The sequence below is a fragment of the Thamnophis sirtalis genome, unplaced genomic scaffold, assembly GCF_051295495.1.
Source record: "Thamnophis sirtalis isolate CommonGarterSnake01/CBP01778 unplaced genomic scaffold, rThaSir2_p1.2 scaffold_2, whole genome shotgun sequence".
Lineage (NCBI taxonomy): Eukaryota > Metazoa > Chordata > Lepidosauria > Squamata > Natricidae > Thamnophis > Thamnophis sirtalis.
Window position 1 is genome coordinate 122720226 of NW_028261382.1, and position 144179 is coordinate 122864404.

Sequence of the window (144179 nt, forward strand, 5' to 3'; positions counted from 1 at the left end):
CAAAAAGAGCCCACCGCAAAAATAGCGGCAGGCCAGCAATGCGATCACCCCCTCCCGCCTGTTCCTTCGCGTGCAAAAAAATACCGCCCACCCCCACCCCAATGGTAAAGGCAGCCCGCCTGGTTCCCTTCACCGACATCCCTTTAGCGAGGGGTGGCAGGTGGGGGGGGGAGAAGCAAGGCGTGCCTCTTACCTTTCCAGGTCCGTTGCGTTCCTCGCCCTTTTGTCCAGTGAACCCCCTTGTAAAAAAAACCTCATGAGTTCAACTCGTGAGGTTTTCTTTTACAAGGGGCCTCACTGGATGAAAGGGCGAGGAACGCAATGGACCTGGAAAGGTAAGAGGCACGCCTTGCGGCCCAACACCGCCCACCTCACCCCAATGGTAAAGTCATGGTTCCCTTCCCCGCCGTCCCTTTAGTGAGGGGTGGCAGGTGGTGGTGGGGAAGTGGACCTGGAAAGGTAAGAGGCGCACCTCGCTTCTCCCCCCCACCTGCCATCCCTCGCTAAAGGGACGGCGGGGAAGGGAACCAGGCAGGCTGCCTTTACCATTGGGGTGAGGTGGGCAATGTTGGGCCGCGAGGCGCACCTCTTACCTTTCCAGGTTCGTCGCGTTCCTCGCCATTGTGTCCAGGGAAGCCTCCGGTAAAAAAATCCCTTCTCACGACTTCAAGAAGTTTGATTGAACTCGCGAGAAGGGTTTTTTTTAACCAGCGGCTTCCCTCAACACAATGGTGAGGAACGCAACGGACCTGGAAAGGTAAAAGGCGTGCCTAGCTTCTCACCTGCCCCAGAAAATAATAAGCCCTCCCCCTATAATAAGCCCAAGGCCATATTTCATGGGGCAAAAGAAAATAAGACCCTGTCTTATTTTTGGGGAAACACGGTATCTGTCTGTCTACCAATCATCTGAATCCTAATCTAATCTAATCTAATTATCTATCTGAATCCATCCACCCACCCATCCATCCAACCAACACATACACACATATATTCACATATATTGTGATTAGGATAAACCTATTGAATAGGGTTGCAGACTTGGCCTAGGTAAATCAAGTCCACCTAAAGACTAAAACCACCATTATTGGAATTGGCAATAAGAACAGAATCTTTCAAGTCTGATTATTCCAAACTGGTAGGGAGACATGGCAGTCCTCATCCACGTTTTGGCAACTTGACATTGGAATATTTATTGACTGACCAAAAGATGGCAGCAGAGACACAGTTTGAATTACTGTGTGCACTTTGCCCAAGATCCAAGTTAACAATTGCAGTTTGCATTTTTAAAAATGGAGGAAACTGCCATGTTTATTCTCACAGGTTTAGTTGCCACTTGAAAATCTAATTTATTCGTGTTTCTGCTACCTCTTCTATTTAACCTTTTCTTTATTTGGACCTTGAATAAAAATCATTCTATTCTTTAAAATCCTTTCTGCCCCCCCTTTTTTGTTTTAATTAATATATTGTCTGATGAAAATTCCAATGACTTGGAAAGTGTGCCCCAGGTTTTTTGCCTGTTTGGCTGATCCTTTATATAGAACTACAATACTTTTTAAGATATATATTTATAACTGTAGTTTGAGTATTTTTAAGTTAGTTTCGAGGATCACTTTGAGCTTCCTGTCAGAAATACAGAGCTGGGATATCAACTAAAATGAGGATGCCACCTTAAAGGCCTTTTATAGTGTAGGAAGTTATCACCCAGCCCTCTCCCAGAAAAATGAAATATCCTAGGAAATATTGAAAAGGCAGAATATTATATTTCCCTGGATGTGAAAAAGAAGAAACATGTTTTATAAAGAGAAAATAACGTCCTGTAGCTTCCTGCCTCCACCTCCTTTGTCAATGGGACATTAAGAAGGCCAAGCTAGTCCCTTTGCATAATAAAGAGTTCTCCCCTTCAGCTTCAGGGGCATGGGATTAAGGCATGATAATATTGGCACTTTACCCAACTCACCACATGGCATCCGAGAATTCAACCAAACCTGGATTCAAAACGCAGCCTAGAGAGTTGCCTCTGTATGGCCCTATGGGAGTCTGACAACCAATCAGAATACAAGCTCAAGATCAAAGGCCAGAGAGGGCATAAAACCAGGGACTCAGCATCTCAGGCCTCCCTTCTCTTCTTCTCCACCAACATTGAAGCATGTGATCACCTTTTCTGTTCAGGACTCAAGCCATGTGGTCCTGTCCAACAATAAACCATCTTTCCAAGCAGCCTCCATGTCTCCAGTGTCTTTTTCCCCACTTAGAGCCAAACCCAGAAGGGCATTTCTTCCAACAATAGTACAAGTTTTTTCGGTTGGATGAACTGCCTTTCTTTTTAGAAAGGAATTATTACTCAGCCTTTCTTGCTGATAAGGGCTGCTTCTGTTCCAATGTTAGTTGGGCCTGTGGGTTTTTTTTATAGCTTTACCAGAGTTCAGAGCTAACTAGGGTACTATGTCAATTCTAGGAGCACTAGTACAGCAGCACAATTCATAAGCACCAATCTGGACCTGTATAGTTGCTTGAGGATTGTCAGGGGTGTTGTGTTGCATTGTATTGTACTATATGTATTTTATTATAGATATAACTAGGGGAGCTATTATAAAGTAACTAATTTAACTGAAGGAATGCTACAGAGTTATGAACTACATTTTTTAAAAATTACATAATGGCTGAAGGAATCCCTGAATTTTAGGATGATTTGACAACATATGAAGAACCAGGTTGGGAACAACCTTTAATCCAGGAACTTCCTGGATTAAATCTATGTGGTCATTAAGAGTCAAAACCAATTTGATGGTGTATAGTCAATCAATTTTAACATATGAAAAGGAAATGAATTGCTGCTTAAGAGAAGCACTGATGGCTCATTTAAAAGCTGCTCCACAGGAAGAAAACATTCTTATAGAAGCAGACAAGATTTCAGGTAAATTGATCCTCTCAGCACATCTGGCAATAGATCTCATTCTATTCAATTATGGAATTTCTAAACCGGAAAGATGAAGTATGTAATATCATTAATCCATTTGTGATACAAAGTAATTACTGCTTCAGAGATGTTCTTCCAAATTAATCACCAAATCCTGTTTGCCAAATATAAACCAAGGAGCCTGTATTTGGTATTATTTTCAACAGAAAAATAAATAGGCTATTTTAAATTTTCAAATACGTTTTTGCAAACTTAAGGCTCCTTCTCATGATCTAACCACAGCATAAAACATACAACATGTTGTTAAAAATTGTATCCTCATCACATAGCCTTCATCTCATCTCCAGCCTGCTACAGAGGCAGCTTTAATTCAACATTACTGCTTTCTATTTAAAGTTAGTATTTCATCTCTTCTCCTGATACAATTCTTGCAGAATGGATTAAGTTGCCAAAAAAGCCACAGAGGACATCCTTTAATTCCTGGCGGTTTTCCGCTGCTATTCTGCTTTGGCAGAAAAGTCAGCTTTCCCCCCCCCCCCCAAAATGGATCTCCCTCCACCCCCAGCATTTCAATGTATTCAAATTCCATAGGTGATCTAATTGTTTTCCACATCTCCAATTGTATAGATTTGATCCATGGGATTGGGAAACTCCCCTCTGCCTGAGCAGCTGAAATGGTAGCTGCCAGGGCTAGGCAAGGTAGCAGGAGACAGTGGCAAGCCTCTTTAACTGCAAGGTTTCCAATCTCATGGATCAGCTTTGTACAATTAGATTTAGCAGCTGAAGAGGCTGCACCCCTCCCACTTCTCTCACCTCATCCAACCCTGGTGAGCGAGACTTAGGCTGTGAAGGTTGCAAAAGAACTGGGAGCAGGATTTTTAATTCAAATTCACCCTCAATAGTAGTAAAACCACATCACAACTCCCCAGAATAACAACTGAGGTAGCATATCGCTGAAACAGATCCCATTTTACCAATATGGCCTCCCAGCACTTGCCATTTTTATTCATCCTAATTAACATGCATGCAGCGTAATTACCGTAATCTAATGCACTAGTGCATTAATATTTAAGTGATTTTCTTCAGCAAAATACATTTCGCTGCAAATGAACTCAATAAACCTCTTATCAGAATTCTGTCCATCACATTCAAAAACAAAAATAATCACATTTAACCCCCTCCCCCCAATCATTTCAGTCTAGGCCTCTAATCAGATAGAAATTAGTAGCACAGCTATTAATACTTGGGAGGACGGGACTTGCTGTTCGACTTATCCACATAGCACCAGTATGAAGAAAAACAACTCAGCAGCAATTTGTTTTTATTTTTATCCAGCCTTTATTTTTTTTAATAAATAAGGCAGCAAGTAATACTCACTCCTCCTATTTTCCCCACAATAGCAACAACCCTGAGAGATGGGTTGGGCTGAAAAAGGGATTGCCTAAAATCACCCCGCTGGGCTTCAATATCTACGGGGAGCCCTGGAAGTCTCCGGATCTGGATGCTACCCAATCCTCAAATGCACCTCAACGTCCAGAGACAAAGCAACTAACTAAGCGAAGCCCTTTTTCAAGTTTCCTGCACGCAGCCACCAAGTGCAGTCTTCTCCCTATCCCCACCCTCTCCGTCCCATCATGGAACTGCCCAAATAGGCCCTTCCTCTGGATTTCACACAACAGAAGAACAGACACTATCGCCTCGGCGCCAACATAGCAAAAGGAAGCTAACCGCCTCTCCTTCCCCACACGCGGACTCCGAGGAATCAAAGCTCCGCCCATCGCGGGAGGCCGCGCGTACCCGCCCCTCCAACGCCTCCCTCTCTGGAAAGAAAGCAGCTCTGGTCCTTCCTCCCCTTAAAACGCTCGCGTCTGACGTAAGCACGCCGATCGCAGTCCCACCAGCCAATCGCCGCTGACTTTACAAGGATCCTGCCGGTTCGCCAGTTAGTGAGGGCTTTCTATTGGCTGTTGCTCAGGTGACGTTCCACCTTCCGCTCTGTTCCCGGCGCAGCGGAGGGAGGGAGGGAGGGAAGCGAGGGGCAGCTTGGAAGTTAAGATGGCGGCTCGTGTGAGAGTGGGGTGCTGACCGAACCCTTCCCTGCCGTTCCTGCGCCCCGCGTTGCCCGGTTTTTCTCCCTCCCCTCGCGCGGAGCGAAGGCTCCCGAGTGTGACCGCGAACACCCTGAAGGAGACGCCAAGTTCCCCCTCGCCCGTCCTTCCTCCCGCCCCCCCTCCGTTTCCTCCTTGTGCGCCTGGCCCCTGCCTGCCTCCCTCCAGGGAGGGGGAGCAAAACATGACATCGATCCACTTCGTGGTGCACCCGCTGCCGGGCACCGAGGACCAGCTCAATGACAGGTGAGGCGGGAGGGGAGCCCGGTCAGTGCCCCCCGGGGGAGGAGGAGGAGGGAGGAGCCCCCCGTGCGTGAGGGGAGGAGCCCCGGTAATGTGGGTAGCGAGCGCTCTGGACGGTGAAACGCCCGGAGGGGGCTTCGGAGCGGAAGCCCTTCTCCCCGCGGACGCGGATTTTAAACCCGGTCTCGTTTCCTCTCGCCCTCCGGGAGCGTTGAAAGCGAAGGCCGCGTGGATGTAGCTCTCCGAGCCACCCTTTCAGGGCGCATCTTCAGCTTATTTTACGGCGGATGCTGAGCGAAAAGTTGCAGTGCCTGGGCTTGCTTATTTGGGGATGAATTCAGCACGTCCAGCCGGTTGTAGTTGGGATCCAGCAGGAAAACGGGTCGACTAGTTTTGGTTTTGAGGGGATCTGGAAAAGATGGGCTGGGACAGGGTCCTTCCAGATCCTCTCGCCATTGCTAAATAGGGGGCAGAGGGGGGTGGAGTCCGGGGCTCGGGCAATTTCATATTTTGTATAGTTGTGATTGTGATTTACCCTCCTGTTGCCTTGGATGACATGAAAATATGCATTTGCAGTGTGATCCCATCGAGCTTTAGGATCATAATGGATCTTGCGCCGTTGCAGATAGGATCAAAAAATCTGTAGCTTCAGGATTTTCCTGACCACCTTTTAGAATGTTCTGGGATGCTTTTTTGTCTTTTGGGTTTAATTTTTACTTTTCCATCTTGCATCTTGCAATGGGTTTATATTTTGTATCATAATTTATTGTTAAGCTCTCTAGCCTTTTTTTGTACTGGATGTAATTCAAGTCCATGTTGATAATCATGCAATACATTTCTATGCCACTGATTTAGGATAGTATACAAAAGGATACCTGCTATGAGTAACCTGAGATTATTTCAGAATGAATTTGCCTCCCACTCCCAAATGACTGAAACAAAATGAAAATTCCGAATGCTGAAGGACAAGCATATATCAGTGTGGGAATTGCATCGCATCCAAATCACAGTATGACTGACCATAAACCAGAAAGGGGATCTATAGTTTAAAATGTCTTGGTTGGGTGTGGTTTTTTTTTTGAATGACCTACTGACACATTTTGTACTGCAGTGCCATTTACTGAGAAAAAGGATGATGCTTCAGGGATTGGCTACAGCTTCAATATTACTTTGAGCTGGCATATTGTTTCTAACAGACTTACGGAGTAGTGGAGATAAGAATTTGATAGTGTGAGAGACCTTTATGAAGCTACTTGATTCTAAAACTCTTCATACCCCATTGGGTTCTGTGATAATTTCTTCATAGTTTTTTTTACTGCCTTTCTAGTGTTCATTGTTCATTGTGTTTTCTAAGAGGCTTTTTAATAAAGTACAGAAGTTAAATATAAAGGATTTTTCTTCCGTGTATTATATTTTTATTATACATTATATTATTATGTATTATTATACAGTACATACATTATGTATTATTATACATACATATTATACATATATATATATACATACCCATATATATTTTGTAGCATACCTGTATTACACCATCTAGTAGTGACAGTGAGGTAGAGAGAACCCATTCAAATGCTAATATTTTAGACATAGTCATTATTTTTCTCTTTTCATTTTTCTTTCTACATCTACAAATCATTTATTTCTTAAGCAGATAGTCTTCACTTTAAAACCACGGCAGTTTTTATGTATTGTCACTGGGTAAATAACTTACCTGTAATTTACATTGGTATAACTACCTAAATTGTATAAATGTAAATAATATGGAGTAAAAGCCACTTGTTATTATTGTAATGTAAAATATTCTGGGTTTTTTTCAGAGATAATTGATAATGACATACAGTAGATGTAGTAAAATACATTGTCATGATGTCATAAGAAATGACAAGTGATACAACACTTTATGGGTGGAGAGTATGGATTGCTTTGCAGCAACATCCTTGAGTTTTCTCTAATTTTTAATTCTGTCCATACTCTTAATAACTATTGGTACTGCCTTAGTTTGATGATACATGGAGCCCCAAATTAGTGGACTGCATTTCATTCTAAAGTCTCGTGAAGTTGATCTGGGTGATTTAGTTTATAGATCAGAGAATCATGTGAACCGGATAAATTATAGACGCTATAATATGTGAACCTGAAAAGTTTTGTGCTTAGCTTGCTCACAATATTTCATTGATATTTAAACAATGGATTAAATCCAAATTAATTGAATTTAATTTCCACTGAAATTGGTGGAAATAGAAGTCATATTTAGTGTTACATTTAGTGTTGATGAAAACTAATCTTGATGTGTTGCTTGTACAAAATTTGAAATATATAAATGTGAATGCCATGTTAGACTTTGTTTTAAAGATACAACATATTAAATGAAAAAAACCCCACTGCCAGGGGTTTTAAGAAGAACAGGGATTATAGGATCATAAAATGTTTTTTTTAAAGCATATACATTTTATGAAAAATGTATATTCTGAACATTAAAATGCATGTAACAATCAAAAACCCTACCTATATGGGAACAGGTTATCTGCAGGACTGCTGCTCCCTAACCCTTCCTCCCTAGGGTCTCTACTTGTCCCACCAAAGCAGATAGGGTAGGAAGGTTCCAGGTGTCTTACCTTAAAGACTATCACCTTAGGGATCCTCAGAAGTGTGACTTTTCCATTGCAGCCTCTGTGGAATACCCTTCCCAAGGACCCCTACTCTTTTAACCTTTTGGAGACCATTCAAGATTTGAATCATCTCCCAGGCACAGGGATTGGGTGAGATCTGAGCAGGATGAGAAAATGATAGGTTGCATCTGTGGAATGTGGTTTGCAGCACCAGCTTTTTTTTTGTTTTCGTTTTCTGTGTGTGTGTGTATGTATGTATGTATGTATGTATGTATGTATGTATGTATGTATGTATGTATGTATCTAAGCTCTCCAGTATTTAGTTTCAAGATATGCAGCTATAGAAATATTTAAAATAAATAAAATAAATGATGTAGTCCCCATTGAATATTTATGTTACTGTTTGTAGTCTCTGCAGGATTGCTGCGGTAATACTCTTGAAATATATGGAGAATATATTGTTATGTCTTTTCCTCTCTCTTCAAAAAATATATATGGTTCAAATTTAAATATAATTACCCCATTTGCCTTTACCTCAAGAAATTATGGATTCATTATATAGACCTATCTCACTTTTAATAATAGTCATCTAACAAAAATTATAACTTTGAAATTATCCAGTTTGACTGGTATGGCTCAATTTATTACATCAGAATTTCCATTGTTTTTAAAATGCAATAAAAGTGCTGAAGATATAATGAAAATCTTTTGTATAAATTTTCTTCTGTGTCTCTACTCTAGCTGATATTCATGCTTTTTAAGCAGTGTATGGATATGGCTTGAGAGAGTGCATTTGACTTGGCATAATGAGTAGATAAGTAAATGAGAATCACATTGACTTGGAAAATGTCTGCTCTTGTTTGCTATATGATTAATCTTCAAACTTCATGTAGTTATCTTCCAAACATTTATATTTTGCCAATATTTTTATTTCATTGTGACATCCAAAACTAAAAAAAACACACCACCACATGTGGCTGAGTTAACACATAATGCTAAGTGATGATGTGGTTGGTTTATTTTACAACTTAGTGTGTTGTGTGACCCTGGTCAGCATATTAAAATAGGTCTTTATTATTTATACTGTATTGTTTTCAAGGCTTTTAGATATGAATATGATCCATTAATTTTCAGTGGCCTCATAGTAATTAAAATGTACATTTTCTTTTCTCCAAGTCAAGAATCAGAAAACCAGGATTTATTGCTGCTCTCTGTATTTTACAGACATCATTCTGAAATCCAATTCTCTATTTGGTAATAAACACTGTACTTATTATTCTTTTGATGTATTTTGTAAAACCATGGACTATTTCGGAAATGCAGTGCAAAAATAATCTTTGAATTCCCACAAATGTGTGGGGTAGTTGGGAATTTCCCCCATAGATTAAGTGTTATGAATATATCTTCTGAATGGGAAGGAAACTAGAGCAAAACATTTAATGTAGCATGACAAATTGTAAACTTGTAGATAAGATATTTTGATTGAAGCTGCATAAAATAAAATAATTAGCTTTTATAAGGAGTTTATTATGCATTATTTCTTGAAAATAGTGAATTCCTTAAAAATATTATGATGCAAGAAATCTTCTACTTGTCTTCTTAGGCCCTTAGGGGTGACTGATACAAGTAAATGAAATTGTAATATTTTCCCCTAAATTATACTAATCCTATGATAACGGAAAGCAGGGTTTTTGCACTTTCCAGACCGGAAGCCACAGCATGGATAACAATTGGTGCAGGTTATGAGGGACATAATTGCTTACATTGCCCTAAAAGTTTCTCTAAATAAAACCATAATTCCCATTAAAGTAAAGTAAAATGTAGCTGTTAAAGACAAGGATTAAAAAAAGATGTAACTCAAATCTGGCTTAGTGGTAAAACTGCTCAAAAACGAAGAGCAAAAGTGGGTAATTAAAGGGTGTAAGAATAAAACTGGTTCTTGCACACTGCTGAAAATAACCAGACAAAAACCAAGTGGACTTTCTTAAAGGTGTTTCCAATTGGAACTACCATAGAGCAGTCTGTCCCTCAATGGGTAACTTGCTAAACTTTGGAACAGGTATTTGGAATTGCTCAAGTTATCAGGTTATTCATCAGCACGGCCTCAATTCTTCTGGACATATTTATTAACCTAGCTTTCATACAATAGGTTTCTAGAAACTAGGCAAATTCTAAATCAGTTTTGAAACTCACTACTGGTTCTCTTCTCTTCCCCAACCCCCAATCCTGTTAAGTAGTTGTGGGGAGGATATTAGAATATTAAAAATAGGAGACTGTTTTGGTAATGGTGTTTCTGATGTCAGAGTGTACTTGGAAGTGAATAATAAAAAGAGCATTTCTTTTTAAATCTTCAATATAGCAATAGACAGCAAACTTTCTGTTTCATCAGTCACATTCTTTTGAGTTGGTTAAAAAAATGTCAAGGAATTAAAATATCTTAAAATAGGCATTTTCAAAAGTTATATCCTTTTATGTTATAAGTCTGAGTGGTTAACTAATACCAGAGGCACTTAACGGAAATCCTGAAATATTTTATATATATAAAGCAGAGCCCTCATATATTAATAACTACTGTTCTTTAAGAATCTTTGCTAAGTTCTTCTAATTTGGTTAGAAAAATTGCATTTTTCAGGTGGTTATGTTAAATGCTTCTCTGTTTCTTATTACGGTACTTGCTCTTGGCCACTTTGATTCTAAAATTAATAAGCCCGTAAGGCTAAAATTTGAGCAGTTAATACTCAATTGTCCTGTCAATTATTTTCAAGCAACAAATATTGATTTGGGCTACTATGTTAGATTTTCTCATTAGTAAAAACCAAATAGATTTGATCCAGTCTACTGCAGCTCAGTGGCTCTTATTTTCCTGTTTTCTAACATTTTCATTTATGATACTATACCAGGATATTATGAGGTATTCAGAAATGTTTGTATTTATTTTATATTCTCATTTAGCTTATCATTGGCTGAATCAGAAAATGTAAGTTGGAAGTTGCATGCCTTGACTGAGTAGCTTTGACAGTGACCTGGCAGAAATTCAAGAGAATCTCAGAAATCTTGGTTAAATTTGGCATTAATGGTTCTTTCATAATAGTATCGCTAAATTGTGTGATATGACAGTCCAGGGAAAGCCTAAATGTGGTCTTCATTATATTAATGCTTGTATGTTTATTTATTAGATATTTGAACTGCTGCAAGATAAAAACATCCCAAACGCAACATTATAAAGTAAAAGAGTGAAATCATAAAACCTTATTAATTTAATTTAAAATGGTACTCTAATTCCTTTTTTATTAAATAATTCTTCAGAAGAACTCTACTTTAACCAGCTTCTGGAAGGTCCTCAAGATTGTGGCAATACATATGTTCTCTGGAGGACTGTTCCATAAAAGCCCCCTTCCCCCTATGTTTTGTAGATGGCTATAAGTGTCAACAGTTTTCCCCATGTAGTTCATTGGTTAATTCTGTTTGCCAAGTCATATAAGGCTTTATAGTTTAAAGCCAGCACTTAAAATTGCAGTAAGAGAGAGAGGGGAAGGAGCGAGGGAGTGTCATGTTTACGTAGGTTATATTGGAGATGGTGACCTTTTGAGAGCTGTATGCAATGAAATTTCATTTTAATGTATGCTGATTAGTGTACAATTGTGTACACATTTAAAGTGACAATAAAGTTATTCTAAGTTGTGCCTAAAAACATGTTGCCTTATTCAAGGGGCTGTATGAGTCTGGATGGGAAGAACAAATTGAAACTAGTAGGGATGAATTACTGTTAGTCTTGGGACTTCCAGACCTGAGGCTCTTTTTGAGTAGGGTAGCATTTTCCCAGATGGGATCCACCACACCCTGGGTTCCTGCTCAAAGAGGAGGTATCAACATTGGCTAGGGGAGCCGTTGTGCATATCCATCTTGTGTGCCAATTGCACCCATTCTTAGATCAGGAACTCTTATGTTTTCAACTTACGACCAGTCACTTAACAGCCATTCAAAGTTATGATGGTTTCAGAAAGGGTAGTTTATGCTCATGAAGCACTTCCAGCTATCATAAAATGTCAACCCCCCCCCCTGTCACATGACTTGCATTTTGGGTATATTTGACAGCTGGCTTGTATTTATGATCAGTTGCAGCATCCTACGGTAACAGGACTTTTTGTGACTTTGTGACAGCAAAAAACAATGTTTTGGGACAACGGATTCACTTAGCAACTGCCATAAAAACAGTTGAAAAATCAGGTCTGGTCACTTGGCCTTCTTGACTTATGACCACACGAAATTTCAGATCCAAATTGTGGTTCTGAGTTGAGGACTATCTACTGATTTTTTTTTGTCCTCCATCTGAATTATTGCAGTGCAGTCTATGGCTGTCCTTGAAGCTACAGCTGATCCACAATTTCAGTACTTACTGGTATGCCTTGATAGGTCTTAATATCTCTATTTTGCAAGATACAGTGTTTCTTGGACTTCTGGGTGCAATTCAAAATGCTGGTTGTCATAGACCAGTGCCAAGTTATTTTCAGGATAATCTGTCTCCAGTTATTTCTGCCTGTCTTATGAGATTTGACAGGGTGGGTAGTCTATGTATCCCTTATATTAAATAACACTATCTGATGAAGCCCAGGAAGCTTTCTGGGTTTCATCAGATATCTCTGTCACTACATCTACTCTATGCATTAGGACTAGAGATGACATAGCAGTGTTCCAGTATCTAAGGGACTGCTACAAAAAAGAGGGGGTGGGGTAGCCTATTATCCAAAGCACCTGAAGGCAGAACAAAAAAGCAATAGATGGAAACTAATCAAGGAGCAATCCAGCCTAGAAATAAAGAGAAATTTCCTGATGGTGAGAACAATTAATCAGTAGAACGGCTTGCATTCAGAAGTAGTGGATGGTCCATAATTGGAGGTTTTTAAGAAGAGATTGGACAACCACTGAAATGTAACAGGGTCACCTGTTTGAGCTAGGGTTTGGATTACAAGACCTCCAAGGTCCTGTCTGTTATTCTCTTACTCTGTACCAGGCCGCAGCCCATTTAGAAGTGGGTCTCAGAAGTGGTGGGCGAGTGTATGAGAAGCTGCATTTGTGAAAGCGGTGCATGCACAAGCAAAACCATTCCCTTCCCCCCCTTGCTGTCTCCGTTGGTCCGCTGAACTGGAAAGGTTGGGGAACACTGTTCCCCAACTGATGGAAGAGCATCTCTTCTGAGATTCAGATTACAGGAACATTGCTAGTCTTTTGTAAGGTGCTAAGACTTAGTTCAATGGGACGTGAGATGCTTGTCGACCAGAAAGGTTGGCAGTTCAGCGGTTCGAATCCCTAGCACCGCATAACGAAGTGAGCTCTCGTTACTTGTCCCAGCTTCTGCCAACCTAGCACTTCGAAAGCATGTAAAAATGAAAGTAGGAAAATAGGAACCATCTTTGGTGGGAAGGTAACAGCATTCTGTGTGCCTTCGGCATCTAGTCATGCCAGCCACATGACCATGGAGACGTCTTCGGACAACGCTGGCTCTTCGGCTTTGAGACAGAGATGAGCACCGCCCCCCTAGATCTGGAAATGAGTAGCATGTATGTGGAAGGGGAACTTTTACCTTTAAGACTTAGTTCTTCCCCTGGCCATTGCACTAGGATGCTGGGTAAGGCATCCAAGCATGATATATGTTGCTTTAATTGTTTTTGATTATTTATGATTGTTTGACATTCATTGTTAGTTCTACAGAGTCACAGGGCAAGTAACAGTCATATAAGTAGCATAAATAGTAAATAACTCCACTATAAATGTAGTTAAATTCCAATATCTTGTAACTTTATTTTTTTCCTCCGTTGAAATTGATTAGATTGATTCAGAGGTCATAAAAATGTGTAAGCTTTTAAGAACTCAAATGTTCTTTATTCAAGTCAGATGATATAAAAGTAAATAAAAAGGGAGATGGGGAGAAAATGGTTTGTGTTGCAAATTCTACATAGTAAACCTTAGGATAGAAAGTTAGTGAAAACAAAAAATAACTTAGATCTGTGGTTTTTTAAAAAAAAGGCTTTTTGGAAGGAAGAGATAAACTGGAATTGAAAATATCAAATCCAGTTCCTTAGAGAAGACACAGGCGCTTTATTAGATGGAAAACAGAAATCCTCAGCTAGCATGCATAGTACTAAATTTTCTCATCCTAAGGGAGTCCCCTTTGATAGCACCTCTGCTGCTTCGGGGTAGCAGATCTTGTAGCCTGGGGAGCAGGATGTTGACATCTTTGGGCAGTGATGTTCAACAACCTGGTCCTGCAGAGACAGCTAGAAGCTGATCTTAGCTTTAGCAGCCTCTCTCACAGTGGGTGCTTCAATAGAAAATTCTCACAAAATGTATTTATTTAATTCTGAGTACATTTGCTCTAACATTCGTATTTTTAATTTCGATTCTTTACTCCATTTTCTTTTAAAAACTATGGATGTTTATATAGGCAGCTCTCAGTTTATGACATCAATCACAGGTCTGCGACTAAAAAGCTGTTTGATTATTTTCATCTAATTTCCATGTATTTTGGTGTGCTGAAAGCAAATAAAATATTGAAAAACTCCTGGACGTCATGATTTGCCACAACATGCAAAATTGTCTTCAAATTCATCATTTTTTTTAAAAAAATGGTATTTTTTTATATTATGGGTTTTTAACCAAATTTAAAGTCCAAATTACTATTAATTAATTCACATAAGTGCATTTAAGATATAAAATGCCAAAAAAACCTTAAAGAGTTTGTCCGAGTTATGTAAAAAAAAAAGTATAGCACTGCAAATCTGATGGTCAGCAATATATACATAAGCTAAGCAAGTTTTAAGTCTGTGCTTCTAATGGTAGAAGGGGTTAATCTTCCCTGAAGAATCCAGTGGGAGGGACACACAGAGCAGATAGCAGCATCTCCGGTCAGTGCAGGGGGCGTGGCCAGCACTGTGACATCTCGTGTACAGACACAGAGCTGCTCTCTCCTGCATGCCACACTTGTGCACGAATCATCATCAGGTTTTTGGTTCTAGGCTGTTCACACTTTTTCATTGCAATTCATGTTAGCTCGTCATTCAACCGTTATGGCTCCGTGAAAGTGTATTAATTTATCAGACAGTTTCTGTTTCATCTGTGGTGAATATACAGTGTTGAAGCAACAGCAGAATATTACAGACTTTGTGAAAAAAGTATACTTTGCATACTTTGGACTAAAAATTGGAAATCAAGATAAAGTTTGGGCGCCTCATAAATTGTGCAAACGGTGTGTTGAGGACCTCCGAAACTTGTTCAAGGGTAAGAAAAAATCTTTCCGTTATGGGATTCCTATGGTATGGCGAGAGCAAAAGAACCATAGTGATGACTTTTGTTCACGCAATGTGACAGGGTTTAATTCCAAATGGAAGCATTCCATTTCATACCCCAATCTTCACTCAGCAATTCGTCCCATCCCCCATAATACAGATATACCAGAACCCAAGCCCCCTGCTACCTTGGAAGAGATACCTAGCTCCGATGAAGGTGAAGTCATTCTTGAACCAGATGACGAATCAAGTTCTGACTTTGAAGATGGTACAAGACCAAAATTGTTTTCTCAGGAGGAGATGAAAGATTTGGTAAGAGACTTGAATCTTCCCAAAGATGCCACTGAGTTATTCAGATCAAGGCTGAAAGAAGGAATTTATTGTTGCCAGGAGTGTCATCTTCATGTTTCAGACATCGTGAAAAGGAGTTTGTTCCTTACCTTGCCCAGGAAGACAAGTTGGTTTATTGCATCGATGTCGAAAGTCTGATGGGTCAATTTAAAATCCAATATGATTCAGAGCAATGGCGTCTTTTTATAGATTCTTCAAAAAGAAGTCTCAATGCAGTTTTACTCCACAACAGTTTTTATGTTTCCATACCTGTAGGTCACTCCGTACACTTTTAAGGAAACCTACGAGAACTTGGAATTGGTTCTTCGTAAACTTAAATATGAAGACCATGGTTGGCAAGTGTGTGGGGACTTGAAGGTCTTGTGCATGCTGCTGGGGCAACAAGCTGGGTGTACCAAATACCCTCATTTTCTGTGTCTATGGACAGTCGAGACTGACAAAATCACTGGACCAAGAAGAGTTGGCAGCCGAGGGTGCTAACAGTCGGTGAAAAATATGTTCTCCGAGAAACTTTGGTACCTTTCCATAAAGTTCTTCTACCACCTCTCCACATAAAATTGGGATTGATGAAGCAATTTGTAAAATCACTTCCAAGAGATGCAGAATGCTTCAAATGCTTGGTCACCAGGTTTTCATGCCTGTCGGAGGCAAAATTGAAGGAAGGTGTGTTCGTCAGACCAGACATTAGAAGGCCTATAGTTGTTCAAGAGTTTGTCAATACCATGACGGATCCTCAAAAAGAAGGGTGGATTGCATTTAAAGAAGTCGTACAGAAATTTTTAGGCAATAACAAAGATCCCCACTACAAAAAGATTGTCGGAAGAATGCTGAAAGCATTTCAAGCTTTAGGTTGCCTGATGAGTTTGAAAGTGCATTTCCTCCAGTCCTACCTTGACTACTTTCCTGAAAATTTGTGTGAGTGAGGAACAAGGTGAATGATTCCACCAAGACATTAAAGAGATGGAAAGGAGATACGAGGGAAAATGGAGCATTACAATGATGGCAGACTACTGTTGGATGCTTCAGAGAGACATTCCAGATGCTACTCACAAGCGTAAATGCACCAAGAGGAGCCTCACAAGGAAGAAGAATCGATTTTAGGGTGTATAGGTGAGCTCATTTCTGTTCAAAAAAGGATTTTCATGAAAATATTGTAATAAAACTTTAATTTTATAAGTCTATTTCCATTTATTTTGAGGTATTGCCTTATTTAACATAGTTACCTAAATTGTCAGGAAACGTGGTGTCCTATGACAAAATGGAGGTCATTTTCGGATTCAGCATACCAAAAAACATAAAGATTACGTGGAATAATCAAAACAGCTCTCGATTTTTTTTTTTTTTGCAGACCTGTGTTATGATTGGAATAGCTATACATTGGTCATAGTTGTATGTTATATTCCAGGAGATGGCGGTAATTAACATCTTAAAGATAAATTTGGGAAAACTTGGTCAAAGCTCAGAATCAATGCAATCTAGAGAAAAAATTGTAATAATAAGTGACATGACTAGTTGGGTGGCAAGAAGGTAAAAATGTACGAAAAGGTGATATCATTCACAAGGATTGGGAATTGTAACTTGGAAAATATTTAGCAAAAAGTCTATTTCTACTACGGTACATGGTTTAAGAATAAGTCAATTATACAAGGCAAAAGAATTAGCACAACAACTAACAGCATGATTAATCTGATGTCAATGATGAAATAATGAGAGAATTGGTAAGGATGGAAGAGGAATGATAGATTTTGTCTGGAATAGTCTATGGTTTACTACCTGAGCCGGGGTTTTGATTAGAAGACCTCCAAAGTCCCTTTCCCTTTGTTATTCTAGATTCTGTATTTTAAATATGAGATGGACCATTTATTGATAGCATCAAAATTGGATCTGGGGGGGGGGAGAGGACTGAACAGGGAAAAGTAGAATTATGGAAGAAAGAAAAAGTACAAATACTGAATGAAAGAGTTCATTTTCCATCAGAATAAATGGAAATGGAATGGAAAACCGAGGGAAAGAAAAATACTATATAAGCTGGTTGGACTAGAATAAAGAAATGTTATAGAGCGCCACATAAGTGTACGGAGAAACACTGATGGGTTTCTCCGTTAGTATGAAAATGATGCTTGGAGGAAATGTGGGAGAGAAAAAAAATACATGTAAAAGAATGATGCAAAAAATCAGAACTATAAAAAAATAATGCATAACTATTGCTGAGAGTGTCGGCAAAGGGAACAAATATTTATGAAAGAAAGCATGTCCCAGGACTGACCCAGATTGGATCCTGCAGAACAAATATTGGTATTAAGGATAGAAGAATGCAGAGCAGTTTGATTGAAATAAAAATTATTTTGGAAGTGAATGAAGAGGGCTAAACAAAGAACTTCAAATAGGTGGAATGGAATTTTTAAAAAATAGGAAATGATTTGGGATGAAAATTAAGGAAATGTTGGAAGCACACCTGAAACAAATACAAGTTGCAACCACTTGTTCAGCAATCATTCAAAATTGCAATAGAGATGAAAGAAAGACTTACAATTGATCCATGAAGTTGCAACTGTTACAACTTCCCTAGAGTCACGTGATTGCATTCTGGGTGTTGAAATGCCAAGAAAAATCAATAGGTAAGCTGGCAGAGAAGATTACACTTTTTCTTTTGAGCCCCACTACAGAGTACAAGATCCCAGGATAGCAGCCAGAATTGCCCTCTCTAAGTGATGCTTTCACATAATGTTGTGCTTTGCAACTGCATTTGCAACTGCAACATTTGCGTTACTTGGCGGTGGCAATCTTTGTCACAGTTGCCATTGTAACCCAAGGACTATCTATAAATGAAAAATCAATGGATAGAAAAGTATTTTAAAATGCTAAGTGAATGTTGAAAAATCCCAGGGATCTCATACTCTGTAGCAACCCTGTTTTCCTACACTCAGTGGTGTGCCTGCGGAACCCGACTCCCCACCTTGTGACCTGTGTACCACAGTGCTCACTTGTGGCATTGCTGGCCTACCTGTGCTCTCCAGAGCCCATCTGTACCTCTGCCAGCTGACTTGTGGCATTCTTCCACTCTCCCATGACACCCACTGTGCTCCTTATCTGGAACTCCCGCCTCTTCCCACTCAGCCCATGTGGTCCCTGGGTTATGACAACAACCAGGACTGCTGGGATTGCCATTGCTAAATGATGTGATGACATGATATTGCATTTTCATCCACATCACTTAGCGACAGCAATCTCGGTTCCAATTGTTGCCGTAACCCAAGGATTACCTGTATGATAGCGTCCAAGGAAAATTCCGTAAATAGAAAGTCCTTTAAATACACTAGTTGAACGTTGAACATCGGAAAGCTTCCAGATTTAAATGATGTAACTGAAAAACGAAAAATAGAAAACTGGTTTGCTTATGGAATCTCGAGTCCTCACTTTCATTAAATCAACAAATATACCCAATTGTTCCCATGGTTTGTGCATATGTCGTGTTGAAGATTGGTTGGTGAATGCTATAAGAATGATATGATGGAACTAGAGCAGGAGTCCCCCAACCCCCCCCCCCCTCCGGTCCGTGGACCACCCCGCAGTCCACAGCATGCCAGAAACTGGGCCATGCAAACAAGCGAAGGCCTATCCATGGGATGTAGGCAGCACACAAAATCATACCCCCTCTGGTCCCCGGAAAAGCCTCTTGCCATAGAACCTGAAACCACGCCCCTTCTGGTCCCCGGAAAAGCCTCTCGCCACAGAACTGGTCCCTGGCCCCAAAGGTTGGAGGCTGCTGAACTAGAGAATGCCTGCTAATAAATGGACTGCATAGCAGATGATTTCAACATTGAGCAGGAAATAAGATTTGGTTGTGCAGTATCATCTTGACTGTTTAATATAGGTAGGGATAAATACATAAAAATGTTTGTGACTTTTGAGATGTTTTAGTCAGGGACATGAATATATAAAGTTTTGAGAGTGGCTGAAGCTGTACTGCTGGCGGGGAATCTGAATGATTTGTAGTAGTATTCAATTGTATGTCTAGAAAATAATTTATTGAAACCAAAGTAATTGTGTTTGATGATGAAAATATAATATATAGTTATAATTTTTCACAAAATTATATATTAGAATACAGCATAGGATTTATATAAAGATTATACACACACACACACACAAACACACACACATACACACACACACACACGGCGCCGGGGCTGTCAGCCTCGTGGAAGTTGTTCAGCATCTCCTCGGAAGAGCTGCGCTTGGGCTCCCCCAAGTCGGTGGCCCGGGAGAGTGAGATGTCCAGGATCTCGGAGGAGGAGAAGTCCTCGGTGTGCCGCCTCACAGGGCACCCAGGGGCCTCCCCAGCCCTGCTGCACCTCAGACTGACACAGCCACCGCCGCCCCATCAGAGCCGCCTTGGCGAGGCCATAGCTGGCTCTCTTTCGGGGGAGGGGGTGGAGAGTGTGTGCGGCCGGCCGGGCTGAGGAGATGCTCTGCCTCCTCTGGAGCTCTGCTGGGCTGGCTGGGAGTAGGCAGGTTTAAGGGCGGGGGGAGGTGGCCGAGGGATGGCGCAGGTGGTGCCCCGTTGCAGACAGCTAAGGCCCAGCAGGAGGGGAGGGGGAGGCTGAAGGGATTCGGCTCCCCTTGGCGGAAATGGCCGAAGCTCGTCAGAGGAGAAGGAGAAAGGGTGCGGCCGCAGCCCAGGCACACATATAAAGGGACCGTCGGGACGAATCTGGAGAGAGGCCAAACTGTTCCGAATATACTATACTCACTAAATGAACGCTATGATAAACGACACAGCTCAATTCCAATGCAATGTCACACGAAATAATTGCATCAAAATGATAATAAATGGAAATCTATGAAAATTCAATATAACAATGCAATCGGAAACATTGAAATGGAATAATGAAATATTTAGTATAGCGTGTGTTGCTTTTACGTCCACCAGATGGCGCTGGTTTTCAAAAAAGCATGTTTTTACAAAAAATCATGTTTTTACCTGTCACAGGTGTGACATCTATATAATATATGTATATAAAAACATTTGTGTATTTGAATGCAACGTTGTGTCAAAATTTCAAAGCAATCTGTGAAGAACTTTCGGAGATTAGCAATTTTGAACAAACAACCATTATATATATATATATATATATATATATATATATATATATATATATATATATATATATATGTAGGTCTCTAGTTGTTCGGGTTTTCTCCCGCGTAGAATTGGATATGTCTTTGCGACGTTTCGACGAAGTCACATTCGTCATCTTCAGGCTGCTGCTGACTACTTCAGGTTTGGTGTTTCCAGGAGTAGTGTGGGATGTTGGCTGTTTGTCCCTTATAACTGCTGGTAGGGGATTAAATTTTAACTGCCAGTAGGGGATTAAGTTTTAACTGCCAGTAGGGGATTAAAACTGATTGAATGGGGGCTTGGGTGTGTCTTGATTAGGTGGAAGTGTGTCAATATTTGGTGGAAGGGTGTTCTGTTCTGATTGTTTGGGAGGTTGTGTTTCCTGTGAGGGTAGGAGGGGTTTTGAAGAGGCTGATTGTGCTTTAGCAGTTTGGCTTCTGGTTCTGGGTCGTGCCTCCTCATCAGTTTGTGTTTTTGGAAGGAGCACCCATGGGATCACCCCTCTCACCTGTCATTGCCAATCTCTACATGGAAAACTTTGAAACCCAAGCCCTGGAAAAATCTGACCACAAACCTAAACTCTGGCTCAGATATGTAGACGACACTTTCATAATCTGGCCACATGGGAAAGAACAACTGGACATCTTCCTTACACACCTCAACAGCCTACACCCCAAAATACAGTTCACCATGGAAACAGAAATAAACAACCAACTCCCCTTCCTGGACGTCTTAGTCTACAGGAAATCTAACGGCTCCCTAGGACACACCATCTACCAGAAGAAAACACACACTAACCGCTATCTGCACGCACTCTCACACCACCACCCAGCCCAGATCAATTCCGTAGCCAAGACACTCATCTCCAGAACAAAACGCCTAGCTGATGAACAACACCTAAAAACCGAACTACACACTCTCACCAACGTACTGACATCCAATGGATTCCAAAGAAATAAGATCACCAACCTAATCCAAAAAGAAACCCCCACTAAAGTCCAGGACAGAGAACAAGAAAATGGAAAAGCCCTCCTCCCATACATAAAAGGCACCACAGACAAAATCAGCAAAATCCTCCGCAAACACAACATCAAGACAGCATTCTGCACAGACCGGAAAATATCCACCATCCTAAGAAACCCCAAAGACAAAATTGAATTAGAAAATCAAGGAGTATATGAAATCCCATGCACTACTTGCCCCGCCACATACATCGGACAGACCAACAGAAGAATAAGTGCACGCATTGAAGAACACAAAAATGCAATCAAAAAAGAAGAACCAACTTCTTCCCTGGTCCAACACCTCAAAGCCACAGGACATAAAATTGACTTCAATAAGACAAGAACCATCGCCAAGGCCGAACACTTCAACAACCGTATAATCAGGGAAGCAATCGAAATAGAAAAACACCCACATAGCATGAACAGGCGTGACGACACCTCCCGCCTGCCAGCCCTTTGGAAACCCGCCCTCATTAACAAACGAATCCCAAACATGAAGAATGAGACCAGGCCCACACTCACAATAGCCACACAGAATACTACCAAAAAACATCCACAAAGAAAACAACCAAAAACACAAACTGATGAGGAGGCACGACCCAGAACCAGAAGCCAAACTGCTAAAGCACAATCAGCCTCTTCAAAACCCCTCCTACCCTCACAGGAAACACAACCTCCCAAACAATCAGAACAGAACACCCTTCCACCAAATATTGACACACTTCCACCTAATCAAGACACACCCAAGCCCCCATTCAATCAGTTTTAATCCCCTACTGGCAGTTAAAACTTAATCCCCTACTGGCAGTTAAAATTTAATCCCCTACCAGCAGTTATAAGGGACAAACAGCCAACATCCCACACTACTCCTGGAAACACCAAACCTGAAGTAGTCAGCAGCAGCCTGAAGATGACGAATGTGACTTCGTCGAAACGTCGCAAAGACATATCCAATTCTACGCGGGAGAAAACCCGAACAACTAGAGACCTACATACTAACACCCGCGAAAACCTCAGAAAACATATATATATATATATATATATATAATTTAGGATGTATAAATGCTGTCAGAAGTATAGTAGATAGTATGTGATATGTAGTAGGCAATGAATTAATATCAAAAGAATAATGCAAGCAGTGTATGAAGCAATGCATGGACATGATAGAAGCAAGGAGGTTTGCCTGGATAAACAGGTATAGAGAGGTACAATAAAAGTTGCTTGTGTAGCCTGATTTTAATTATTTTTTCTTATGCCTTAATTTATTTGGCTGGTTACCCTGTAATCCTTTTTTGTGCTTTGCAGAAAGTTCCTTGCTCTGAAAGGGAATGGTTGATGTGTATGTATTTATGTACATTATATAAACATTAATTAGTATTTGTGATTTGTTCTGATTTTGTTACCAGGATACCTGCTAAGCTGCAGTTCTGCCTTATACAGATAGACCTCAATTTATGATCTTTCATTCAGCGAACATTCAATATTAAAAACAGACTTAGAAATCATGCTTTAAGTTATGACTGTTGCAGTGCTCCTGTACTCATGTGATTACAATTCGGCTGCTTGGCAGCCACACTGTAATTATTCTCACCCAATTATCTCCCCCCACCCTGCATCTATACAGGCTGCCTGCCTCTGTCTTGCAGGATAGCAAGCAGCCTCACAAACATGTGGCTCTGGGACTACTTTCTATGCCTTGGGAAGGTCATTCTGTCCCAGCAAGCACCAGCATTCCTATGCTCCCCAGATAGTGCCAGCGTTGGTTCACTCCCCCACTTGCAATCTCTTCTAGTTCAGTACACCAACCTTTCTTCTTCATGCCCAAATCTCTGACATCTCATCTGATTTCCTTTCAAGACTTAGCTGTGCTGCAAATATTCTATGTGGTCCCTGAGCCTTTTGTTAAGCAGTGCTGTATTCATAAAGTTGTGCTAACTTCAGAAAATATTTGAAAGAATGCCAACACTTGCTTTGAACAGCTTGCTTTGGATAGCTGGCTTTGGACAGCTTTGAAAAATTGTAATGCTTATCTATAGTATTCGGTTAACAAATAGAGAGTGATGGAATTGTGGTTGCTAAGTGAAGGGTTCTTGCTTTATAATTATATCACTTAGAGACTGAAATCCTGATCTCAGTTGTGATCATAAGTGGAGGACTACTTGTAAGGTTTAAGAAAGCATATAAAATGTGTTTGATTAATACATGCTCCTATTTGCTAAAATATGCATTGTTTCCTCTTACAGGTTAAGAGAAGTTTCAGAAAAGCTTAACAAGTACAACTTAAATAGGTGAGGAATCTTTACTGTTTAATTCTGAATTTGTAAATTTGGTATCTTTAAGCTTATTTTTCTACTCAGCTACCTAATTGCGTGGGCACTGGGGGATGAAGGAGAAGCAGGTGTGTGTACCCATGTGGCTGTATGTTTGTGTTAAACTCTGCATCGGATTGCAGGCTAATTACAACTTGGAAAGCAAAGGTTTGGTTTGATTGGTTTCAATAGATCTAAAAATGTGACATGACCTGTAGCCACTGTATCAAAACCTTTTTTGTTCTGTATATGGATATATAGATATTTGTGATACATTGAATTCCTCTGTAACAAATGAAGACAGATGTTTGTAAAAAAATAAATATGACTAAACACAAGATGATAGTTGACATCTCTTTCTTTAAAAATAGGTATTTTCTTCATCAAGTTCTTCAGCTAAAAATATTTATTGGAAGTTCTTCTAGAAAAGAAAAAGTGAATAATAAAAAAGCAAGACAAAGAAAGCTATCTAAAGAAGCAATCTTCCTTGTGGTTGTTACAATCATAGCAATTACCAACTCCTCTGTCCTATATTGCATATCATAGTTCCTGTCTTCCAATAAACAAATCTTCTAATCAATAAATCCCAAAACCAGCAGTTCACTTTTATGTATTTTCAGTGAAGAAACTTTTATAGAGAGACACAAGCCACTTTTCTTTCATTTCGTAAAGCAAGAGTGTTTCAGTCATGGGATTTTTCTTTCTCTTTTTCTTTTTCTTTTTCAGCCATCCTCCTTTGAATGTTTTGGAACAGGCAACAATTAAACAGTGTGTAGTGGGACCAAATCATGCTGCATTTCTTCTTGAGGTAAATTGCTCACATAAGGCTGAAATTAAAATATCCTGGTTGTAGTTAAATTTAGTTGTCCAAGGTTAGACCAACTTAATAATTGCTAAATGTTAATAATGCAGTTTAAGTATAATGTTTAATAGACACTTTTTTCCTTCAATTTTAGGATGGTAGAGTCTGCAGAATTGGCTTTTTAGTTCAGCCAGACAGATTAGAATTGGGTAAACCTGATAACAATGATGGGTAAGAGCTACTTTTGTTCTGATTTGTAACAAGTATCAAATATTTTAACCTACTTTGTTTTTAAACTTTACTCATTTGGATTGTTAACAGAATTGGAAAAAAATTGGGATAGTTTAAAAATATATATTTTGATGTACCTTTCTGATGATTTTATAGATGCTAAAATTAATTCAAACCTATTTGTATATAAATAATAAGAGATGAATCATAAATATTAAAAACAATTTAGATGCCCTAACCAGCATTGACTGCTGAATTGAATAGTTTTAATAGAACTGAATTATTATATTTTCATTTGTGATGTTACCACTTCCCAGGATATGTTTTCTGGATTCACATTTTTATCTGAGTTTTTAAAAGGATATAGGAGTATGACATTAATTCAAGACTGGGATTAAAAGCAGGAGTTTGAGATTTTATTATGTTAATTCATAGTCTAACACATAGTAATTCATTTGAAGACATACACAATAGTTTCACCATGAGAGTTAATACTACTTTTGCAATAAAACATTTTCTAATAAAAGAACTGTATTGGCATGCTTGGCATGCTTTTCCTTGGTCCCTGTTAGATTGTCATATCCTTTAGCTAAGTTTGGAAGGTTCCCCAAGGGTGTTGCTTAAGCTGGTGTGTTACCAGACTACCCTGAGAAATTAAACCTGGGATTCCAGGGCTTGTTTTTAACCCATTTGGGATTGTATTGTGACTGATCTACCATCTTTTACTTTCAGTTCAAAGTTGAGCAGTGGCTCAGGGGCAGGAAGGACATCCAGGCCAGGCAGGACTAGTGATTCCCCATGGTTTCTGTCTGGTTCTGAAACTCTGGGCAGACTGGCAGGCAACACCCTTGGGTAAGTTTTGATAGGGTTGAGGTTGCAACCTGTTTGTATACCATGGTTATAAAAGGTTACCTTGGTTATGTGTGACTATGCATAACATCATCTCCATATGTATGAAGATCATTCCAATGCAGTGGTGGTTTAGGTAGTTTTCTTTAAATGCTATTAAGAAAGATTTTATATTTTATATTTCATCCATTAAATCCATTTTGAAGAAATATTTAATCTACAGGTAGTCCTCGACTTAAAACCATTTGTTTAAACACCTTTCAAAGTTATAATGGCACTGAAAACAGTGACTTACAATTGATCCTCAAACTTATGACTGTTGCAGCATCCCCACGGTAACATGATCAAAATTCACACGCTTGGCAACCAGCATGTATTTATGATGATTGCAGAGTCCTAGGGTCATGTGACGCACCATTTGCAACCTTTTCAGTTTTGACAAGAAAAGTCAATGGGGGAAAATGGATTCATTTAACCTCTGTGTTATTTGCTGCAGTAATTCACTCAACAACCATGGCAAAAAAAGCTTATACAATCGAGCATGACTTACATAACCACAGCCTTACTTAACAACAGAAATTCTGCTTCCAATTATAGACATAATTTGCGGGCTACCTGTACTTTAATTTTCAGATTAGACTACTGCTATTATAGGTAGTTCAGATTTTTTTTCTTCAATAGCGTATTTTAGATAAATATATGTCCTGCATATTTTTCTATGCAATACAGTATTGAAAATACACTTGGAAAGCTTTTTAGGAGAAATAAAAGAATATTTCAAATATTTCAATATTTGTGTTCTAATTTGTTGTTGCTTTTTTTCTTGACTAAAGCTAGCATGATTTATAAGTGATTCATGATAACATTTCTAGTTAGAATTGTAATTAGAATCATTTGAAACACTTATGTTTAACTTCTGTTGTGTTGTTCTAGAATAGATCACTCAGTTTTAAAGAGTGATTATGAACAGCTGCTAGTATAGATTGATGTTGCATGTTTTCTGCTAGTAAAACAATTTAAAATGAATCTTGGCTAACTTCAATGGTTCTCCCCCCCCCCCCCCGATTTTTACTCATACACATTTTAAAACAATCATTGATTTTTTAGACAAAAAAAAAAAGAATATTCCTGAGATAACGTGAGATTTCTTAATATCTATTCCTAGAAAAATACTTAAGGTGGTAAAAGTTTAAGCATATGTTATATTTAAGGTAATTGTTTTTAAATTATTTGTAGATTGATATTTGGATTGTGAAAATCAGTGTCACACCTGCATGTCTAATGGATGGATGGATAGATGTTGTATAATGATACTTTGAACGAATTACAGAACTGGTTGGAGCAAAGAATATTCCCTTCTAAAGGGAGCCCTCGGTGCTCAGAGTCGATATAGAGGATAGCAAAGGAAAATGAATGTGTTGCAGTGTTTCTAATCTTTTCCAAACTGCAGAATTAACATGAATTAACGGACTGTCTCATGGAGAGGGAACAGTTCAGTTCAAATACATGATAACTTTAAAAAATAATTCAGAAACATTGATCCTTTACTTTTAATTTTTTTTTCAGAAGTCGATGGAGCTCTGGTGTGGGAGGAAGTGGGGGAGGATCATCTGGTAGATCATCAGCTGGAGCTAGAGATTCACGAAGGCAAACACGAGTTATTCGAACTGGACGTGACAGAGGGTCTGGTCTACTGGGTAGTCAACCACAACCGGTGATTCCAGCATCTGTTATCCCAGAAGAACTCATTTCACAGGTATGAATGTCTTTTAGGATGAATTATTTAAAATTTCTATGACAAAAGAATTTGGTTGTGTCAGTGAATAGTTTTTATACTTCTTCCATTATGAGGGGGGGGGGAGGGAAGGAGGGAGAGATCAAAAGGCACAGTTCACTTGCATTTTCTGTTGCACAATTTTAATTGCACTAAGGATTGCATTTTTAATCTATTTGTAGCATTCAGTTTAATTTCTCGGTCATATTTTATTTTTGTAAATTGGAATTGTCTTGAGAATCATTTATTCAGCTTAATGTGTGCATGCATTCTGTTTTGCATAGGCACAAGTTGTTTTACAAGGAAAATCTAGAAGTGTAATTATCAGAGAGCTTCAACGGACAAATCTTGATGTTAATCTTGCGGTGAACAACTTGTTGAGTCGTGATGATGAGGATGGTGATGATGGTGATGATACAGCAAGTGAATCCTACCTTCCAGGAGGTTTGTGTGGGGAATGTTTTCTTATTCCTTCTTTTAAAAAAGCCATTTTAAGCTCTTATAAGAGTTGTGTAGGTATTCTGCAATATTTATAAATAATTAACATTCTCTTCTAAAAAATATTGGTGTTTTGGAAGAAAGAACAAAAAGAATAGGTAAGGCAAAATCAGGCCAGCTTTTTATTACTTTTACTATTGGAATGAATATGTCTCATATGAGGGTTAAAAGGAACCTTAGGAATCGTATAATCCAAAATACTGCCTAGTGCAGGAAGGCGCCACACAGAATCATGAAATGTAAGGGACTCTGGAGGTTATCTGTATTATTGTTCAATTTGAAATTCTGTGTTATAAGAATGTACATATTTTGAGCATCTTAATTGATACAGTTACAGTATACTTTGGGAGGTTTCTATTAAACAATTCATACTGAAGCAAGTTTCTAATATTTACAAATAAAAAAGTCAAGAAAGAGTAACTTGGTCCAAAAACATGTAACTATTGCATAGATTAATGTTTGGGAGTAAGGCAGCATTGAGATGTAATAAATAAACCTACAATTAGTGTTTGTTTTTGTGCCACAGCTTACTTAGAAATAAATACTTTAATAAAGCACACTGCACGCAAAAATAATTCTTTATATCCTGTTTATTTCTTCGCAATTACTTTCTAAAGCAGACTTCTATTAAAATAGAAATTGTTGAAGAAAAAAGATTATACCAAAACAAGAAGCGGGAAGGCACTTTTATATTACCTTTGATAACCAGAGAATTAGCTTAATGTTAATATTTTTGGAATAAATCTATTGCGGTTTAAATATTGTGTTTTTGGAAACGATGGAATAGTAGTTCTGAAGGATAAGAATTGACTGGGGAAGAAATTAATGTGGTTATGATTAGACAAAGGTTTATTTTCTTTGGCATAATATTTAGCCATATAAGGCTAAATAACCATATGAAATTTGCCTTGGGATTCCCCTTTGATTAAATAAATAAAAAAATACACACCCAAATGTATGAATTACCACTGTGAGGTTTAGAATGTTTTTATTCTATTACTGATTCTACTAACTAGTGGTTTTCTAGTTGATTAATATATAGAGCCGAGGTGGCGCAGTGGTTAGGGTGCAGTACTGCAGGCCACTTTAGCTGACTGTTATCTGCAGTTCAGCGGTTCTAATCTAACCGGCTCAAGGTTGACTCAGCCTTCCATCCTTTCTAGATGGGTGAAATGAGGACCCAGACTGTGGGAGCGATATGCTGCCTCTGTAAACCGCTTAGAGAGGGCTGAAAGCCCTATGAAGCGGTATATAAGTCTAACTGCTACTGCTATTGCTATTGCTATTTTTCTTGATCAATTATTATATAGGTAGTCCTTAACTCACAATAATTCACTTAGTGACCATTTGAAGTTACAATAGCAGTGAAAAAACTGTTTTTCACACTTACAACTGTTGCAGCATCTCCATGGTCACATAATCAAAATTCAAACGCTTGGCAACTGACTCATATTTATGAAGGTTGCAGTATCCCAATGCCATGATCATTTTTTGTATCCTTCTGACAAACAAAATCAGATTCATTTAATGTGTTACTAATTTAAGAACTTTAGTGATTTACTTAACAACTGTGATAAGAAGAGTTGTGAAATGGGGTAAAATTAACTTTAGAACTGTCTTGCTTAGCAACAGAAATTTTGGGGTCAATTGTGTAAATCAAGGACTACCTTATCATCCATTTCTTACGTTTTCATCCTTACATTTGTTGAAATGCCCCTTTTCTTAGTTTATTAACATCGTAATAAAAAATTTAGCTTCCAAATTTATTTATTTATAACTTCAGGTAGCATGTAGGATTAAAAAACCAACAATATAAAACCCCAGAACCCCCCCCCCCTTTCTCATAGTGGTGATAAACACAATCATCAATGCATTCCATAGATGATTATCAGTGCTGCTAATAAGCTAGTTAGTTTGATTTCTATGGTGTCCTGTAGTTCAGCAAGTTGAATGGTAGAACAGATCTGAATTTAAGACAATTTATTATTTTTCATGTTAGAGATAAATAATTTAACGCCTTGGTTGCACATAATTTATTTGTGGAATTTTATATACTACTGGTTTTAAAAAGGAAGTATTAAAAAGCATTTCATAGTTTAATATGCTCACATTGGCAGTGGTGTTTTTCAGTCTGCTTTTGTTCATCTTAATAAAATCAAAGTGATTTTTAAAGTGTCACCTCACATATTCTTCTAAGCCAGGGTAGGGCCCTTTGTGACTTGTTGACTTCAAATCCCATAATTTCTCAACCAGTCATGCTGGCTCAGGAATCATGGGAGTTGAAGTCTACAGGTCGTAAAAAGGCCATAGTTGTCCACTCCTGTTCTAAGCTATAAGTGTGTAAAATTAGAATATTGGAATAAAATCCTTATACAAATATAGCTGGTGTAGTGATAAACACATCCTTGAGTTCCTGGTGATAACGTCTGGAAACTGTGTGGGGAAAGAAGTATCTGTGCCTTGTTAGTCAGGGATAGCACGACATGGCAGCACTGGATTCTGGTTTTGGGAGAAGCCAGAGAATGAAGCTATTAACAAACTAAAATCAGCCCATATCTTCTTTCTGTAATTTTTCTTTGTAGATGAAAACATATACATTTACATATCACACTAAACTTGGCTAAGCTGGTGACAGACAGTTTCTTAGAGACATTCACTCACAGAGGAATCGGCAGCTAAGTCAGCCTAACTGACAAGATGTCAGTGAAAATGATGATGATTAAATTTATACCCTACTTTTCTGCTTAATATATAACACTTTATAGTAGTAAAACAAAATATGACATTTAAAATGGAGTATTACGATAAGTACAGTGAGAACGAGTATTTTTGTAGTTTAAAAGCTTTCCAGTTATAAGAGAATTGCCAAAGCTGTGTCAATGTCAGAAAATATTTGTATGAAAAAAAATCTATAAAGCTATATGAGATAAATTGCTCATTTAAAAGCAGATGTTAAAAGCCTTGCTGGTTGATTGCTAAGGTTCTCCTGGTTCTCATAAGCATTTCTACAGTTCTGCTTCATGGTTATTGCAAGCTGTAATTTTGTTTCGCTTATACAAAACTTTTGAATTCTGACTGCAGTATTTAGTAGCAAATGTGTATGACATCTGAGGCAAAGTAGTAATTTAAGGAAAAAAACTTTGGAGTAGCTATTTTATTATCATTTAAAAGCCCATTTAAATTCTAAGGCAGTAGTTATTTGATTGTTAAATGCTTGTGTTTGACTCCCTCTTGAGGATCAAATTTATGGGCAATTTATAGTCTAATCTATCATTAGTCTTATACAGTATTATAATTCTGTTCCTGCTGAATTGACCAATTTTCTTTTCCAGAACATTTTATACTTACAATCAATACTACAGTATAGCTGTATTTGTTACCAAACGGCTTTCAAAATCATACCACTTTAACAATTTTACTGGAGAGATATTAAAATGATTTTCACTTAAATAGAAAGTTAAATAATGCATAAGGCAGAGTTAATATTATCCTATAGTACTTTTTATTTAGTTTTCACTAAGTAGAATTCGTTATTCTACTTAGTATGTTTTCAGTATGTTTTATTAGATTTAGAATTGCTCCTAGTTACAAATTTGGAAGAGAACATTACTTATCTGAGTCCCTTTGCTAGTGACTCCCCTTCAGCCTAAATGTAATCAAAATCAAGGAATTGCCAAGGAGAAAATCATATCTCCACCAATATTGCTAGGACAACTACTGTATGTAAACAGTAGGGAGCAATCCCCATACTCACTAACACTGATGATGTTGCCTAGTCAGGTAATGAAGCTCAGAGAATACCAAGAACTCCACAGCTACATATTTCTCTTCTATTGAAATGGGAAAATGATCTGGATTCTTAACAATCCTGTATTTGAAAGGTAGATATATACCTATTGTAAGAAAAACTTTAAATTTGGGATGAATGTAAAGAAAGAATACAGTATATGTCTTATTCAGGTTCTTGGTAAGAGTCCAAGTTGCCAACTGTTCAAGGAAATTGTATAAGAATACATACTTCTTAAAATTTTATAAGAATATAGGATCACTAATTAGTTCTCAACATAAATTTGTACAACCTTTTTATAGAGTGAAATGTCTTGCCCAGATATGTAAGATTACAAAGGAAGGTTGGTTTTATTTGTTAAATTGTAATAAACATTTTTAGATTAGAATGAATTAATATATATTATATGAACGGTAGTCTAGTTTTTATTAGAGTGAATAATATGAATTCCATTTGCATATTTAAAAGACTTATATGCTAATTACCTTCTTAATAGCTCTGGGCACAAAGACACAGTAAATATATACATTGCACTATATTAAAAATAAAATATAGAAATGTCTAACTACATTTTAAACACCACCCTAAAATGTAATAATGGGGGGATGTACTGTTGTCTGATTGTCAGTTCTATAATATGGATCTGCAGTGGGCAAAACAAATTGATTTGAATTTTCAACTGTGTGTGGTGGGGTTGATATCTTTAACGGAATATCTAACAGATAGAAGAGCAAGACAGTTAAGGGAAGAAACAAGGCCATTAGAGAAAAGGAATGGGGAAGTGTGAAAAAGAGACTAGGAGTAACTTTGCCTTAATTGCACTATGTATAAATTGTATGAGAGAATGCCTATTTCCACAGGGCCATGTATGCATTCTTTGGTCATGTCACACTCCACAAGACTGACAAGGTCAGGAAAAAAGTACCATGTGGAATTTTGAACTAATTGTAAGGCTAGTAGACTAACATAAAAGAAAATTTGAAAACTAAACAATGTTATTCTAGGCTGTGTACCCCAAAGCAGTTAGCAAATAGTAAAGCAGTTTCAGTCTTAACAGTAATGTGGAAACATAAACAGATAGCCTTTACCATATTTGGTTCTATATTCCAGTCTAGCTGAAATTTCTGCATCACCCCAAGAATTCTACTTAGAGTGTACTATAATCTTGCTTTAAGCTTATCATCCCACAAATAACCAAATCTAGGTTTTCTTCTTCAGGATTTATCAGCTGAAGTTAATGAGAAACCTAATTGCCATAGTTGTTACATGGCTGTCTATCATCTGAGCTGGATTTAAAAGCACCCCTGGGCTGAAAATGTGTTACTTAAGGAGGAATATAGGCCTGTGAAAGATCACAATCTTGATCCTGAATCCAGCATACAGAATCAATGTAACACCATCTTGTCAGAGTTACCACCTTATTCTGCTACACTACATCCAGTGCTTTACAGCCTGGAGATCCACAAAAGCTCTGAAGATGTTTAGCACTGAGTTCATAAAAAAGGAACATTATGATTATATACATTATAATTATAATTTATCCACATTATTAACAGTATTGAGGGCAAATATTTGGTGAGTTGCCTTTCTGTATGCATGTAAAAGCAAAATCTCCAACTCACATTTGTGACTGCGTAGAAATGATCATATAATTGTCTTGGCAACAACACAGAGTGATTTGTTATTGCTGCCTTCTACGATTTTTCTGCCCCAACTTCTTAGTCTAGCTTGCAACTCTGATATTTCAAGGTACCCACTCATTTAGCTAACTAAATCTGATCCTGCTTAGCAGTTAAGATGATAGAGTTACTGTATTGCTGTAGTATTTTGCTTTGCAGTTTCAAAATGAATATATCACTCTGAGCATGAATGTATAAGAAAAGTAATAACTGTGAAATACGATGTTCTAAGATGATCCACTGAGCATTTTAAATAGTTACTGGAAAGCAAGTACTAATACTTCTTTGGAGGGTTAGTATGAAGGGGGATTGAATTATATATTATTCGGTATTCCAATGAGAAGCTTAAATTAGGAAGAAAGGAACTAAGGTGCTGGAAATTATCCAATTTTTTTCATTTAGTTAATGTGTGGGAAATTTTTTGAATTCAATGCTAATGGTTAGAGCTTCTTTTGTGAAACTTCACATACCTCTAACCTGTTTTTTTAAAAAGTAATTGATTTTTTTCATTAATAAGATGTGGAAAAGTAGCTAAGATGCATTTAAAAGCAAATCTTCCTGCTCTTGGTTGCTAATTGTAGTTTGTAATTCAGAAACACAATACATTTCCTATAGGATACCATAGGTGGAGAAGTGGAAAGTTATTGAGGTACTGCTCCATTGTGGTGTAATTCTTGGATGGACGCTGAAAGGATTGCATAAACCAGTGTTTTCTTAAAATAGGGCAATAGGACATGGTGTCTGGGAAGAAATACAGTAATGATGGACATGGGAAAATAGAAAACATAAATATTTATAATGAATATTGATCTGTAAAAATCAAGGTCAGGTTATTTGAATTGAATTATGATCATACTGGGATTATTTGTATCAGGAATCAGACAGATACTACTTGACAGCTAAGAATTCAGTTATCTTATGGTAGAAAAGAAATGGGAAATAAAAGAGTTGCACATGACATCATAGTGAGGTCATGAAATTAAAGCGACAGGTGAGTAAGGATAATATAGTGTCTGTTGTGGCTGGATTATGTGTGGCAAGTTGTTGGTTAGGAGTCTATTAAAATGCAAGGTGTTGAATTTATAAAGCTTGAGATTTTTCTGGATAAACTTAACTGCACCTGCTAGGCATCATTTCTTACCCTGCTGGGAATTAAATTTAATAGAAAAGTGGCAGAAAAAAAGCTATAAATGGGAGAGCATTTGTTTGTTCTATCAACAGCTGAGATTTTATGCCAAGATTGTGATTCAAAAGTGAGACACTCCTGCCCTATCAACGCTTCAGTTAACTTGATACCATAAACATAGTCTCATAAAATATTTTCTTCAGAAGATATGTGTATATATTTTTGCATAGTCATCTCTAGACTCCATTAAAATGACATTTTTCAGTTTAGGTAACAATTGTCTTAGTTTCAGATAAAATTAGGGGTTCGTTCTTCCTTTTTTCTTTTCTTTTGAAGGAAGCATTTCACATGCTGTTTTCTGGAACGATTTAGTCTCTTTATATTGCTTAACTGTTCATAGCTTTGTCTAACATTTGAGTTCTTAGGATGAGGTTAGACTTAATGGCTTGAAGCAGCAAGCAAGCAGTTGATAGACAGTAGATAACATTGGATTAGCATTCTAGGATATTTTGTTTGATTGAAATGTGAGCAGTAGGAAAATATTTATATGTTAGGGAATTGGAAGAAAAGATCAGTTTTGTTGGTAGATTTGTCTTGTTTGGTGATGGTCTTTCTAGATTATTTTCAAGTAGCTGATAATTTACCTCAGATCCTTGTCTCCTCTTATAGAGGATCTTATGTCTCTTCTGGATGCTGACATACATTCTGCTCACCCAAGTGTCATTATTGATGCTGATGCTATGTTTTCAGAAGATATTAGTTACTTTGGTTATCCATCCTTTCGGCGCTCATCACTTTCCAGGCTAAGCTCGTCCCGAGGTAATTTTGCACCTTTTTTTCTTTGTAAATAAGTAGTATTGCTGTGCAGTACTAGTTATAGCACATGCTGGTGATTTCTGTCTTAGATTTGTGTGTGCAATTTCTATTCTAAATATAGACAATTAAAAACTTTCTTCTAAGTTGTAACATTTCAAAAATATTCTAGTAAGTTACAAAATAAATACTAGTACTATGTTTGAAATGTCTTGACAGATGAAATGTGCATGAGGCTTTTAAAATTGTCTGCCCGAAGCCAGTTTTTTTAAAAAAACAAAGACTTATGGAGGATTGGCCTAAAAACCTATTCTCTTCTGAAACATCCCAGAAGATCACTTGTTTACTTTAGAATAAGTTAAAATTAGTTGATACATAGGGAATTTTCTGCCTTCTCTGATATGGAGGCATAATTTTATAGCAAATCTAGAAAACCTACCTGTGCTCAGATGGGTAGCAGTGAAAGTTATGTATCACTCAGATAGTTAATAATTTCTTTGCAAAATATAGTATCAGTGACACTTTAAAATATATTAAGCCTAGTTATTATTTTTTGCATATAGATTTAGAAATAGCAGCTACAAAATATTTTGCGTAAAACCAAATTATAAGTAAGATTTGAAAATGTATGAAATCCAATACTGGATCTGGTGCTTCCTTCAAAAGAACTAGTACTTTGTCCAGAGCATTTTATCAGTTGTTAATCCAACCTCTTCTACAAATCATTCTTGAATTTCATTCTACCCATTTAATATTTTTCTTAGTATTCACATGCATAAATATTTAGTGCATTGTGTTCAGTTAGTTAAAAATTTATTATGGTTGTGAATATAAGGTGATTTTCCAAATTATCATATATCATATATGGCTTCATTGTGCTATTTATGAAGCTTCTAAGATGGTAGACATCTTAAAATCTGTTTACTTGGTTTTAATTCCCATAAAATCTAGCCAGTAGGGCAAAATGTCAGAAATTATGAAAATCACAGTTGAAGGGAAATGGGTTGCTTACTCATGCCAGTGAAGATTAAAACCAAAGGCCTTATCTATATATGTATAGGTCTTGGGGACAATCTTAGAATTATATACATGCCACTACCTCTTTTTAATGCACATATTCCTAACCCTCCTCATTATGGTCTCATTAGACGTCAACTAAACCATGAGGTCAGGTTAAGGGGGGGGGGATTATCAAAACATTAGTAATAGAGAAGTTATGAGAGCTAGATGGATATTCATTTTTAAACCAATTGTTGAAGGAAGTGGAGAATAAGATGACAGTGATAGAAGACAGAGCAAAGAAGTAAGGCAAAAGAAAAGAGGCATGTTTTGATTAAGAATGGTATTAAATAAGGAGTAATATAGTTTAAATGCATTATGTGCATGTATAAATATCCATCCTCTGATTTTTCTTAAATCCCTTCCCTTTTCCTTTCTAAGGTTATTTCTATGTTAAGATGAAAAATCCTTATTTTCCATGTATATATTCTCTTGGATATTTAGTTTGATTACCTGACTTAACATTTTAATTGTATGAGAGAACTGGCGTACTGGCTTTAGACAATTTGTAGGCCAATTGAAGGGAAAGCATTTTGGTAAGGAACTTTTTCCTTAAAAAAATCTTTCTAGAACTTTTCTGATTTCAAAATTTTCCTTTAATCAACTTTACTCTTAAACTTTAAAAAAAATCACATCAAGTGCTATATATTTTGTTTAAAGGGTTGGATTAGCAAATTTACAACACTGTAGGATTGTGTGTTAACTTTTTCAAGTGGTGGTGGGGGAACTGCTGAGACTCTCTAATAAACACTCCTTTTTTGCTAGATTAAAAGTCTCTTCAAATTCTTGTTAGTTGAAATTAGGTTTTGTTTTGTTTGTACCGTTTGATACATCACCCATAATATACTCTTTGCATATGGTACTACAAATTTTGAAAAACACTTTTTATCTTGTTCTATATATCAAATGATATAATTTTAAAAAAATGAATTCATTTTGAGTAGCTTGAAGCTTCCTCGGCCTGAAATAGATTTTAAGTATCATTCTTACATTTTGAATGATTTTGGCAGTAATAGTACATATGCTTTAAAGGGTTAATATTTTGAGTGCTGCATGCCTTTTTGATGTTTATATTTCATAATAGATTGTAATTGCTGTTAGTTGCATCCTGAAGGGTCTTTACTAGAGAGTGGCTTACTTTTATCCCACTGGTGTGACCCAATTGCATACCAGTTCTCCTTCTTCCCTTAGAGAGAGACTCTGAGCTGTTGCGTGAACGTGAGTCCGTTTTACGTTTGCGTGAACGAAGGTGGCTTGATGGAGCCTCATTTGATAATGAAAGAGGCTCTACAAGCAAAGAAGGAGAGCCAAACCTTGACAAGAAGAATACACCTGTCCAAAGCCCAGTCTCATTAGGAGAAGATTTGCAGTGGTGGCCAGATAAGGTACTGATATTTTTTTTTACATTAATATATAAGATGTATAATCTATATATTTACATTTCTTCTCTTTCCAACAGTCTGAAAATACATTGTTTGTTTGTGTTACTTCTATGTGGTTGGCTTTGCTTAATATTTAATTAATGGTCTATACATACATACATACTTTAAATATTGACTTTAATGACAGGACAATTCACATACAGATAGTCCTCAATTTAAAACCATGGCTTAACAGCCATTTTAAGTTCCAACTGCCACAGAAAGAGTGCATTATAGCCTATAAAGTACTTCCAACAATCGTAACCCCCTCCCCCCCTGGTCAGGTGATCACAGTCTGCTGCTTTGCAACCTGTTCGCGCTTACAACTAGATATCAAGCACCAGTGTTCATATATGTAAACACCATGTGTAATCTTCTCTGTCACCGGCCCCAGAAAACCAGCAGGGAAGATTGCAAACTACCATGGAGTTGAGATTCTCTCCCCACTTTTTGAGAGTGAAAGGGCTGCTAGCAGGGAAAAGATCTCAACTCTGTGGAGCTGAGATCCACAGGTAGCCCTTCTAGAGAGAAAGAGTTGCCTGCCAAGGTGGGGAGAATTCCTCCAAAGGGCTGCAGAAATGGAGGTCAGATTTGAAAGATCTGAGCTCCATTTCCCAGCAGAGCAGTTTTCTTCTATGCATGGAGAAGAGATGAATTCCTCCAGTAGGGTCCAGAAACAGAGCTTAGACTCAGAATGAAAAGGCCACATGCAGCTCCAGAGCCCTGGGTTGCCGACCCCTGGGCTAGACCATTAATTTTGGCATCTGGTATACTATGTCTTCTGGGAAACTTAACTAATTATCTCTCTTAACAATTTTTCAGTTTTTCTATATGTCTTTTTTTTCTTTGGCAGCATGGGATTGTTTTTCCCTGAGACTGAGAGCAAAGACAAAAATCCTTTGTCTTCGTTTTACCTTTCATCATTTTTATTTACCTAATGTAAATTAACCTTATCAGGAAGGTGGCAATTTGGTAAAATTGTATTAAATAGTAATTAATGAGTTTTATAAACTTCCTCAGTCCACTCTGATATGGATGGTGCATATGAGCAATCAATTGACTAAATAAAAAGCTGTGCAGAAAAGTCTTTCTTGATTTTACAGACAAAGTATCATTTTTATCAGTCAGCTTCAGTCTTTGCGGATAAACAATATTTTATGTATTCAGGTACACATTTCTTGGTATTCCTGTGCGATAACATAAAGGTGTACATTAAATATATAATTATTACAATGTTGAACATTTAAACTTATCTGATTTTGTAGGATGGAATGAAATTTATTTCTATTGGTGCTCTGTATTCTGAATTGGTCGCAGTGAGCAGTAAAGGGGAGCTCTATCAGTGGAAGTGGAGTGAATCTGAACCATATAGAAACACACAGGTACATACAATTATATTTGTTTATTTGATTGATTCATTATTTGCCATCAAGTTAGTATTGGCTCGTGGGGATCACGTAGATCAGGGGTGTCAAACCCGTGGCCCATGGGCCGGATGAGTCAGGTAATGGCCCCGCCCCCACCCAGTTTAGCGATGTCACGTGACGCCTCCATGATGACATGAGTTTGACACCCCTGACATAGATTTTCTCCATGATAATCTGTCTCAACTTGGTTTTTCAGATGCTGCAGTGGTGTACCGGTTGCCACTGTAATTAATTCCATCCATCTTGCTGTTGATTGAGCTCTTCTTTTCTTTCCCTCCTCTTACCCTTTTCAGCTTTATAGTCTCCAGAAAGTTAGATCCTTATATAAGGTGTCCCTAGTATAATAATTTTAGTCTGGTAATTTGTGCCTTGAGTAATTTGTTCAGTGTTCTGCTCATTTATTTTCTTGGCAAACAATTTTGTTTAATGCTATCAAATAAATATTTAATAAAAACTAATGTTCTATGATTACATCAGAATGTGACCAAAATCTAACCAGTGCTGTGCAATCAGTGGAATGATTTGGCATCCAGCATAGTTAGAAGTAGCAGTGATAGCAATGAATTTTTAACAAGAGCTATGCTGCTTGGCCTTTTCTGACTTGTAATGTTCTGTCTTGCTTGAATAGAAAAAAATCACTTTAATGGCAAAAAGTGTGCTGCTGTTCTTGAAGATAAAATTGAGAAGGGACAAAATCTGCCTTTTAATTGACCCTTGGCAGGAAAGTAATGCCAAGAGTTCATTGATGAGTTCATAACATACTATCTGATGGTTTTGTTTCCAAAGAATCCATCAATACATCATCCACGTGCAGGATCATTGGGATTGACAAATGAGAAGATAATTCTTCTTTCTGCAAATAGCATTAGAGCAACTGTTGCTACCGAAAACAATAAGGTATTAAACATTTGAGTAAACATTTGAGAAAACATTTTCTTTTTCTAGTTTGTATTAGTTTTTTTTATCATTCTAGTAGTAATTTTTATAAAATTGCTATTAAATTTCAATTATATTCATTTTTTCACTTTATTGCAACATAAGTATGAGGGTTTTAATTGTTGTCAAATAAGCAAAGCTGTATATTTGGTATAGAAATAATTAAGTAAAAGGAAAACGTCTTTAACAAAAAAAGATGGAGCAAAAGCAGTTCTGGAAAGTTAATAAAAAGCACATTGGGCTTTTTCTGCCTTGAAAATGGCCCCCAAAACTCTTGCTTCTTAAAATTATTCAAAACAAAATCTTTAATTTTTTTTTGTGTGTGTGTGTTAAAATTTCATCTCAAACGTGGTGGTAACAGATTGTTTATGTTGTGTATAAAGATTTGCCAGTAATTATTGGTTAAAATAATATTTTGAAATGAAACTATATGATCACTATTTTTCCCCCTTTCAGGTGGCTACTTGGGTAGATGAAACTTTGAGTTCTGTAGCTTCTAAATTAGAACATACCGCACAGACCTACTCAGAACTTCAAGGAGAACGGATAGTTTCACTGCATTGTTGTGCCCTGTATACATGTGCTCAGTTGGAGAATAATTTATATTGGTGGTAAGTGTATATTTCTATTCAAAGTTTGAAATATACTCATATGTTTGCAAAGAACAAAAATTTTCTGCTGATCAGCTTATTTATTTTTGAAGAGGGTTTTTTTGTTGGAAAAATAATAGGTGAATACATGATAAAAAATATGCCAACCTTGTTTGGGTTTAATTTGATTTATTACAATTGTAAGCCTGCCCAATTCAAAGCTACCTACTTCCCCCATTTATTTAATCAAATAGAAGAAAACATAATTTTATTTGCTGTATTCATAAGGATCGTACTGCTTGAGAGTCAGGCTATCTTGAGAAAGAGAGAGAAAGGATGCTTTTGTGATTAAGAGATATTAATTTGAAATACCAGATTTCTGGCTGAATGCTTAAAATGGTATATGATACTACAACGTGTATTTGCTTGATTGAGATTATATTATTCTGCCTTTCAGTCCTTGAATTTAAAAATAAAAAGTTTGTATATATTAATGAAATAAAACACGGTTGTAACAAACAATAAGAAAAGAACAATGCTGCCTTCAGTTTGGGAACCAAAATCTTTCCCCTACAGCAAGTTGCTAATTTTTATTGGTCAAGAAGATGGAATGTTAGGAATTATAGTCTCAACATATCTAAAAGATAGCAGATTTTTTGTGTGTGAGAGAGAAAGAGAGAGAGAGAAGTGCTTGCTTAATTCCATTAAAGATTATAGCAGGTAATAGATCAAACACCAAACTTGCTTTAATAATTATTGGGATTTTAATGCAAAAGATGGACATTTGTTTTAAAAATTTTTGAAAACCCAAGACAAGGAACCCCCCAGTATGCTCAACAATGGCTAATAGATTTCTGGAAGTAAATTTGGGCTGTATGTTGCTAACTTTTTCAATAGCTCAGAAGATGGTGGTATCCAAAATGTCCAAATAAACAGCATCATAATCAAACATAATTGCATCTTACATAGACACAGATGGAACAGTGGTCTGCTGAACTGCAAAATGCTGTCAGGTGCTCACTGAGGATCAGACCATCTGCTGCTGATCACAGAAATTTCACATCAATCTAAAAAAGACTAGAAGAAAGAATCACATTCCAGTAAGATAAAACATCAAAAACATTCCTGAAGAGTATGAGGTCATAAACATTCAAAGATATTAACTTTGTACAGAGAGCAATAGCAATAGCAGTAGACTTATATACCGCTTCATAGGGCTTTCAGCCCTCTCTAAGCGGTTTACAGAGAGTCAGCATATTGCCCCCAACAATCTGGGTCCTCATTTTACCCACCTCGGAAGGATGGAAGGCTGAGTCAACCCTGAGCCGGTGAGATTTGAACCGCTGAACTGCTGATCTAGCAGTAGCCTGCAGTGCTGGATTTAACCACTGCGCCACCTGAGAAAGGTAGAAATAAATAAAAAATAATTGCAAAAGAGAAAGGCAAAGGGCAGACTGGCTATTAAATCAAGCCATAGAAATAGTTAAGGAAAGAAAACCATGAAAGACAGAGGGGATCTTGGGAAAATTAAAGATCTTAATGGAAGCTTTCAGTGGTAGGCAAGAAGAAATATGTACTAACTTGGAGTATAGTCAGAAAGAAGAAGACTGGGAAAAAATAGGTGTCTATTTAAGCAACACAATCATGAGTGCACATTACAGAGTGGTGGATGAAACATGCTGGGGAAAACATTCTATCTTCTTTTTATATATGAAATGTCTAATTTTCTAATCTTGGCCTCCACTGACATTTTCCATAGACTTCAAAGTACATATTCTTAACTCAGTGTGAACAGTTAACTATTAGAACCACAATTTTAGGAACTGCCTGATATATAATCTTACCATCTGGCTGGATGTATTTGTCTTTTATTGTCTCTTGTTTTAATTTCTTACTCTACTTTATTACAATCATTTCATATTTAACGCTAGTATTTTTTTTCCTAGGGGTGTAGTTCCTTTTAGCCAAAGAAAGAAGATGCTGGAAAAGGCTAGAGCCAAAAATAAAAAGCCCAAGTCTAGTGCTGGTATATCTTCAATGCCAAATATCACTGTTGGTACTCAGGTATGTACATGCTTATTTTTTTTAAAAATGAACAAATCGAACTACAAATGAGTTATAGAATGTCACAGTATCTGTAAATGGAATTCTTAAGTCAAAGCACCTTGTTTTCTGAACTGATGAAATTTCAGATATCCATAGTATGTACTCTGCCTGGTAAATATATTCTCCTCTTTGTTTTCTCTTTTATCACTAAGCTATAGTTTTAATCACGCTGAGGGTCTTACTGTTAGGAAACTGTGTCTTGGGTATGTTGCATTTAAACATTCATGTGTATTTCAGTATCACATTTTAATCTATAAAATACAGTTTTTCCTACTGATTTTTTGATGTTTAATTTACTATAATTATTTCATTATTTCTTTATTGCAGGTGTGTTTGAGGAATAATCCTCTCTATCATGCTGGTGCAGTGGCCTTTTCAATTAGTGCTGGAATTCCTAAAGTTGGTGTGTTAATGGAGTCTGTTTGGAATATGAATGATAGCTGTAGATTTCAGCTTCGGTCGCCAGAAAGTTTAAAGAACATGGAGAAAGCTAATAAAACTACAGAAACAAAGTAAGTGCTCTAAAATATTGTGAGGAACTTCTTTAATACACCTGCTCATAGGTGGAAATCTTTGAGAAGCATTGAATTATGGATCTCAGTCTGCTAACATTTTTCACCTAAATGGATTATTTCTCTAAGGACTATAGCAAGTAATGGAGAGAAGCAATTAGGTAGGCAGCCTTGAATAAAGCATAATTTTCAGGATTTTTGAGTTTTTATTTCGGTTCCAATTTTCACTAAGGACAATTCTTTAATTTGTACATTTTAAACAGTTTTTAAATGTTATATTAACAAGGCTTGGTTACCTAAAGATATCAGAAAAATGAATAGGTATATCCAGAGCTTTGATCAGTCTTTATAATGAATTTGTGAGAAAGCAGACTTACTTATTTATGACTTTTGCATGCTGTCCCAAATGAGAGAGATTTCTTACAATAAATTAACTTGAAACCAGTTTAGATACAAATTAATGAAATTAGAAAACGTGTAAATGGGATAAGAAAAAATGAAATGGCAATTCTAGAATAAAAACACAAATTCTAAGCCTGACTGACTTAAAGTACATAAATTACTTTTTTCTTTGAAATCTTAGGCCTGAAAGTAAGCAGGAACCAGTGAAAACTGAAATGGGCCCACCGCCTTCTCCAGCCTCTACCTGCAGCGATGCGTCTTCAATAGCAAGCAGTGCATCAATGCCATATAGTAAGTTACATGGAAGGAAATAGTTCGTAATTGCATTGTCACTAATTGTAGCGATTTATCCATAATTAATGTCTAAATATTTAAAATCTTAATATAGTTATTTGGAAAATGCCAAATTTTTGATCTATTTTTATATTTTTTATTGTTTTTAATCACTGATGTTTTCATATTTTCTTCATCACATTAACTATATATGAATGTAGTATCAAGACATAGTTGCTCTGAATTCTGCCTGTTGCTTGTAGGTAGCACAAGGCCGAATTGCTCCTGTTGCATTCTCCAGCCAGTGGGAGTCACTAATTCATCCCAGCAGTGTGAATTCCACATCTGACATATAGAATACATTATTAGGATATTGTCAGATTGATTTAGCTCTGCAGGAAATTTTTGTTCCTCAGCTGTTTCTGATTACTTTAATTGTTGCCGCTGATGGGAAATTTTGAACAGTGGCAGTTGAGTAACACATATACAAATGGCCTAGTTACTTGTTCTTCCAATATTAATGGCTTTGCAGATCTGTGGTGGATTAAATATAGAGAAGATCTCCTTATCTGCAATAAAGGTTGCTGCCATACTGTTCGACTCAGAAGACATTGTGGAGGGGGAAGTATTTCACACATGGCAGAATGTTGTGTGGGCTTTTACACATGTATAAAGTACTTTTTTCATCTGTGGTTTCTTTATATGTGGTTGTTAACCTGAAATGGAACTCCTGTAAATATTAAGATCCAGGTTTATGCAACTTGTAAACAACAAGCTAGAATCCTCAGCAGTCCTGCTTTATCGTTATGTCCAAATGCAGCCAACCTTTTAAGAATAGATTCAGAGATCAATAAAATATTTAATAGATGAAAGTGTTTTAATGAGAAAGTTTATTTTTATTTATCCTTCATATTTCTTAAATCACCTATCTCATTTGGTTATAATATAATTATATTGTATATAAATAAGTTGCATTGCAGCCATATGCAGATTTTCTATGATCAAATGTATTTTAACACCCCCCCCCCCCATTCTTTGTACTTATCTAAGAACGGCGAAGATCTACCCCAGCTCCTAAAGAAGAAGAGAAGGTGAATGAGGAACAGTGGTCTCTTAGAGAAGTTGTATTTGTGGAAGATGTTAAAAATGTTCCTGTTGGGAAGGTTTGTATAAAACAAATTCCATTTTTGTTTTCTTTTGGGTATTGATTTTCTTTTTTTTTTAATTACATCAAAACTTGTCATAGTAAATATTTTATTCTGAAACAGAGATGTGTACAAATATTTTTGAACTAGATGCTGTCTATTTTGAATGGCCGTAATCAAAACAAGATACATTACAAGCTGCTTCTCTGCTGCAGGATATTATCTCAAATAGATGGAATATTTTTTCTCTGTAGTTATTCTGCTAAACGGGAGCTGTCGATTAGTGTTAAATATATATTCTCATATGCAGTCTGAGATTATAAGTGATGTAGCTATCATAAGTCACTTAATTAGAATATATCACTTCAAAATAGCGGATGCATTTTGAGTATATAATATTGCAACATAACAGTTTTAGTTAGGTAATTGCAGTTTTAATGTGTTGGGGGTGGGGAATACTTTTTGGTTTTGAACTTCTTTAAAGGCAGCATAAAAATAAAATACATTTAAACTACAGCTTCTAGGCAATCAGTTGACAACTTTCAGAGCTCGTTAGTATTCTGTAAGTGATATATTAATGGGGACATAGTGGCTCAATGGCTAAGACGCTGGGCTTGTTGAGCAGAAAGGTCGGCAGTTTGGCACTTCGAATCCCTAGTGCCATGTAACGGAGTGAGCTCCCATTACTTTCCCCAGCTTCTGCCAACCTAGCAGTCCAAAAGCATGTACAAATGCAAGTAGAAAAATAAGGACCACCTTGGTGGAAAGGTAACAGCATTCCGTGCGCCTTCGGCATTTAGTCATGCCGGCCATATGACCACGGAATTGTTATCAGACAGCCCTGGTTTTTCGGTTTAGAAACGGATATGAGCACCGTCCCCTAGAGTTGGGAACAACTAGCACGTATGTGCAAGGGGAATCTTTACCTTTAAGTGATACACTGGATAACCTGCTATGTTACAAATTAAGAAAAAAAGATTCTTTGTGTGAAGTAAGATACTAGATTTTTTTCATTCTGTTCTGATAAAATACTAAAATGGTGGCCCAGAGCAATCCTGGGAGCACAGAAGCTTTTAGTGAGGCTGGAAGATTTGTTTAAATTGAATATAGGCATCTTCCACAAAAATAGATTATGATACTACTGTGCTGTGTTGCTACTTCAAGTACATGTTCTTTAGCAAAACAAAATTATGTGTTATAATACTGTGGTATGCATATGGTAGAAAAACTGTCTGGGACCTTCCACTTTAAAAATAAGGTAGGCAGCATCTCTGATGCTAAAGGTATTTCTTAAAACTGCAATATTTTTAGTATATCTTAAAACTTAAGTTTTCAACTTCATTACATTTTTCATTTTATTCTATTTACATACTTTTGTTCTAGGTATTAAAAGTGGATGGTGCTTATGTTGCTGTAAAATTTCCAGGAACATCTACTACTGCAAATTGTGCAAGCAGCACTGGTTTAGATCCTGATCCCTCTTCTCTTCTTCAAGATTGCCGATTGCTCCGAATAGATGAACTACAAGTATGTGTAGTAATGAGAAAACATGACCGTGTAAATGGTTAGCAGTTTGCTGCTAAGGGCTACGTTACCATTTGCTAATCATCTTTAAAAAGATGTCAGCTATAGAAGATGCAGCAATGAGCAGCTAATAGAAGGGACTGGAGAACTGATAATGTGAAATCTTATATTTCATGAACCTTGATTTTTTTTAAAATGAGATTTTAAATGAGATTTTAGAATTACCCAAATTCTATCTTTTAAACAAAAACCTCGTACCATTTATAAAACAGCAGTAAATTCAGAATAAGTAAAAAAGTGTAACATGCTTTTAGTTTATCTATCTATCCATCCATCCATCCATCCATCTCAGGGGTGTCAAACTGGCATGGATTGGATGCGTCACACGCAGGCCATGCCCACCCCAGTTCCGCAAAGGGGAAAACCACCATGAAACATCACATGATGGCAACGTGATGTCGCGAGTTTGACACCCATGATATTATAGGATACAATGATGGATATTTTGTTAGATTACATTAAAAAGAATGTGTCTAATGATGAATGTCAAATTAATCAAAAATTTTAGCCAGAACAACTTCAAAAAATCCCTCAGTATGTTGAGTAAATGTCAAGGACAGTGAATGGAGGGAAGGAATTGATTTCTAGCATCATGTTGACCTATTTGTCACCATGCAAGTAAAAATAGCTTGGCCGAGACTCCAGAAGAATCTCATTACATTTTTAATGAGAGAAATCATTAGATACAGCAAGTTAACTGAATTAGAGTCTTATTTGTTACAGGTGGTAAAAACTGGTGGGACACCAAAAGTTCCAGATTGTTTTCAGAGAACTCCTAAAAAACTATGTATTCCAGAAAAAACAGAAATTCTGGCAGTTAATGTAGATTCAAAGGGTAAGTGTGAACTTTTTTCTTACTCACTTTCTTGGCTTATCTATGGTTTAATAATAGACAACCTGTGACCCTTTGGATCATCCTTTCAGAGACATTTCCTTACCCTCAATACCATAAAAAAGACAGAATTTCTAATGCCTTCACTAGAAAAGTTATGATGCATTCAGAGATGTATCTGCCATCAGCAGAGGAAATTCTTTATGATGTTTTATATTATTCCATAAACTGCTTTATGATAATTTTTATGTCATAAAATGTTTTATAAATTTTGCCAAGTTTCAATTCCATAGTTGTAGGTCTTGGATTTTGAATTCAGTCTGTAAATTAGGCCATTTGAGGTACTTTGGTTCAAAAATTGTTGCTATGATGAACTGTTTTGCCCAGCTAAAGTTTACAGGAACAAGACTTTTAGTATATAAATATGTTACATTAGCATTTTCTCGCCACTTTTTAGGAGTCCATGCTGTTCTCAAGACTGGAAATTGGGTTAGATATTGCATTTTTGATCTAGCAACTGGAAAAGCAGAACAGGAAAATAATTTCCCCACTAGCAGCCTTGCTTTCCTTGGGCAGAATGAGAGAAGTGTTGCTATTTTCACTGCTGGACAGGTTTGTTTTATTCTGAAATATTTAGAAATGTGCTTTAATGCAAACTTGAATTATTTTGAACTATGTCTTTATAGGAAACCTATCAATATTCTTGATCCATATACAGGGTGCATATTTTTTCTTATATTTGGAATGCAAGGAATAGGAAAGGAAAGAAAGCTACAGATATTTAATACTATCAAGAGGGTTTGTCCAAGCCTATGGCACAGTTCAGTTGAGGGGAAGAAAATGTTGGGAAGGTCTCCTTTTCTGTAATATTTGGAACTATTTCATTGGTGAATATACAATCCCTACACAAAATAGGAATGGTCAATTCCCATCATCCCTAAAATTTGTGATATTGTGATATCTATGTTACTGGATGAAATAATAAAATGTGTGCATCAGTGGTGGGTTGCAGGCTGTATGCTCGAAACAATTTTTCATTTGAAACTTTTTGCATATTTATAATAATTGCTCTTAGTTTGTGATTGCTTTGAAGACAAAGAGGTTGTGATTAAGATGAGTTGAGCTGGGTTTACTTCAGGAGCTGATACACTGCTAGAGGCCCCATTTGTCTTGTTAAAATAGGCAAGAAGGCAAAAATATTCAACCAAAAAAATAGCTGGTAGATGAGGAATGTAAACTTCTTTGTAAAGTATTAACTGAAACAATAGGAAAAAATAACTAGAATTTTGTATTTCATGACATTTTGCTTTTTAAATAGGAATCACCAATCATTCTTAGAGATGGAAATGGCACTATATATCCAATGGCAAAAGATTGTATGGGTGGAATAAGAGATCCTGATTGGCTTGATCTCCCTCCTATCAGCAGCCTGGGAATGGGAGTACATTCCTTAACAAATATTCCTGCTAATTCAACCATTAAAAAGAAAGCTGCTATCATCATAATGGCTGTTGAGGTAATTAAATGTATTGAACATGCTATATGCTAAATAAATAATTAAATAAATATATTAAGCAAAGTTAGAGGCATTGTATCTTTTAGTAATTTTCTCTCCTGGTTTGCATTCAGTGTTTGTAGATATTCCTAAATAGTGATTTTATGAAGATTTCTGCTGTATTACAAATACTTTGATTAAATCAAAGATCTTTTTCAAAGTTATATAGTTTATTTCTAAAGAGTTGTGCAATTTAAGCACCCATTACCCTATAAAGTTATAGCTAGAAACTTTAAAAATATAGTCCGGTAATTGCAGATTGTTCTGCTTTGGTGTTAAATATACTGAAAATTAAAACAGACATTTTATCTCCTTGTCAGCAAGCATTTGGCTACAGTCAGAGATTTTAAATGTACATTATATTGCTTGCCATTTCAGGCAGGTAGATTTTAAAGGGCCAAAATTTACTAGTTTTATAGATCATGCACTTTTGACTGAAACCTACTGGTAAAATTAATTAATGTATAAAATGCAACATTGATCTTTTATTATCATATTTTTATTGATTGTATTTCTGGCTCACCCCTTTTCATTAAAATCAGAGCAGTAACATAGTTTTAAAAAATAAACTGCATACAGTAGCATATACTGGGTAACGGTGCCTGTTTTATTTTTTGGGTGCAGAAGCAAACTTTAATGCAACATATTCTGCGATGCGACTATGAGTCCTGCAGACAGTATCTTATGAACCTCGAACAAGCTGTTGTCTTGGATCAGAACCCACAAATGCTACAGACATTCCTTGGCCATCGATGTGACGGAAATAGAAATATTCTGCATGCTTGTGTGTCTGTGTGCTTTCCAACCAGTAATAAAGAAACTAAAGAGGAAGAAGGTAAGCTGAACCATCTGATGCAAATTCTTCTGCACATTGTTGAAAGAAGGGTCCACTGTTATTGAGAAATCAATTTTGAACTAGCTTTGTACATATGTAGACAAATTAGTCACTTTGAGAGTCTTTGAGATTCAAACATTATACCCATGGCCAGCACAGCTACCTGGAGACTTAAAAGTGGGCACAATGATATGAAGCACTTCAGTTTTAAATCCAAAAATACGTTTCAGAGCAGGATGGACCTGCATACTACAATTGTTGGTATTTAAGCTGCGTTTTTTTCCTGGACCAACAGAGTCCTTTAGAGCAGTGGTCTCCAACCTTAGCAATTTTAAGACCTGTGGACTTCAACTCCCAGAGTTCCTCAGCCAGCAAAGCTGGCTGAGGAACTCTGGGAGTTGAAGTCCACAAGTCTTAAAGTTGCCAAGGTTGGAGACCACTGCTTTAGAGCAGCCATGGGAATGCTGTCAACACCTCCTTAACACAAGCATATAATTTCCTGGAAATACAGAAGATCTGTATTTGAACTGTCTGGATCTCCTGATATTCCTGGCACTTGACAGCTGTAGAGTAAAGGGGAAAGGAAGCTAATTTTGGCCCCCATTCTCTAAATCATTGATAGGCAACTTATGAGTTGTTTGTGACCCTTAACTGCATCACCAAAATTTAGTAGCAAAACTTCTGATTTCCAATGATATTATCATCTGTGGGTTGGGTTTTTTTTGTTTTTTTTTGAACAGCTGCCTTAGACAGCTGGGAAATTATTTGCACTTTTATTCCATAAACATTCATGCAAAACCAGACTCAAATATATTTATTTCCATACTTTCTGGTAATATTACTTGGAGGCAAAATATAACAACAACAATGTCAACTACTTTCTGTGTTACCCAGTGCTGCTTTAAATGCTCTGTAAGCTATTTTTGAGCCTGTGAACATTGCGTCCTCAAAAAGCATCATTACATTGCTAAGAGATTGACATCCACATTTACTGAATGTTATAGTAAAGAGCTTAAGTTGCCTTGCTAGCCATTAGTTGACTGTCAATTGATCAACATGCTGATACCGTACTTTTCAGAGTATTAGACACACCCTTTTCCCTCAAAAAAGAGACTGAAAATCTGGGTGCGACTTATACACTGAATACAGCATTTTGTTTGCCCCTGAAACCCCACCCCCTTCATCAAAATGGTCGTGCATAACTTGTAGGAGGCCATTTTTTGCTCAATTTTGCTTCCCCCACCAGTCCCCCGGAACACTCTACAAGCCTTCTAAGGGCTATTCATGCCCTTTTTTTGAAAAAAAAAAAAAAAAAAACGGGCCCATTTTCGCTAAAAAAGGGGTGTTTTGGGGGAGGTTTGCAGAGTGCAAAAACTTTTTTTTTAATTTGCCTCTTTAAACTTTATTAAATAAACTTATCCCTCTCATTATTTTGAATTTGAGTAAATATTTGATATTAATATGCTATTCATATTAGGACATTTATATAAAAATGACAAATGCATGTGAAAGATAAATTGTTTCAGCCATGATATCAACAGTTTTTTCAAGGTTCTTATTTATGTTTCAGAAGCAGAGCGCTCAGAAAGGAATACGTTTGCTGAAAGATTATCTGCTGTTGAAGCTATTGCAAATGCTATTTCAGTGGTGTCAAGTAATGGACCAGGAAATCGTGCAGGTTCCTCCAGCAGTAGAAGGTAAGTTAGTGGTGAATGATGATGTTATCCTTTCAGTCGAGTCTCACTTTTAGTGATTCTATGGGCCAGATCACTCCTTATCTTCCACTACTTCTTTGAATTTTTTAATGTTCTGGCTGGTGTCAGCTTTGATGCTCTCCAGCCACCATGTTCTTTGATGGCCTAGTTTTCCTGACTCTTACTGCTGACTCTTCCAAACATAATTGCTTTCTCCACTGAATAAGCTTCTTGCTTATTCAGTGAATGTTTTCAAAGAAGACACCAAGAAAGTTCAGTTGCCTTTTGGAAAAAACACATTTGGGACCTTTGAATTGTGATGCTGGAGAAAATTGTTTTTAATAATTAATATTATTATCGAGTAATGTAATGTGAATCACAAGAAAACTGCATCATTACAGATGAAGTGAAATCAGGTTTGGAAGCCATAATGAAAATAACATATATTTTGTAATACAAAGGTAGGATTCACTGGAGAGAGCTGACACTTAGAAATATTAAAAGCAGTTGGAAGGAGAGGCTAATGAAAGGCAAGATGGCTGGATACTTTTACTTCATTACAGAAGTATAAACTTAGAAGAATTTACCAGCTTGGCAGGCAATTTTGGTAAAATTATATATCTATATTTCTAAAAATGCACCATTAATTATGATTTCCTTTTTATTGTTAGTTTGCGACTGAGAGAAATGATGAGACGATCTTTGAGAGCAGCGGGTTTGGGCAGACATGAAGCTGGAGCTTCATCAAGTGACCATCAGGATCCTGTTTCTCCTCCCATAGCTCCTCCAAGCTGGGTTCCTGATCCTCCAGCAATGGATCCCGGTAAGATCCTGAGATGTTCCTCTGCATAATTGCAGATTCCAAACAAATGTTAATGCTATGTCAGAGGAAACCTGTAGCAAGAGTAATGTAAATGTAAATATAAATGTAAATGAAAGACATATATACCTAGCATTAAATACCTATAATAGGTACCGTATTTTTCAGAGTATAAGACGCACCTTTTCCCCTCAAAAAAGAGGCTGAAAATCTTGGTGCGTTTTATACACTGAATACAGCATTTTTTTGCCTCCAAAAACCACACCCCTTCACCAAAATAGCCATGCAGAGTCTTTAGGAAGCTTTTAGAGAGCTCCTGGGGCTGGGAAGGACAGAAATGTGCAAAAAACGGCCCATTTTTTGCTCAATTTTACCCTCCTCCCAGCCCCCAGGAGCACTCTATAAGCTTCCTAGATGCTATCCATTCCCCCCCCCCCTTTTTTTACAAAAAAAGGACCGTTTTCGTGAAAAACGGGCTGTTTTTTGCTCACACACCCCCAAGCACTCTGCAAGCCCCCTAAAGGCTATTCATGCCTTTTGGGGGGGGGGAGGGGAAACAGGCCCGTTTTTGTGAAAAATTGGCTGTTATGGGAAGGTTTGCAGAGTGCAAAAACTTTTTTTTTAATTTGCCTCTTCAAAACCTTGGTGCTTCTTATACGGTATATAACATAATCTATTTGACTGCATGCAGTATTTAATGAAGTTAAATTATCAAACAAATGGATGTTTGTAGCAATTGTTGCTTATATTAAGCTTGTTGCTTGCTGTTTGTTAGTTACTTCCGACTTATTGAATAACCTTTCACTAGAAGAAAACTTCAAGCAGTGATTTCTTTTTAGTTAAGGGGGGATTTCATGTTGGGATGTGTTTTATTTATTGATGTACATCCTGCTATTCTATTTGCTAAAGATGGTGACATTGATTTTATCCTGGCTCCTGCTGTGGGATCTCTTACCACAGCAACAACTGGCACTGGCCAAGGACCAAGCACTTCTACCATACCAGGTGAGAGAACATTATTTGATATGCTGAAATACTATGTAGGTGCATTTACCTAAAAAAATTATACAGGTGTACTAACTACTGTTGTTTGCAAGTATTTCTGTAAGTCTTACAAGTATATTCCATAATAATTTGCATGCATTAAAATATGTTGTTAGTTAAAATGTTTCTTTAGAATATAAAATGTCCAGTCCTTCTATTTCCACTAATATTAATAATGTCATATCACATTTCAAATATAGTCATAATTGTCACAGCAACAAAGCAGCTTTTAAATTTTGTTTTTCATCCATGCTCTCTCATTTGTAGGTCCTTCTACAGAACCTTCTGTAGTGGAATCAAAAGACAGGAAGGCCAATGCACATTTCATACTGAAATTGTTGTGTGACAGTGTTGTTTTACAGCCATATCTCCGGGAACTCCTGTCAGCCAAGTAAGGGTCCTCTGGTTAAATTTCATGCATACTCTTGAGAAGCAGGTAGAATAATTTGCTTCTTCAAAACTGTCAGTATTTGGCTTTATTCCTGCTTTTTCAGTCATGCATCTTAAGTTGAAATCATCTGTCCTCATATTCCCCTATGTATATTTGAAAATAAGGACTCAAGTAAAATGTATGCTGTTTTTTTTAATGTTTATATGGTGATTATTTAAAAAAAAACTTTCCTGAAGATATTTTAATTGGAAAATGACATGGATATATTTTTACTTCTAGGGATGCAAGGGGAATGACACCATTTATGTCTGCAGTCAGTGGCAGAGCATATCCTGCTGCAATTACTATTTTAGAAACTGCACAGAAAGTTGCAAAAGGTATGGATATTTTTTTTAAAAAAATTGCTAATGATTTAGGATTTTTTTCTTTTGGGAGTTTGACACATTTTATAATATAGAATGAATAGAAAATTGCAGTTTCCTTGCTACTTGTCTATATTACATGGAATATTCCCCTTCTCTGTGGTTGGATTAATTCAGCTGAAGGAATTTTCTTCAAAAATTTATTTCTTTACCCTATATGTAGTGGATTATATTTTAATTGAGACCCAGGTTGTGGAGTGGTTAAGGCACCAGGCTAGAAACTGGGAGACTGAGTTCTAGCCCTGCCTTGGGCATGAAGTCAAGTAGGTGACCTTGGGTCAGTCAGTCTCTCTCAGCACTAAGAAGGAGGCAATGGCAAACCACTTCCAAAAAAACTTGCCAAGAAAACTTCAAGGATTCATCCAGACAACCTCTGAGAATTGGACATGATTGAATGAAGAAAAAAACTATATTCATTATTTATTGCCATTTTATCTTGTTGACTTAAAACAGTTTCAGTTTATTAAAAGAGAGTGTATAGCAGTTCCTCTCAATAAAGTCAAATAGTCACAGGACAACCTACTTCTAGAAAGAATTTAGCTTACTCATTGCATAATATGTAACTGAAGTAAAACTGTGTTTCTTTTTCACTGTTGTGAAGCTTCTGAGTATTAAGGTTTTTAAACCCCTGGTTCTGATGTTTAATTTGGAACCTCCCCTCCTCTTTCTTCTCCTTTTTAAAGCAGAGGCAATGTCAAGTGAAAAAGAAGAAGATGTCTTTATGGGAATGGTTTGTCCAACTGGCACAAATCCAGATGACTCTCCTTTGTATGTTTTGTGTTGCAATGATACTTGTAGTTTTACATGGACTGGTGCAGAACATATAAATCAGGTAAATTTAGGGAGTCTTGGTTGGCATTTTTGTCATTTGTTTTTTGCTGCTAGGTTAAACATCTTTATTTCCCCAAGCTTACAATTTATTTTAAAAAATCCTCCCTCCCTCCTTCCCTCCCTCCCTCCCTCCCTCCCTCCCTTCCTTCCAGACTAAAACAGTTTTGAAATCTCAGTATTTAAATCCAGTTGTAATTATTCTTGCAATAAACTCATTAACTTATGTTTAATTTATTTCCTTGATGTTAAAACTATGACTAATTTGGTATTCAGCCAAAGCGATAAGTGTTTACTTAGATGTTACCTTGCCTTAATACTTGTATGCTAAATGAAAAATCTAATCTTGAGTAACATTGGGAAAGGAAACAGTGCTCAGCTGATGTTTAATAATGAAAAGGGACATATAAATAATAAACCAGAAGAGTGACTTGGATAACATTCCTATATGGATTTAAAAAAGAGAATTCTATTAAAGTTTTGAAGGATTTTTTTGAGAAGAGACAAAGAAGAAGAAAAAAAATCTAGTTCTAGGATATATTTAAACAGATTAAAAATCCAGATTGTTAAAAAGTAAAGGGAAGTAACCTAAAGTTGGTTACTTCATCAAGGTTAAAATAGATAGGTTACTATCTCTGGTAACCCTTAATGGAATTTTGCTGACCAGAATGACAAGACTTCATAGTTTTGTTTATAAATAAGAAATGAGACATGGGAAGAAGAATTATTTTGTTGTATTTTAGGTGAAATTTAAGTGATAAGTTAATAAAATTGTTTTATACTTGCTATGACGAAGGGAGAAGTTACTTTATATGTTTCTTTTTCTTTACTTTATTCTTATTCTTTCCTTATTTTCTATTTTTCTCCCCCCCCCCCCCCTTATTTTTTCCTGGGTTTTTCTATTCTTTTCTACAGGTTTTCTTTTTTTCTTTTTTAGTTTGTATTAACTTTTACCTTTTTAATTGTAATGCTTAATAAAATTATTGCAAAAAAAGTGAACACAGCTGAAAATTAGCCCACTTTTTTTTTCTAAAAAAACTCCTATTCTTAAGATAGTTACTGCTGCAAATGCACTTTTTCCAGTGTTTGCCTATTCTACAGAATGAGAAACGGAAGTCATAGTTTATGCCAAACATCCAGTGTACTTCCAATATCTATATGTAGAGAGAGAGGGAGGAGAAGAATGTTAATTTGACTTTTTCTAAAATGTTGTTTTCCTCCCATTTCAGGATATATTTGAATGCCGAACATGTGGTTTATTGGAATCTCTGTGCTGTTGCACAGAATGTGCACGAGTGTGCCATAAGGGCCATGATTGCAAGTACGTTTATGTTTATTATAATGAATGTCACAGATTCTTTTAACTACACCCATTTTAGTGGGCTCTAAATACAAAAGAGCCATCACAACACAGGTATTCACAAGCTACTACTCACGACCATTCCATTTCTACTCCTCCTACTGCTATTCCAACCACTACTTCTGGTGAGTTTTGCTAGAGAAAATTGCCTCTTTCTAGGTGTTTTAGGCTACTTCAGGCTGCTTTACTTCCATACATGAACATATAACAGGTTCCCTCCACACCCAGCTGTCTCTCAATAAGCTTTTCTATCCAGTGAAGTTGTGCTGGCTGGGGAGATGGCTGAAAGAGATGGACAATAGTAACAAGGAGTGGCCCCTTCTGGGCAGCCTGCTCTCTCACAATGAGATTTAAAATTGTTATGTTTTTCTGCTCTTAATGTATGGAAACATAGGACACATAAGTTGAAATTCAACATGTGGAGTCCATTTCTGTTGGGGTGAGAAAGGGAAGATTCCCTCAAGTCAAGATTACCGTATTTTTTCTGAGTATAAGATGCACCTTTTTCCCCTCAGAAAAGAGGCTGAAAATCTGGATGTGTCTTATATACTGAATACAGCATTTTTTGCCTCCCGAAACTCCGCCCCCTGTGCCAAAATGGCCGTGCATAGCTTTTAGAAGGCTTTCAGAGAGCTCCTGGGGGCTGGGGAGGACAGAAATGAGCAAAAAACTGCCCGCCCTCCCTCCCGCCCTCAGTAGCAGTCTATAAGCTTCCTAAAGGCTATCCATGCCCTTTATTTGACAAAAAACGGGCCCATTTTTGTGAAAAACAGCCCATTTTTTGCTCATTTTTGCCCCCCATCCCCCGGGAGCAGTCTACAAAGAGTGCAAATTTTTTTTAAAATTTTCCTCTTCAAAACCTTGGTGCGTTTTATACTCCGGTGCGTCTTAACTGCGAAAAATATGGTAACTCTAAATCATCACATGACCTTTGCCATTTTCTTTTCTTGGCAACATTTGGTAGCTTGCCATGGCCACTTTCTGAAATGTTTTTCTACTTCCCAGTCAAATATACAGCATGGTATGACTTGAGTGTCTTCCATCCAAATGTCAACCGATCCTACTTTCTCTCTCTGACTGTCCGTCTCCTTTCTGTTTAGATACAGGGGTTTGAGTTTTCCTCCTTGTCAACATTTGCTATATATTCACAAGTACTGTATTTTTTGGAGTATAAGATGCTCCGGAGTATAAGATGTACCTTAGTTTTTGGGGAGGAAAATAGGGGTGAAAAAATTCTGCCTACCAGGTATTCATCTGGCTAGTCCTTAGCCTGGTCAGCTTCAGCACATTAGTTCGCTCGCTGATGTTGAGGTTGGGGATGGTGGGGGCTGTGCTTTTAAAGCACAGCTGATTGTCGGAGGGAGCAGCAATTTGAAAAGCAGGCAAAGCACGGAAGATTGCTTAGCTCATGTTTGGGCTGAAAAACAGCTTCAAAAGCACAGCTGATCCTCAGAGGGAGCTCCAGTGACTAAAGTAGGCAAAGCTTGGACAGGGCAAGAGAAGGCAGCAGCTGTTCCGGGTAGCCATTTTGGGCACTGCACATTGAGCATTTGGAGACTGAAAACGCAACACGCAGAGCCCCAAAACAAGCCATTGTTGGTGGCAATCTCTGCAGCCAGGAAGAGGATGTGCGGAGGCTGAAGGGTAGGGACTGGCGGGTGGACAGGGCTACATTCAGAGTATAAGACGCACCCAAATTTTCAGCCTCTTTTAGAAGGGAAAAAAGTATGTCTTATACTCACTTAGGCAAGGGACAATTTACTCTCTTTCACAATTGTTACTCTTAACTTAGTACAGTCTTTTATACATGACCATAAAACTCACATTTTTAGATCTATATTTCAGATTGATACGAAAATTGATCATAATTAAAATTTCCTCTCTTTCAGGCTTAAACGCACATCACCTACAGCATACTGTGATTGTTGGGAGAAGTGCAAGTGCAAAACATTAATTGCAGGACAAAAATCTGCCCGTCTTGATCTGCTTTTCCGGCTGCTTACTACTACAAATCTTGTCACCATGCCAAATAGTAGGCAAGTGCCTGTTTATTCCAAATGGGAGAATGTGATCTGGGAAATTCAGAGCAGTCTTTTTTTTTTAACACTTCTCTCCGTGTTCTAGGGGGGAACATCTTCTACTGTTCTTAGTACAGACAGTTGCGCGACAAACAGTAGAGCACTGCCAATACCGTCCGCCAAGAATTAGAGAAGATCGTAATCGTAAAACTGCAAACCCTGAAGGTAGGCCGTTCAATGACTTACAAAATTTTCTGCTACAGTTGTACCTGTTACAATCTCCCAGCACACATAAAAGGAGGAAAATATATAATATAAATACTATTATATTAGCTATCCCAGGCTTCTCTTTCCATTATTTTCCTGCCTGACTTAGGATGAACTTAGCAGCTATTTTTGTTATATTTCCACAGTTGTCTTCCCTTTCTGATCTTAATATTTACTTTTCCCATCATCTTTCCAGTTTCAGGGTATACAACTGAACCTCATTTTTTGAGGGTCCACTCCAAATTGATAAAATCATCCTCTAATTTGGAGAGGTCAAAGGCATTTTAAGATGCGAAATGGAAAGCCTTAACCATCTGCAATACTTAAGGCATCCATTTTATTCTTTAATTCACCAAGCCTCAAAATGCAAAAGAAATTCTACATGAACAAGAAAATATGTATCCTGTCCATAGATGTCTCTAAGTCACAAACATAACAGAATGCCGGTCACTTATTCGAAAAGCTTTTTCTGCTTTGAGGCAGAGAGCCATCAAAATTATTTCTACTAATTTAATTTTTTTGCCACCTTCTTATAGAAAATAGTGGACTATATTTGTTATTGTTTCTCCAATTATATTATAGTGGCTTCTCCAGACTCTCTTCCAACCAAACAGTAGATAAAAATGGAAGGGAAGCTTGTGACAGAACGTAGCAGCAGATTTAACTATGTAACTTCCTTGGATTTTCTGAGCAGTTCAATTCATACTTGCAAGCTTACCAAACTGGAAGGACTCCCATTTATCTAGCTGACTATCTCACAAATGACTCTGGGTGGCTTACAATAAAAACAAAGAGTTTAAAAAAACTATAATAAAAGTAGCAATATTTAACAATGTGGCCATCTCAACAAGTTTCCATTTCCCTAATATCCCAAAACCTGTTGGCATAGCCATATCTAATTATGGAAAAGAATATTCCATTGTGGAAAAAACAATTGAAGTCTTCTTTTATTTGTATCTTAGATTCAGATATGCCTGATCATGATTTAGAACCGCCACGATTTGCACAGCTTGCCTTGGAACGTGTTTTACAAGACTGGAATGCCTTGAAATCAATGATCATGTTTGGCTCACAGGAGAACAAAGACCCGTGTGTATAGACACCATGTTTCAGTTACTTTGAAAATTTGCTTTGTGTTGTAGACGTGCAACTACATTTTATTCTCTTTTTCTCTCTTTTTTTGCTTTTTTCCAAGTCTTAGTGCAAGCAGTAGGATTGGTCACCTTTTACCTGAAGAACAAGTTTACCTTAATCAGCAGAGTGGTACTATTCGGCTGGATTGTTTTACACATTGTCTCATTGTGAAATGTACAGCAGATATTTTGGTAAGGCGTGTGTTTCTTTTTTCTTTTTCTTTTTTGGTATACATGGTGCCAGTTTTCTTTTTCAATTAAAAGCTCATATAATAATTTGAAAATCTAAGCTGTGATGTGACAGTTGTTTTCTTTAGCTTTTAGATACTTTGCTGGGGACACTTGTCAAAGAATTGCAAAACAAGTACACTCCAGGTCGCAGAGAAGAAGCAATTTCTGTTACAATGCGGTTTCTGCGTTCTGTAGCTAGAGTTTTTGTAATTCTTAGTGTGGAAATGGCTTCCTCAAAAAAGAAAAAGTAAGTTGTTTTTTAAAAAAATCTTTACTTAAATTAATATTGGGGTGAAAACTGCCACTGTATTTTTAAATTACATATACATGCATGTAGTTTTTTTTAATATGAACCTCAAGCTTCAGTTCAGTATAAAAGAAAAACAGAGAATGGCCCCCTGCGCTTTATAAATAAATGTCCCTTTCATATGGAAAACTTGTGAGTCACTAGCGTTTGTCAAAATAGGAGCAATTAAGAAAATATAATAATCATTTCCATTAGCTTTAAGCTATCTGATTGACAGCTGTTTTGGTTGTATAAATTAGATGGAAATGTAGCATATTATGCCTCTGATCATTACTATTTTAAAGACGGTGTATTGAAGTGTTTATTGGCGGAAATAATTTGGCATCATGTCTAATGACATGTTGCCACATGGTTCTACTTTTATTTATTTGTTTATTGTTTAAACAATATAGTGGTGCTTTTATACCTGTCAGATCTGTGGGTAGGTGCATTGGAGAAACTATGCATCTTCTTAACAAGAACTGAACAAACTCCTCCATGGGGTTGAATTAAGACAGGAAGACATATTTTATTTACATATTTTGCTATTTTTCCTGGTTTTCATTTTGCATGGCGTTTACATAGTCAGATTCCCGGGAACAAGTTTACTATTGAAGAAAAACAGACAAGGGTAATTGGGTGAAGAATTAAGGAATTATTTTAGTTCTATATTCCTAGATTTATCTACGAACAAAATAACAACAATAATTTTGCAAAATATGTCAAAAGTGGATTTTACAAGAGTTTGAAATATGATAGTAAGATAATCATATGCTGGCATATTGGGTGCAGCAAGGGAATAATTGAGGGTTGTTGTGAGGAAGAATCGTGGATTGGGAGGTGTAAAAGACATAATTGAGTGATCTATCAAGATACAGCAGTGCAGAAAAGGAGATGGAGCAAAGTCATAAAGGGATTTAAATGATGAGGAATCACACTGGACTAAGCAGGAAGCCAGAATTTAAGAAGGTTTATTTAATTAATAGGAGAGAAGTGACTAATTTGGGAAACAGAAGGCTTGATAGTAATTAATTCTGGATAATGTGAGAACAGTTCAGTAGTTCTGAGACCTGATCAGGGCTTTGACACATTTTTTTCTTCGAAAGGATTTTTTTTTTTCAGCATTATAGGAGGAGTTACAGTTTGACCATGGATTGAAAGTAAGGAGAAATTGCTGTAATTACATGGGTAGCAAAAGCATTAAATAAGAATAGTCTTGATTTTATATGTCTTTTATATTTTGGTCCCTTTGGAATTAATAGATTCCTTCATTTTTCCCTTTCCCAACTCTTTTTCAGCAACTTTATTCCGCAGCCAATTGGAAAATGTAAGCGTGTATTCCAAGCTTTATTACCTTATGCTGTAGAGGAATTATGCAATGTAGCAGAGTCCCTCATTATCCCAGTTAGGATGGGTATTGCACGTCCTACAGCACCTTTTACATTGGCAAGCACAAGTATAGATGCCATGCAAGGCAGTGAAGAGCTGTTCTCAGTAGAACCTCTTCCTCCACGGCCATCTTCTGACCAGTCCAGCAGGTAATGTCCAGCACGTAGCTTATTATGATTACATTCTTCTAAATGCAATGCCATATGCTCTTTGTCAGGTTGTCTTTGGTGCAGGTGAGTTTACTTTAAAGTAACAAATGGCAACCCCCCCTCCCCCCATGCATAAACACATAAGAGCAAACAGTAAAAGAGCTGGTTCACCAGTGTTATATATATATAAAGAGTCCAAAATGATTCTTTCTCTATATATTTCTTTATATAATTTAGCTATAGTTGAGGATCCCACAAATAATCCTCAACTTTTGACATGTCACTTAGTGACTGCTTGAAATTATGATGGGCTTCCCTGGGGTGCTTAAATCCAAAGCTCCCCTCCCCCCCCCCGGTCACATGAATGCACATGGGGCACTCGTGGCAGCTGGCACACATTTATTCACAGCCTCCTGCAGTCATGTAGTGAGCGCATAGTGAACCATTGGTTTGCTTAATGACTGGCGCAGAAAAGAAACCCAGGCTGTGGTTTTTGCTGTCTGCTTGTGCTGCTTCCTTAGCTCCAAAACTGGATCCTAAAACACTTTTCAGAACCTGGAAGGCAGCCTGCCAACCTAATTGACCCTTGACATTCTTCCTAGCAACTTTGGGGTTCATTTAATCAAGATACTCATCCAGAGACCCAGTGCTTGGAAAAGTGCCATAAGTTTTCTTCTCCATGGGTTCTTTTTTATTGTCTTTTGAGAAAGAAGAACATGACTTTGTTTTCCCACACTCCAAGTGTGCAAAGGAGAGAAAACCAAAGAGCAGCATTCTTTTGTTTCTGCTTCCTTGTTCTTATTTGGAAAGGAGGACTAAACGAAAAAAACATGCAGTTTGGGTGACATGTTTAACATAAGCTTTAACATTGCTTCACAATGAGAGCACTGGAGGGAGGACTCAGCAGGCACTAATTTTTGGAAACAGGGTGGCGTATTCAGATTGAACATAACTGGAACCCTATCAGATTATCAAAAATAATTTGCAGCTCTGTCACCATCAAAGTTGCTCACAGTTCCCAATCTAGTTTGAGAACCAGTGAATTTTTGTAATCTGAACAGAAGAAGCATATTCTTTGGAGATTAAATGATTATACCCCTCTTTGATTTGGATGACTCCCGACTTTCTAGCCTCCAAACTCTCTGGCCTTTACTAAGGCACTCAAGACCTGGTGCTTCCCCTGGACATAGAGTGAAGTTTAGGAGCGAGCCCATCTTGTTTTTGATCAGAAGTTTGCTAAGTGGCTCCCAACAGTGCTTGGTTGATTTTAATTTTCTAAAATGCGTTTTCCAGTTTGTTAACTCCCCAGAGTTTGGGCAGGCATATAAAGTCAGTTAGGTAACAAAAATAGTCATAGAAAATCTTCTCTCCATTGATCTATTTTTTGATGTCAAAATTATTTTTATGAGTATTGCTTTGTGTTTGTATTTTTTTAAAGGCTTTCTTCTCCCTTCTGTTTTCAGTTCCAGTCAGTCACAATCCTCATATATCATTAGGAATCCACAGCAAAGGCGGATCAGTCAGTCTCAGCCAGTTCGTGGCAGAGATGAAGAACAAGATGATATTGTGTCAGCAGATGTGGAAGAGGTTATTATTGTAATTGTTTTCAATACACAATGTTGGGTGTATTTCAAAATAAATACTGGTTTAGGATAATGTGAATTCTGTAAGCATGTGCACTTTTGCCTGTAAAGTTAATACTTCATAAACAATTATCTAACTTTGTAGACAGCCATATAAAATACTAGAAACACTGCCCTGTTGACTTCTAAGTATCCTGGACTCTGAAAAGAACAGTATAACCTATTGTGTGTTTTTCATTTCTCTTTGCTTTGGGGGATTCTGTTTGGCAGTTCTTGAACATAATAAAAAGCACATGCATAAAATATCCATAAAGGTCAGATTTATACCGTGTTTCCCCGAAAATAAGACAGGATCTTATTTTCTTTTGACCTCTGAAATAAGCGTTTGACCTTATTTTGGGGGTAGTCTTATTTTTGAGGTTCAGGAGGCAGTGAGTATGGTCACCACATGGCTGCTGCTGTGTTACAATATTTTCAGGGAGGGCTTATTTTTGGGGGAGAGCTTATTTCAGCACATGCGCTCAAAAGCCTGATTGGGCTTATTAACTGGGGAGGTCTTATTTTCAGGGAAATGGTATATACAATAAGTTCTAGGTCATTATATGTGTGACTTGATATTATACTCTTTCATGCCAGGTTGAAGTAGTTGAAGGAGTTGCAGGAGAAGAAGATCACCATGATGAACAAGAAGAACATGGTGAGGAAAATGCAGAAGCAGAAGGCCAGCACGATGAACATGATGAAGATGGTATGCTTTATCTCTGTCTTTGGTTGAGACTAGGCATAGCTATGGCCTTGTTCATGGTTACTCAAAGAATGCTGTAACATTTTCATTGAGGTTTACTTTCTAGCAAGTCTGTTGAAGTGCAGCATAAATTATCCTTGCATTAGTACTGTTATAAGTTAATAAGAACTGACCTTTCATATTGATTTCAGCTCTTCAATAAAAGATTGCAGAATGTATATATTTTATTCTAACACAATAAAGTCCACAGTTCATTTTACTTTGCCACAAAAGTGGTACAAATAATAATGTAACTTGCATATCTATCAAAAGCATTGAAAAGGATCATATTTACTAAATAGCACATCCCCAGCCTGTTAAGCTAGGGTTTAGAGAACTACTTTCTGTTACAAGCAAGAACATGGTGGAAGAAATGTGCAAATTTCCAATGTGATGGTAAATAGTGGGTGTGATTTAACCTAGTTTTTTTTTAAAAGAATCTGAATTATTTTGTAAACATTTTGTAATAGTTGCATACATTTCATTATACTTACCATTAGGAAGCGATATGGAGTTGGATTTATTGGCGGCAGCAGAAACAGAGAGTGACAGTGAAAGTAATCATAGCAACCAGGATAATGCTAGTGGGCGCAGAAGTGTTGTCACTGCAGCTACGGCAGGATCAGAAGCAGGTAATGTGCTTTGTGTCAGCTTCATTTTCCTGGGATGCCCCAATACAGTACATTGAAAAAATTGGGATAAGAGTTGCTTTAAGTTTGAGAGATTGTTTGAAAAGTGGAGAGATATTTTGTCTGCATAATATCGATATATGCCCGCAAGACTCTGAATAAGAGAGTTGCTTTAAATTAGATTGTTTTGAAAAGTGGAATGATGTTTTGTCTGCATATTATCTAGGATAAAAAGATGCCCTGAAGACTCTGAATATGAGTTACTTTAAAAAGTTATATGTTTTGAAAAGTGGAGAGATATTTTGTCTGCATATTATCTTGGGTGTAAAGATACTGTGATGCCTCTAGTATATTCCTTATGCTAGAAAATGGAATATAAATGCAAACATAAATCTTGTGAGTGATGTACATGGTATGGTATGCAAAAACAGAGTTGTGTCTATTGTTACAATTTTTAAAATAAAGACTTTATTATACATGCTGGAAACAAGGATTTCCAGTTTTCCAAACAAGGCTGATCTAATTGAAGCAAATGAGGCTAGGTCAGTTGAAATCAGGTGGGGCAGTGTGCATTCTCCTGATGTTGGACTATAACTCCAGCCATCTCATATCACTGAAAATACTAAGGCTAGTGAGATTGAGGTTCACTTGTTCAATTAAATTGCTTGCATTTGCTTTAAAGAGCCATTAAATTGCCCTTAGAAGATTTGCTCCCTCATAAAAATGTGAAACGATCAACTTTTATATATGCTTTCTTCATAGGCGCTAGTAGCGTGCCAGCTTTTTTTTCTGAGGATGACTCTCAATCAAATGATACCAGTGATTCAGACAGCAGCAGCAGTCAGAGCGATGATATAGAGCAAGAAACTTTTATGCTGGATGAGCCACTGGAGCGAACAACCAGCAGCTCTCATGCCAATGGTGCAGCCCAGGCCCCCCGATCCATGCAGTGGGCTGTACGCAACACCCAGAATCAGAGGACCACTAGCACTGCACCATCTAGTACCTCCGCTCCAGCAGGTATTTCAGAAGTGGTTTTTAAAAAAATTCCTAGTCTGACATTTTCTGATTCACTAATTTTTGTTACTGTTCTTAATGTAGATGCAAATTTTTACATGGTGTAACCCTGCAGAATTGTCTTTTTACCTGTCATGTGGTGCTTCTGTTGTTTAACAGTCACTTACAAGCATTTTAAGATGGAGGTTCTGCTTTGGTATAAATACTTGGGGTTTGCTTTTGTCTATTCCTTCCTCCCACAATGCTCTTTGTTTTCTCTCCCTTTAGCCAGTTCAGCAGGCTTAATTTATATTGATCCATCCAACCTGCGTCGGAGCGGAACCATCAGTACCAGTGCAGCAGCCGCAGCCGCGGCTCTTGAGGCGAGCAATGCTAGCAGCTACCTAACATCTGCAAGCAGTTTGGCAAGGGCGTACAGTATTGTGATACGACAAATATCAGATCTTATGGGACTAATTCCCAAATACAATCATTTGGTATACTCCCAGATCCCAGCTGCAGTGAAGCTGACATACCAAGATGCTGTGAATTTACAGGTACAATGCAGTGTGCTTTCTACACACACACACACACACACACACACACACACACACACACACACACACACACACACACACCATAAAAATCTGCCCTTTTCTCATTCCAACTCATAACTCCTTTTCTCTCAATAAATAGTTATTCATTTAGTCAGGATCTATTTACTTGCCTATTATTACTTTTTTTTAAAAAAATTGCTCTATATGCATCTTGCCTTGTTTTGAAATACTGGGTGGAATTTCCTCCCTGCATCACAGCAGAGAAATTCCTATAGTTCTTCCAGATGCTCTCAAGCTCTGCCAAAATAGGTTGGATCTGTACATACCAGCAATGGATACGCCCAAATACAAGCATGCACACAATGCATGAACCTAAGCCGTCCCACATGCCTATTCATTTGGCACATTCAAATGACTAGAAGTTCTCCCTCCCTCCCTCTCTCTCTCCTACTTTTCAGCTCTGCAAAATGGCACTGAAGGAAGGAAATCAAAGGCAGACTTATGTAAATAATTACAGAACTCCCTGGTCTGCAATTGTGTAAAGAAAAATACACATGCTGATAGAGAGACAATTAGGCAGTCTGCTAAAGATGCTACTCATTATTAACAAGGGACATTCCTTGCACTAGGCTCTGCTCTCTAGTGCCTGCAATTTACTTAGTTTATTTCAGTCTTCTCCCATTCTCCAGCCAGTTTTGCAAACCTATTTTGAAAACTTCTGGAAACTTCAGTCTTAAGATCTTTCAGTCAGAATGATTGAATAACAAAGACCGCTGGATAAACATTTCCAGCCATTGTTGTTCTTTTGCTATTTTGCACTCCTGATGCATTTCAAAGGTAAAATCCTAGCAGGAGGCTTATACTTGTGTGTGCCTGGGGTGCAAGAGGGGAACTGAAAACCTGGCATGGATTTCAGACTGGTTTTCTGGTCCAAATTTAAACTGCAGTTAGAAATTCCTTATACTTCTTTCCAATCTCTGGTTTCTTGGTTGGCCAAAAACATGATAAATGTCTGCTTGTAAATCAGGAAGTCAATAAAAGGAAAATTTAAGAAGCGATTCAGTGCTTCCAGAAACGTAAAAATAAATATTATTAGGAAAATTATCTACCTGTATTATTTGTATGTAACAAATGGGCAATAATAATGTTTTTAGAATTACGTTGAAGACAAACTGATTCCCACTTGGAATTGGATGGTGAGCATTATGGACTCCACTGAAGCTCAGCTACGTTATGGATCTGCACTTGCCTCTGCTGGAGATCCTGGCCATCCAAACCATCCTCTTCATGCATCACAGAACTCAACCCGGAGAGAGAGGATGACAGCACGTGAAGAAGCTAGCCTAAGGACTTTGGAGGGTAGACGGTATGTTAACAATTGTATGTTTTTTTAAAAAATCCTATAAGTAATATGTTTGTGCCAAAAAATTCAGAGGAGCAATTTATATTCGGGACGTATTTTATTTATAGTGTGGTCATATTTATGTAAATTAAGTGATAATATTTTGGATTTAACCATGATTTTTTTAAAAAAAACCCAGCAATTGTAGAACTGTAGAATTGTAATACTTATTATAATTGCAGGCGTGCTACATTGCTCAGTGCTCGACAGGGGATGATGTCTGCAAGGGGAGATTTCTTGAATTACGCCCTCTCCTTGATGCGTTCCCACAATGATGAGCATTCTGATGTTCTTCCAGTCTTAGATGTCTGCTCATTGAAACATGTAGCCTATGTCTTTCAAGCTCTCATTTATTGGATTAAAGCAATGAACCAACAAACAACTTTGGATACGCCTCAGCTGGAACGGAAGAGGTAGAAACCAGATCAATAATAGACAACTAGCTAGCTGAGCAGCAAGTTGTATTTTTTCCTCTATCTTTCCTTAAGATTAAATATATATTTTAGGATATATCATGCATTTGTGGCAGATATACATAATTATATTTTTATAAGATTACAGGTGCAGTTAATTCACAAATAAGGCAAGAATCTTTCCCATTATATTGAAAGATTTTTGAGAAACTCTCATAATTGTACCACCTTTAAATTGCTTATACATAGGTTTTTCATTTGAAAGTAGAATATTTCCTGGAATTCTTAGGTTACAGTTGTAATCCACTTTCTAATAACTATGGCCAATCAGCTTTGAAATACTGATTTTTGGTTTTATTGTTCTAAGTTGCTACAAGAGAGATCTGATAGAGCTTGCTAAATTTTACTCTTGGCTAGTTAAAATGGAATCTTTTTTTTAGGACTCGAGAGCTTTTGGAACTTGGCCTGGACAATGAAGATTCTGAACATGAAAATGATGATGATACGAATCAAAGTTAGTATTAATATGGCTTGGGGAGAAGAGAAAATGAATGGAGGCTTAATTATGCCTCACATGCCTTAAGGATTTGTTTTGAGGCTGAAGAATCTTATTATTAAAATTAATGCATTATTTTTTAGAAATAAATACAATAAATAAATAAATTAGAAATGTTTTTGAAAATACTTTAATTATTCCATTTAGCATAATAGAATTACATTTCAAGAATAAAAGCAGTCATCTCATAATGTATTGTCATTTTTGCATAAGTATTGAGACACATTAATGTAGTGAAGCAAATTTTGTTGTTTCACTAAAGGAAAAACACTTTTTAGTAGAGAAAAAGTATAAGTATTTCTATATGGGATGTTTTGCGCAAATACAGACTGACACATCATCATTTAGCAACCAAACGTAATTTCCAGGTATCTGGCTTTCAAGTAGTAATGGAAGATTGTTGTCTCCTACATCCTCATTTACTTGTTTGGATTGTTTTCCTTTTGGAAAGAATAATATTAATATGCATGGATGAGCATCTTAATATGCTCCTTGACTAATCTCTCTTTCAAAAAAATAACAATTTTGCAGAGCATGGTGGGAATAACTTTAGGCTTAAGTTCTGCTTGTTCATGCAGAGTGTTTCTTCACTTAAAATACAGGGAATTGGAATTTCTGGGGGATTAAGCCAGAACTTTGGAAATTCAATTTCCTAGACTCCAATGTTCATAGTTTTTCTGTATTTCAAGGCTTTCCTATGAGATCAGCATCCATATTCTTAATTGAGCCTCTCACCTCTTAGAATTTGAAGAGCTCAGTTGAGTATCAGTTAGAAGTAATATGCTAGAAATAATAATATCAATTTGTCACCTGAGAGATATGTGTTCAGTATGAAAAGAAATAAGATCTTGATAGCTGTGCTTGCAGGTGATGCTGTTGTATGTTCAAACCACCCTTCGTGTTTGAAAAAAGAAAGGAGGTTATCTTGAAGAAATTTATGCCTAACAAAACTTTTTTGCATGGAAGTGGTAAAGATATGCAAGAAGAAAGAGAACTTTGTATCAAAATAGTCATGTAGTATCAGTGACTGATGATTACAAAATTAGCTATTTCCAAGTGCTCCAAAATTGAATTGTTTCCTTCCTTCACATTTCTGCTTGCCAGGTACTACACTTAATGATAAGGATGAGGACTCCCTTCCAGCTGAAACAGGCCAAAATCATCCATTCTTCCGGCGATCAGATTCTATGACATTCTTGGGCTGTATTCCCCCTAATCCTTTTGAAGTTCCTCTAGCAGAGGCCATCCCTCTGGCAGACCAGCCTCATCTGTTACAGGTAGCCTTCAACAAGAACATTTATTTGGTGTGTGTACTGCTGTTCTGGCTCTTTACGATTGAGAGTTCAGGAACATATTGGATGACGTAAAATGACCCCCCCCCCTCCAATAGAGATCTGTCATTTCGCTAGTACTTTTGTTGAAATGTGGATGGTATATCAGAATACCATTCTGATATTCTTAACAACAGTAGAAATCAAGCATACACAAGATACCTCAGCAGCAGGTCAGACAAACCAACATATATTAGTGGGTTGGTTTTTTTTTTTACATTTACATCACTTTTGTATGCATGCTAGTTATAACATTTTTGATGCTATCTCCAAAGCAGATAGCAGATGCTATCTGCTTTCTTTTTGCAGACCATACTTATTAACCCATCTGCACAAAGGCAAACGTCTTTAAAAGTAATGTTAGCAGCTTATCTTCCAGGCAGTTAGGCAATAGTACCCGAATGGAGAAGATTGATCCTTTTTCCTTGTATCTGTGATCTGTGTCTCGCCTGAGGATAAATTCAACACAAAATGTTTACTTGCAGTGTGTGCCCGTAGTTCAGAGCTAATGCATCCTGTTTAATCCAGATTGGTTAAGACCTGGGTGGGGGGGACCCAGCAACCTTGTTGAAGATAATTAAGCTGTGGTGGTATGATTGAGGGAGAGTGGTGATGAGGAATGTCATAAGAGAATCCCATTGCAATTCAAATGATACCAGATTGGCCAAACCAATGTGGAGTATCTTCCGGAATGAATTTTATTGAGTTGGGTGTTCCATCTTCCATCTAATTTATTCCCCTACTTTCTAGGAGGCATGCAGATGTAGGGGATCCAGATTACAATTGTATATTTCATTTGTGGTTAATTAATGTCATCTATCATTAACTAGGGCTTGTGAAGTTGGCTTCAAACTGTAAATCTGCTTGAATTTATCCTTAATATTGATTCTGATGTATGACTCAGCCATGGAGTGACACAGAACAAATAGCATAGGAGAAAATTTTAATAGAAATAAGATAGATATGTCAGTACCGTTACACCACCTTCTGGTTAAATGATCAGGGTGTTATATTTATCTCAGTGTTCGTACTAATACTAATAATATTCATGGATACATTGTTTTTCAGCCAAATGCTAGAAAAGAAGATTTGTTTGGTCGGCCAAGTCAAGGTCTCTATTCATCGTCTGCCAATAGTGGGAAATGTTTATTAGAAGTGACCGTGGATAGAAACTGTCTTGAGGTATGAATTTGTTACGTGTATTAAATAATTCGTACAGCCTTTTCCCCTTTCCTCTATATCTTCTTGCTATTGCTATTCTGTTGAAAAAAACAGTGTAACAGTGTGCATGTTATCCTCCTCCACTTTCAGTGAACTTCCTGCCCTTGTGAGACCCCTGCCTTGGCTTAGAAAATTAGAAGACAATTGTCTTTCTTCTTTATAATTGCTACTCTTAAGAAGGTGCTGCCGTGTTGTTTTTATCTTGGTTTTGATTCCTTTTTAAAATAATTTTATTTAAGATTGTAATTGCAATAGTAAAAACTAATAGAGTAAAAGAAAGAAGAGTTTAAAAAAGGAAAAATGCAAAGGAAAAAAAAATTAAAGAATAGAAAGAGAGAGAAAGAAAAGTAAAAATATAGTGAAGAAAAAGAATATGTACAGAAGTGACTTCCAACCTTCATCACAAGTTAAACAATTTTAGTACATTTTCATCTCCTCTTAATTTACAACCTATGATTGCTTCATTCCATAGCCCAACTCTTTATCTATTAAAAAAAAAACCAAAGCATCATCATTTGAGTCCTGGTGTTATAAAAAGTCTGTTAAGATTTGTCAGAAATAATAATATATAATTTTTAATCTGGATCAAAGAACTATTCCTTGTTTATCCAAAGGATTCGAATAACTTTAAATTAGTAAATAAGCAATTTCTGAGCAGAAATTAGAAGGTATGCAAGCTTAGTATCCTTTTTAACCACATGCTGGTTTGAGCATGGCTATTTTGTCATCTCCCATAGTCAAAATCTGCTAAAGACCATTGTCTTGTAATCTCCTTGTGAGGAGCAACTTCTGGAGCACTTGTGAGTAAAAAAAAAAAAAAAAGTACTTTCCGTCACACATAGGTTTTGATAGGTTTCAAAATGCTATTTTGAAATACTGCATGCCCTTGTAGATTATATTCAAATTGTGGTCAATTCTTAGCAACCACATAGATAAATTTTCTCCATGATGATTTGCCCCCAACCTTGTCTTTCAAGTTTTCTAATGGTGCACACATCATCCCTTAACTGAGTACATCCATTTTCTGGTCATCCTCTTCTTTTCATTCCTTTCATATTTCCCATATTTGTGTCTTGAGTGAGAACTCCAGGTTGATCTAAGCAATGATCCATTTGGTTCCCCCCCCCCCACCTTAAGAAGAATTAAAATTTGCTGCTTATGCTGTCTTCACTTACCAACTGCACTTTCACTGACCCTTCAAAATTACAATAGCACTAAAACACGAGATTTATGATTAGCCCTTGAAATTGTGGCTGTTCCACTGTCCCAGCAATCAAAGATGGTGATTTGTGTCCTTGGCAACTGACATATATTTACATTGTGGTGTCCTGAAGTCACATGGTTGCCATTTGTGATCTTTACAGCAGGCTTCTGGCTAGCAAAGTCAATGGGGAGACCATTAGTAAATCCAAAGTTATTGCAGAACATTGCACTTAACAAAGACTGCCAGTAGCGCTGAAGTGACTTAATCAAACTGGGCATGGTCACCTGACACTTCATTTAATGATTGCATCACTTAATGATAGAATTGTTGGTCCCAACTGTGGTTGGTCCGTGGGGACTTTAGGCAACTGAAATTTCTGATCCCACAGATTTCTTTGAAAACTCAGCACTCTTAAGTGTGATTTTTCAGAACCGTATTATCTTGAAAGCGTATGAATTATTTCAAAAGCATTTTAATATCCTTTTCAATTAGGTTCTTCCAACCAAGATGTCCTATGCAGCCAATTTAAAAAATGTGATGAGCATGCAGTATCGGCAGAAGAAAGAAGAAGAACAAAATGTGCCATCAGAAGAATCCGAAGGTTCAAAGCCGGGGCCGTCAGCACACGATCTTGCAGCACAACTGAAAAGCAGTTTATTGGCAGAGATTGGGCTAACTGAAAGTGAAGGACCTCCTCTAACATCCTTCAGGTAGCATTGTTTAAAGAAGAAGTAAAGATGTAAATTTCAGTGGGGTTACGGAAGTTGTCTGGCTGGGGGAATTCTGGGAATTGAAGTCTGAGTTAGATGGCAAAACGAGAGAGAAAGAACAAGTGGCATCTACTCCTCCTGGGTGTCCCTATACAGCCCACTGTGTAGTTTCAGGATTATAATAGAGACCTCTCTCTCTGCCTATTGAGGAGTTATAGGTCCTACTAACTTTCCAGTGTAGAGAAAAGGTCTGCATCTTCCTGCAGCAACACACAGTTTGGGCTTGGGAGGAATTGAAATAGGTAAGCTGAAGTGAGGCATTTCTGAAAAGCAAAATAGACTTTTCCCAGTATCAGAGAATTCAAGACTTAGGACAGAGAAAAAGCAGGTATGAGGATAGAGGAATCTTGAGATTCTGAAAATCACAGGATGCATATTGTGTATCTGTGGGAGTATGAAAAACAAGGGAAAGATTATGTCTGAGGAGGAGAAGAAACATGCTTTATTATTAGGTGCCAACAGATAATCATCAATATAAAACAGCTCCCTGCCCAGTTTGTTCCCCGTCCTGTCTACATGATTAATTGGTTTTCTTGCTTTTTAAAAATAATAATGCTAAGAACACAATTTTTAGAATGGGCTTTGGAAGCAAAAGTTAAAAGAACTTATTGAATGTTCAACAACAGACTCTCCACAGTTCAGATTTGATAAGGCAAGCAATTTTGAATTGTGGCTTAGTTTGCCATTGAATTGGGTGGCAGGAATAGTAATTTTTAAAAAAATATTATTTATTTTCTTGCCTGGGTTAAAACACTCCTTGATTTCATTTGTAGGATAAATGTTTCCTTAATCTTGCTAGAAAAGCAAGATATATAAAAGACTGCCTTCTTGATTAATTGTTTGTATATTTGTTTCACAGGCCACAATGTAGCTTCATGGGAATGGTAATTTCTCATGATATGCTGCTTGGACGTTGGCGTCTTTCTCTAGAGTTATTTGGAAGAGTATTCATGGAAGATGTAGGAGCAGAACCTGGATCGGTATGTTTTTGTTTTGTCAATCGAAGGGCCACTTGGTTGTATTGTGGGATTTTTCTTCTATTAATGCATACATTATCTTTGTAGATCTTGACTGAATTAGGTGGTTTTGAAGTGAAAGAATCAAAATTCCGCAGAGAAATGGAAAAGCTGAGAAATCAGCAGTCTAGGGATTTAACATTAGAGGTAATGAAATTGATCTTTCTTATTTTAGTTTGATTTAAAAGATGGCATGTAGTGGAATATCCTGTTTTTCATTTCAGCATTTAGGGTATAAAATTGATCTAACATCCAAAATCATTTCAGAGAAAGTGACAGAATAGATTTCAGAATAGGTAAATTCTAGGAAGGTCCAAGAAATCTGCCAGATTTCTGTGTAAGTTAATTAGCAAGATCTGCCATAATGGATTCCGCCATATTATGGAAAGTGTTATTGAATGGAGTCACAAACTTCTGTTTTTTTTATTTTTTTGAAGTAAGTAATCTGCATTTGCACACACATAGCATTAAAACAAGTTAGCAAAAGAAAAAATGTGTTAGAAAAAGAATTTGGGGGGATTTATATCACAAACTACACATGTATACAAAAATTCTGTATGTCAGAAAAAAATACCAATAAAAGTTGTAAAATTATTAATTTTTTAAAATAAAAACTTGGTACACTAAAATAATATTCTATATTAAAGGACAGTAAAACAGTTATCTAGCCATCCAAAACATAGCTGAAAGCCAGTTTAAGTCAGTGAGATGATAGACTGTTGATCATAATGCCACTGAGACTACATGAAATCTGGTTTTGTAGGGTTGTATGTGTGTATTTTGGTTAAAAATTGGTTAGGATGCTAATTAAATTAGAAACTCTGAGGAAGGTGGACAATGAATAAAACATATCAGCGTAAATCTCTCAAGCCATATTTTTCAGTTCATCAAGAAATACCAGTCTACAATATCAAAAGACCATTTAGATGCTATCAGGAAACCCAAAGATTAGCTAAGTTGCCAGGTGGTATAATAGCCAGTATTAGGACTTGGCTGAACCTTCTAGAACAAGAATGCTACAGTTAAGAAGTCCATTTCTCCCATTTCCATATAATACATATAGCTCTCAATAGTGAGAAGCAAAGAAGAGCTTACTTGGCGAGCTATTGAGTTATGTACCATATTTTTCGGAACTTTTTTTCCCTTAAAAAAAAAAAGCTGAAAATCTGGGTGCGTCTTATACACTGAATACAGCATTTTTGCCTCCCGAAACCCCGCCCCCTTCACCAAAATGGCAGTGTGCATAGCCTTTAGGACAGTGTTTTTCAACCACTGTGCCGCGGCACACTAGTGTGCCGTGACATAGTGTAAGGTGTGCCGTGGGAAAAACACTTTATATATAGTCAATATAGGCACAGAGTTAAAATTTTTTAACATTTTCTAATGGTGGTGTGCCTCGTGATTTTTTTCATGAAAAAAGTGTGCCTTTGCACAAAAAAGGTTGAAAAACACTGCTTTAGGAGCCTTGCAGAGTGCTCCTGGGGGCTAGGGAGGGCAGAAATGAGCAAAAAACGGGCTGTTTTTTGCTCAATTTTGCCCCTCTTCCAGCCCCCAGGAGCACTCTATAAGCTTCCTAAAGGCTATATACATACTCTTTTTTTGACAAAAAAGGCCCATTTTTGCTTGTCTTTTGGGAGGGCCACCACCCAGGAGCACTTTACAAACCACCTAAAGGTTATTCATGCCCTTTTTTGGAAAAAAAAAACATGGGCCTTTTTTTTGCAAAAAACGGGTCATTTTGGGGAGGTCTTCAGAGTGCAAAAACTTTTTTTTTTAAAATTGCTTCTTCAAAACCTAGATGCGTCTTATACTCTGAAAAATACGGTATATAGAGAGATAATTGCGGTCTTGAATATCAAAACCCCAACTTATTTAGAGCTTTAAATATCATTGCTAACACCTTGTAATGGACCTGTATTCTATTGGAAACCAGAATAGTTTAGATAAAATTGGTGTAATGTGGTTCATGTATAATATTCCCTATAGTAGCTGAGCCACTTTGTTCTATGCTACTTCCAGATTTCAGATCTGAGAATAGAGAGCCAGTTAAGGCACCAGGCTGGAAAGTGGGAGACTCTGAGCTCTAGTCCTTCCCTTAGCCATGAAAGCCTGATGGATGTCCTTGGATTAGTCACTCTCTCTCTCAGCCCAATTCACCTCAAAGGATTGTTGTTGTGGGAAAAATAGGAGGAAAGTGTGTTGGATATATTTGCTGCATTCAGTAATTAGTAAAAAATAATAAAGGCAGGATAATACATATGTGTGTACACACACACACACACACACACACACACACACACACACACACACACACACACACACACACAAAAGCCCTAGTCAACAAATGAGCCCCACCCACCATCCAGGCCGTTACAACATGAAACAACAATGTACACACAGCCAGCACCAATCAACACCAATCTACCAATCATGATACAACCACAATCACTCCACTTACTGAAACAAAGCCAGTACTCCATACCCCCCCCCCACCATTTATAGAAAGACGACAGCTCCGATCACACTTTAAGCCCAAAACCCAGCCTGAAGATGGTGAGTGAGACCTCACTGAAACATTGCCAAGACAATATCAATCTTACATGGGAATAGACCCGAATACAACAAGACCAGCATATCTACACCCGTGAAAATCTACACACACACACACACACACACACACACACACACACACACACACAGTGTCACAACCCCTGGTATGCCCCAATTATGGGAGGAAGCTAACTGCTTCCATTCTCTGTCCATCGGCTCGTCACAAGAGACCATCAATATATATAAAATTGATTCTCAGCTATAGACTTTGGAAGGATCAAGCAAACCAAAAAGTTCCAACTACATGTACATAGTAACTCAGAATAATTGAATCAATATGTGACAGTCTCAGTTGAGGAAAAGTTAGATGGATTTGGGGTATTTCAAAATGGAGTTTTTATTATATTTCCTTCATTGATTTTGCTAAATGGTATCTTGGGAGATCCTAAGCTAAGGAAATTTGTTGTTCATCCTTAATAGCACTGATTTCTAATATTTTAAAATATAATTTCCTGACATTTATTATTACACTACATGACTTTTTATGTTAAAGAAAAATACTGAAACAGTACTAATGATACAGTTTTAATATCATTTTGAATCTGATATCACCGTAGTGATCTTCTAACTCATATTCCTCTGATTCTTTTACTGAAACAGCTCATGGACAGCTGATCATTCTTATTACAGTCATAACAACTTTCTGAATAATTGGTGAATGGTGCTCTGAGAGATGTTATTGGGCAGACTTTGAGAGGGAGTGTAGTCATATGAAACTAGTGTTTGTTCTTCCTTTTTCTTCAGAGGTTTAAACTCTTATTCTGATATGTCTGCTAGGTTGATCGGGATAGAGACCTTCTGATTCAGCAAACAATGAGGCAGCTCAACAATCACTTTGGTCGAAGATGTGCTACCACTCCAATGGCTGTCCATAGGGTAAAGGTTACATTTAAGGATGAACCAGGAGAAGGCAGCGGTGTGGCACGAAGCTTTTATACTGCTATTGCACAAGCCTTTTTGTCAAATGAGAAACTGCCAAATCTGGATTGTATTCAAAATGCCAACAAGGGGACACATACAAGTAGGTATCTCAAAGAATATGATTTATATGTTATTTAACATGTATGCATTTGCCAAAGAGAAGGAAAAAGGTTATGCTGTAGTCTAGTAAGATGTTTTAATGGTCAAAAGTAAGAGTCTAAATTGTGTAGTAATATTGTTCTGCACACTTGATACAAATTGCCCTATGTGCACACAAAAACAAAATCTTACTTGTAGAATAGAATGCAGTTTTCTGCCTAATCAGTTATAGAAGAAAGTTACTAAATAGGGTTAATAGGAAGGAATTGTCAGAATTTCCCCATATTTCACGCGTATTATTTTGAAATAAAAGGGGCACCCCTCTGTTATGCCCCCATCGCAGTCTGAATCCGAGGGGGAAGACAAACAGCTGACAGAGAGCAGGAGAGTGACTCTGTTGGCTGTGGAGGAAACTGGGGAAGGGCAAAGTCAGGGTAGAGCAGGAGAGAGGTAGAACAAGGGAGAGGGGGTTCAGATGAAGACCAAGGCCCACCCCCTCCTCATCCTAGGGCACACAGGGAAGAACAGAGAAGAGTAGCTTATGAGGGAGAAAAGGGCCCCGATTCCCTTCACAAGGCACACTTGGGGATGGAGTTTAAAGGAGATGCAAATGGGAGGGGCAGTTGTCGAGAACACACACTGATGTGTGTTAACTGTTTATCTGAGTTCCTGGCATCCTCCCAACTGGTTTGTTTTACTGCCGTGCTACTTCACTTTTGGAACTCCTTATCTTGCTTGCCCTATCGGATTAATTACTTTATCTTGCCTTGTTGGATTTATAGTTGGAAGTTTTCTGCTTACAACATTTGGACTGGAGTATTTTGAGCCAAAGGCAGTTACAGGTTTGTGGAAGACCTTTTTTCCAGGTCGGAGAGTTGAAAGGGACATTGGGGGCACAGTTGGGGGCACAGTTGGACTCATACTGGTTCTCTGGTTGTGTTGCCTTTGTGCCATGTCCTGGATCATCACACACTCTGTTACTAACAGATTTATTAATAACATTCAGCATAGAAGAAATACCAAAGGAAGAATAAGGAAAAAGAAACAATGTTATGTAGGGAAATATACGTATTCTATTTCAGTTGCATGTATTTGGGCCTACCATCCATTTAGAAATTGTTTGAAGTTAGAGGCATTGGAAAAAATGTGAGGACTGACATATGTCCAGTCCTCACATTTTAACTGTCACAGCATCGTCACAATCACATAATAAAAATTTGGGTGCTTGGTAACTGGCATGTAGTTGCAACAATTGCAGCATCCCAGTGCCGTGTGATTGCCATTTGTGAATTTCCCAGCTAGCTTCCAAAACACAAAGTCAATGGGAAAAGTCAGCTTTCTATAACAAAAACATGATATACTTAACTACTGCAATGATTGGTTAACAACCATGGCAAAAAAGGTTGTAAAATTGGACACGATTAACTTAACAACTACCTTGCTTAGCAACAGAAATTCTGGTCCCAGTTGTGGTCATAAGTTGAGGACTAACTATATTGTAAAGGCCTTGAGAATTAATAATACTTTGAAGCAAGGAAGGATTCACAAATTCTCCTGCAGTGTATTATATTTTTTGAACTAGAATAAAAGTCTTCTAAAATGTTGCTTAGAATGGGGAGGTAAAATTAGATGAAAAATTGTTATTGCATCAGTTCTTAAACCTTTTGTAGAAAGCTTCCAAACTTAAATTTTGTATTCTTCTTCCTCTCACAGTTCATAATTCTTTGTATTAGTTATGATTCTTATAGGAAAACCTCTGTACAAACTTGACTGTCTCTTCAGGTCTAATGCAGAGATTACGGAACAGAGGGGAGAGAGATCGAGAAAGGGAGCGGGAGAGAGAAATGAGGAGAAATAGTAGTGGGTTGCGAACTGGTTCTCGAAGAGACAGAGACAGGTAAGTTGTCCCCCTAACATATAAATTTTGCTCAGAGAATTTTCTGATGTTAATTTCTAGTAATAGGGAGCAGGATAGGACTTAAGAGCAGGGTATAAATAACTCTCTAAAACATCTTACAGAATCAAGGATTCAAACATAAATAAGAGGTTCTGTCTTGCATTGAAGTACAAACAAAAGGTGGAGCAGAGACTGATGTCCTATCCCTTTAACAGAACAAAAACCTCATTTTTATTTTCTTAACACAGTCCCACAATTCAGTATCTTGGTCGTATGGGGAACAACAATAATTTCTGATAAAGAACGTTTGTGTGTGTGTGTTTTAAAGGGATTTCAGGAGGCAGCTGTCCATTGACACCAGACCTTTTCGACCTGCATCTGAAGGAAATCCTAGTGATGACCCTGATCCTCTTCCAGCACATCGACAGGCCCTGGGTGAAAGACTTTATCCCCGTGTACAAGCAATGCAACCTGTGAGCTTGCGCCTCTCTACTTGGGGAGGGCACTATTTTTTTCTTTTTTTAGAAAATATTCTAACCTGTTTTATTTGAGGGTTTTATATTCTTTGCCTTAGTTTGTCCTTGGATGTTTCATAATTGGTGTCGAACATACTATTATAACAAGACAGCTTAATATGCCACAATCTGTAGTAGAATATATTTATTTAATGAATGTATATAGCTATAATATAAATAATCTTAGACCTTGGACAATATAAATAAAACAATTGTGCATGTATAAAAAAAGATCCACGTTTGGACGAGCTTCATCTTTTAATAATTAGGTCAGCATTCAATGCAAGGATTGTGTTATCTTATGAGTAACATGTAGATAACATGCCTCCTCTGGGCAAGACCCAAGATCACTCCCATACCAACCTACCTGCCATCCCTTTTTCTGAATGCCAAGTTAATGGCTATTAAGTTTGAAAAAGCCTCCCATTAAAATAAATTTCTGGGTTAGCATGGATCTTGTGAATATTGCTGTATCTAAGAACAGAATAGACTGGTAGATTTTAATTAGCATTGTGACTGTTTGTGGCATGTATCCTCGGAAAAGGCTCCAGTTGGAAATCTGGAGGGAATAGTTTTCATTATTGCTTCACAAAAAATCAGAAGGGTTGAGAAGGATGGCTGTAAGATAAAACTGGAAACAAGCAAACCTAAATATAGAAGCATTGATAGATAACTAGAAAAAATCGAAGGCTGGAACAGAATTTTTTCTGAGTCTGAATGTGTTAGATTAATTTGCTTATTGGGCTCTTTTTGGATAAACCCCAGAAAAATAATTCTTCTACATTTTCCATATTATTTGAATTCAGAATAAATTATATTTTACTATCTGGATTTGCCCTTCCTATGTCTGGAACAGAAATTTCCTGGGGCCAAATCCCATCCCATTTATCCTGTGGTTCTCTACCAATAATTTTAACATATTGGGAAGCAGACAGGTAGCAGATTTTTTTTCTGCATAACTAGAATAATAATTAGGTGGAGGGAAAAAGTGTAAGCATTGGAAAATAAATATAAATTACATCTTTTCAGGCATTTGCAAGCAAGATTACAGGCATGCTATTGGAATTGTCACCTGCACAGCTGCTTTTGCTATTAGCAAGTGAAGATTCCCTTCGAGCAAGAGTGGATGAGGCTATGGAGCTCATCATTGCACATGGGAGGTAATTTAATATTCATGAGAATTAAAATATGCACGTGAATTTCAACTATGGTAACGATTAGCTAAAAGTTCCTAAAGCCAAGGTTACCTCCTCCATATTTATAAAGCTTACCTCCTCCATATTTATAAACAAATGGCTGAAAATTCATCCCAAATTTTAGACACATCATCTACTATTACACAAAATTTTGGATCTTTTTGATAGTGGAAGGGTCTCTTATTCTATCATAAGGCGCAACCACAGCATGCAAAAATGATGAAATATATATTGTGACATTGTGACACAAACTCTTCTTGTTATGTACTTGGGTGCAGTGTGTAGCACAAGTGCAGAAAGGGCAACATTTGTTCACAATCTGTTTTATTGTCCTCTTGCCTTCCCCCTAGCATCTGTGTCTACTAGTTTTGTGTTGTGGCTATGTTTAGAGATTCCAAAGAGGGTCTTTGAAATTTCTGCAAGATATGGAGAACGCTTGTAGGTATGATAAGTATATGAATAGTGCAGTTTCTGCTGATTGCTGCTTTGCTTTCCTCTATCTGTAAACATTATATTGGCTCAATGTAATTGATTTTTATTCTTTCCAAAGGGAAAATGGAGCTGACAGCATTCTAGACCTTGGCTTGTTGGATTCTTCTGATAAAGTACAAGTAAGAAACATCTGTAGACAATGCCTTTATTAATTTACTGTTTAAAGATGTCTCAAATACCTAAAATAGAGAAATTCATTTCCAAGAAGATTTTTTTAATTCACATTCATGAGACCAGAAATCATATGTATTCCCAGAGTCAACAAATTAAATAACCATAATAATTAAATTAATTTAATTTAATAATAATTAATTAATTATTAATTAAATAACCAAATAAAAGAATCTCTCAAATTCCATGAAGCCACGGCAGTTGGTGTTCTGAACAAGAGAGACTACATGCAGCATATTATCACAACTTGCTCTTGCAATACTTACAGCCTCAATTTTGTCATGGAAATTGATCATACAGCTAGTCCTCATTTGGTGATTGCCTCATTTAGGGACCATTCACATTTTGGGCAGTGATGAAAAAGTAACTTTATGATCAGTCGTAACATTTACAACCTTTGTAGATCTATAAAACAAAGGAAAACTGAAATAAAATTATAAGCGCAATTGACATGTCACTTAGTCGCTGCTTAATGATCAAGTTTCTTGTCCCATTCATGGTATTAAATGAGGAGTATCTGTAACAAGTTTCTATGCCCAGCAATGGTTTCATTTACTTAGTCTTATACCTGAGAAACAGGTGGCATAAGATTAGCTGTTTTCCCTGTTAAGATGAAAAAATTGTATCTGGATTGAATACATAGTGAACTCATTCAGACAACACTTTTCTTCTTAGTTTCATTTCACAGTATTTTGCATGCTATCTCTTTACAAATTATTGTTCATTTGTTCTTTCCTTATGTTGAATTGATGAGAGCGTACAAGCCTAAACCTTTTTTTTTTGCATATCTGAAAACTAGTTATTAGAAAGAAATTAGACTATTCCTTTTAGTTTTTATTTGCTTGAAGAGATGACACGAACAAAACTAAAGCAGAGTCCATATTTTAGAAACTGCTAGATAACTACATAGATGTACTGGTATATTATTAGATTAGCATTTGTTTAAATCACCTTTTTGAATGGCATATTTTGAATATATAGTTCAGTACTAAAGAAGTCAGTTTTTATTTCTATTGTGTGTTTCTTTTAAAAAGGAAAATAGAAAACGACATGGTTCTAGTCGTAGCGTTGTGGACATGGAATTAGATGATACAGATGATGGTGATGATAATGCACCACTGTTTTATCAACCTGGAAAACGAGGTTTTTATACACCAAGGCCAGGCAAAAATACAGAAGCCAGACTGAATTGCTTCAGAAATATCGGCAGGTAAAATATCCTCTAGATGAGTGAATTGCTTTCAGAGAGAAAAACAATTTGAAATGTATATATGACAGTAAGTGTAATAAGATAGGGATTTTCAACCAAAATTTGAAAATAATGACTCTTTTGTTTCTTAATACTTCTATTTTGATATTGTTAGCAGTTTTCTGTTAAAATATTAACTGCTTTCTACTGATTTTCAGAATTCTAGGGTTGTGCTTGCTGCAAAATGAACTATGTCCGATTACATTAAATCGACATGTAATAAAAGTTCTTCTTGGCAGAAAGGTAAGCATCTCTTAGTGATTTAGTATAGGGCTGCTGCATTATGTGATGAAATTTGTCTTCAGCTAAAAATGTAAGGCATTGCTCCCATGACATCCATCCTTCTGTTTAAAATGTATGTTCCCTTCCTTACTATCAGATACTTTTCTGGATAAAGGTAATAATATTTCAAAAACCTCCATTTCGGGTATAATGCAGAACTACATATAAGATATTAAGTGATTTTTTTGGTAGATCATTATAGTTTGTCTCCTAAATCTTTCATTCATAATCTTCTAAGCAGAAGTGTCATCAAACAACTAAAATAAGCCATTATTTTTAAAACAAAGTAGAATTCCAATTTTAGCCTGCTGGAGGTCACAAGGTCAGTTGGTCATAAACCCAAATTAGATGTAACAATCCGTTTGAGAACTAATCTATGCCCATATACTCCACCTTTTGTGCTTATATTGTGATTTATTTAACTTTTTGATCAGGTAATAGAAATGTTGTTCTTAAAATAGATATGAGAATAATAGTTGTAAAATCTTGCAAAAGTTCCAACGATAAGCTTACCTGTACAGTGGAACATGAGTAAATGTTTGATGATTACTTTTTACTTTCAGGTTAACTGGCATGATTTTGCCTTTTTTGATCCGGTTATGTATGAGAGTTTACGGCAACTCATCCTCGCTTCCCAAAGCACAGATGCTGATGCAGTTTTTGCAGCAATGGACTTAGCTTTTGCGATAGACCTGTGCAAAGAGGAAGGTGGAGGACAGGTAGGCCCAAACTACTGTGGTTAATGTTACTTCCTCAGAATCTCTCTTAATGTTAACATCAATAGATACTTCAGTAATTTTAGTGACAAATGTAAGCAAGACTAAGATGAGTTGTGAATAAGTGATGGTTACAAAGCCTTTAATAATATTTTAAAAATAATTCTGTGTTGCATTATTTTTCTAGGTTGAACTTATTTCCAATGGTGTAAATATTCCAGTCACTCCTCAAAATGTGTATGAATATGTCCGTAAATATGCAGAACATAGAATGTTAGTAGTTGCAGAACAACCTCTACATGTAAGTGATGTGAAATCTTCTTGGAATTTGATGCACTTTTTCTTAGTATTGTTCTGTAATCTGTAAAGAAATATAGTTGAATGGATAGATACAAACTTTTAAGCCATCTATGAAATATCACATTTCATAAAACATCCAGAAAATCTGTCGCAGAAATACTTCTCTTAGCATCAGCAGTATATCTGTATGAAATTTAGAATTAGCATAGTAAATACTGTTCTTCCTCCTGATCCATTATGAATAAAGGTGAACAAATCTGCCAATTTCCCATTTGATTCTTAATTTTTCTGCTATTCTGTTTCTTGAAAAAAATTGTACTTATTCTCAGTTAAATTTGGATTGGCCTTGATAGCTGAACCAAAACTTGTTGTAAATAATATTCTGCTTCTCTGTGAGCCCAGTTTCCCAGAGTAGCTCTCTTGAGGCTGAGGACAATTCCAGCTGGTCCCTTGATTCCAGAACATAAAATAGTTAACTTCAGGTAAATATGCAGAGGACATCACACACACCCCTCTCTACTTTATCTCTGGGTCTGGATGACGTGAAGCAAAGGATTACTCTGGGAAGGTGTTGCTGCAGTTTGTGACAAGAACTTGTGTATCACAGCAAGGAATCTTGAATTGCATTGTAACCCAGGAGTGTACAATTGAGTGCTAAAATTCTGTTTCGGGTGGCTTTTTCAGGCAATGAGGAAGGGTCTATTGGATGTACTCCCAAAGAATTCATTAGAAGACTTGACAGCAGAAGATTTCAGGCTTCTAGTCAATGGATGTGGTGAAGTTAATGTTCAGATGCTAATCAGCTTTACTTCTTTCAATGATGAGTCAGGTATAATATATTTTGATTATAAGTTGCACCATAATAAAATTCTGATCAGCTTCTTTGCATATTGATTAAAAAATAAAATGTTTTACAAGTGATATAGGGTTATCCAATGTTGTATAAGCTGGCCTATTCCATTCCTCTAGAGAAGATGTGAAAGGGATCTAGTGGGAATATGTTCAGTCACTTGTGCCCATTCTTCTGGTGGATGGAAACAGTTGTGTGTAATCCATACATACTAGTACTTCTGGATTGTAATTATCCTGTGCCCACTGGGGAACCTCTTCACAAATTAAAAATGATAATTATTTCTTTCAGATACAATTTTTGGAATTTTTGAAAATTTGAGATCACTTGCTTAATGCAAAATATAATTTATAATGAACATTGTATTACTGACCAACTAAAGAGTAGTTCTGTTGAATCATACTATTTCGGTAGCATTTAATACATGATTTTGATATTCTTTCATTTCATTTTGAATAGGAGAAAATGCTGAGAAACTTCTGCAGTTTAAACGATGGTTTTGGTCCATAGTAGAGAAGATGAGTATGACTGAAAGGCAAGATTTAGTAAGTATTATTTCTTTTCCTTGGAGCATACCTTTTGAGTAATTGTTAAATTCCTTTAATGCTTTGAAAAGTTAAAAAAATATTATTCTCACTTACATATTATTATCCAGTTTTTTTCTCATGTTGACATATCCCATATGCTTCGGGTTTAGAATTTCTTTAATATGAAATCCTGAGATAACATTGCAAACTTTTGAAAGTGTGGGATTTTGAATAGCTATTTGAGATATGATATGGAATTTTCCATGGAAAGTGAAAAAATGTAAATGACATATATCTAGTCCTTGGAAATACTTTCTAGGCCAGGTCTCTAGAGATTAGATTAGTTGCTCACAAAAAATAATAGTACAGTGTAGCAATAAATCTGTGGCGTTTTCACCTGAATATTACCCGCATTACTTGAATGTTTACCAGTAAAAGGTTTATAAGACAAGAGATTTTACATAAATCTTTGTTAAAATTAAATATGTTAAGAAATTGGTAGGTGTTCATTTTAATGTCACTTTATACACCTCTTGGGGTTAGGACAGAAATATTAACAAAAAGTGAGATAGATGAAAAAATGTTAATATAAAAATATGTGTTGTTTGCAAGATACTATCCATATATATTTGTTACATGATATGGAATGATTAATATCAAAATTGAGTATGAATTTATTTATTTTAACATGTTTTTTTTAACGGATCTTAGGTCTACTTTTGGACATCTAGCCCCTCATTACCTGCTAGTGAAGAAGGATTTCAGCCTATGCCATCCATCACAATAAGACCACCAGATGATCAACACCTTCCTACAGCAAACACATGTATATCACGCCTTTATGTTCCACTTTATTCTTCTAAACAGATTCTTAAACAGAAGTTACTACTCGCCATTAAGACCAAAAATTTTGGTTTTGTGTAGACTATTAAAAAAAAGTGTGTATTGCTGTATAATTATTACTAGCTAGATTTTTTGTAGAGTTTCCATTTGTCCATAAAAGTTTATGAAAGTTAATGCTGTCATGCCCCCTCCTGCTGCTGGTACTGCAAAGATAAAATGCAACATTCCCAAACAAAGTTGGTAACCCAAGGGCTGAAGAAGCACTGGCGATGTTAGATTGTGATCATTTGCTAGTCATTAACTTCTTGGCCAAATCCAGCCAAAGATGACAGCAGAACAATATAAATTACACTGTGATTTAACTTTTTGCAAAAGGGGTAGAAATATGTCAAATGTTCTTAAAAAAATAATAATTCACTGCTGCCTTTCTGGAAAGTGTTTCAGCAAAGGTGCTTGTATAGAGGGAATAGGAAATTTCAAAATAAAAGATGAAGTATGTCCTGTGGTTTATTTTAACTTTTTTAAAAAAAAAGAAAAAGAAAAATGGTGTTTAAGTTTGTGGTTGGCTGCAGTTGTGCATCATGTATATTGAACTTGTAAAAAGTTCTTGCCAGTTAGAGCTAAGAGTTGAAATCATTCACGTTTGCTTACAAAAACCACTGCCATTGCAATTTTGTCTGCTTGCACTGGACTCTGGCACAATAAATACCACCATTAATGTTTTGCATGTAGTCTGTATAACCTTAGTGAGATTCTTTTTGTACGTAAGAAGGAAGCCAATGCACAGTATTTAATCGTTTACAATCAACATTTTGTATCCCTCTTTCTTTGAGCAGTCAGTTAGGAGGCTTATACCTCCAGCTCAAATCCAGACACTTGTTCTGCTGTGTCTCAAGCTGGTTAAATTTTCAGCCTGGGCACTACCTGGTAACTGTAAAATGTTTATAAGATCATGATTATTTGAAGGTACATTTTGGAAAAAAAAATTTAATGTTCGTGAGCAGCTTAACTACTTTTGTATCTAGCCTTTTTTAAGTATCTTGTTACAGTTTTTAATAAATTACAGTCATACTGAAAAAAAATAGTTTTTATTTATGTGAACTGTATATTTTAGTTGCTACTGCACACCACAGTTATCTATTAAGTTATTTGTAAGTGAATAAAACTACTCTTCCTCTTCAGTTAAAATAGAATCAGTTCAGTCTGCATTTTACAGTTAGCAGAAAAGTTAAAGATTGCCTGATCCAACAAAGTATATAATCTTTTCATCATATATCGCTTACTCAGCACAAAAATGCTTGCCAAATGCAATGTGGTGCACATACAAAATGCTATTTTTATTAAAGCATTTTAGTGCATAACATTTCAGTATATTAAGATCCTACTTAGTTCAACACTAACATATTGTAGGAAAGAGGAAGATTCTTTTTTAATTTTATGCTTACCATCTCATAGTCAGGAATTCCTTATAATTCGTTAACTCTTTTTTTCTGTGGGGTTTTGGCAGGGGGTAGGGGGAATTGCACATCATTAAGAACTTGCCTGAATTTCTGCCAAAATGGACCACCTCTTCTCTTTCTCTATGCCAACAACTTTCACGGCTCTTTCTGCCTTAGCTTGAAAATAGCATCCTGCTTCTGTAAAGTATCTATTGTTTTGGCAGGCACTCTAGCAGTGTAAATCCTAACTGTAACCTCTTTTAAATAAAGACTGAAGACTGTTCTCTTAAAAGCTGACTGTGCCAGGCTTACTCAGTTTTTAAAAAAAATTAAATAGCAGGTGCTTCATTTATTCCCCTTGCACATTTTGATGAAATCATTCTTTCTGAATGACAGCCCTTTTAAGGATAAGGATGGAGTTTTTCATGTTTGGTGTAGAATTCAGGTTCTGTTTTTGAATTTGCTACTTGGCTTATAGCAAGTTTCATAATGTCTGAGCCTCTTGCATTCTGTAATTTTAAAAAATGCTACCTACCTCTCAGAAGAGTTGAGGCATAATAAAGTTAATATTCTCCGAAGCCCTTTTAGGAAAGGCTGTGTATATTGTAAAATATTGTTATATATAACCTGTGTATATCTAGTATATCCCTGTTACATGTATAGCTCTGTATATAACACAATTGTTATACAACAGTCACAGCAAAATACATTACAAAAATTTATAAGGCCTATACAGTAGCGCGTGTGTGTGTGTGTGTGTACACACACATGTACACAAACAATACTTTGTTGTTACTCTAATGCCAAGGGGAAAGCTAGAATGATTGATGTTGTAGTCATTGACTCAAAATGTGTATGTAGCTATATAAATAGCTTTTCTCTGTATATTTGAACATTATCAAGCTTTTAATAAGAAATGCTTATTAAAATTGTACACCGCATTACTGTGTGGCTTAAATTAGTTTCTTTTAAATATATGGCAAGAAAAATCATAGGAAAGTTTTCCAATAGTGTCTTGAATTTTACCTAACTTTTGATAATCATATTCTTTTAAAAGCTGGATTTTGGTTACTTTTTTCCCTCAGAAGTTACCGAGCTGAATGGGCTTGAAATCATGGCAATTGAGTTGTTATGGTAACCCTCTAAAGTCCTCTGGGACTTTCTTGATCCATGGAACCTCAGTTCTGTAACAAGATGTATGATATTTTGGTAATTGGATAGTCACTAACTATGAAATCAACCCAAATAAGAAATGATATGTGCCCCAACAAATTATGGTACCTTCAGAATTTCTTACTTTATGTTGCCCACAATTTAGCCTTTTGGACTAATGTTAATTTGAGACAAAGCAAGGTTATTCTGTACATCTGTTAATTAGCACCATTGTCTATTGATCAGGCCAGCTTTTTAGTTTTGCAAGAAACAGATAAAATATAAAATAGCGAAGCATATGAAGATTTATAAACAATTAAAAATCTTATTTAATCTGGTTGTTAGCACTATATGTTTAACTTGGCATACATGCCAATAATACTATTTGTCAGAGACAGCATGAGTGTTGCCACTTGTTCTAGTTAAAATTTCAGAAGATGGAAGCAGCTGAAGATCTAGCCATCAAGCTAGTTTGTGGGTAATCCTTTAGACACTATATCCTAAATTTTGTTATGCTTTATAAGTAAACTGACAAGCAAAATGAGGTATTTAAGCCCCTGAAAGGACTTAATTGTAGCAATAGGAGACATACTTTTTACAGTTACAGTTTTTTGCATGCTATGTTTCATTACAATAAGAAAAGTTTTTTTGTCTGTAAGGCTGCAACTGCTTTACAGAACTGTCTTCTCTTCTGGATAATAGGGAAAGCTTTTTTTTTTCCTCTTCTCTTTAGTATGCCAGGATGTTGTTTGAAGATTTGCCTATGTCTGGGCTCTCATTCAGTATGATGTAGAGATCGAAGCTCTTCAGACTAAGATTGGAGACATCTAGGCTTAAATCCCTTATGAAAATTTACTGAATAGCTGGGAGAGTTACTCTTGCTCAACTCAACCACTTTTACAGGATGATTTTAATTGGGTTAAAATGGAGATAATTATGCAAGCTGCCTTGAAAGGCAAGATTAACAAAAACCATACAGAATATCTACTCAGAGGCAGAGGAGATAAAGATGATAAAATGGATTTGGGAGATGCAAGTTGTACATTGAAGGCTTAATGTTTTAACTTTTTTTGTACCTGTTGGTAGCTGAGAAATATTTTAATATTGTAAGACACTCGCTGCATATCCTAAAATGTAGCTACCTTCAATTAAAAATTTCTTACAATACTTAAATTTCTGACAAAATCTATTTACTCTGTTTAGATATTTGTAAAAAAAAAGCTGAAAAAATATTAGGGTCAGTATTGTATCCTTGGAGATGTTGTTCATACAACATCTGACACAAATGTTGAATTAAGTTTCTTTCAAATCAAATTTGACTTCTGGTTAACTTTATGGACACATCCAACAAAATTGTTGTTTACTTAACAATTCAGAAATGGTTTGCCATTACCTTTTCAATTTTTTAAAACCTCCCAATGTAACCTTCAGTAGGTCTCCAATTCACAGGGTGTCTTTCAGAAAGGTAATCACTAGCTGAGTACTGGTGAACTAATAACCTAACTAGCACCGTAAAAGCTTTTGGCAATATTATGTATTTATTATGACTATGTGAGCCCCTGTGGTGCAATGTGGAAGATGTTGGACTTGAGCAGAAAGATTGAGGTTCTACTCCCCCACCCCAATCATGGAGGCCCCAATTGACTTTGAGCCAGGGATCAATACATTTTATAGGTGAACATTACTTTACAATTCAGTCTGCAATTACTCAATACTAATTTTTAATCTAGCCTCAACCTGTTTTGGGACTTCTGGCACACGTATACTGTTTCACATGCATACATGTTGGGAGGAAGAGAAATCTCCAAGGTTAGTTGAGTCACAAAATTATGGAAGGTACAGGACAATTGCACAGGATTTTTAAAAATTTAATTTAAAATCCAGTTGCCTTTTAAGGTAAATTGGGATAAATACCGATTTGCATGAGGAGAATTCCAACTCTAAAAATGCCTTACCAATTCAGCCCTGCCCCATGTCGTGATGACTGAGCACCATAGAATGTGTTCAAATGCCAGTGCACCTCTTAAAAAATTAAAAGGATACCCTTTCCATAGAGAAAAGTGGGGGAGACCAATACTGAGGCAGACTTACATAAAGGAGATTGCAAATGAAATCCAGAAGTAACCATTGGGAAGTTTGCAGAATAGTCCTCAAAAATGGGCACCAGATTGTTTGATACCTCTGGTGATTTTCCCACAAACCGTGTGAGTGGGTGGGCATAGTTTCATGCTGCCTAGATCCTGCATGTGCACAGATGGGGCTTCACTCCTTTGTGCAGCAGGATTCCTGGTGGGCCGTGGATAAGGGGTTGGGGACTCCTGTCATATCCAATAGTCAACAAATGTACTCAGGAAACTCAGAAGCAAATATGATCTATTTTTCCTATTAGTTCTCTCTGATAGCTGTATTTAAAGGCCTTTTGAGACCAGGCAGTTAAAATATCAAGATTAATAGCAGCTGATAGTCTAATTGTCCCTTAACTTTTTCCAGTTCCCCACTCCCAGGAGCAAATTCCAGATACACTTTTAGGAAGCGAGACTTAGCAAACACAGCAGAAAATGTCCAGTGTAAATACACATAGGATTGCACTAAAACCTCTATTTGAGAAGTAACATCTAAACAATTTTTTGGGGCCTTCACTCCTGATGGCTTCCTGGACTAGTCCCTGCAGTATTTTTGGCAAAATTTCAGAAGTGGTTTGTAATTGCCTGCTTCCTAGGACTGACCCAAGGCTATCCTGCTTTAGGCTTAATGTGGAACAAGAGCTACCAACTCTAGGTTTCTAGCCTGGTGCATTTCCCATATCAAATGGCTCATTCTCAACCCCCATCATACCAACTGCCATACATAAAAAGGAGGGGAAAAAAGGTCTGCACATCTTGGTAAACTTCCTTTGAAAATTCTTTCCTTCCCAGGACCTTCATTTGAAACAGGTTCAGGTGCATATTCTTTGCTTATCACAGACCAAGATATTAGAGCATGACACCTGCCCCAAGACATTTTCACATTGCTACTTTGTTTAGACTTAAGCCTTTTTACTTCTCACTGCTTTGGTAAGAAATAACTTTCCTCTCTCTTTTGAAGCTACCCTCTTACTGTTTACATTTTAAAGAAATAACAACATGCTTTGTAAAACTGATTTTATTTGTTGCAATTTGTTTTTAATTGCTGTTTTAAGAGTATATTAAAATCTTATATAATTTGCATTTATTTTAAGATCTGATGATTAGATCAGACTAAGAAACCAATGCCGTACAGCTAATTATCTTTACTGTAACCCTTATAAGTATCATAATCTTTCAAGTCCAAATGTGCTTCCTTCATCCCTCACTTTTATCTTCCAGTGAATTAGAGTTTCATTTGAGACGTTTGTTCAAATACATTTATAATTTTATTTATTTATTTATTGGAATTGTATTATGCCACATTTGTCTCATTTTTGCCTCAGCAGTGGCTCTTCCTCCAGTCCTTCACCTTTGTCTACTTTTTATAAAAAAATAAGACATTAGGTAAATGATAAGGAAGGAAATTAACGCAGTGGCAGACCATACTTTCCATGCACAGTAATATAGTTGTGCTGGATTAGTCCCAGCTGTACACATTGAACTCCAGAGAAGGAACAGGCCACAACTGACAAGAGTTGTCACTGCAAAAGTATACCGCTAGACATTTCAAGACATACAGAGTGCATAGCAAAAGTAATCTGTTTAAATGATTTGAATTTTAGTGAAATTTTTGGCTGATGTTTGCAAATACCACTTACACCTTGTATACTGAGTTTATGATTCATGACCCAAGAATTCAGAGCATTCTAGATCCAATGGGAAATTTCCTAACAGACACCTGTCTTTTCCAGTAGTTGGTAAACTGAATAACACACTATAAAGCCTATGAGATAAATAAGCCTGATGTTTCCTAGCAAATAGTATTTGGAGGCAGGTTTGTATCTTACTTATTGTATAATTGAAGCGGAGATACACTCTGGCAAGAAAAACACAATAGTATAGAAACATTTTATACCATTTTTCAAAATCCTAAACCAGCTGCTGCCCCTCATGTCAAGCCAAGACTTTCTGCTGTTTGACATGAAGATTTAAGACTTTGCAATGGGACTGATGACTCCATGTATCTTTTGTTGCTGCGAGTTAAGCCCTCCTCCAGTGCAATGCTTCTGGACACCCACAGGAGTATTGCCGTCTCCTTCTAGGTCCCTGCCCCACCTTTTTACATTGAAAAAGTTTCAAACCAAACAAATGCAACGGTGGCCAAGTGCAAGCAAAGTTTCCAGCATCATCTTGATTTGCAAGAACAGGTCTGGGCCACCAGTGGGCCCAATACCCCTTCTCTTAAAAGGTGGTTTTTGGAATGGTGTCTTTGCAAGGCGCAAGGAGGATCAAGCAGGATGCTGATAAAGCATTATTTTGAATCTGCTTACGGGCTTCTGGCAGCCATTTTATGAAGAGGCAGCCCCCCCCCCCCAACCTCCAGCCATTTTGCAAGGACGCCCCCACTACTACATTAACAACAATCCCCAGCACTGCAGACATCCGCGTGCTTCCTCCCGGCCGCAGGGCATCAGCCCGAGTCGCTGCGCGTCAAAACACGGGAAGGCGTCCCGCGCGGGGACGATATCCGCAGACCGAAGCGAGAAAAGTGACTGGCGAATAAGCCTCGTTCGACTCTACGACTTCGGAATCGGATCTTCAGCGCTGTTCCCGCCTTGCCCTTCGCAGCCGCCCGCAGTCCCGCCCCGGGAGGAGGCGGACAAGGAGACCAAGGTCAGGCGAGCCTTCCGCGGGCTCCCCTCTCCCTTGCTGGCTTCCAGGGCGCCGGGAGGAGCGGTGCCGGCCGCCATGAGCGAGCCTCGCGGCTCTTGCCCTGGATCGTACGGGACGGTGAGGCCGGAAAGCAGCGAGGTAAGCGGGCGGAGAGACGCCGACGGGCCTAACAGAAGGCGGCGGAGGTCTTTTGGAGCAGGGCTCTCCAAGCTTGGCAATTTTAAGACTTGTGGACTTCAACTCCCAGAATTCCTCAGCCAGCTTTGCTCTGCCAAAAGAGCTCGCCTCTTTTGTCAGAGCAAAGCTGGCTGAGGAATTCTGGGAGTTGAAGTCCACAAGTCTTAAAGTTGCCAAGCTTGGAGAGCCCTGTTTTGGAGGGCGCCTCTTTTGCTAGAGCAAAGCTGCCTGAGGAATTCTGGGAGTCGAAGTCCACAAGTCTTAAAGTTGCCACCGTTGAAGATCCCTGTTGCCAGGAGTTGTGACCCACGGTTCTGGGGTTTCTGCTCCCTCTTAGAGATCCCCTGTGCATGGTCCAATAGGCTTTCTTGGGCTGGGTTTTAGAAAAGTTGTCATTTTATAGCTTTTAAAGCACTTAGTGGTTGTTGATCTTGTTTTGATGGTTATCATAATTGCACAGGTGCTTGGTCAAGTTCGGTACAGTAGTCCTCGACTTACAACAGTTCATTTAGTGACCATTCAAAGTTACAACGGCATTGAAAGAACTTACGACAGTTTTTCAGAGTTTCAGCCTTTGCAACATCTCCTGGAACATGTGGTCAGATGCCTGGTAACTGGTTCATACTTATGACCATTGCAGCTTCCCGGAGTCACATGATCCACCTTTTGCAACCTTCTGACAAGGAAAGTCAATGGGGAAAGCAGATTCACTTAACAACCAGGTTACTATTTTATCAACTGCAGGGACTCACTGAACAACTGTGGCAAGAAATGTCATAAAATGGGGCAAAACTCATTTAACAAATGTCTCACTTAACAACAGAACATTTGGGCTCATTTGTGGTCATAAGTCGAGGACTACCTGTATACTTTCACAGTTATAAAGGTGGTATAAAAATTATGAAAATGTTAAACAATTCAAGGCAGTTGAATTCTTCCCAAATTGGGTTTTTTAAATATCTTCTAGTATTCTGTCTGATACCAGTGTTTTCAGAGATTGATTATCCCTTTGTCCCATATTTTACTTACAATGGGCAGCAGAGATATTTATTTAGATGCTGCCTGACTCACTTCATGAAAGCAAAACAACACAATAAAAAAATAAAATATCTTACAATAAGAAAGATGGCAAATCCATCCTGCAACAAACATCATATACCCCAAAAGGGCTCCAACCAGCCTTCAAAGCTAGGCATCTGGATCTTAGATTCTGATTCTGGTTGCAATCTGTAAGCCTGCAAGTAAAGCACAATTCAGTTAAGTACTGTGTACAGTGTAAGCTGTCTAAGGTCAATACACAGTAGTAACAACTTTCCATGTCTTCAGGGCATCATCCTGTCTTCACTGAAGTAACAAAAAGCTCCATGTTATGTTATTTTTGGCCCAAGAATGATTGGGGGAATGTAGAAAACTTTAGTAAGCAAATGATCTCTAGGAGTTTCCCTCGATGAGGCTTATTTAGGCTTTAAATAGTTAACATGGGTCTAAAGTTGATGATTGAGAAGAGCTAGCTGCTGCTGTGTTTCTATAGTACTGGCTTCCAGTTTTTAGATGGGACATTAGACATCGAAAATGCCTGGGTTTGACTTGGTTTCCCCAAATGCTTTAAGATCTGGGAGTTGTGATCGAAAAGCTTGGCTTATCATTGCAGCATAAAGCGAGTCCCCTCAAATGGGCTACAAGAAAGCTCGTGCTAAAAGTGTACATCAGAGTTGTGGTGTTGCTATTGCTATCCTTCTCCGCATTGCACACATTTCGGTGAACTGAAAGTTGCGTTCTTGTACTCGCTGTGTAAACTGTCCCCATCAAGACAGTCTTTCAGTGAATCAGGGATAGATTCTAGATTGAGAAAGACAAGATTAATATAATTGATGTTTAGATTAATAGGACCCGCCTTGTTTTTCTTAGATGAAAGCTAAGGAAAATCAGGGGTATTGTTGAAAACAGCACCTGCATGATTTCTTGCTTTTTTCTTTAGGAGTTGCCCAGAGATGGACTTGAAAATGACTTAAAATCAAATGAGGAACCTCTCTTAAGGAAGAATCCCCATCGATTTGTCATCTTTCCAATCCAATACCCCGATATATGGAAAATGTACAAGCAGGCTCAAGCTTCTTTCTGGACGGTAGAAGAGGTGAGTTGTGCAGAAGACAGGTTGCAGAGGTGACTGGCACTAACCCAAGGGCGGGCTGCAATGTCAGCCTAGGGACTTTACAGGTAGTCCTCGACTTACAATCACAATTGAGCCTAAAATGTATGTTGCTAAATGAGAAATTTAGTTTTGCCCAGGGGTAAAATCAACTTACTTTCGCTACCGGTTCGCAAATATGTGCGTGCCACCTCCACGCATGCGCAGGACCTTTCCGAGCATGCATAGAGCGTCAAAAATGGGACGTGATGACATCCGGGTGGGCGGGCGGAGCCTCCCATCACCACCGCTACCAGTTCGCCCGAACCGGATAGAACTGGCTAAATTGCACCACTGGTTTTGTCCCATTTTACGACTTTTCTTGCCACATATGATAAGTGAATCACTGCAGTTGTTAAATTAGTAACATTGTTAAGTGAAGCTGGCTTTCCCATTGACATTTGCTTGTCAGAAGGTAAGAACAAGTGATCACATGACCTTGGGACATTGCAACCTTCATAAATAGGAACCAGTTATCAAGCATCTGAATTTAAATCCCATAACCAAGGGATTTACTTCAGTTGTCATAACTGTGAAAAATGGTCATGTCACTTTTTTCACTGATATTGTAACTTTGAACAGCCACTAAACAAGCCGTTGTGTTGTAAGTCGAGGGCTGTCTGTATTTTCTTTTTCTTTCCTATCTTGGGACCATAAGGGTATGACAAAAATAACACCATGACTTCTGCAGGACTTAAACATACCTTCTGCCTCTTAAACTTTAGCCTTCAAAGTAAAGGCTTGAAGTGCTCAACCCTTACTTTTCTGGGCATTGCAGATGGGATTTGGGAAGCTACATATGGATTATTCACCCCTAGCCTAACGCTAGCAACAGTGTTAGCAACACAAGAATATGTGAATACCAGAGTGAAATAGTTTTTTTGTGGAAAGAATATGATCAGCTTCTAGTAGCGATCACAGATTTCTACCCAGAGCATAGGTAATCCTTTTATTTCCATCTTGGCAGAAAAGTGACTTTGCATCTTGGGCCATACGGTGAAACTCAAACCCTGCAGTAGATCCTTCAAGATCTAACAACTGAAAAGTCCTTGATATATTTAGACCATAAGGCAGCCAAGAGAGAGAAGCAAAGGTGCAGAAGAAATTCTGTTCACTAATCTGGTATTCTAATTTACATACTTTCCTTACATTTAGCTTAAGTTGCTTTTAAGAAAGAGTTAGTTCCTCTTATAAAAAGGCAGTCACCATTGCAAACAAAACAACAAATGCACTGCCTACTTGCATGAGCAATGCAAGTAGGCAATGAGGGGCTTATTTGTTTTTGTTTTCTGGCATTGTTCAGGGATAGAAGGATTTCTTTAATAAATCATACAATGAGCTGTATGTGTTTTCACTGTCTTTCCCTCTCCATTAGTGGCAAGTTATGTGTAAACTTAGGCAGATAATTTCTAGTAAACTAGTGTCTACTCGCTAGGTAACCACCAGATGATTACAATACAACTCCCAATTATTCACAGACCCATCCTGGCAGAGGATGGTGAATGTAATAATCCTTTACATTTAATAATAACATATTTCATTACAAGATACCACCAGGGAGAATATGGTTAGAAGGCTATTAGGGGAATCTGCAAAGGCAATTAAAAGAAAGTCAAGATTGAGAAGAGCTGTATGATAGAAGCCCCACCCTTTTTAATGCATATTACAAAATATGGAAAAAGAATGAACTTTGGTGAGGTTGCAGCTACCAACTTTATCAAAAATGCCTCCCCCCCCCCCATGAATGCTCCTCTTTGAAGTTATAGGGTATATTCTCTTAGACATTTATTTTGCTTTTCAGAGTTTTCAGTAAACAATGAGGATTTCAAGTCTGTAAATCTATATTTCTTTTTGTATAGGTTGACTTGTCAAAGGATCTTACTCATTGGAACAACCTAAAACCAGAAGAGAAATATTTTATTTCGCATATCCTAGCTTTTTTTGCTGCCAGTGATGGAATTGTCAATGAAAACTTGGTAAGATCCTTCCTGTGGTGTAGCCTGTAATACTTTGATGCTGTGTTTCTTTTTCATTGCATGCAATCAAACATCTATTTGTAATTGTACTTTGCATGTATTTGTTGTCCATCATAAGGAGCATTGTGGATATTTCCCTATTAAGTACTTACTTTTAATGAAGTTTGTACTAATCACGCTGACTTTCAACTGCTTTTTCTTGGGAATCCTATATGGGTATATCATATTCGCTATACCCAGAGATGCTCTTTTGGAAGAAAATAGTCATTTACATAAGACATTGTGGTCTAGTGCAGTGTGTGAACTTGGTCTTACATGAACATTTAGATATCTGACTTCTTTCATTGACAGGTAGAACGTTTTAGCCAAGAAGTGCAGATCCCAGAAGCTCGCTGTTTCTATGGCTTCCAGATATCAATAGAAAATGTTCATTCTGAGATGTACAGTTTGTTAATAGACACTTACATCAAAGATCCCGAGAAAAGGTAATTAGTGTAAGTATGACCACTATGTAGAGGACTTATAAATTTCTTTATTTGTAATTTTCATGTATAGTCTAGTCTAGGTATAATGGGAGACCGTGCGTGTGTTCTGACCGAGGTTTCCCAAGAGCATGAAACAAAGTCCTGGTCGCAACAGAAAACCCTTTTATTGATTACCTGTGAATTCTGCTCATTCACAAGTGGCTAAGTCTTTCAGGGGAGGATTTATAGTCACAGACCTTATCTGGCTTGGAGAGCTGACAGGCCGATATCTGCAGAACTTGGCAAGGAGTCTTTGAGAGTCACAACCAGTTAGCGAATGAAGTGTCTCCTGTAAACTCCACTCCCCTTTTGCTCCTCTTTTATTTCCTCTGGGAGGGGCCATTCATCCTCTGGCCTTACTCCCAAGTTGACCCCTGTTCTTTAGCTGTTCCCTTCGCCTGGCAACGTTGCACATGCACACACTGGGAACAGGCTCCAGTTGTTCATTTGCCTCACTGATGCCTGGCTCTGAAGGCAGCTGATAACTGGCATACGGCTCTGGCTCCCCTATGCCTCCGACACAGAGCCCTCGTCAGAGCCTTTCCCAGACTCCAAGACTGGCGCATGTTCCTCTCCAACCTCCTCACTGTCCAAATCTGCTGCCAGCCCTGCTGGCGGGCCACAACACCGGGATTTAACATTGCAAGGACATATCCATGGATGTTTGAATTTTTTTTTATGCTTATAAGGGAGGAGAGGAAGAGTTTTTGCTTGATCTTAGGGAAAATCAGTATTTGCTGTAACTTTTTTCTTTTATTTCTGTCCTACCTTTAAAAGAGCCGAGATGGCTCAGTGGTTAGAATGCAGTACTACATGCTACTTCTGCTGGCTGCCAGCTGCCTGCAGTTTGGCAGTTCGAGTCTCACTGGCTCAAGGTTGACTCAGCCTTCCATCCTTCCGAGGTGGGTAAAATGAGGACCCAGATTGTTGGGGGAAATATGCTGACTTTGTAAACCACTTAGAGAGGGCTGTAAAGCACTGTGAGCAGTATATGTCTAAGTGCTATTGCTAAGTCTACGTTCTATTATGTTTATATGGCTAGTCCTCAACTTTCAACAGTTCACTTAGTGACCATTCAAAGTTACAACAGCAGTGAAAAAAGACTTATGACTATTTTTCACACTTTTCTCAGTTGTGGCATCCCCGTGGTAATATGATTTACATTGGGATGCTTGACAACTGACTCACTTTTATGACAGTTGCAGTGTCCTGGAGTCATGTGCTCCCTTTTTGTGACTTTCTGACAAGCAAGGTCAATGAGGAAACCAGATTCACTTAACAACCGTGTTACTAATATAACAGTTGCAGTGATTTACTTAACAAATGTGACAATTTTTTCAAACTGCAGAAGAGATTTCTAGCTTATGCTAGTGTAGTTTCAGAAGATCCTAAATCAGTGAGAAATGAAGGTGCAATGTTAAAAGCATCCTTGGTATCCTTGGATGGAAGCTAATTTGTCACCGCAAGTAATCTATGCTTTTGTGTCAGTCTTGCTACCCAGATTTACAGTCTTTTGCTTTTCCTCCATTCCTCTTCCCTCCTTTCCCATCTTCTCAGGGACTTTTTATTTAATGCTATTGAAACAATGCCATGTGTCAGGAAGAAAGCAGATTGGGCAATGAGGTGGATAACAGACAGAGAAGCCACTTTTGGTAGGTGCCTCCATTGTATGTGTTATTCATTGGGTTAATTGAATAAATTGTAGTTCAATTATTTATGGGTAAGTGTGTTGTGTGAACAGAGGTTTAATTTCTCCCTTTGCTGTCATTGTTTGAAAAAGTCTTAAAATGCCCTAATAACTGGAAGGATCTTACTCTTTTAATCTGCAAAGTGGGCTAGGTTCAGAAGGTGAGAAGCCAGCTGCTGGACTTAATTGTTTGACTCCCTGGTATGTATCTATCTATCTATCTATCTATCTATCTATCTATCTATCTATCTATCTATCTATCTATCTATCTATCTATCTATCTATCATCTATCTATCATCTATCTATCATCTATCATCTATCTATCCAAACTATATCTAGAAATAGATAGATGATAGATGATAGATAGATAGGTAGGTAGGTAGTTAGGTATAGGTAGGTAGGTAGGTAGGTAGGTATATAGGTAGGTAGGTAGGTAGGTAGGTAGGTAGGTAGGTAACAGGGGTGGGTTCCTGCCAATTCTATCCTCTTCTATAGAAGAGGTTCCACAAATCTACAGTGCCGTTTAGAACCAGTTCCAGACCACCACCCCCGCCTGTCTGCACATCATCTGATGAAGAGCGAGAGGAGGAATTCTGGGAGTTGAAGTCCACAAGTCTTAAAGCTGTCAAGTTTGAACACCCCGGGTTTTTTTTTTTTCTAAAGGGTTAGGGGTGCAAGGTAACTTGACAGCTTTAAGACTTGTGTGCTTCAAATGCCAGAGTTTCTGAGCCAACATTTTGGTTACTAAGCAAGAGCATTGTTAAGTTAGTTTCACCACATTTTACAAGTTGGCCATGCCCACCCAGTCACATGGCTGGCAAGCCACTCCCACCCGGTCACATGGCCGGCAAGCCACTCCCACAAAGCAGGCCATACCAACAGAAGAGGTTCTAAAAAATTTGAAACCCACCACTGGTAGGTAGGTAGGTAGGTAGGTAGGTAGGTAGGTAGGTAGGTAGGTAGGTAGGTATAGATAGATAGATAGATAGGTAGATAGATAGATAGATAGATAGATAGATAGATAGATAGATAGATAGATAGATAGATAGATAGATCTGTCTGTCTGTCTGTCTTTCTGTCTTTCTGTCTTTCTAGTCAAACTATATATATAGAGAGATAGTTAGATAGATAGTCAGTCAATCAAACAAGTCCAGCAGATGGCTTCTTACCTTCTGAACCTGGCCCACTTTGCAGATAAATAATTTTCCCACAGGAATGACAGTGAAATAAACCTTTGCCATTCCAATAGATTCTATATTTACATATATTTCTTCAATCTATTCTGCATCCTAGAAGTTGACATCAGCCTCTTAAGAACATGCAGATTCCAGAAGTCTCTGCGTTAAAGCTATTCCTCTGGGAAAATCAAGCAATTAAGAGGTTTTCTGAAATATCTCTTTGGAATTAATAGAACAAGCCAAATGAGACAATGTCCAGGGTATTTATACAAGATGCAGTAGGTGCTGTTTCCTTGTTAGTGAGATTTTACCTTAATCAAGATTTGGAAGGGTCGTGGTTTTTTTCCCAGTGTTTCCCACCTTCTACACTTCAAATGCATTTACTTCACACACTGGCTGGGTAAAATAGGAGAAACTTGTTTTATTCTCTTTTTTTACAATTTGAAGAAGTGTCATTTAATTGTCTGATAACAAATTTTAATTTTGTTGAAACAGGTGAAAGAGTGATTGCGTTTGCTGCTGTCGAAGGAATCTTCTTTTCTGGTGCTTTTGCAGCCATATTTTGGCTCAAGAAGAGAGGGTTAATGCCAGGCCTTACTTTCTCCAACGAACTTATTAGCAGAGATGAAGTAAGGAGTGGGGCAAAAATATTTAAATAAGGTTAAATATGATGCTTTCAGAGAAGCAGCATTACTTGTAGACCCTCTTATTTGTGGAGAGTTGCACAGTCTACAAATGTGATGTATTATGGCTGGTTGCATAGTCACCCGATGTTTAGAACTGGATTTGGCACCTTTATCCGCCTAATGAGTCCTTCTCAGGAACCTGGGATAAGGAGATGTTTTCAATGGTGTTTGCGGGATGTAAGCTGTTCCAAGTAAAGCTGCCTTTTGCAATTGACTGATGGGGATTATTACTATTTTGAAAATGATGATGATTCATACATCATTAAAATCTGAAATAAAATCCACAGAATGCTGTTTAACAAGAATATTGTTAATGCTACCATTTATTTTTTAGTACAGCAATATGTTGTAGTTTGAGAAAACACATTTCCCAATTCTACCAATATTTTTAGGAGTTGTGTGTTTTCCTAGTCCACAACATACTACTCTTGTATTTAAGATATTGAGTGGGGAATAAATACGACTTCTGAATTAGAAATGTCCTAAACCAGTGTTTCTCAACCTTGGCAACTTGAAGATGTCCGGACTTCAACTCCCAGAATTCCCCAGCCAGCATTCGCTGGCTGGGGAATTCTGAGAGTTGAAGTCCTGACATCTTCAAGTTGCCAAGGTTGAGAAACACCGTCCTAAACCGTACTTGCAAGGAATAGGGGTATGCAAAGCATGTTTGTAAATTAGTCAAGAGATGTCGGGAGACATCTTCGATGTAGACAAAAATCATTAATGCACATCTTATTTTATGTTAAGTTTTAAAACACATTTTAAATCGTTGCTGTTAACGTGCATCGTTAGTTGATTATTTTAACTTTTAAAAATAAGCCACAAAGGCTTAAAGTAGTTCTTACATTTAAAAAAATGTCTTCTGCTTTTTCTTTTTTTTTTTTTAAAAAAAGTTGAATATCTAATGTTTCTGTCCTATTTATTTCTTTAAGGGGCTCCACTGTGACTTTGCTTGCCTGATGTTTCAGCATTTAGTAAATAAACCTTTGGAGGGAAGGGTGAAAGAGATCATTGTCAATGCGGTTGAAATTGAAAAGGTGAGGAGAGGAAACCGCTTTGCCTGGACATAGTTGTGATCCACCTCAAAATAATACAGGCTGTGTTTATAAGACCATTTTGGCCTATGATGAACTTTAATATGAGGGACTCAGTTGTAACTTTCTGAATTTGCATAATACACACCCTAATGTATGGCGCAGTAGTTAGAGTGTAGTACTGCAGGCCACTTCAGCTGACTGTTATCTGCAGTTCAGCGGTTCTAATCTCACCGACTCAAGGTTGACTCAGCCTTCCATCCTTCTGAGGTGGGTGAAATGAGGACCCAGACTGTGGGGGCGATATGCTGACTCTGTAAACCGCTTAGAGAGGGCTGAAAGCCCCATGAAGCGGTATATAAGTGTAACTGCTATTGCTATTGCTATAATGTGGCCATCTGGATTGGTTTAATAAATCCTCTAGGTTAAAATGTGGTGGAGTAGTTGTGATTCAGTGTGTTTATGCAAACAACCACCCTTACCCAAGGTTTATACCCTTGTGATTTGCTGCTGTGATTGCTCAATGCATTGCATGAAGGTCAGGTCACTTACTTGCTGAATGAAGCACAATTGGCTGAGCTCACACAATATTCTAAACCAGGAGTGTCAAACTCAAGGCCCGTGGGCTGAATCCGGTCCATGGGGCGCTTAGATCTGGCCCATGAAGCTATCCTCAAAACAGTGAAGGACTGGCCTGTGATGCCTCTGCCAGTGAAAATGGAGCTTGGGCACAGCCCTCCCGGGCTCCGTTTTCAGCCATGACAGCCTCCTACAGCCCTCTGTCAGTGAAAATGGAGTCCGGGGAGGCCACGCACGGCCTCACTGACCTGTTTTTTTGGGCAGAGGGCTGTAGGAGGCCATCACAACCATAAATGAAGCCTTGACAAGTGATGTTGAGCTGGCCACACCCTCCCTGGCTGCTACCCACCTGCCCCAGGTCAAACAAAGCCCTGATATGGCCCTCAATGAAATCGAGTTTGACACTGCTGGTTCACAGCATGGTTCACAAACCACAATTAAATTGATTAATATTTAAAGTAAGTAATTATTACTATACATAGCTGCTACTAAGGTGGGGGAGATTTCTCTCTCCCTCCCACCCATATTCTACCAAAGCTTTAGGAGCAGCTCTGAAACTCTCCAAAAGCTGCCACAAATTGAAATTTCTAATGGTATCAGGGGATAGTCCCTGCGGAAAAACTTCAAAAATGGCCAAAAATCTTTGGGGCTTTGTGAATTGGGAACCCAGATCTTACTGATCCTTGTTCAATATGAACCACTATATCGCTGTGACTCACACTTCCAGAATTATTATGGTGTAAGAGCTTCTATTGCTACACATGTGAATCAAACTGGGAAAATACTCCTGGAAAATACTCTGAAATAATTTCATTATTTTTTTTTACTATTGCAGGAGTTTTTGACAGAGGCCTTACCTGTGGGATTGATTGGAATGAATTGTATTCTGATGAAACAGTATATTGAATTTGTGGCTGATAGGCTACTCCTGGAACTGGGCTTCCCTAAGGTAAAGTAATTTACCTTAAAGTATTTGCAGGGAACTTTGGCCCTCTGAGGAGAACTTTTCCTAAATCTATTTCAAAGTAGTGTCTGAACTCTTGTTTTGCAAGGAGAATGAGGTTTGTTCTGTATTTGTGTATGAGTGGCATACCGTATTTTTGGAGTATAAGACGCACCTTTCCCCCCCAAAAGAGGGTGAAAATTTGGGTACGTCTTATACATGGAATGTAGCCCCACCCATCAACTGGCACCCACCCTTTGGCCTCTGCCTCCCAGCAATTTACCTCCTTGCAGCAAACGGAGAAAATGAGGCTTGCAAAGGCAATAGGCTATGGCCAGGATGGTGAACTTATGGCACGCGTGCCACAGGTGGCACGTGGAGCCATTTCTCAGGGCACACGAGGAGTTGCCCTGTCAGCTGGCCAGCACGCATGCACGAACTAGCCAGCTGAGTTCAGCCTTTTTTAAAGCCATTTTTTGCCCTCCCCAAGCTCCAGAGGCTTTATAAGAGCCTGGGGAGGGTGAAAAGAGCCCCCCCTGCCCTCCAGAGGCCCTCCGGAGGCTTCAGGAGCTCCCCTGAAGCCTCTGGAGCGCAAAAAACCATTAGTTCGGGAACAGACTTCCGGTTTGCTCCTAGGGTTGGTTTAAGACCTCCGGAGGCTTCAGGGACCTTCTGGAGGTCTGAAGGGCAAGTGAAAGGTATCTTTTATTGTAAAGACTGGCCTAAGTAATTAAAAATAGTTTTTATCAAGGTTGGGAAATAGGGCAAAGCACAGCTTTTGTAGTTCAGCCCTAAGGCAGGACGTAAAGTGAGATTTGGACATAAGAGTGAGATGGGTCGGGGTCAGGTTAGATGATCTTTAGTCATTTTTATCTTTGCGTTTTGTAAGGTACAAAAAGCGTCTTTGAGATAGGAAGCTTGAACTCAGGAAACTTGAATGTCAAACCGGAAAAGCTAACACCTGCTGTAAGTAGGTCAAGTCAGTTGGAGGTCTCGCTTGCGAGTCAGACTAGGCCTTAACCACGTATGTCAGAATGAAACTAGTGTTCCCTGCATGCTTCTCTGCTTAGCAATAAGGAGCCTACCCAATAGAAATGATTTAGCACATTTCTGTGTTAGCTGTTTTGAGGAAGTTATAAGAACATGCTTCTCCCTAAGAACCTCGCTCAGACGTCAGATGGGGGTTTACATGGTCTGAGCCTTTTGGCCAAAATAAAGCTTTTCTTGATCTCGCAATCCGAATCTCCTGATTTTCTGCAACAGCCCAGTGTCTCTCCATTTACGGCCATAAGAGGCATCTGGTTTATCCTTTGTTCTGTAATGAAGGAACTTGTTGCATCTCCTTATCAGCAGATTTGAATCTATTCTGTTCAGTTTTTGGAGAAATATTCTGCTGATGGGCAGATAAACAAGCTGTAGCCCCCACTGCTTAGAGATAAATGTGCACAACAGCATACAAATATTTGTGTATTTGAAGAGATTGCGAATTTTTGTGTGTTGTTTAAATATGCAAAGTGTTAGGGAAATGTGATAGAACAGGTGATGTTTGGAAAAAGTTATGAACGTAGAGAGCAAAGTGGAACGATCTGTCAATCTTTACAGAAGTGAAGGCTTTTAGAAAACTTGAACTATCTTGGCCTTCTCCTGGTCATCCTTATCAGTCAAAGAGGAAGAAAACAAATGTGGCTAAATGGAAATGCTCCCTAGCAGTCACCAAAGACGGATTTGTCCTTGCAGTGCCTCATTCAGTTCCTATGTTTTAATAATACCTTTTGGTTTTCTCAGGTCTTTCAAGCAGAAAACCCTTTTGACTTCATGGAGAACATTTCCCTGGAAGGAAAAACCAATTTCTTTGAGAGGAGGGTTTCAGAATATCAACATTTTGCAGTTATGTCCCAAGCAAATAATAAAGTATTTACTTTAGATGCTGATTTTTGATGCTGCCTACTTGGAAGATTGACAAAGCCAAACTATGCATTCATCCTCAGTGATGACAAGAAACCTCTTACAATCCAAGTAGGGTATTCTTGGAATATTTTATTAACTATTAATAGTTGGTAGAAAAGTTTCTACAAATAGGTTACAAGTTGTGTGAATATATACACTCTTAATAACAATTCATCTGTAATATCATGCAACTTTTCTAAAACTATATTGTGACAGTCAGGTTGAAGTTTAGCTGCTGATCTTTTTGATCAAATTCAATCCTATCATTAGAGTGGAAAGCTTTTATGATAATGAGAATGATTACACTATAAAACATTTCTTCTTACCTCTGTTCTTGAGCTAAGATGAAAGACATGCTCTTTTGTCTTAAAGGGATGTTCTAGCATAAAGTCTTGGATAGGAGATTATCAGAGAAACTTAAGACTGCAAACTAGATTCGAAAAACATCCTAGGCAATGGAAAACCACCTCTGCATTGTTTCAAGGACCACAATATGGACATAGCCACGCAATCGGCAGGTATCAAAATGGACTTGGTGGAGATTTTGCTTTTATGTAAGAGAAAACTGTACTTGGGAAAATGAAGAGGATGACACAAGCACTTTATAATCTTTTATCATTCATTTTGGTTAGCCAAATCAGCACAATGTCTGAAGTTCATGTGCTTGGGAAGGATTTTTCATTTGGCCCCAAAACTTCATTTTGGCTGTAAACTTGATTGGAGGAACCCACATAACATAACACTGATCACCTTACATAAAGCTTTGGCTTATTCAGCATGATGAACCAAGATAGCTTGTCCTTGTTATACAAACATAGCTATTTTCTCAACAAATCAGTGCTTAAAGTAATGTGTTTATGTCACATACTGATCCAAAAACTATTCAGGGCATTTTAAGTTAGTGTATTGCCTGAATCCAGACTTTATTATTAGTTTTTGTCATGCAAACTTAGAAAATTGGGGTAATTTAATAATTTATGCATAATGATATCATATGAACTTAGCTTTGATGTATGTAGTAGGATAAAATTTAAACAACTTTATTTAGAATGTGAATGGTGAAGAACAGATAACTTGGCTACCAAAGTATATTTTAAAAAGAGAAAAAGAGGTAATTGACAAAACTGAAGCTGCTTTTGTGAAACATCAGAGCTTGTTTATGTGGGAAAAGCAGTTTTGTCAAGCTTTCTCCATGAGCATCCAGAAAAGAAGGCTGAGTAAGGCAGAGATAATTCAACAATTTTACGGATATCATTGTTTTTTCTTCTGGAAGTTTGCACTAGTAACTTCCAGATAGCTTGGATTTCAACCCCCATAATCCCTGGGTTATGAAACAGTTTTGTTCATAACTGGTCCAGTCCAAATAGAAGCACAGTTTAAGGATGAAATATATCATAGGGATGAAATAAATCACCCCCTAATATTGTCAGGAATTGACAAAGGTTTGACACATTATGCTAAGTCATTGTAAGGTTTGTGATGTGTAATCAGATTGTGGGTTACAGATTACAAGCCTAGTGTCTTCTTTGAGCCCACCATTTATTTATTTAATTAGTTTGTATGCCACCCACTCTTGGAAGACTCAGGGCGGCTTACAAATAAAAAGGGAAGGGGGGATATAAAAATAAAAAAACAACAATTAAAAATTCAACAACATTCATAACTTAGAATGGGGCTGGATAATTCAACAGCCCCAGGCCTGCCGGAACAGCCAGGTCTTGGTCGCTTTGCGGAAAGCCGGAAGGGTAGTAAGGGTCTGGATCTCAACGAGGAGATCATTCCATAGGGCCGGAGCAGCTACAGAGAAGGCCCTCCCCTGGGGGGTCGCCAGCCGACATTGGCCGGCAGATGGAATCCGGAGGAGGCCTACTCTGTGGGATCTAATTGGTCTTTGGGAGGTGACTGGCAGGAGGCGGTCTTTCAAGTAACCAGGTCCGATACCATGTAGGGCTTTAAAAGTAACGATTAGCACCTTGAAGCGTGTCTGGAGACCAATGGGAAGCCAGTGCAGCTTACGGAGGATGGGTGTAACGTGGGTGTACCTAGGTGCACCCACAATCGCTCGCGCGGCTGCATTCTGGACTAGCTGAAGTCTTCGAACAATCTTCAAGGGCAGCCCCATGTAGAGCGCGTTACAGTAATCCAGTATTGAGGTGACGAGGGCGTGAGTGACTATCCGAAGGGCCTCCCGGTCCAGATAGGGTCGCAATTGGTGCACCAGGCGAACCTGGGCGAAGGCTCCCCTCGTCACAGCCGGCCATAGCTTTGAGGCTGAAGTAATTGCAAAAATGGCCTTTTCAGGAACTGTAATATGAAAAAAAATGTCTGGCTGATGAACTCAGCAAGTTTTACGCTAGAGTAAATATGTCTATAATTGTATTATCAGTGTAAATCCTGAAAGATTTGAAGTTTATAAAGCTTTCTCTGTTTCGGTGCGTGAAAATTTATTTGGTCTTGGATTCAGCCGTAGTTAAAGAAACAGACTTCGTGATCCACTTTACAGAAGTAAATGAGATATTTTGTTGGATGCATTTTAAAGCTTTTTCTAATATTCCTGCTTCATGTATAAAACTCCAGTTAAGTCATTTTATTAATGACATAAAACTTGCATTAAGTCTTATAAAATCTTTTAAATTGAGTTTATTTTTTTCACCAGTAAAATGTCATAAATGGATGACATACATGACATTAGAATGGACAGTGTAAAGAATGCTCCTTAGTTTGTCATTCATACATTTTGGGGAAAAAAATACAAAATGATTTAAATAAAAATTGTGAGAACAAGTTATTATTTTCCTTTTGTGAGTGTTCTGTTTGGACCCATTGAGGATAACACGTCACAATTTACACAAAGCTGTTAACCAGACTGAAAAGCTGGGTGTGGAAACATATGCTCTGAACCCAAATTCAATCCCTAAGATGCCAGAGACAGTAGAAGTTAGGGATACGCAAAATGTTTCAAATTCATGTTGACCTTCCAATGTTCTTTTTCAAGTTTGCCAAAATGAAACAGCTGTTTTGCGTCAAGAGGGGTTGGTTTAATCATTTTGGAAGTATTCCAGGATTTTTAATATGGAACAGCTGTTGATGTACAAAATACTTCCAAAGTGATTGGGAGAGTCCAAGTGGTGCCCAGAATAGCTGTTTTGCACTCAAAATGGGCAATTTGAACATGCATTTGAAATTATTTGCACACCCTATTAACCCTGAGGTAGAAATTAGCCAATCATTTATTTATTTATTTATTTTGCCAAGCAACCCGGTTAATTCAGTAAGCATGCTAATATCCACACAATGTTCTAAACACAGTCTAACTATGCTGCCTGAGTTTAACTAGCCTGAAGCCTAAAATATAATTGGTTAGTTCCTGCAGCATATGTCTCAAAAAAAGGGCAGCATCAAATATGGGGATAGCATATTGGTAAATTCACTCAAACGTCAATTACCGTAACAATCTTTCAAGTGAGGTCACAAATTGTCTGATCTAGAGTCTGATAGGAAAACGAACTATTAGTGATTTCCTAGAAACTAGCACCTTGAAGGACTCACTGGAGAAGAGCTAATGCTGGGAAAGACTGAGGGCAAAAAAAGAAGGGGACGACAGAGAATAAGGTGGCTGGATGGAGTCACCGAAGCAGTAGGTGTGAGCTTAAATGGATTCCAGAGGATGGTAGAGGACAGGAGGGCCTGGAGGAACATTGTCCATGGGGTCGCGATGGGTTGGACACGACTTCACAACTAACAACAACAATAAAGAAACTATAAGGTTGAACCTTGCAGAAAGCAGAAGCAGTGGTAGTGAAGTCCCACAAGATGGTGGGTTGTGGACAGGACCCAGAGCACACCTATCCTACCAATTCTTACCAGATTGGTAGAAATGGTTGGGGAACCAAGAGGGAACCAAGTCCCCTCGGCACCTGAAAACCAACGTAACCAATGTAGTTCGTGAAGCAGAACTACTACCATTTCCTTCCATACAAATCTGATCTCAAAACTATTATTAAACAATTTAAAAAGTTGAGAAACTTAAAATGGCGAGAAAGGGAAGAGAAATAAAAGTACATATCATTCATGTTAGGAATATAATTTAACGGTTGGATTGGCAATATATAAATCATGTAACAATGTTGTACCTGTTTCTTTAAATCATACTGTAAAATGTGATTGGTTGCTGTTTTCCTCAATCGGCCATAAGAGGGAGCCAGAACGACTGTTAGCTCTCTGTTTCATTAGATGCTGGGCTGATCTGATCTGAGTGTTTTGGAAGCTGGCTGTTAAAAAGTGCCGTGAACTATTGTAAGTTTTGCAACTGCTAGCAAACTTTGTGTACCAGACTGTTTGTATGATTACTGGACTATGTTATTTGGATTATCCCTTAACTGAAAGACATTGATGACTGACTGACTTATCTGTGTATGACTTGGACTGTTTGATGGACTCTGATGCCTCTATTTCCACGAAAGTAAAAGCCTATTTAAACTGCAGTGTCTCTGTATGCTGGTTTGTGTGTTTTCCAACACAACTCTCACAATGCTTTGCTGAACGCACTCGCTCTCCCGACGGGGAGCTTACCTAGCAATTCTCAGTGAAACGGCTACATCCATGGTGGCGAACCTATGGCACATGTGCCAAAGGTGGTATGCAGAGCCCTCCCTGCAGGCATGGCAGCCATTGTCCCAGCCCAGCTCCACCTCCTGCCAGTCAGCTGGTCTTCGGGTGTCTGCCGCACATGTGGGGGATGCATGCACAGGAAGGCACATGTATGGGGGTGCTTGCATAGCATTTTGGGGGATCGCACAGCACCCCCGTGCCCTGTTTTGGGCCTAGAAGTCTTCCTGCAGCACCTGGAAGCCAAAAATGGGTAAGGGGGTGGGGTGCATGTACAGGGGAGCACGGTGGTGGTGGTTTGCATGTGCATGCATGGGGGTCGCAAGGAGTACATGGGGTCACACATGCATTGCATTATGGGTGCAGGCGGGCATGCACTCACTGTCATGTATACGTTTGGCATGCGATGACAAAAAGGTTAGCCATCACTGGGCTAGATGATCTTCAACATATGCTTTAAAGTTATTAGTTACCTTTCTAAGGTCAGGACAGACATTCAGATTTCAGAACCAGCACAGCTATGTAGGAAGTTAATTTATAGGGTGGCTGAAAGTTGACATTATTTAGTGGGATGTATTAAAGGACTAGATATAGCAATAGCACTTAGACATATATCACTTCATAATGCTTTCTATTCTATTCATAGTGTATTTACAGCCCTCTCTAAGCGGTTTTACAGAGTCAGCCTATTGCCCCCTCATTTTACTGACCTCGGAAAGATGGAAGGCTGAATCAACCTTGAGCCTGGGGAGATTTGAACTGCCGAACTGTAGCTCGCAATCAGCTGAAGTAGCCTACAGTACTGCACTCTAACCGCTGCGCCACCTTGGCTTCATATTACAATGAAGATAATTTGTCAGACATCTAATTCTGGAGACCCTAATAATGTGTAAAAAGATGTGATTCCTTTTCCTGCTAGGTTAGGAGGCAGTAGTGCTAGGGAGGGACGTGGTGGCTCAGGGGCTAAGACACTGAGCTTGTTGATCAGAAGGTCAGCAGTTCAGCGGTTCGAATCCCTAGCGCCGTGTAACGGACTGATCTCCTGTTACTTGTCCCAGCTTCTGCCAACCTAGCAGTTTGAAAGCATGTAAAAGTGCAAATAGAAAAATAGGAACCACCTTTGGTGGGAAAGTAAGAGCGTTCCATGCATCTTTGGTGTTTAGTTATGCCGGCCAGATGACCATGGAGATGTCTTCGGACAGCGCTGGCTCTTCGGCTTAGAAACGGAAATGAGCACCGCCCCCTAGAGTCGGGAAAGACTAACATGCATGTGCGAGGGAACCTTTACCTTTACCTTAGTGCTAGAAGTAAAAAAGAGAAACCATTGCAAGTAAAACAGATTAAATACTGTAGGGGCTTCAGCAGAGAAACCATTGCAAGTAAAATAGATTAAATACTGCAGGGACTTCAGCAGGCTTCCCCAATCTTGGCAACTTTTTAAGATGTGTGTATATTTCAATTCCAAGAATCCTTACCCAGCAGGCTGACTGAGGAATTCTGGGAGTTGAGGAATTCTGGGAGTTGAAGTTCAGACATCTTAAAATTGCGGAAGTTGAGAAACACTGCTTTAGACAGTCAAAGGAACACGTAATTTCTACACAATCTGCAACAGCACACAGATAACTTTCTCCAAACCTTGATCCTGAATTTGACTAAAACAGACGAATGTCCGTCCAGAGCAGGGGTGGGTTACTGCCAGTTCTAACCTCTTCTATAGAAGAGGTTCCACAAATCTACCGTGCCGTTTAGAACTGGTTCCAGCTCCCTCCTCCCGCCCCTCTGCACCACACTTGCCCCGCCCGCTGCTCACTGATTGTCTGGCTCACCAATCACCCCACCCGTCTCAAAGAGTCATATCTAAACCTTAAAGTCTTAAAGCTGTCAAGTTTGAACATCCCTGGAGTTTTTTTTTCTAAAGGGTTAGGGGTGCAAGGGTCTTGTAACTTGATAGCTTTAAGACTTGCGTGCTTCAAATGCCAGTTTCTGAGCCAACATCTTGTTTGCTAAGCATGAGCGTTGTTACACATTTTACAAGTTGGCCATGCCCACCCAGTCACATGACTGCCCAGCCACTCCCATTCGGTCACATGGCTGGCAAGACACTCCCACCCGGTCATATGGCTGGAAAGCCACTCCCACAAAGCAGGCCACACCTACAGAAGAGGTTTAAAAATTTTTTGAAACCCACCACTGGTCCAGAAGTTAAATCAACAAACTTGGTTTTAGCAGATCAGATATTTCAGTACTACGCAGTAGGTGGCAGTACAGTAAAGCCTATCACAATATTCATTTCTTTTTTTTTTTTAGAAGAGTGAAAAGCCCCTAGCAACCAATCAAATGCACATTTCTGTGGCAATTTTGTGTTTCTTATTTTGGGCAGCTTTTACCTTTAGATCATTTTCTATGATCTTGTCTTTTATCCGGAGATTTAATAAATCAGACCTGAACACTTCTGCCTCCTCCAGTTAGAAGAGCCTGGAAATCAGCTTTCTCACTAAATGCGCAGCTGGTGCAGGGAAAAATGTCATTAAATTTTAGTTTCTCCACTAGCGATTGAAGCAAGGTTTAGAATAACTTGCTGGTTTTCCTTTGAAAAGTTGACTTGAGTTAAAATAGCCACCTGTTCCCAACAGGTTCTATTCTTTTAAAAGAATGTACACACTCCCAAGGATGTTTCAAAATAGTTCCTCTTTCTTTTGAAAATTCAAAGCGGCTGTGGAACTTGATACCTTCCCTGCAGCTGTACCTTTTTATGTTCTGCACAGAAACAGCTCCATTTCCTTTTTCTTACATTTTAGCTCCTAATTCTCCCCCCTAATTAGACAGAGCTTGAATTGTATTCCTCCCAAATGTTTCCCCAAAGTCTTGGAAAGGTTTCACATTTCAGGTTGCACTTGTTTTATGGAGCTCTTGTACTGTATCAGTGGTGGATTCCGGATTCCCCGGAGTCACCCACATGGACGTGTGTGGTGTGCGCACACATGTGCGCAGTGCATGCACTCCCATGCGCAGCACGCACATGCGTGGTGTGCACATGCATTGTAGCTGCAAACAACACTTACGCAAGCCTCTGCAATGCTCCAGCAGCTCGACGGAGCGTCGCGCAGGCGCTGTACACACCATTGTGCATGCGTGGAAGCGTCAACAGCTTTAAAACAGGGTAAGGAACTCTGGCGGGCGGGCGGGACCTCCGGAGCACCGCACTGGAACGGTACCCTGTGCTCCGGGCAGGCTCCGGTACACCTGTATTGGGGTGTACCGTGTGCAATCCACCACTGTCCTGCATATGCTGAAATGTAATCAATGGTGGGTTCCGGATCCCATTGCAACCGGTACGCTGCTCACGGGGCCGGGCATCCTAGTCAGGCATCTGCACTGTGCACACATGCACACGCCACCACCCTGCAATACCCAGCTCCTTGGTGGAGGCCGCGCAGGCGCTGCACACTGTGTGCGCATGTGCAACGGGCCAGTCACGTTATAAACAGTTATGGAACGCGGGCAGGCTGGTGGGCCAAACAAACCACCGTACTGGTATGGTGGCCACTGCTCCCGGCTATTACCGGTATGGCCGTACCGGGTCATACCGCCCGGAACCCACCACTGAGTGTAATGACCTTGCTGTAGAACTCTGCGTTCTTCTCTAGGACAGCAACTTCTGAACTACAACCTGAAGAATCAAGACTCTTAAAAAGCCGTTACTTTGAGCTCAGATCTTCAGGTAACCTAGGAGCCCATACTTGGTTCAGAGGACGAAATGAAGAGGACCAATTAGCCATAGAAAGTAAAGGGAAGATGAAATTTTAGGCTCACTGGAGAAGAGGTTGAGATACAGATCATCTGATGACCTATTATGAGATAAAAGCCTCTTCAATGCAGGGGTTGACTTGATAGTATGCAGCTGGAACCTAGGTGTGGTTCTGGTCTGTGGCTTCAAACCCTTCTGTTTTTAGCACTCAGTGATGGATGATCATTTGCACTTGGTTTTGTTTCAGATCATGGCTATTTGACTTCTGGATCAGAGCTGTTTTTTCTCTTTTTGTTAACACTTCTTTGAAAATCCTTGGCTTGTCTTTGACCACGTTTCCAGTTGATCATGTACACTGAATATGCACAGCTGTTCGGCTAAAATATATTGACTAAATTGTGGATCAGAGGTGTTTTTGGAGTTTGTCATTCAAAATTACAAAATTGAGTTGAGTGCAGTTAGCCATAAGTACTGTATTTTTCAGACTATAAGACGTACCGGTGTATAAGATGCACCAAGACTTCGAAGAGATAAGTAAGAAAAAAAAGTTTTTGCCTTCCCTCAGGCCCCAGCAGGGCAGTCCTCTGCAGGCCTCAGCAGGGCTGGGACAAGGCAAAAACGCCCCCATTTCTGCCTTGCTCCAGCCCTGCTGAAGCCTGCAGAGAGCTGCTGGGGGCTGAGGGAAGGCAAAAAAGGCTCAGTTTTTGTAAAAAACAGCCCATTTTTTTGCAAAAATGGGATACGGGGGCAGGGCTTTGGGAGGCCAAAAATGAGTGTATTCGGTGTATAAGACGCACCAAAATTTCCACACTCTTTTACGGGAAGGGAGGTGAGTCTTATACTCTGAAAATTATACTAAGTGTGCCACGTTGACTTAGTTATAGGAAAGCTGTAGGAATGTACATGGAGATAAAAGATTAGAGTCCCACAGAATCTGGAAAGGACTGTTGTCTTCAAGATTTTTTAAATGCAGATTCACACTTCTAAAGGATGCACAACACACTATTTCTATACCTATTCCCCTCTTCTCAGCGTATAAATTTGAGTCCACTGGAAAAGCAAATTTGATTTATCCGGGGTCAAGCAAACATCAGACATTAAGGAAATCAATTTTCCCCAATGAGCATTTTTTACCATGGCAAAGTCATCGCAAATTGCAGTCACATGACCATAGGATGCTGCAAATAGCCAAAAAGGGGAGCCGGTATGTGTGGCCATCATAACTTTGAAAATGGGTTGCAAATAGCTTATGAAGGTGGGGGGAGGTGTCTGTCATAATTTTGAAAGGTTGTTGAGCTCCCAGTCATAAATTGAGGACTAGTCGTGTTGCATCTACCCTACCCTGTTTTGGTCCAGAAGCTAAGTGCGCTTGGTCATCATTTGGATGAAAGAAAGACCAGTCTGTAATTAATTATATTTTCCAGAATTGTAAGGCAATCTTGTGTTCCTGGGGAAAAAAGGCCATTGTTTTCATGAGCCAAGAGTTGGCACTCAGCTGTAGCCTTTCCACAGGAAGAAAATGATATCGAGGTATTTAAAACACTTCTGAAATATTCCAGATATCAATGCCCCTTTCTTCTGGAAGTGATTTGTGCATCTTTAATGAATCGGAAAGAACTGTTTGTACACTGTGCTGCACTAAAGGAAAAACACATCTAAATGCAAAGTAGGTGTTTCTGCAAATGATATGTCTTATGATGTTTCTTTTTGGAGACCAGATGCAAATTAGAATGTCTCCTAGGTTTTTCAATCATGTTGGATCTGTTTCCCTATACATTAAAATATGTACTGTATATACTAAAACTTTTTTGAATTAGCATAAAGGTAAAGTTTCTCCTCCCACATAGGTGCTAGTCATTCCTGACTCTAGGGGCAGTGGTGTGTTTCAAAAATTGTTGGAACCTACTCTGTAGGTGTGGCCTCCTTTGTGGGAGTGGTTTGCCACCCATGTGACCGGATGGAAGTGGCTTGCTGCCTATATGACCGGATGGGAGTGGCTTGCCACCCATGTGACCGGATATGAAATTATGAATTAGTACTTAGGTCGGTCCAAGTAGCTATTCAGAAGTTAGTGGTTAGAAGCAGTCGTAAAGCAAGATACGGAATTAAAACCAGAAATATTTTGTTGGCTATTTGAAAGGGAGTATAATATATATTTAATTTTACACATGTTAGCAGCTGCTGGAATTGTGTTTGCACAACAGTGGAAAAACAGAGATATGTAAATGAATAAATATTACAATGTGCAGGAATAAATAAATTGATAATTAAAATCAAGAAGGCTTTGATTATTTTTACACTTGGGATTGGTTTTAGCAATTGCCAACTAACGGAAACAGAAATTAGAAATCCAAAAGCATGAAAGAAAATACCAATTATGTAAGGAAAGGTCCCTAAAATGTGTAAAGAAATATTACTAGATCATTATTAATGTGTAGATAACTGCGGGACATTACACACCCACCCACACCCACACACAAACTATGACAGTGCCAGGAAAACACCAACAAAATAAGAACCCTCCCCCCAAAGACTGACAATGAAACCAGTTTTTTTTCCTAAGCCTAAGGACAGGAAAGACAAAGTCACTGGAATAAAAACCATCAAGGCATTGTGGGAAATTATAAAGGACAGGCGCTCACAGAACCATCAACCACCTCAGAATTACCTAAACAACGAGGGTGAAACACACTAAATCTGGCATAGCTGCCTTGCACCAACCTGGCCTGCCCATAGAAAAGCAGCCACTTTGAGACACATAAACCTGGTCTGAACACTTACAAGCAACATATTGCATCACAAAGAAAACATTTGCAAAAAGGAACATTTCTTGTAGTAAATATATTTTATAAACAATTTAAAAATAAAAATCCCCAAAAATAAAAAATAAAAGATATTATATAAACAAAAGCCACCCCGCCCCCCACCCGCCTTCAGCCATGTGGCATACGCCAGCCCGAGGCTTTCGTGAGGGAAGACCTGACGGCCTTCCCTTGCAAAAGCTAGGCTGCTACCGCCGCTGTGCCGCTACTGCCCCCACCCACCTTGGTCCGTGTGGCATACGCCAGCCTGCGGCTTTCGCAAGGGAAGGCCTGAAGGTCTTCCCTTGCAAAAGCTGGGCTGCCGCCACCCACCTGAAGCATCCCGAGTCCCGCTGCCGGGGCTTAGTTGCTTACCTGAGGGGGAAACAGCAAGCTCCTGGAAGGCAAAGGGAGTTTTCAAATGGAGGTCAAGCACGAAGCTTTTAAACGCTTCGCCTCCAGCCCGCTCACTGATTGGCTGGACTCCAGCCAATCAGTGAGTGGCAGGCTGGGCTGGCTTAGTGCAGACAGGCGGGGGAGCGAGCAAGCCAGCTGCGACATGCCGGCAAGGGCGCTTTGCAGCGACAGGGGACAGGACCGCGACCAGCGTTCCCGGAAGTTAATTACTTCCAGGTTCACCGACCAACCAGTCCGCAAGAACCGGCAAGGACTGGTAGGAACCCACCCCTGTCTAGGGTGTAGTGCTCATATCTGTTTCAAAGCCAACTCTGTCTGAAGACATCTCTGTGGTCATGTGGCCGGCATGACTAAATGCCAAAGGTGCACAGAACGCTGTTACCTTCCCACCAAAGGTGCTTCCCATTTTTCTACTTGCATTTTTACATGCTTTTGAACTGCTAGGTTGGTAGAAGCTGGGACAAGTAATGGGAGCTCACTCCGTTAACGCGGTGCTAGGGATTTGAACCACCGAACTGCCGACCTTTCTGATCGACAAGCTCAGTGTCTTAGCCACTGAGCCACCGCATCCCTCGTATTAGCATATACATGCTTACTAACTCAAGTATTGTATTCTGCCCATCTTCCAAATTTGGTCCTGGGCAATAGATATGAGTTGTTGTTTGTTTACAAGCGTTATTGGTTTCTTGGAGTCACTTCTTGGTGAATGGGCTGTACTAGGCACCAAAGTCTTGCTCATTTCTTGTTTGGATTACTGCAACCTGCTCTACGTGGGCTACCCTTGAAGAAAATGCAGAACCTATACCTGCTATAGAACACAGTGACATGGACACTTCTGGAAGCTCATGTTGCGTGTTGCACATGCAACATTCCTGTTGCATAAAAACTGCATGGTTAGCAGCTTGCTTCTGGGTCCAAATCACAGTGTTGGTTACTACCGTTAAAGCTCTTTATGTCAAGGGTCCAGGATTAGAGTTTGGATTAATCAAGATAAATCGCAGATTTTATCCCCCTCTTTCCAAGTGCAAGTATTATAGCAGTATTAGTAAATTAAATGGTTAAAGAGGATTGAAGTTGGAGGGCAGAGGCAGACTTTAAATTCAGCACCTTATGATGGGTGGGGATGAGAAAGATCCACAAATCTGCTCCCCACCACCCCACCCCAGTTTTTTTTGGACAACTTCAATTTTGATAAATTGTAGTTTTGTATCAATCAGAATTGAGCTGGAAAGGGACCTTGGAAGTCTTCTAGTGCAGTCCCCTGCTCAAGCAGGAGACCCAAAACCATTTCAGAAAAGTGCCTGTCCATTCTCTTCTTAAAAACCTCCAGTGATGAAGCACTCACAACTTCTGAAGGCAAGCTGTTCCATCTGGCTGATTGGTGTTTGGGAGTCTTTAAAAATAACTCGTTTTTCTGAATGTTTGTGAAAGGCTGCTTAAAAATGAGAAGTACTTTTATATGTACACCTTCTCCCTATGTGCATTTTTTTACTAATACTCCTATTTTGAACATAGCTTTACTAATGTATTTTTCCTGCACCGTAGAGTATCTACCTTCCTATAGAAACCAAACACTCCACTCTGAGTTGAAGAAAGTTCCAGCAGCCATAGTCTTTGAATTCTATATCTGAAAGTTATCTAGATGAGGGGATAAATTGGGAACTCGTCAAATTTGCAGATGACACCAAGCTGGCAGGAATAGCCAACACTCCAGAAGACAGGCTTAAGATACAGAAGGATCTTGACAGATTTGAACATTGGGCACTAGCTACCAAAATGAAATTCAGTGGTAAAAAAAGTAAGGTTCTACATTTAGGCAAGAAAAACAAAATGCACAGGTACAGCATATGTGGTACCTTGCTCAATAGTAGTAACTGTGAGATGGATTTTGGAGTCCTAGTGGACAACCATTTAAATAGGAGCCAGCAGTGAGCAGCAGCTGCCAAAAAAGCCAACACAGTTCTAGGCTGCATAAACAGAGGGATAGAATCAAGATCATGTGAAGTGTTAATACCACTTTATAATGCTTTGGTAAGGCCACACTTGGAATTCTGCATTCAGTTTTGGTTGCCACGATGTAGAAAAGATGTGGAGACTCTAGAAAGAGTGCAGAGAAGAGCAAGAAAGATGATTAGGAGACTGGAGGCTAAAACATATGAGGAACTGTTGCAGGAACTGGGTATGTCTAGTTCAATGAAAAGAAAGAGTAGGGGAGACATGGTAGCAGTGTTCCAATATCTCAGGGGTTGTCACAAAGAAGAGGGAGTCAAGCTATTCTCCAAAGCACTTGAGGGCAGAACAAGAAGCAATGGGTGGAAACTGATCAAGGAGAGAAGCAAGCTAGAACTGAGGAGAAATTTCCTGACAGTTAGAACAATTAATCAGTAGAACAGCTTGCCTCCAAAAGTTGTGACTGCCCCAACACTGGAAGTCCTTAAGAAGATGTTGTATAGCCATTTGTCTGAAACAGTATAGGGTTTCCTGCCTAGGCAGGGGGTTGGACTAGAAAACCTCCAAGGTCTCTTCCAACTCTGCTATTGTATTGTATAAGTAAGAAGGATGTTCTTTGTCTCTTAGGTCAGCACTACATATCTCTCATAGGATGGCTCTTTAACCAGCTGATTATTTCATGAACCTATGCCAATAAGACTGTTGACCAAGGTATTGAAGATTAGCTGACATAATCATGGGAGAACAGGCCAAGGGTATTACCTAGTTGGCTTAGTTGTTCAGTCATTTGCTCTTGCAATCTGGAGTCTGTACTAATAAACCATACTGTTTTGAGAAAAAGCAGGCTGATCAGCAAGAGGAATATCTAACAAACATCACATTGCTGCCTTGCCCAGTTTTGAGGTGGTGATGGTGGTGGTGGGCAGGTTGGCAGGGGAGAGGGAGAAAAGACTTTTAGAGATATTCATATATAATTCTTGATCTTATATGCCATTACAGTTGCTATTGACTCTAAGAAGCATACATATCCAACATCCATAAGTATGATTTAAAAAAATAACAACCAGATCATAACAAATTACAAGTACCCACATTGCACCAAAGACCAATTAGAATTGCATTCAACAGATTGTCCCATCACTAAAAAGACACGTTTCATACCACATCCATCCTGAAGGCCATTGTTAGGGGGAAAGCAACCAGAATCATTCATGAAGAGTGTCAACAGTAGTTGTATTGATGTATGACATGACTTGGTGGAGCCTGAGGTTGGGGGTCAATTGCATCGCCAATTTGGAGTCATTACATTCCCACAAGAGACCTAATCCTGTTCCCCTATGAACTCCATTGACTTTTATCTAGTGCCAATTTGGCTTGTCTGTTAGTAGATCAGATTACTGTCTATAGGTAGCATGAAACAATCTTTTTAGTGCTTTGAACTCCATTCCTGTTCCTGGTTTCTTGCGCCTGACAATTGCTAGTCAATTATGTTACAAGAATCTCACCAGACTGACTGCATCTCCTTGGGAATGGCTTCAAGGATTCTGGAGGAGTCCTGTCCTGTGCCACTTACTGCAGTGCAAAGACTCTAAACTCAAGCCCTTCTTGACCCCTCCTTCCAGCCTAGCTGGAGATTCCACACAGCTAACTGAAACTGCTGGGGTTTGAGTATTTGTCTCCACCCCAGTGGAATTGGTGCTAATTAAGTGCAATTCCAAAGAAAGGAGGCAGCAAATGAGAAGGGGTTGAAATATATGGATTTGTCCATGTCACAGTCCCTGATCTGTGCTATTTTATGCAAATATTTTATTTGCTTCAAGATATGATGAAATGGTCGGTTAAACTGCAGTTCAGTGACTGATTCTTACATATGTTGTGTTTGATAATAGACGACCACATTCCTAATTTATTTTCTTGACTCTGTAATAAGACGAATTGGATCAGTTCATCTCAGACATCGATCAAATTTTTACGCACTGGAAAATATTCATAAGACACATTGTTGTTAGTTACTGCTTTGGCTTATCTGCCAGCAGCTTCTTTGCGGAGTAAAAACAAATGTAAGTAAATTAAGTGCAGTGAAATGCATCATTTTGAAATGAATGCTATACACAATTATATCTATTTGAATTGTTCAGACAACAATAAATCCTTCTCCCAGGCTCAGTCCCTGCATTTATGTCACTGTAATTTTGTTATCTGCATGAGTTATTATGGCATTTTATCTGCTTACTGGAGAATTTTAAAGGCAGTATCAACAACTAACGTTAGCTTTGACCTGAATAGGAAGAGGAAATACCTACAGCCTTTTGGCACCTATTTATAATATTCTTAAGAGATGGAAAATATAACCACTTGTTCCCGAATATGGTTGTACATCTTATCAATAATTGGTTATAATTTGAGAGAGTAGGCTCAGGGATATTTTTAGGTAAGACAGGATCTATAATAGATATCACCTGAGGATTGTCTGACATCTGTGGTCAGTAACCTAGGAATTCAGACTATTGACCCACTGCCAAAAATAATACATTAATAAGAGCAGAAAACATCTGGAGAAGATTAGATGCCATATCTGGGCAATAACTTAGGAACTTATATGTGCTGTTAAGAATATTTTTAATAGGAAACATTACTCCTTTCCCTTTTGCAGATACTACACTAGGAAAATTATGTTGTCTATCTTGTTACAAGTAGGGGATGCAACCTAAAATCAATCAATCAATCAGAATAGAACTGTAAGGCAGTGGTCTCCAACCTTGGCAACTTTAAGATTTGTGGACTTCAACTCCCAGAGTTCCTCAGTCAGCAAAGCTGGGAGTTGAAGTCCACAGGTCTTAAAGTTGCCAAGGTTGGAGACCACTGCTGTGAGGGACCTCCTGAAGTATAGCAGGTGACCCGATACCATTTCATTTCTTTTCTTAAAATCCTCCATTGATGAAACACCCACAACTTCTGAAGGCAAGCTATTCCACCAATCCTCACTGTTAGGAAGTTTCTCCTTCATTCCAGGTTGCTTTTCTCCTTGATTAATTTCCATCCACTGTTATTGCTTCTTGTCTTGCCTTCTGGTGCTTTGGCAAATAAGTTGACCCCCTCTTTTTTGTGGCAGGCCCTCAAATACTGAAATACTGCTATCAAGTCACCCCTAGTCCTTCTTTTCTCTAGACTGGCCAAACCCAATTCCTGCAAATGTTCTTCATATGTTTTTGTCTCCAGGACTTTAATCATCTTAGTTGCTCTTCTTTGCAGTTTTTCCAAAGTGTCAACATCTTTTTTGTAATGTGGTGACCAAAACGGGATGCAGTATTCCAAGTATGGTCTTACTAAGGCTTTATAAAATGGTACTAATACTTCATGTGATTTTGATTCTATGCCACTGTTTGTACAATCAAGGATTGTGTTGGCTTTTTGGTTGCTGCACACCACTGGCTCATGTTTAAGTGATTATCCACTAGGATTCCAAGGTCCATCTCACAGTTAGTGTTTTTGAGCCAGATTTCACCCAATCTGTATTTGTACCAGAGGTGGGTTCCTACCAGTTCGCACCTATTCGGTAGAACCGGTTCGTCAAATCTACCAAACCAGTTAGAAGAGGTTCCACCAGTGGACCCGGAAAGCAGGCTACACCTACAGAAGAGGTTCCAAAAATTTTTGAAATCCATCACTGGTCCTTGGATATGATTATTCTACACTATCATGCTCATATTTATAAAACTCAGTGCCTCTGTGAAAGGTAAGGATGACTACTGCGTTTGTGGTGCAATCAGAACATTGCGTGTGTTGAAGTTGTTTTAACGCAAACCAAAGATGCCTTTTAAAAAACAAGTTTACATCATATTCTTATGCATGCCAGTGCTGTGTGTGAGGTAATTTAAGGTGGTTCTGACAAGTGTCGTTGGCATCTTCATATCCAGTCACATGGGCAGCAAGCCACTCCCACAAAGCAGGCCACACCCACAGAGTAGGTTCGAACAATTTTTGAAACCCACCACTGATTTGTACCTTCCCCTTTTATTCCTTCATCTATGTTATTTATGAAAATATTGAGGAATACCGAGCCTAAGAGATAACCTTGTGGTACCCCACTGCTTATCTCCCTCCATGTAGATGTAAGGAGTACTCATTGAGTACGTTTTTTCAGCCAGTTACAAATCCACCTGGTAGTGATGTCTATCCCACATTTTTCTAGTTTACCAAGAGGTAGATTGTAGTCTATTTTGTCAAATGCCTTGCTGAAGGTTAAATATATTATGTTCATAGTATTTCGCTGGTCTAATTAATTTAGTCACTTTGTCAAAGAATGAAATAAGATTGGCTTGGCATGATCTGTTTTTAATAAACCTGTACTGGCTACTAGTTATACATTTATTTGTTTCTAGATGTTCACAGATCAGTTTTTTGATTATTTTTTCTAGTATCTTCCAAGGTATTGATGTTAGGCTGATTCAGGGGTGGGTTGCTGCCGGCGTTAATGCAAGTTCGTTGCGTGCGCCTTTGCAGTATGTCTGGATTGTTAAGATGTATTTTGATTAAAATCGTCTTTAGTTTTGAGTTAGCATGTTGAATGAACTCAGTATGGTTGGTCATCACTCAGTCTGAAACTAGCCATAGTATGGTATGTGAGTCTTTTGGTCCACAAATTCTGAAAATTTCCAGCCAGTGCTTCAATTCAAATTCTGGGAACTGCTGTTTGGACATATGCAGTGGTTATCAGGTAGCAGGTTAACTTAAAAACCGAAGAAGGAGAAAACACATTTTTAGATCACCCCATGCATGAAAAACAAGCAAAGACAGCATTTTTTTTCATCTAAGACAAGAAGACAAGTTGTAATGGCTTGACATCTTGCTTTTGCTCCATTCTCAGCGAACGTTTGCAACTAAATGAGGTCAGCTGTTAATCAGCATTAAAGTTATTAAAAGGGACAGTGGCATTTTCAAACTCCTTTCATTAATGCATTGCAAGAAGTTACAGATGTTATATTTCTACAGTAATCGGTAGACGTGCATAAAGCATTTTGTGGCTAACATAGATTTGCACCCCCACGACTGTGAGTTTTCTTCAGTCCAAATCAATAAAGAATTTTCTATAGCACTTCAACCTACACATTATTCAGATTTACACTTTTGACACTGGAGACAAGATGATATCGTATGTAATTCATTGCTATCAGCCCACCAGCATGGCAAGTGGGCTTACATAAGTCTAGGCATCACGCAGAACACTTCTGCTCTGCTAAAACAGTCGCTTGATTTTGTTAATTCCAACTCCGCCCCCCCAAACATACAGTACAATATAAGTATTCTTGACTTACAACCATTTGTTTAGTGACTATTCAAAATTACAATAGCACTGAAAAAGGTGACTTACAATTGGTGCTCGCACTTAAGGCAGTTGTAGTACCATGATCAGTTTTCAGGTGTTTGATAACCAGTATGTATTTATAATGTTTGCAGCATCCTAGAGGCCATCTGATCGCTATTTGCGACCTTCCCAGCCAGATTCTGATAAGCAATGTCAATGGGGAAATCCAGATCTGCTTAACAACCATGAGATTCACTTAACAACCGCAGTGATTCATTTAACTGTGGCAAAAAAGGTTATAAAATCAGGTGTGACTCACTTAACAACTTCCTGGGGAAGCTGTGGAAATTCTGGTTCCTGCAGTACAGGTAGTCCTCAAGTTACGATCATAATGGGCTTAAATCTAGGTTGCGAAGTGAAACATTTGTTAAGTGTCCCATTTTACGACTTTTCTTGCCGCAGTTGTTAAGTGAATCATATTAAGTTAGTAACAGGGTTATTAAGTCAATCTGGATTCCTCATTGACTTGCTGGTCAGAAAGTCGCAGGAGTTGATCTTGTGACCCTGGGACAATGCGACTGTCATATCCATGAACCAGTTGCCAAGCAACTGAATTTTGGTCATGTGACCATGAGGATACTGCAATGGTTGTAAGTCTGAAAAAACGGTCATAAGTCACTTTTTTCAGTGCTGTTGTAACATTGAACAGTCACTAAATGAACTGTTGAAAGAGGAGGATTACCTGTAAGTCATAAGTCGAGGACTTCCTCTAGCTTAAACCTCCCCTTTTTACCAGTGTAACTGTCACATGTTAATGCAATTACACAGGGGTGGGCTTCAAAATTTTTAGCAAGAGTTTTTCTGCCCGGTTGCTGGGTGGGCATGGTCATGGTGGGCGTGGCTTAGTCAGCCTCCTGCACTATGGTGAAGGGGGAGCATTTTTGCCCTCCCGGGCTCCGGAGGTTTTCCTCGAGCCTTCAGGAGGGCGAAAAAGGCCTCCCCAGGCTCCGGAGGTTCTCCGGAGACCAGAAACCAGCCCGTTTCCAGCCTTCCCAAACTTCTGGCAGGCCTGGTTTTGTGCCTTCCCCAAGTATCCATGCGCGCCCTGCACTTATTTGCATCCAAAATGGGTTGCATGGGGACTCCTGGGAGGGGCAGGGTGGGTGGGGCCAGCCAGGAGTGGGATCTCTGAATTGCACAGAATCTTAGTTAGAGGTTCTCCCAAACCCCTGCGAACCCCCAGCAGCCCACCCTTAATTTTTATAGTATCAGAAGGCCTGGGGAGACATTTCAAGAGGGAGTCCAATAGAGCTATTCATTGGCCAAAAAAGGAACACATATAAAGAGCTGACTTCACTATTTTGGCTGGAAAAAACATTGTCAGCTAACCTGGAACTGTAGAGACAAAAGCCAGAGTTGCTGCTTGGCATTCTGGTGTCTATCTGCATTTTGCCAGCTACTCACCAGCCTCTTTGCACCTTGTATTTATTGTTTTTAATGTATTGCCTATTGTTTTAGTATTAAAATTTGGCATGCTACAATGCCAAGCCAAGCCCAAATCTCTTAGGGTCCTGCTTGTGTCCAAGAATGCCTCTGGGGCACACCAAGATAACCAGTCCAGAAAGTGATTGTTTTCAAGTTCTTGGACTCCAATTTCAGCAGAAGTTCCGCAGACACACAACACAGCGTAGCTTAGGGCAGTGATGGCGAACCTTTTTCACACGCACTTGAGTGCCCACCCACATAACGTAATGCCCCTCCTCACCTCCGTGAACCGCACATTTTTGCACAAGGCTTCCCCGCCACTCCCTGCTCTGGCTGCTTCCCCTTGGCTAACACCCAGTGAGGGGAGCAATTGCTCTGCCACAAACGGACAGAGACCGGGGTGGGGGTGGGGATGCTCAAGTGTGCGCCTACGTCAAAAAACCTTCCCTTATCATTCTCCTGTGTAGAGATTGGGCCCTTTTTACTGTGAGTCCAGTTGCTAAATCTTCCCCCTCCCTATCAAAGAGGATCCTGGGCACTACAGTCAATAGACAAATGAGGAAGAGAGATGCTGGCACAGGGGAAAGACAAGCGGCAAGGAAAGAAGAAAAGGGGCTTCTTTCCCTCTTGCTGGCTGATCTGTTCCCCCCTTCCCCAGCGCTATTAAAGAGGATCCTGCCTGGTCGTTGGAATCCAAAGGGAAATGAGGAAGAGAGCTGCCCGCACAAGGGAAGGACAAGTGGCAAGGAAAGAAGAAAAGGCGCAGGATCCTCTTTGTTGGTACGGGGGAGGGGGGAAACAGAGCAGCCCGCACGAGGGAAAGATGCCCCCTTTCTTCTTTCCTTGCCGCTTGTCTTTTCCCCATGCCAGCAGCTCTTTCCTCATTTCTGGTTTGCGTTGGGCTGTTTTTCGGCCTTTGGAGGCTTCAGGGAATCCTCCGGAGAGCGAAAAACCGCCAAAAATCAGCTGGCCAGCGCACGCATGGAGCTGACAGGGCAATGCCTCGCGTGCCCTCAGAAATGGCTCCGTGTGCCACCTGTGGCAAGTGTGCCATAGGTTCGCCATCACGGGCTTAGGGGGTGGGGGGGAGAATCTATATTATGTACTAGGAGGAAGTTAATTTAACCAGTTACTGCTCTCTGCAGTTTAAATCTGGAGTTTCTTTTTCTGCTTTTCCATGGCATAATGGACATCTCACTTTCTGCTTCTCAATGTTGGTGCTAGGAGACAGAGGAAACTAAGCAGCTTTCTTGTTCTGGGAAACTGTGGCTTTCAATGTGGGTCCCACAGTTTCAGCCCCTGTTTGAACATGAGCCAGAAAAGCAGAAAGGAAAACGGAGCTGCACGAGGGCATCTTAGTAGATCCAGAGTTGGTATTCAGCCAGTTCTGACCGGTTCCGGTGAACCGGGAGCGGAAATTTTGAGTAGTTTGGAGAACTGGCAAATACCATCTCTGGCTGGCTCTGCTCCCATCTATTCACTGCTTCCTGAGTCCCAGCTGATCGGCTGGGTCTTCTTCTATTGCCCTACACAGGAGAACAGAGCTGGAAAGCAGGTTAGTGGGGTGGGGAGGGAATGGGGACTTTGCAGTATCCTTCCCCTGCCACACCCACCAAACCACAGTCGAACCACGTGATGCCCACAGAACCAGCAGTAAAAATTTTTGAATCCCACCACTGAGTAGATCCACTATTCCAAGTGATGCCATCCAGTGGTGGGTTTGGCAGCCTGGGTCGCTGGAACTGGCAGTGACCCAGGCCTGCCACGCCCTCTAACTGGTTCTCCGGGCGGCACCATAGGCGCCGCCATCTTGTTTTTCAGTTCTGCGCATGCGCAGAACAATTTTTATTGTACTGCGCATGCATGGCACAGCCACCCCTGGGGCCATCGATCCCAAAGTTTCCCTAGCCATGCTGAAAAGAAAAGACAACTTTATGTTAGGTTTAACCTACAGACTGTATTTTCACAACATTTCAAGCACTGTACTGGGCATATAGTATAGTGAAGAGAAGGACCAGGGGAAACATGACAGCAGTGTTCCAATATTTGAGGGGCTGGCATAGGGAGGAGGGGGTCAAGCTATTTTCCAAAGCACCCGAAGGCCAGACAAGGAATAATGGATGGAAATGGAACAAGGAGAGATTCAACCTGGAAATAAGGAGGAACTTTCTGACAGTGAGAGCAATCAACCAATGGAGCAGCTTGCCTTCAGAAGTTGTGGGAGCTCCATCACTTGAGACTTTCAAGAAGAGATTGGACTGCCATTTGTCAGAAATGGTGTAGGATCTTCTGCTTAAGTGGGGGGGGGGGTTTGGACTAGATGACTTATAACGTCCCTTCCAACCCTGTTAATCTGTTATCCATGCCCACTTTAGCCGTTGTTAAATAAGTTGTATTTCGCATGGTTCGTGCACTATACAAAGCCATAAAGCACTCCTAACATTGAGATTCATGGAACACAGTAAACCATATGTTAGCATTAAGTGTTTTTGTGGAGGAAGCTATTGTATGAATTTGGCCTGAGTTGAGAGATCATGAGTTCATGAAGAATGTTACTAATGGCTGTGCCCTGTGAGGGCTGCATGCAATTTGTGAGAGCAAAGGGAACAGCAAGGACATCAGGGGAATGCTCTCTTCATGCTTTGCCAGAGGTCATCTCAGAAGCATCAAGTTGAATATTCAGCAGAAGAAAGCTTTTGCTCTCATTTTGCATGTCCTGCTGTGGCTAGGCTTAAATATCACACCAGCACATGATTTATTCTGTGGCTTATTATATACAGGGATGGAGTTCACCCATTTTGGGGAGCCAGAAATCATATATTATACACCATTAGGCCCAGAAAGCACATTCAGTCAAAACTCAAACTATATCTTGTCTTAGTGTGATATGTAAAACTGAATACTGCATTGCAGGTAGTCCTTGATTTATGACCACAATTGAACTCAAATTTCTGTTGTTAAATGAGACATTTGTAAGTGAATTTTGCCCCATTTTAGGATCTTTCACTGCAATTCTTACATTAGCACAGTGGTGGGTTCCTACTGGTTCGAACTGGTTAGCTGAACCAATAGTGGTTTAGCAGCCTAGGTCACTGGAACAGGCAGTGACCCAGGCCTGCCACGCCCCCGAACTGATTCTCCAGGCGATGCTATAGGTGCCGCCATCTTGTTTTTCACTCCTGTGCATGTGCAGAACAATTTTTATTGCACTGTGCATGCGCATTCAGCGCGCCCATGAGCAACCCGGCAGTAGTGCCTGCTGGAACCCACCCTTGCATTAGTACACAGTTGTTAAGTGAATCTGGCTGTCCACTGACTTTGCTTGTTGGAAGGTTGTAAAAGGTGATCGCATGACCTTGGGGTGCTGCAATTGTCACAAATATGAGCCAGTTGCCAAATATCTGAATTTTTATGACTTCAGGGATGCCACAAGGGTCGTGTGAAAAACTGTCCCTTTTTTCAATGCCTTTGCAACTTCGAATGGTCACTAAATGAACTATTGTAAGTTGAGGACAGTACTACTACTACCCATGCAGTACTACTCATACTAATCTGTTCTAAGCCCCATGTGTGAAATTTGTCATCATCTGTAAATAGAATGGTGTATTTGTAAGGCATTTATATGGTATGATACAACGAGAGTTTAGCACAATATGTGAACTTAATATGTCTGCATATAGCTGGTACAGACCTACAGGATACTCAATGTATTCATCCAATTAAGTTCCCACTAAGCTGTTAGGATCTGCACTGCTGATATGGAATGAAGTCCATTGATGCATGAAACTGAATGCAAGAATGGAATGACTAATGTTTTAGCATGGATGTTGAATCTTCAGAAATCCAGAAATCACAAAGAGATCTCCTATTTTGAGATCAGTTCATGTTATTACTATGGATCGGAAGGCTAGCGAGTGGTATTTAAACTATTTACCAGTTAGAAAACATTGATTTTTGGAACATATGGCTAAGGAGTCATTTGTAAATATAAGAAATACACAAATGCATTGTGAAATATCGAAACCTGCACTTATTTTGAGGGCGGGCTGGTGGTGGTGGTGACACAAAATATTAATTAGACGTGTAAGATAAATCTAATTAAAGTACCATGGACTGGTGGAATGTTTTGGTAGGGAAAGGGGAAAAACATTTAATTTAAGTGGCAGGAGTGAGCTAACAACTAGTACAGCTGGACTAGAAACTTAATGAAGGATCTGATTCATTAAGAGTCTGTTCTGCCTTTTCAAAGTAAGACAAAGAACCCAATTAACTTTAGGTAAGTAAGTGGTTTAAAGATTCTCCGAGATAAAAATAGCATCACAATTTTTTGTTCTTTTAAACATCTGCCATTTAGCACAAAGAGTCTTGGAATAGTTACATATTTTCAGATTCCTGAACCTTCCCTGGGGAATGTTTTGTCCATGAATCTAATGATTCAGCTGTCAAGTTCTACAGTCCATCTTCAAATGTTGAAATTTATTCAGCCCACTGCTATACTTAAATGTTAGTTCAATTTTCCCATTGGTCAAGGGATATTATACATTTTTATATGCCATTATTTTACCCTCCAAACAACCCAGTCAGATAGATTAATGTGAGAGACAATGCCTGGTGTATATTTCCTCATTGTTGATCTTTCTAGCGGAATCCTAATCAACCATAATATTGCATTGGGTCGCCATGACATTTCAGTGTTTCTTGGACAGGATTGGGGAACTTGTGGTCATCCAGAAAGTTTAGGAACTCAACTTAAGTTATACTGAGTGAGTGATGGAATCACAGTCTAGCTAAACTCATAGAACCACAAATTCCTCAGTTCATAAAGACCAAAGTAGTTGAGATTTTGGTTATCATCATCAGCAATCCACATGGTTAGTTGGATATTTTCAGTGATTAGGTTCATACACAATGATAAGCCAAAAAATAGAATCTAGACATTGAGAAGAAGGGGTAAGATAAAAGATGAAGAAACTTCAGGGTCAAATTTTATTTTGTTGTTAGTTGCGAAGTCATGTCTGACCCATCACAACCTCATGGACAACGTTCCTCCAGGCCTTCCTGTCCTCTTCCATCTCAAGAAGTCCATTAAAGTCCATGCCTACTGCTTCTGTGACTCCATCCAGCCACCTCATTCCCTGTCGTCCCCTTCTTCTTTTGCCCTCAATTTTTCCCAGCATTAGGCTCTTCTCCAGTGAGTCCTTCCTTCTCATTAGGTGGCCAAAGTATTTGAGTTTCATCTTCAGGATTTGGCCTTCTAAAGAGCAGTTAGGGTTGATCTCCTCTAGGACTGACCGGTTTGATCACCTTGCAGTCAAAGGGACTCACAGGAGTCTTCTCCAGCACCATAGTTCAAAGGCCTCAATTCTTTGGCACTCAGCCTTTCTTATGGTCTTTACAGTCTTTATATAATTTATATAATGGTCTTTATATACTTTATAGTGGCACCTAAAAAAAACCCAAACTTGGAAAAAGTCATTGATGGTTAGGGAAAAGTAAAGGAACCAGGTGCTTTGGAGAACTGCTTCAGCTGCTGTGGGACAATCTATTACCCACAATGACTTAGCAAGATATGTCAGTTGGAAGGACTTTAACTTGTAGTCAGCTTCTTCAACTCCATCATTAAAAAGCAATATTTTTCCACAGCTTTCAGATGTTAAGTAGGGAAGATGCCAATTGCAATATAAACCCTTCAGGAAAGATGATTGTTCTGAGCAAAAGAAAAAGTTATACTAGTTAAAATTGTTCCTTGGGATACTTAAATGTCAGGCCATAAGTAAAAGATGAAGCATCAACATTTCTAGGTCAGTCAAGGAGCATAGAAAGATTTATTAAATGTCAATTCAGGTTGAGGATTTGTGTGTGTGTGTGATGGCTTAAAAATCTCACATTTAATTATTGATATTTAGTTTGATTGGAAATAACTAGTCATTGAAGTAGGGAAAGGACTGAACTTTGGAAGGCTGGGGGAAGAAATAACATTTTAAGTTACTGTGATTAGGAGTAAATCAAAACATCCTGTTTGTTAATTTATATATGAATATGAATAATGGAAGCTTTTTAGCTTTTAGGAGTTAGTGATGGTGGAGCTGATATAAAACAAATTCCTTGGGGATGGAGGGAGCATTCGATTAGAATTCACACTTGGAGACAGAACTCATTAGCCAGCAGAGAAAGGGCATCTGGAAAAGTCATTTGCAGATGCTCACTTGGAAATAATTTTAGTAGCACGAAATGAAGGCATTTCCTGTATATCACTCAGAATTTTCTCCTTGTCCATTTTTTAGGATGAAGTTTTGCTGATGACTGAAAGCTTATGAAACAGCTGCTTGAGGGGGAGTTCATGGCTCCTGAAACTTAATGCTATTGTGCTCATTATTCATACACACACAGACACACAGACACACACACACAGTATATATACAGTATATATACAATATATATATAATCTCCATAGGGAGAACTTATCAAAAGTTGTGCTAGTCTCTAAGTGGCCCAACAGGTTTTTTAAAAAGAAATGTGGCATTACTGGAGACTTGCTCGTTGGCATAAAGTATAACTCCATCTCTCAATAGGGCAATTTTGTATTTTTAAGATAGCAATAGCAGTAGCAGTTAGACTTATATACCGCTTCATAGGGCTTTCAGCCCTCTCTAAGCGGTTTACAAAGTCAGCATATTGCCCCCAACAATCCGGGTCCTCATTTTACCCACCTCGGAAGGATGGAAGGCTGAGTCAACCTTGAGCCGGTGAGATTTGAACAGCCGAACTGCAGAACTGCAGTCAGCTGAAGTAGCCTGCAGTGCTGCATTTAACCACTGTGCCACCTCAGCTCTCTAAGATGCATTAGACTAGCTGTGTGATTGATTGTAACTCAAGAACTATCTGTACACTAATCCTAAGGGTATGAGACAACCATTTTCACCCTGCTGGACAATGGGTATAATTGCTATACTGAAATGGGTGAAGCTATTAGGGTCTTTCCCATAATACAACGTTGTGTAAATCATTCTAACACAGTATAGGAATACGAGGCGTACAATGCAGTACCGCAACGTCTGAGAACACAGTTCAGCCTGATATTGCAGCTTTTCCAATAAGATTCACATTTTCCAGAGTTGCCTCTAATATCTTTTAAAGCAAACAAGTGATAGTTTATCAACAGTTTTGCAGCTTTGATTTATTGTACTTATTTTTTCTCTCTCTCAATATACTGCCTTTGCAAAAGGACACACTCTTTCAGCTGCCAAGTGTATTGAAATGAATAAAAGACAAGTAAATTTCATCATGACTTTCAACAACTGGCTGAAGAACAGAATTTGGCTTTTTAAAAACTAGAATTCTTGTTGAATAAAAAACATTTTACAGGCTGTAGAAAGTTTTAAACAATGGGAACAATTACATATATGCAGATTGCATTATTAGTGATTAGAATAGAATAGAATAGAATAGAATAACAGAGTTGGAGGGGACCTTGGAGGTCTTCTAATCCAACCCCCTGCTTAGGCAGGAAACCCTACACCACTACAGACAAATGGCTATCCAACATCTTCTTAAAAACTTCCAGTGTTGGAGCATTCAGAACTTCTAAAAGGCAAGTTATTCCACTGATTAATTGTTCTAACTGTCAGGAAATTTCTCCTTAGTTCTAAGTTGCTTCTCTCCTTGATTAGTTTCCACCCATTGCTTCTTGTCCTATCCTATATATAGGGTACCTATATATAGCAAGCCTGTCTAAAACATATTGATATTTGATATTATCACATAACATATTCTACATGTCAGTGGTGGGTTGCCAAACTTTTTACTACCGGTTCGGGTCCACTCCCGCTCCCGCTTGCTTGTGTGAGCTATGCTTCTGTACATGTGCAGAAGCATCTGGCCGGGTGGGCAGAGCCTCCCGCCGCCACTACTGGTTCAACTGATCCAGGCCAAACTGGGAGCAACCTATCTCTGGTACATGTACACCTGCATGCCAGATCACTCATAATAACAGGCATCTTTTTTTTTTTTTTACTTTTACAATCTGCAGTGGTTTGTAGGAATGGCTTAGGAGAAGAAGAAGTAATACAGGCTAGATAATGGTCTGATAAAAGAAATTTGAGTATAAAGGAGGAGAAATGGTGAAAGCATCTCTGAAGGGACTTTCCCTAGTTTGCTGGAGAGTAAAAGTGAAAAAGTTCAGACTGGCAAAATTATATCAATGTGAACTTATCATAAAATCAGAGTTAGGACTTGTGGGTGTGCTTCTTATCTGAACTTCCCCATAGATCTAACATCAATCTTGCAACTCTGAAACCCATGTGGCTGGGGAATACTGGGTGTTGAAGTCCACAAATCTTAATGTTGCTAAGTTTGCAAAACACTGGTTTAGACTGAACATTCTCTCATCTACCAAACTGGGCTATAATATTTTCTCTATCTTGGGGTCAGATACCTGACATGAACACAGCATCAAATCATATGCTGGAATTACATCTGACATTCTGCAACTACATTTGCTTAATTTAAAGAGGGGAAAGGATTGTGGAAGCTTTCGAGTCAATAGGGAGATAATCTCTCATTGATCTACAACAGTGGTGGGTTGCAGGCGGTACGCCCAGATCGGGCGTACCGGAGCCTGCCCGGAGCACCAGATACAATTCCGGTATGGTGCTCCGGAGGGCCCGCCCGCCCACCCACCCTCCTTACCTGTGTTTTAAGGCTTCTGTGCTTCTATGCACACACATGGCGCGTACAGCGCCTGCACGATGCTCTGTTGAGCAGCTGGAACATCACGGAGGTTCACGGAAGCGGTAAGACACAGGCACGCGCTGCACGTGTCCATGTGGATGCCGCTGGGCCCATTCCAACCGTTCCGAACAGAATCCGGAACCCACCACTGATCTACAAGTACAGTTCTCCCTGTTTTTTCCAACAGTGCTGGGGTTGTAATCAGTGACCAGAGGCTGGGAATTCTGGCCTTATATTTCAGTGCTCTCCCAACTAAAGAAAATTGTGTTATCAAATCTCAAATCTGCCCTTTCTTTGAATGCATGTTAATGCACAAATGAATTCAGATCAAAGGTGTTTTCAGAGCTGTAGAGGGACAGGAGAGAGAGACTAACATTAGAATTGCCCTAAGGACAGTGAAGGTAGTCAAGATGGATTCAGGACCCATCACAGTTAGAATGTAAACTGTTGACAAAGGAGCTATACTGGAAAGGAACAGTGAAGGCAATTATTTTACAGTACTTTTGATCTTCTTTGGGGGAAAAAAGCTATTTTGGGATATGCTGTGTTTTCAGCAAGCCTGGAGTTGTTTGTTAATTGAAGCCACCTCCATTTCCCTGACAAGAGATTACCATATTTGACAGACTCTTTATAATCAATGCCAGTTGAGCCCTGGATGCTTTTGGCTGTTGCTAGGCAGCTACAGACATTCCACCATGAGGAAGTGGCTCTCTTGGCCAACGGCTCATTTTATAGTGGATGAATTCTGAGAGTTCCTACAGCTACATTTTGGCTTCCTTTTAGTTTCAAGCTTGTAGCTGTCCACTTTGGATAAAAATACAGATGGGAAAGCTGATAAGACAGACCTAAGGAGGAGGGTTAAGATTGATGAGTTTGCCATGTAATGAAATAATTGTCAGCAGGGCATTGGGCATTAACAATACTTTATGTTGGCAATGGAGCGGATGTATTAATGTATTTGGAGGTGCTATCTGGAATTTTAGCTTTGTTATTAGCATTGTAAGGGACACGATGGCTCAGTGGCTAAGACGCTGAGCTTGTCGATCAGAAAGCTCAGTGGCGGTTCAAATCCCTAGTGCCACATAACGGAGTGAACTCCGGTAACTTGTTCCATCTTCTGCCAACGTAGCAGTTTGAAAGCATGTAAAAATGCATGTAGAAAAATAGGAACCACCTTTGATGGGAAGGTAACAGCGTTCTGTGCACCTTCAGTGTTTAGTCATGCCGGTCACATGACCACAGAGACGTCTTCAGACAGCGCTGGCTCTTTGGCTTTGAAACGGAGATGAGCACTGTTAGATATTAAGATTGCAGCAATAGGCTCCACCAAGGTCCTCCATTCTGGAGGGAGAATACTTGAAGCTGATTGGCTGAGCCATCTGACAGCTCCCTATAAAAGGTCAAGATCTGTACATAGTTTGTCAAATAAAGAGTTGTTGTCGCTGAAGCTTGAGTCCTGCCTCATTTGTTCACCCTATCTAACAAGCACTGCCCCCTAGAGTGGGGAACGACTAGCACATATGTGCGAGAGGAACCTTTACCTTTATTAGCATTTTAAAATGTGATATTAGCATTTTAACATGGTAGTCTAGACCTCTTTTCTAACTTCAAGAAAATATTTTTTTTCTTAGCCAAGGCCATTTCTTGAGGTGTGTGAGAATTTGGCTTTTCAGCACTAAACAATAGAGAGCATAGTCTGAAAGTCCTTGCAATACACTTTCAAGTTTTTAGAAAGATACAAGCCCAGCTGGAAGAAAATAATGTAACCCATACATTTGCCACTTGTGGAATGTGATCTAGAATCAACGTTTCCTATTGTTTAAGTTTGGCATGTAATCAGCATTTTTTATTGTTTAATCACTTGCTTTCTGATATAACATATACCAGTGATCATGGCTAACCTTTTCTGGACCAAGTGCCCAACACGCGTGAACCCCCAAAATGCAACACACCCCCTGCACATGTGCCTCACCCCCATGCATGCGCACAAACCCCCACATGTGCTCCACCCACCCACATGCATGTGTGACCCTCTATGTCCCACCCCCTGTGCATGCATGGCAGAGACCCGAAGGCCAGCTGGCCAGCAGGAGGCGCACATGCATGCAAAGCGGAGCTGAACTGGGGTGACGGCTCATGTACCATTAGAGAGGGCACTGTGTCCACCTCTGGACATACACACACTGTGTGGCTTTCGTGAGTGTGATATCACCACCACACATCCACGCAGAAAGCAGACTCAAACCCACACTGATGATGAGGCACGACCAAGGACCAGAAGCCAGACTGCAACTGCACCATTAGTCACTTTAAACCCCTCCAATCCATACATGAAGCAGATTGACACCCACCAAGAAGAGCTGGCACGTCCACAAACATGAAACCCAACAACAGTAAAGCAGCTCACCAGCTCAAATCCCCTGGCAACTCAGACTAAGCCGAGCACAAACCCCCAACCAATCAGAACACACCTCCACCCAATCAGAACACAGCCAAGCTCCCACCCAATCAGCTGAAACTCCCACTGGCAGTTAAAAGGAAGAAACAGCTGAGATCTCACATTGCTCCTGGAAGCACGAAGCCGAGTAAACAAGCTTGAAGATGACAAATGAGACTTTGTCGAAACGTCGCCAAGACACTTCCAATTTTACGTAGGAGAAAACCCGAATAACCAAAGACCTACATACTAACACCTCCGAAAACCTCAGAATATATATAAAAACGCCCACACAGCATGAACAGGCGGGACGATACCTCCCACCTGCCAGCCATTTGGAAGCCTGCCCTCATTGATAAACGAGTCCCTAACATGATAAATGACACCAGGCCCACACTCACATGAGCCACACAGGATGTCACCACCAAACATCCACACAGAAAGCAGACAAAAACCCCACACTGATGAGGAGGCACGACCAAGGACCAGAAGCCAGACTGCAAATGCACCATTAGCCTCTTTAAACCCCTCCTATCCTTACATGAAACACAAACCCCCAACCAATCAGAACACACCTCCACCCAATCAGAACACAGCCAAGCTCCCACCCAATCAGCTCAAACCCCCATTGGCAGTTAAAAGGAAGAAACAGCCGAGATCTCACATTGCTCCTGGAAGCACGAAGCCTGAAGATGACGAATGAGACTTCGTCGAAACGTCGCCAAGACACCTCCAATTTTACGCGGGAGAAAACCCGAATAACCATATATATATATATATATATATATATATATATATATATATATATATATATATATATATATATATATGTGTGTGTGTGTGTGTGTGTGTGTGTGTGTGTGTGTGTGTGTGTGTGTGTGTGTGTGTGTGTGTGTTTTCATAGATTTTCACGGGTGTAGGTATGCTGGTCTTGTTGTATTAGGTTCTTTTCCCATGTAAGATTGAGATTGCCTTGGCAACATTTTGCCGAGCTCTCACTCACCATCTTCAGGTTGGTGTTTTTGGCTTAAAGCATGGTCGGAGCTGCAGGCTTTCTATAAATCTTGGTGAGGGGATGTGGAATGCTGGTTTTGTTTCAGTAACTGGATTGATTGGCTGTGTGGTTGTATCATGATTGGTAGATTGGTGCTGATTGGTGCTGTCTGTGTGTCCACTGTTGTTTTGTGTTGTAACTGCCTGGGTTGTGGGTAGGGCTTGTTTGTTGACTTGGGCCAGATGTCTGGTAGGGGGGAGGTATCATCACGTTTATTCATATATATATTTGCTTTGCCTGAATTACTTGGTGATTTGGATTTTCAGATAGGGAAAATAGCTCCTTTGCAAAGGTAAAAGGGTTCCTCTCAAATGCAGGGATCAAGTTCTTACCCAACTCCATGTCAAACTCAGAGTGCCTGAGTTTTGAGGCAACAGAGGCACCAAAATAAATGTGATGTAGAAAGAACAAGTCAGAAAAGCGAGGAAATAACCATTTGTTAAAAGCAAATAGAAAATGTTTTGACCTTGAAAACATGATGCATCTTAATATAAACCCTTCTCCTTTTCCCATACATCAGAATGGTGTTGTTATTCCCAAGGCCAAATCCAGTTTCCTGAGTATCACACAAAATACAACAAAGCAATTGAGTGAAAAGAATAATATCCATTACCAGGACTTGCAGCTTGCTGATTGGAATGTCTGAACTATTTGAATTCATGAGAGGTTTGTACACCAGTGAAGTAACTATGAAGTGTATTTATTTTCCGGTTGCCACAATTTATATACTAATTTCTTCTTGATATGTAAATAATGTTTTAGCTAACCAGCCTCATGTCCTAAAAGGTGGAACAAGTTGGAAACTGTGTTAAAACTCCCACTGCAAGCCCAACATGTATTCAAGAATTTTTTTCAGGAGACAGAAAATGATTCTAATTGGTTTCCAATGTATTGTGTAAGAGTTACAGTATGTATCTTTCTCACCCTGTCTTAAAGATAAAGTCTCCTTCAAATTGAGGTCAATATCTATCTTAATTCATGGACATATTTATATTGTTTTCTGGGAACAATAGGAAGTGGTTACTTTCTTGTTCCAGGAATTTCTTTTGATCTCTTACCCCTGTGATTTCTTTTCTTTTTAATAAATATTTTTATTGTATATTTTTCTTTATAATACATCAGATTTCCAGTTTTGCAATGGCAGTGTACTGGCTGTATCCAGTCTTTTTTGAGTATACATAGTTTTATATACTCTGATTATAACCAATATTTTCTTAATCATACATATATAATCTCTTTTGTATAATGTTGTACGTCATAGTTATAGGCATTATTTTCATAATTGTACCAGAACATTCTATATATTAATCTCTCTCCTTTCCCCTCTCACTTCCTTCTCCTCTCTTTTCCTCTTCTCCTCTCCCCTCTTTTCTCTCCTCTTCTCACTTCCGTCTCCTTCCCTCTCCCCTACTCCTCTCCTCTCGTCCATTTCTTTCTCTCCTTTCCCCTCTCTACTTCCTCCTTCTTCCTTCTCCTTCCTTCTCCTCTTCCCTCAACTTTTCTCCTCTGTGATTTCTTAATGCTTTCTTACCTAAGAGCTAACCATAAATGACTCTAATTAGCTGTGCAAGATTAGCTCCTCCTTTTACTTATTCTCAAATGTTATTCCTCCTTTCAGTTGAATAACCCACTATGTAGACATTCAAATATGCATGTTTCAACATATATGAGTTTATGAGTTTTTATGAGTTTTATTAGTATTTGTAGGCCGCCCTTTTCCCTGAGGGGACTCAGGGCGGCTCACACAAAACCGGGAAGGGGGAATACAGACATTAAGATAGAAACATATAATAAAATACTAAGCAACATACATTCATCATTCGGGAGGGGTAACTATCCTTATCCCCAGGCCTGACGGGCGAGCCAGTTCTTCAAGGCTATGCGGAAGGCTTGGACGGTGGAGAGGGTACGAATCTCCACGGGGAGCTCGTTCCAAAGGGTCGGGGCTACTGCTGAGAAGGCCCTCCTCCTTGTAGTTGCCAGCCGACACTGGCTGGCCGATGGGATACGGAGGAGGCCTAATCTATGGGATCTTATTGGTCGCAGGGATGTAATTGGCAGAAGGCGGTCTCTCAAGTATCCAGATCCACTGCCATGTAGGGCTTTATGGGTGACTAATAGCACCTTGAAGCGCATCCGGAGATCGACAGGTAGCCAGCGCAGCTCGCGGAGGATAGGTGTTATGCGGGTGAATCGGGGTGCACCCGCAATCACTCGCGCGGCTGCGTTCTGCACTAGCTGAAGTCGCCGGATGCTCCTCAAGGGCAGCCCCATGTAGAGCACATTGCAGTATTCCAGCCTAGAGGTCACAAGGGCCCGAGTGACTGTTGTGAGAGCCTCCCGATTCAGGTAGGGTCGCAACTGGCGCACCAGGCGAACCTGGGCGAATGCCCCCCTGGTCACAGCCGTTAAGTGGTGGTCAAATGACAGCTGTGGATCCAGGAGGACTCCCAAGTTGCGCACCCTCTCTGAGGGGTATAAAATTTGACCCCCCAGCCTGAGTGGTGGAATATTAGCCAAATCTTTGGGAGGAAAACACAACAGCCACTCGGTCTTTTCTGGGTTGAGCACAAGCTTGTTAACCCTCATCCAGTCCATAACGGCCTATATGTCGAACAACCCAACTTTGCATGATCACGATGGTGAGTTGGGGAATTTTATTTATAGAATTGTAAAAGGCAGAAAACAAATAGTTTGTTTCTCTATGCCTGCATTCTCCTTGGAGGTGAAACAATATTGCAAAATTATCCATTCTTTAAAAAAAATCATTTTTGGCAATATGATAAGTTAAGTAACAGAATAACAGAGTTGGAAGGGACCTTGGAGGTCTTTTAGTCCAGTGGTCTCCAACCTTGGCAACTTTAAGACCTGTGGACTTCAACTCCCAGAGTTCCTCAGCCAGCAAAGCTGGAACTCTGGGAGTTGAAGTCCACAGGTCTTAAAGTTGCCAAGGTTGGAGAGCACTGTTCTAGTCCATTCACCTGCTCAGCAGGAGACCCTATACCATTCCAGACAAGGGGCTGTCCATTCTCTTCTCAAAAACTTCTAGTGATGGAGCACCCACAACTTCTGAAGGCAAGCTGTTCCACTGGTTAATTGTTCTCACTGTTAGGAAATTTCCCCTTTGTTCTAGGTTGGATCTCTCTTTGAGAAGTTTCCATCAATTGTTTCTTGGTTAATATGGATCTGAAATAATTTCAATTTCTAATTGGTGATGGAAAGTTAAGGTTGATGAATTAAACAATGATTGACAAGCTAATATGGCAAGAAAGACATGTAAAACCTTAGCTAGATTGCAGTTTGCATGTGTGTTTAGACATAGGTTTTCTTGAAAAACAATCCCACGTTGAGCAAGAGGCAGCTTCTATTACATTTGGGAAACAGATGTTCTTGGAAGTTGTTAATGGTAGTGAATAGATTAGACTTGGAAGGCATAATCCTTGTACCATTGAATATAGCTTGTAAGCATTCTACATATATGGCTATGATCCTGGTTATTGGACATTTTCCCTTCTCCAAGATGTTTGTTTTAAGGCTTGCTTTGATCAGACTAATATGAACTTCACATCCTTTTTGTGCCCTCTTCCCTCAAGGATTTCATTAGACTTTAGCTTTTCATCATTATTCTCAAAAACAGAGAGGTAATTTACTCTAGACTCCACTTAGCTGCAAACAGGTTATGTTTGCCAACTGATATCAAAGGCACATCTTTCTAGAGAAATTTTGTTGACAACATCTCCTGTCCCTGTCCCCCCGCCCATGTTATAGATGGCTTCCTTTTAGCAAGCACCCAACATCTCTATGGCAACTATAGCATAGCAACCACTTATGTAGAGAAGGAATCCATTAGAAAAGGACTAATGTGGTTCTTTCTAGTGATGAATGGCATCGATTCTTTTGCAGAATATGTACTGTCCAGTTTAAAAGGTTCCCAGCACATATATCTGCATTGGGAACCACAGGACCAGGGTCTCTTCCCAAACAGACAGATAGGAAAATAGT

The 144179-nt window shown here is 38.7% G+C and overlaps 2 protein-coding genes across 8 annotated transcripts; both read left to right on the top strand.

Moving 5' to 3' along the window:
* The first annotated feature begins 4945 nt into the window (after nucleotides 1-4945).
* Nucleotides 4946-88435, top strand: UBR5 (ubiquitin protein ligase E3 component n-recognin 5). 7 transcript variants are annotated; one of them, XM_014068785.2, is made up of 60 exons: nucleotides 4946-5271; nucleotides 23890-23934; nucleotides 24682-24763; nucleotides 24912-24988; nucleotides 25721-25840; nucleotides 27404-27593; nucleotides 27896-28055; nucleotides 35371-35520; nucleotides 37747-37958; nucleotides 39260-39376; nucleotides 40208-40318; nucleotides 40814-40968; nucleotides 42894-43011; nucleotides 43381-43565; nucleotides 44149-44258; nucleotides 45291-45403; nucleotides 46769-46912; nucleotides 47693-47804; nucleotides 48259-48413; nucleotides 49120-49317; nucleotides 49981-50191; nucleotides 51762-51888; nucleotides 52557-52708; nucleotides 53615-53710; nucleotides 54017-54140; nucleotides 54420-54517; nucleotides 55246-55394; nucleotides 56620-56711; nucleotides 58640-58786; nucleotides 58875-58993; nucleotides 59998-60124; nucleotides 60231-60360; nucleotides 60486-60646; nucleotides 61984-62223; nucleotides 63687-63810; nucleotides 64443-64554; nucleotides 65091-65222; nucleotides 65982-66239; nucleotides 66504-66772; nucleotides 67927-68138; nucleotides 68357-68587; nucleotides 69028-69101; nucleotides 70248-70420; nucleotides 71543-71656; nucleotides 73392-73609; nucleotides 74529-74649; nucleotides 74734-74832; nucleotides 78073-78316; nucleotides 79098-79157; nucleotides 80098-80212; nucleotides 80541-80685; nucleotides 81757-81887; nucleotides 82474-82534; nucleotides 83621-83796; nucleotides 83994-84078; nucleotides 84681-84836; nucleotides 85021-85134; nucleotides 85818-85962; nucleotides 86443-86528; nucleotides 87222-88435. In XM_014068785.2, exons 1-60 carry the CDS (start codon nucleotides 5210-5212, stop codon nucleotides 87432-87434), a joined length of 8457 nt encoding a protein of 2818 aa, XP_013924260.1. In that variant the 5' UTR covers nucleotides 4946-5209; the 3' UTR covers nucleotides 87435-88435. The 7 variants fall into 7 exon arrangements, with proteins under 7 accessions (XP_013924260.1, XP_013924263.1, XP_013924261.1 ...); XM_014068788.2 differs by having other exon boundaries at nucleotides 60237-60360; XM_014068786.2 differs by having other exon boundaries at nucleotides 55249-55394.
* Nucleotides 88436-94314: 5879 nt separating this feature from the next.
* On the top strand, nucleotides 94315-110426 carry RRM2B (ribonucleotide reductase regulatory TP53 inducible subunit M2B). The gene is made up of 9 exons (XM_087706802.1): nucleotides 94315-94860; nucleotides 96878-97033; nucleotides 98947-99063; nucleotides 99415-99548; nucleotides 101145-101239; nucleotides 102949-103082; nucleotides 104072-104176; nucleotides 105588-105701; nucleotides 107481-110426. The coding sequence occupies exons 1-9, from the start codon at nucleotides 94798-94800 to the stop codon at nucleotides 107631-107633; spliced, it is 1071 nt and encodes a 356-aa protein (XP_087562928.1). The 5' UTR covers nucleotides 94315-94797; the 3' UTR covers nucleotides 107634-110426.
* Nucleotides 110427-144179: the final 33753 nt, after the last annotated feature.

Bases quoted from the DNA above. Each gene is read 5' to 3' on its own strand.
- UBR5 (XM_014068785.2), top strand. From the start codon at position 5,210: ATGACATCGATCCACTTCGTGGTGCACCCGCTGCCGGGCACCGAGGAC. The intron at 43,012-43,380 runs GTATGTACATGC...TCTTTATTGCAG, and splicing joins ATATCACTGTTGGTACTCAG to GTGTGTTTGAGGAATAATCC. The intron at 81,888-82,473 runs GTAATTTAATAT...TTCTTTCCAAAG, and splicing joins CTCATCATTGCACATGGGAG to GGAAAATGGAGCTGACAGCA.
- RRM2B (XM_087706802.1), top strand. From the start codon at position 94,798: ATGAGCGAGCCTCGCGGCTCTTGCCCTGGATCGTACGGGACGGTGAGG. The intron at 99,064-99,414 runs GTAAGATCCTTC...TTTCATTGACAG, and splicing joins GAATTGTCAATGAAAACTTG to GTAGAACGTTTTAGCCAAGA. The intron at 101,240-102,948 runs GTAGGTGCCTCC...TTGTTGAAACAG, and splicing joins AGACAGAGAAGCCACTTTTG to GTGAAAGAGTGATTGCGTTT.